This window comes from Pyrus communis, chromosome 13 (genome assembly GCF_963583255.1).
Source record: "Pyrus communis chromosome 13, drPyrComm1.1, whole genome shotgun sequence".
Lineage (NCBI taxonomy): Eukaryota > Viridiplantae > Streptophyta > Magnoliopsida > Rosales > Rosaceae > Pyrus > Pyrus communis.
In genome coordinates this window covers 18965063-19079491 of record NC_084815.1, presented here as the reverse complement: position 1 = coordinate 19079491, position 114429 = coordinate 18965063, and the positions used below count along the sequence as shown (strand labels likewise).

The following is a 114429-nucleotide window of genomic DNA, read 5'->3' as shown; positions in this document are numbered from 1 at the left end:
CTTGACCTAAGTTGTTAATTATTTTGCAGGTGCATTTTTGTCCAAGAAGAAGAAGGCGGAAATTTGCTTCCACAAATTGGTGCTTTTATTGACAGCTTGAGTCACAAGTTCGTAGAAGACTCTCACATTCAAGATTTTTTGTTTTCTTATTCATTTGTAGATTTTTCATACGTTCTTACTCTTGGAATTTTTATTTACAAAAATTCTTAGATAAAACGTAAAAGAGAAGTACAATGACAAGAGATTCAAGAATCTCAACAAAAGGAAATTCCAACGTTCAAGAAATGAGACCACGGCGATCCACGAGACTAAACGCGACAAGTGGAGCGGCACCACCACCATGAGGCCCCACCATGGCAATCACCATAAAAGCAACATCGGTCCAAGCCATGCCATTTAAGCTCACACGGGCCCAAGCCTAAGGCAAGCCGGCCCAAGCAACGCTAGCCAAACCCGTTACCGAGCCGAGCCCTAGCCTCACACCCACGTGCACCGTATGCAATTCAACCCACTCCCGTGGTGTATTAATTTCCCAACTCAAATCTCGCACCCGAAGTTTACCATACTTTCACTACCCAAGGAGACTCATTCTGTCAAAACTCTTCCAACCCAAATGGAGAACAACACTTGTTTCGACAAGTCATAGAGTTAACGAACGCCTTTGCACAACAGGTGACCTTGGTGAATCAGCTCTTGCAGCGCACCGAGATGCAATGTGCCCATACGAGGTGTCCCGAGGTAGGACAAGGGCAGACGAAGAACCTCTCCAGCAACATCCCAGCAAGCAGCCATTCGACCAACCATAAACTAATCGTTCCGGTAGTGTACACTCCGAACTAGGCCCTCGAGATAGTGTATACTCCCGTCTTAGAGCTCGAATGAGCGTGCACTCTCGAATAGGCCCACAGATGAGCATACATTCATGGTTGAGGCCACACTCAAATGAGTGTGCACTCTCGAATAAGCCCACAGACGAGCATACATTCATGGTTGGGGCCACACTTCGATAATCAACATGAGTAGCCTTCCAGACGAAGCGTTTATTCGCGGCTAAGCCCGTAAGGAGCATTATCCACCTCACATTGGAGTAGGCAGCACGACGGATAGAGAGAAACAGTCACTCAATCCAGCTCAAGTTCAACCGTCAATCGTCAACCTACAAGAAATTCGCTCGCTTGCTAGGAACGTACTACATACACCGCAGTCGTGGCATAGACGAGCCGAACACATGGAAGAGTGATGGGAGCATATTTATGCAACTTTGTTAGCTTGTTTCTTTGCATTTACATAGTTAGTTTCTATTTATTATAGTGATTTAAGCTATTTTCGTGTGTTTGTAGGTCCTAATGGCAAAGTTGGCAAAAAAGTGCATTTTGGAGCCATTTGGAGTAGTTTTGGGCATAGAATGGATAGCTTGCATATGGAGCAAGGTGGATGGACGAATTTGAAGTCAAAATAGGCTAGGAAGATGCTACAAATCTGGAGAAACAAGTTCAAGACAAAGAAGATAAGGAAAGAGCAAGAAACCTGGAACATTATCCAAACAACCTAACCTTATTCCTACCTTATCTTATCTTATCTTATCCTAATCTTTTCCTACCTTAATTCCAACCGCAAAGAGGACTCATTTTCACATTAAATCACCTAAATATCAGGTTCTAAAAGCCCTATTTTCGTGCCCTAAGTTTATACCACATGTAACCCTTCTAGAAGTTCTAGAATCTGCCATAAGGACCATTCATTGTCCTCCTTGGAATCTGATTGAAAGTGTCATTGTTCTTTGGTGATTTGGAGTCCTAATTCCTCTCATTTTCAGCCCAATTTCGTGCCTTCCCTTCACCCTATAAATACATGATGCCACAGCACTCATAAACACCATCATCTACCACAATTTCACACCACACTATCCATTACACCTCAAGAGCCTAAATTCACACAAATCCTGTGACATCCCACATCGCCCAGGGGAGTGATCCTTATATGTATATTCTCATCCCTACCTAGCACGAGGCCTTTTGGGAGCTCACTGGCTTCGGGTTTCATGGGAACTCCGAAGTTAAGCGAGTAGTGCGCGAGAGCAATCCCATGATGGGTGACCCACTGGGAAGTTCTTGTGTGAGTTCCCAAAAATAAAACCGTGAGGGCATGGTCGGGGTCCAAAGCGGACAATATCGTGCTACGGTGGTGGAGCGGGCCCGGGAAGTGGTCCGCCCCGGGCCGGGATGTGACAAATCCCCATTATGCGCAGCAAGGAAGGAAGGAGGAGCCACCTGGAGTGTTTCTAGGTGTATTCTATCTTTGTTTTTAATGTTTAAGTTTAATTATCTTTGTTTTACGAACATGAGGAGCTAAATTTGTTTTAGCTAGAGGAGACTTTGAAACCATGATTATATTTGCAATATAAATTGATTACTTTCAGTTGTGATTTCATAAATTGTGAATACAATTTACTTAACTGTTTGATTAAGAACTTATTCTTGTGTGTTGATTAAGAGGGCCCGCTTAGTTTGCATGCATGAATTTGATGCTAGAATATAAGGGAGTTTCACCTAATCGTTATGAACTTATATTAATAAGTAGAGGAGGTTGCTAGTCACAATCGTGTTAAGTAAATTTCTTGTTCATAGTTACGAATGCCTTGTCAATGCTTATGATTTTCACAAAGCGTAATGATCTTTGATTGTATCTCTATTATGTTGTTCATGTAGGGAACTATTGAAGAATAATTTGGTTGCCGATGCGTATTCCATCCAATTCAATGACTTAAGGAAAATTCGAGGGTTAATTAGTGTTATTCACGGTTAATCTGGGGTGTTGAGGTTCATGGTTTATTGGAAAAGCAACTGGAAATCAATTTGTATGCAAGTGTGTCATGTGTGAAGAAAGACCCTCTAACTAGCTTATCACCCATAGTTTTCCCTAATTTCGTCCAAAGTTGTTTAAGTCTTTAAATCTATTTGTTTTTACTTTAATTTCGTCCAAATCAATCTCCCCTTTAATTAAGTGTGTTAGATTAGTTAGAAACGTGTTCAAATCTGTCCAATTTAATGTTTTGAGTCTTAATAGTCTAAAATTCGTCCAAATAACTTCTTAGAGTCTGTTTCGAGTCAATTTAACTTAGTTTGTGTGTTTTGAGTCTTTTTAGTTTGTTTTGAGTCATATAAGTCTAGTTAAGTATTTTTAAGTTTGGTTTTGTGTTTTTAAGTCAGTTTAGAATAGATTAGCATCATTTCTAATCCCTGGCCTAAAACGATCCCTACTTTCATATACTACAATAATAGGGTTTTAATTTGAGTGTTAGAATATTTCACATCAAAGAGCAGCCGAGACTAGTAGGTCACGACCGGGAGCAGCCGAGAGCTTCGTTACCCTAACAAAGGCAAATTCAGGAAGAGGTAGAGAGGCTCTTAAACTAGCGATTGCGCGATTTCTAATGCAACAAGGTCACTGACGAGGCACTACTACGGGACATGACCAACATAAGCAAGTCACCCTTCACGGACGAGATTAAGCAAGCAGAGCCTCCACGCAAGTTCAGCATTCCGCATTTCGCATCTTTCAAAGGGGATGAAGACCTGGAGAAACAGCTAAAGCACTATCGAAATGCAATGATCCTCTATCGGAACAACGCCGCTCTCATGTGCAAGATATTCGCCATCACTCTACAAAGCGAGGCGCAAGATTGATTCCACACCCTGCTGCCACAATCCATCGGAAGTTTCGACGAACTTTTTTTGGTTTTCACCAAAGAATATTCATCATGTCGCTCGATCAAGAAGAAGTTCAACCACTTGTTCAACGTTAAGAAGAACCCAAATGAATCGTTTCACAACTATATGAAGAAGTTCAAAGCAGAGAAGGCAAAGATAATTGGATGCAACGACTTGATAGCTAGTTCAACCTTCCAAAAATGACTCTCAATAGACCACCGGCTGTTCGGAGAATTGATCATGAAAGAAGATCTAACTATGGCAGACTCTTTCACTTTGGTAGAAAAACATGCACTTTGGGACGAGGCTCGCCGATGCACATTCAAGGCAAATCCGAGCGATCTTAAATATAAAGTCCCCCACTAATCTGAAGCATCAATAAGCTCTACCTTCATACGAGAAGAGTTGGGGGCCCAACTACCTGTATTTCACAGTTCAAAAGCTTTCCTCGATGCGGAAACCAGCTACCAAAAATTTAAAAGCTAACTTTGGCTATAATTGTTGCAACCCGGAAGCTCAAGTTGTACATTCAGATGCACACAGTCATCTTCATAATGCATTATTCCGCCCAATCGAGACACAGACAATGGTCATGCAAAGTTTTTGGACAAACGCAACAACTCAGCCCAAAAGGCACACCAATGGCAGACGAACACTAGAAGGACACTAGGAAGCAAGTTTTTTCCTTGTCGTCCCAGAAGATTCTACATAGGAGCAACATGTATTGGTAGTTGAGCACCACCTTCTGCTACACGTCGCACGGCCCCAACTGACCTTTGCTCCATAATTCAACTTTAGAACGACCCGATACCGACAGTTGAGCATCTTCTGCAACGTGTAACATGGCCTCAGCTCCACAGCTCCCTATCGTGCATTCACGCCTAGCTTAGGCGACGCAACAGAGCCACCCAACGACGCTCCGGAGGCAGCCGAGCACACCCTAGCCACACCTGCTTCACCCGATGAAGATTTCTGGCATTTGCACGTTGGCGATGCATCCAACTACAAGGGCTTAGAAGCAAGCGTGGCCCCTTATCACGCCCAAATGGTTCAATGCTTGAGTAGGCAATCACTCTAGGTTTCAAAGCATCCAAAAACAAAGCAGAGTACAAAGCCCTACTAATAGGCCTCCGAATGGCAAAAGACTTGACGGTGAAAAAGCTTGCAATTCATTCCAATTCCCAGCTAATCACCAGCCAGATTATTGGGGAGTACATGGCAACACATTTAAGGATGGCACAATACTTAGAGAAAGTACGCAAGCAACTTGAGGCATTTCAGACTTACACCCTCACTCAAGTTCTACGGGTAGACAACGCCCACGTGGACGCACTAGCCTGTCTAGGCTCCGCCCTTGACCACCAACTCAAACGCTCTATCTCGATGGAGTATCTAGACAAACCAAGCATAGAAGCGAAGTCGGCAGCCGAAGTGTAACTCCAAACTGGCAAAGTTCTATTATAGACTACTTGTCAATGGCACACTCCTCACGGAAATGTTGGAGTCTAAAATAAAGGCAACACGCTACATGTGGAACGGCATTCTTGCCCAAAAATCCCACACTATACCACATCTCCGCTGCCTAGTGCCTCCCCGATGACCTAAAGATTCTAAGCTTAATCCACGAAAGCGTTTTTGGAAATCACTACGGAGGTCGATCCTTAGTGCAGAAGGCTCTTAACGCAGGCTACTACTGGCCTACCATGCATCAAGACGCTAAGGAGTTAGTGTCAAAGTGCGATCGATGCTAACGCTACAAGACAGTACCAGTACTGCCTGCCAGCGAGCTATACCTATAGACGAATCCTTGGCCGCTCATGCAGTAGGCAATCAACTTAGTAAGGCCAATGCCGCCCACTACTGGGGGAAGAGGCATGATGATCGTGGCAACTGATTACTTTACAAAATAGGTAGAAGCAGAGCACATGGCAACCACGACTTATGCTGGCATAGAGCGCTTTATATGAAGGAATAGTATTTGCCGATTTGGCATCCCCAATCCATTGTCATCGACAACAGCTCGTAATTCGTGGGCAAAGATTTGGCGAAGTTCTTCCAAAAGTATGGCATCAAGTAGCACATATCTACGTCGAGATATCCTCAAGGCAATGGATAGGCCGAAACATCCAACAAGACGATTCTCAACTGCCTCAAGAAATCCCTCTTCGATAAGAAGGGAAAGTGGCCAGATGAACTCCCCGAATGTCTATGGACATGTCGCACAATCAAATGACTAGCCACCGGTGAAACTTATTTCTCTTTAGCATTTGGTTCAGAAGTAATCATTTATCCCAAAATGTCATTGTGCCAAATATCAGCACTCTACTACCAAGTATTAAGCAGAATAGTAAGGAGATGGCCATAAGCTTAGATCTGGCAAAAGAGAAGCGCAAACAGACCATCACCCGCATCGCAGCCTACCATCAGCAATTCCTCTCCAACTATAACAAAAGGGCCAAGATCCGGCAGTTCCAACTCGGAGATCTAGTCCTAAGAAAAACCTTTATCACTGCCTCCAAAGAATACTCCAAAAAGATGGATCCCATATGGGAAGGTCCGTACAAGATCAGCAAAGTCGGCGGCAAAGATAGTTACACCCTTGCCACCATGAAAGAAAAAAGAGATTGAAAAGCTAGTGTAACGCTTACTACCTGAGGAAGTACCATGTGTAACCTCCCACCACATCAAAGCCCGAAGACTCAAGCAGCTCGACGTGCACCACCTTGCAAGCTGAGGACTATCCAGTTGTTATGCAGATCCTACCTTACAACAAAGTTCTTGTTTGTTTCATTTGTTTTTCAATGAGGAATTCAGAAGTAATCTACAACTTTGCTCGACTGCATGCTTATAACAACTGATCACTCTTGCACTTTAAAAGAAGACCGCACATTTCTTAAGAACTCATAGCAGATATTGTGCCCTCTGAGGGACCAACCATGCTCTCCAGTGCAAGAAGGTAAACTAATTCCCCGACACCCACATAGGTCTGCTCTCCAAGGCGAGAAGATAAACTCATGATAGCTTGCATCGGGATTCCTAGAAGTAGGCACAATGGTCTTTTTCAAGGCCTAGCTAACTAAAGGATTTTAAGTCTCTTGGCCTAATCCACAAGGAATCGGGCCTCAGAGACGGAAAAGACACATTACGCAATACACCATATAGATGACTGCCTTAAAACCCTAAAGCTGCTACTAAGTGCACTAAGGTAGCCTACGATTTTTGGAAGACTGCCAACGGTTTGCCCTTCGAGCAGTAAAGCCGCACTAGACTTATACAACTGCACATTCTTGTGAAAGTTTAAACAAGCTAGCGTGCATATACGAAGCTTTATCCACTACCGATATGTTACGCAGTCGATAAGCTTCACCTTTACTAAGCGCGGAATAATCAATTAGATGTACACTAATTCCTAAAGTATTGTGATACTTGTTATGCAACCCACGAAATTGGCTATATAAAGAGCAATGAGTTATCTCAAACCTTTACTTACGAAATTGCATACAACCACGACCTTTATTTACGAAAGGTTGGCGAATTTCATGACCCAAAAATCTTTAGTATATTGTGATGCAGGCCACACAGCTTAAAGGATTAAAGAAAGCCAACGTTAACAACCAAGTGGTCATGCGAACTCGTCTGCTTCTGTAAGTAAGGCGTCCGACTGCCGACCCTATGGTTAACAACCTTGCAAAAGTTCTACATTAATACCTACAACTGCATAGGCTACGCGGGCCTGTCTGCTTATAGAAAAGCAGCACGTCTGCAGCTAGTCTAAAAATCAAAGGTTGGGCGTAAACAAAATAAGCGAAAATGAAGAAAAGCGAAAGAAACAAGTTTATTAAATTTTCTAGCAAATTTGATAAACGACTAGCGAAGGTCGAAGGAGTTCAAGCAAAACAAGAGCAACAAGGAAAACAAAGAAAATCCTAAAAGCTATGTAGAATACTACCTTCAGCAGCTTGGACATTCCACGACTACTTGGCCGCCACACCTTCAACAGCAGCAACACTCCCAGTGGAAGGATTATCCGATGTTTCTCCCCTGGCTACTCCAGCTTGGAGATCAACCTTTTCGACTACTTCACCAATGGAGGCCTCAAAAGTAAAGGCAAGCAAGTCTTCCGTAAAAATAGAGAAGGTTTCAAAGTCTCTCCCAACAAACTCGAAGTCAGGCGGCCTACCAAAGAGATGATCTACGTAACCTAGCTTGTAAAAATTAGCCTGACCCTGAATAATCGGAGCCTTGAGCCCAGCCTTCTCACCTTTCAGTTGCCTATTCTCCTCGAGCATACCAACACGGATGCGCTGCAGCTCATCCTCTTTTTTCTTCAAACTTTCATTGATCTTCAGCGTACTTTGGAGTTCCAACACTTGGGGGCATGACAGAACTTCTCAGTAGCAATCAACTTTTGGTTATAAGCAGCAATCAATTCTTCATGCTTTGCATAAGCTTGGGAATGAAGCTCAGAAATAGCACGCTTAAGATCTTGAATCTGTGGTATGTGACATCTAATCTCATTCTTTGCACTTTCACACTTAACTTAGATCATGTCAAGCCTAGTCTTCAAGTTAACAATCTCTTGGCGAGCGGTCTCAAGCTACAGAAAAGTGGGGGCAAATACCCCTTCAAAGCGACGAACTCAGATTCCAACCTCTTGATCTTCTCGGTAGAAGAATAAGCTTCAGCTGCCATAGCCTTTACCACCTCTTTGGCAACCTTGGTATCCTCTTGGTTAAGGGACATAGACTCGGCTGCCAGAATAGCCATCTTCTCCATCATTGCAAGTAGATCAGTCTTCATATACTCAGTCGTATGCTTCACAAATGAACTTGAGCAAACAATTTTTCTAACGTCATCGACAAACTTGGCACAAGCGTTCATGTCTTCAAGCAGATTTGGTTTGAAAAGTGCAAAGATCTCAGTTGCCTCCCTAGAAGCAGGCTTAGTGGATTTCTCATAGGTACCCACGCGAGCAGTCTCAGCAACAAGGGGAGTAGGCCTTGGCGCCACTTTAGTAACAGAGTCCACCTTATCACTCTTCATAGTAGCAAGTCTCTCCAAAAGTGAACCACACTTAGCCCTCGACGGACGTTTTGGCACAAATTTTGGCATTAGGGGCATGACAAAACTTCTACGCTAAGCAATCATGTCAGTAATTGTACTAGCCACCTTTGTCACTGCAAGCGTCACTGGCTCAAATATAACAACCTCATCTTTCTTCCCCTTGGAAGAAGTTAAGTCAATCACAAACTTATCAGCAGCAGTCGGACCCTCACGAGCAACGAAGGAAGTCTTTAATCGTCGATTGTCATTTACGTTTTATTCTTCTTACTGAATTTCATTTTTTTAATTTCCTTTTTTGAAAACATAATCATCTGGCGGATGTAAGAAGATGAATGGTTCAGATTTTTGATATCATGTTTTGATATTCACGATTAACTGAAATATGAGTCGATGTCATATAGTTTGTATAAACTTTATAAACATCAAGCAATATTTTCACTAACTGTAAAACTCTGAATATAATATCAACGATCCAAACCGTTCATGTTTTCAAAAAATAAAATATGAAAAAATAAAAATTTGATGACAATGAAGCGTAAATGTAAACAACAATCAATAGTTAAATTTTGATTTATGATTTATATGATTATAGTGGTGAATTTCGAAGTTAAGCTCTTCGTGAAAGTTGTAAAGCTTGTCATTATGAGCGTTTATATATTTTTTCTATATTTTTTACACTTCTACATTAGTTAAAAACTATTAAAGACTTTACTTAATTAATTAAGCTATTAATTAATTTATACCCATTTTGTTTCAAAAGCAATAGATGCTAGAGATTCAAATTCAATAAACCTTAGTGATGAGGAGTCCATGGAGATTATAATGGGAACAGAACGAGATCTTGAAAACGAAAGTATAGATAATACAAATACGAGTCTTGCAAAGAAAAAGGCTAGAGCAATCAATTTAGGTAAGTGAAAATATACTTAAAAGAAAATTGCGTTTTTATGTTTTAGATGTGACAATATGATATTTATATATTTATTTAGTATTATGTTTTTCATTTGATTATTTATTGGTTTAAAATATATTTTCCTTAACGGGTAACGGGTCGGGTCATATTACCTGTTAATATTACCGGGTCGATTTCGGGTTGGATCATTTTACCCATTTATTTTAATGGGTGTTTCACGACACGACTCGTTAAAATATCGAGTATAACACGAAAACGACATGAACACGGAAAACATGACACAAATGCCAGGTCTATCTCCAATGGAATAGACAAATAAGTAGCCAACCTCGTTTTTATGGTCTGTATAGGCAAAATCAAGCTCCAATTAAGTAGACAAACTTTGACTACCGTCAAAGCAGGCAACATTACCTACAGACTACAATATCATATGTAAGAAAATTGGAACCCACATCCATTTTTATAATAAGGTACTTTTACGTGGAGAACGATAACAAAACTCAAAGATAAAAGTAAAGGAAGATTATTCAAATTAATTTTAATACATGAAGCTTCAACAGGATGGATTACCTAACTCCTAAACCAGTAAAACTTAATCACTAACCATAACACTTGTTGCTAAATATCTTCACAACTAAAAACTGACTAGGTGTCAGTTTAGCGACACTTTTTCTCCCAATATTGAAAGAGATCTCACGTTCAAAACCTCCTCCAAATTGATCAAAGAAGAAACTATCCAATTTCCCACTTGGAAGCAAATTATACTGTTTTTACAAAATCCCACAGCAAAACATTGATGATGCACCAAGAGAAGAGAGGTTACAAAAAAAGTTCAAAAAAAAAGAAGAAGAAAAAAGTAGAATTGCAAGCAAAAGGGAAAGAAGAATACACTACTACATCTCTACTAGCTTTCCTTTTTTTCTTCACCAGTTCAGTAAGTTTTCGTTGCAAGAAGAATTTTCTCTGGGTTAAAAGGCTCTCGTGATCCATAATTTGGCTCTTCCACCTCATTCCGTTGGTAATTGCCTTTATTTTCACTAGGATCTCTACTGTATCCCTAAACACAACTGTTCCTTCCAGCCTCATAATCCTATCCATCTCCAGCAAAATGAGTGTTCTGTCACACCAGCAATGTACAAGCTACATTAGGCCTCAAAGTTGCGAAATTCGAGTACCAAGTGCAAATTATCGCGGAATGAGTTTTTACCTGTCCTGATATATGCTGAAGACTCCACCACCGTGGATGAGATCGTATGTTCTAGGATACGTTGAGAAAGCCTCACACCAGTCCTGGTATGTTCCAATAAAACCACGTTCGTAAATCATACCAAGAGTGTCCTGGTTTAAGTTGGCAAGGTTCATAACCCACACTGGATATTTACTGGATATTTTGACAATGCTGCAGCAAATCCACCGAGGTAAGCATTCATGTCCATCACATTCCGATATCTTCCTTTGGAAATTGGTACGATCCTCTTGTAATGTGTTAACTTTTGGATTCTCATTATCTTTCTCTACAAGGATACAAGGATTTATATACATGACTTCAAGTATCAAGATCAAATCACCCTAAATTAAGGGATACAAGTGTGTAGGTAGGACGGCTTGTACTTTGTAGGTAGGACGGCTTATGACTACTAAGTAGGACGGCTTATAGGACGGCTTATACTTTGTGTGTAGGACGGCTTATAGGACGGCTTATACTTTGTAGGTAGGACGGCTTATAGGACGGCTTGTACTTTGTAGGTAGGACGGCTTATGACTACTAACAACCTTATCAACATCCCCCCGCAAACTTGACTCCGGGGAGGAGACAAAGTTTGAACACAGAGATCGAAAACGCGCCGTAGACAGCCCCTTTGTAAAGACATCTGCAAGCTGCAATGTGGAAGGCAGAAACTGAACTCGATGAGTACCAGAAGCAACTCGTTCACAAACGAAATGATAGTCAAGGGCAATATGCTTAGTGCGAGCATGAAACACGGGGTTAGCAGCCATGTACGTTGCACTTAAGTTGTCACAATGCATCAAAACAGGAAGACGAACAGGCACCCGTAGTTCATGTAGTAAACTGAGGATCCAAATGGTATCGGCACAAGCAAAGGCAAGAGCCCTATACTCCGCTTCAGCACTAGAGCGAGACACTGTCCGTTGCTTCTTGGCACACCAAGAAATTAAATTATTCCCCAAGTAAACACAAAAACCAGTTGTAGAACGGCGGGTGTCTGGACACCCCGCCCAATCCGCATCCGAATAGGCAGCAAGCTGAAATGGTTGAGCAGAGGGTGTGAACGTAATTCCCATGCCCAAAGTCCCTTTAAGATATCGCAAGATACGTTTAACAGCATCCATATGGTCAGTGGTAGGACGTCCCATAAATTGAGCAACAGTTTGCACCGCAAAGGAGATGTCAGGACGCGTTAACGTGAGATACTGAAGTGAGCCCACAATTTGTCTATAAAGGGATGCATCTGGAAGAGGTGAACCTGAGGTAGCAGATAAAGAAGTCTTGGCAGCAACTGGAGTAGGGCATGGTTTACACTCAAGCATATTACTACGTTTCAAAATATCAAGAGTATATTTGTTTTGTGTCAACCGGAGGCCAGAAGATAGATGGGAGACTTCGACACCCAAGAAATAGTGTAAACGCCCAAGGTCTTTAAGTTCAAACTCCTTACCCAAAACTGCAATAAAGGTTTGAAGTAGAGAAGAAGCATTACCCATCAACACTATGTCATCAACATAGAGAAGAAAAATCAAAATTGTAGAACCCTGATGAAAAGTGAACATGGAGCTATCCGCCCTACTTTGAACAAATCCAGAATGGACAAGGAAAGCACTGAGGCGTTGAAACCAAGCACGTGGTGCTTGTTTAAGACCATAGAGTGCCTTGTGCAATTTACACACATAATTAGGGCGAGTGGGATCAACGAAACCTGGCGGCTGCTGCATATAAACCTCCTCCATAAGAGAGCCATGAAGAAAAGCATTCTTCACATCAAGTTGATAAAGAGGCCACCCAAAGTGCACTGCTAAACTCAAAAATGTGCGAATCGTCGTAGGTTTAACCACGGGACTAAAAGTTTCTGAATAATCAACACCGGCTTGTTGGTGAAACCCCTTGGCGACAAGACGCGCCTTATGACGTTCAATCGAGCCATCCGAATTTTGTTTCAACTTAAACACCCATTTACAACCGACGATGTTGGCACGAGGAACCGGAGGAACCAAAGACCACGTACGTTGTTTTAATAAAGCATTGAATTCATCTGACATCGCATGTCTCCATTCAGGGGACCTAGATGCTTGGCTGTAACATGTAGGTTCAGAATCTTCCCCAACCAAAGCAATGAAGGCGTGAGGAATGGGATGGCGCGATGCAAAGTAAGACCGAGCTTTGGGTTTAAAGATACCCGATTTGGAGCGAGTTTGAGGTCCAATATATGGAACTGGGGCAGTAACAATAGCTTGAGATGGCTCGCTAGCTGACAGGAGTAAGCTACCAGATGCAGGTGGAGCTGTGACGCCAGGACCAGAGGGAGGCACAACACCATGTCCAGTACCAGAATCTGAAGCAGCTGCTGCAGAGAGAGGAGCAACAAGTGGTTGCAGAGAACTAGTAGATGGCGGTGTAGGCAGAGTTTGCGTCTTAGAGGGCAGCGAGTAAGGTGCATGAATAATTGGCACAAATGCAAAGTCTGATGGTGGCATCGTGGAAGAAGCAGCAAGAGCACCATAAGGATAGGAGTCCTCATTAAAAATAACATGACGAGAGAGATATACTCGGCCAGTCGGAGGGTGAAGACATCGATAACCCTTGTATTGGTCACTGTAGCCAAGAAAAACACAAGCCAAAGATCTAGGTTGTAGTTTATTAGTCATATAATCACCAAGATACGGAAAGCAAGCACAACCAAAAGTTCGGAAAGCCATATAATCTGGAGACCGTCCAAATAGCATTTGGAATGGAGAGGCCCACTTAAGAACATGAGAGGGTAACCGATTCAAAACATAAACAGCGGTGCAAAGTGCCTCAGCCCAAAATTTAGGAGGAAGATTGGCAGCAAGTAACAATGTGCGTCCCATTTCAGAAATATGACGGTGTTTGCGTTCAGCAAGGCCGTTTTGTTGTGGGGTATGCGGACAAGAAAATCTGTGGTGAATCCCTTTTTGCGCACACAAGGTCCGAAACGATAAATTATCATACTCCTTACCCCCATCACTTTGGAAGATTTTAACCATGGTCGAAAATTGATTATAAATAAGAGTGAGAAAAGTATTAAAGTGAGTAAAAACCTCTGACTTATTACGCATGGGATAAATCCATGTATACCGTGTGTAGTCATCGGTAAACAAGACATAATAACGAAAACCGGAGACTGACAAAATAGGAGACATCCAAACATCAAAATGAATTAATTCAAAAGGAGACTTAGCATAATGTTCAGAAGAATGAAATGACAGACGATGGGATTTAGCCAACGCACAATGATTACAAATTTTTTTATTTGAAATTGAAAAAGACGAGCCTAATACATCACTAGAGGCTAATACACTAAGAACTTGACGAGATGGATGCCCAAGACGACGATGCCAAAGTGATGACGACGCTAAAACGGAAACAAAAGCACGTTTGGGAGCTGACCAATTCCTAGAGGCAAGACCAAGCTTAATGGGATAGAGGCCATCCTCACATGGGCCCTGAAAAAGAACAACACCGGTTTTTAAATCACGGATGACAAAACCCCAAGGAAAGAACGTTAAACTAACAAGATTATCACGTGTAAACTTAGCAACCGACAATAAATTCTTTTTAATTGCTGGAACATGTAAAACTTGGGATAATCGAAAAATAAACGACCCAGACTCAAATGAAATATTACCAGTGTGCGCAATAGGGAGGGCCTCACCACTACCAACAACCACCTTGTCATGAGAACCATACCCAGTAGCCGAAGTCATTGTTCGAGCATCACTCATCATATGATGAGTAGCCCCAGTATCAGGATACCATGTTGGATCAGAGGGAGAAGCAAGATGCATACCAGCAAAGGCACGAGAGATATCATCATTTGAACGAGTAGCTTGAGGACACAATGCAGCAATGTGGCCAAATTGGTTGCAGGCCCAACACTGAGGACCACGATTGACAGGAGCAGGTCCAAGAATACCAAGGCGTTGTTGTACAGCACCACGTTGACCATATCGCCCAACACCTCCATGTTGATTCGATCGGCCACCACTAAGGGTACGGGGAAACCGATTGCCACCAGAAGCACCATTGGGGCGAGAAGAAGAGTGACCACCGCGTCCATTAGATGAACCACCAACCGTATGACGGGCAGAATAGAAAGCAGAATGGGATGATGCAGCAACCTGTTTCATGGCGTGCTTGGACTCAAAGACTAGGAGACGGGTACGCAGATCATTAAAGGATGGCAGAGGTGGAAAATTGGTCAGGGCCAAGACAAGCATTTCATATTCAGGCCCCAAGCCGTTAAGCACATACGTAACCAAATCATCATTCTGAACAGGTTGACCAATGGAGGCCAATTGATCTGCCAAATGCTTGGCCAGACCCAAGTATTCTGCAATTGTTTGGTTCCCTTTCTGAAGAGAAAGCAACTGAAACCGATTATGGGTAGAATTGGCAAGGGATTGTTGAGAAAAATTCTGACGAAGATGCTCCCATATCTCACGAGAAGTGGACAGCCCAACAGTCAAAGAAAGAACGGGCTCAGTAAGCGTAGCACGTAGCAGGCTCACAAGTGTCTGATCAGTTTGGTACCACACAAGGTAATCGGGATTAGGAGTCGTAGTGACCACAGGAGGAACCACCGTAGAAGTAACATCAGAATCAACAGAAGCAATGGGGGAGGCAGCAGGCGCAGGGGTGGTGATAAAGAGAGGAGGACAGGGGTGAGTTCCATCAACAAAACGCCAAAGATTTTGGCCAATCAGAAAAGGCTTAACCTGACTTTCCCAAGGAAGATAGTTGGTTTCAGAAAGCTTAACGGAAACGAGGGTAGAGATATTGGGGATTGAAAATGTGGAAGATGAAGTTGCGGAAGCCATGAAAAAAAAGAGGATCAGAGGCTCAATACCATGTTAACTTTTGGATTCTCATTATCTTTCTCTACAAGGATACAAGGATTTATATACATGACTTCAAGTATCAAGATCAAATCACCCTAAATTAAGGGATACAAGTGTGTAGGTAGGACGGCTTATAGGACGGCTTATAGGACGGCTTGTACTTTGTAGGTAGGACGGCTTATGACTACTAAGTAGGACGGCTTATAGGACGGCTTATACTTTGTGTGTAGGACGGCTTATAGGACGGCTTATACTTTGTAGGTAGGACGGCTTATAGGACGGCTTGTACTTTGTAGGTAGGACGGCTTATGACTACTAACAACCTTATCAACATAATGATACACCCTTTCCTTCCACGGTTGATTATCCTCGCGGAGTTTCTCAACCGTGATTCCTGGTATTGAACCACTGCTGATTCTAGGAGGGACAGCAAATGCACGTTCAGGCCAGTTCTCCAACGCCAGCAACGTCATACGGATCACTTGTCTCCGGTAGAGGAGTAATGCAACTCTCCATGTCTCTTTCCCTTTTAAGCACAAAACATGCCACATTAAGCAGAGTTAAGTACTGAAGAATTCGCATTCTAATAACCACCAGGCCTTAGAACTCTGTCCACTTCAATTAGATACATACCATCTGCAAAAATAGTCCAAAAATAAAATCCACATGCATTCAAAACCACATCATATGAAATTAGTGGTGAATTTTACTTCAACATTTTAAGCCTAAGCGTAGAAGATCCTCGCTAATTAGTATCTAATCCAATATTTAGATGAAGTTGTTAGGTGAAGAAGTTTGGTACATAAATACATACATATATACACACACACATGCCTATTTTGACGTATGCAGCTCCAAAAACTTCAAATCAAGTAATGAGAGATAGTTTAATATGTTGAAGCAAACTAGAAAGAAAGACAGAGACACTTTACCATAGTTCATCCAAGGGATCAAGCAGCGGGAACAGTGAGCTATATCGAAAGCCCTTGCAGGGTAGGGAAGCCTCTTCGAAGCCATAACACCAATCATAGCAGGAACTCCGCGCTCCAATGCAAACTGAACCTGCGCTGCATGCGAATCTCTCGGTGCAAAAGACATTGTCATGATGTCCCTCTTCAACAGGTACGCACCCCAACCGGCTACCTAAATACCGAAACAGGAAAGTGCATCAGAATTTACGAGCAATATAGGAGTGTGAATCAATTATACATATATACACATCTACGCACATATATGTGCTACTTACACCACAGCCGGTATCAATTGTGGTTCTGATGTTGCCCTTAGTGAGAGGAATGAGCGCGTTAATGTCATCTATGTACTCATCAGCTCCTCTCGGAAACATGGTACCTCGATGTGATTTGATCCCTTCAATCGAAACAATCAATCCCCTCCTCCAACTCCCGCGGTCCACCCAAAATGTTTATATAATTTTTACGGAGTTTATTGGTTTTTTGGTTTGGGGAACATGACCCAACTGGGGTGCCATTCCAGTACAATCAGGTCCAGGCTAAGCAAAGCCCTCTCATCATGTGGGCCTCCACCACTATATGTGATTGTTTGGGTCCATCATCTACTAATGAAGCTTGAAGCCTTGAAACAGAATCTTGAATAAATGAATAAATATTACTTCAACCACAAGTCTTGTAAGTTACATATTTAAAGTCTTAATATCTACTTAGGCTAATGGCTCCTAAAGTCAAATCTCGGATATTATAAGTTAACACTATTAACCATTAACCACATGATTCGGACGTGAATTAAGAGTTTGTTGAGAATGAATTTTACATTTATAGGATAATGGACCGTACGTAAACTTATAAAGGGTGTTTGTTTGTCTTCTTTCGGTCATCTCTAACCAAATGAGGGCCAAATGGCTCCTTTTAGCCATGTAGCCTTCGAAGAAATTAATATTTTAATGAACAGTGTCAGACTATATTTCTCACCATCTCCAACCGAGGGGCCAAAATATAGCCCTGTGACAAAAAATCATCTCCAACCGAGGGGGCCAAAGGGTCATAGGCCAAACATAATTTATTATTTAAATTTAAAGAGTACACCAACTAAATTTTGAAAACTATAACTTAAATTTAAAAACTACAACAACTTAAATTTAAAGTCTATAATCATCATCATCATCATCTGTCATTGTAGGATTATAGTCGAATGTAAACAACTCTTTCCGGGCCATAATTTATGTCTTACTCATTGGAGTGTAATCCGAAGTGTTCCTTTGCATGTTCCTATCATCCATCCCATCTTGAATTTGTTTTGCCCGTTACTCGTGCCTACGATTCCTTTCTTCCACAGCAAAGGAATTTTGGTCTATCATTAATTGCAATGAGGACGCCATTTCCTATTGAAAGGCGTAATCATCCTTTGCCTTGCCATTTTCCTTCAATTTTCAGGCCTTGTTTCATCTCATAACCCTAGGTATGGAACCTTCACCCGAAGACGGATTTTATACCCTTGTTTCTTGAATGGTAGGAGATCCATGTTCATCCCCAACTGCATTTGAGGATGCATTTCCGAACATCAGTATAGGACCAACTCTTTCTTTAGGTGGATCTTCAAATAGCATCCATCCTTTACAAATTTCCGAACAATTGTGATGATTAAAGGGTTTCAAGTTGTCCTCCATATACAATTCCTCAGCTTGGCATACCTAGAAAATATAATTACAAAAATTAAATGAAAATAATTTATGAAATTAAATGTAATATAATTAAATATTTAAAATAACTTGTGAAGACACCTACTTCATCGTAATAATTGGATCCACTTTTATGTCTGCTTTCGGCCTTTAACACTGCTTGATGTCATTTATTCAAACTTGGATGAAGATTTTTTTTTCCATCTTGAAGTACAACTCTTGTGGATTCGGGAATTTGGTGGAGTGGTGCCTTCGTAGAACTCATAGTACTTTTTGGACATACGAGTCCAAACACCTTCACTTGTTTGCGAACTCTCCCTCACACTATCTTCTGAGATCCATATATAAGCCCTGCAAAGAGTTTCATCTTCTTTTCGGGTCTAAGCCCTACCTTTCAACGCAGATCTGACCATTTGAAAATTATTGAAAAAACTGCAAGAAAGATTATTGGAAGAGGTAAGAAAATAGAATATGAAGAATTGAAATAAAATGAAGTAAGATAGTATAGAATGATGAAAATTATGTGAGAAATGGTGTAGGAATGGCTTAGATATTTATAGGAAAAAAAATAGGAATTTTTTAATATATATATATTTTTTTTTAATTTTGTCCGAAAAAAAAAAAATTTTCAAATCCAACGATCACCTGGCGTCATGCTGACGCCAGGTAGCCGTTGGATTCAAAAAGTGGGCCGACCCGAGGCAAGCTGGCTACCTCCTTTAGGGCAATCGATGGGCCAGATTTGGTATTTTTGGCCCGGTGGGGTCTACGAGCCCTTTGGATTAACCCTCAGTTGGAGACAATTTTCAGTTCATTTCTGGCTACTTTTGGCCCTATTGCCCTCTATCCGGCTCAGTTGGAGATGGTTGGAGATGGCCTTAGCTCTCACTGAATTGGATTGGATTAAAGATTTAGTGCAATCCATGTTTGTTTGCTTGTGGGACTAACATTTTGTTTTTTTTTTTTTGTTTGTTTGAACAACTGATATTATCTACACGAAGAGCAAGGAAGCGTGCTTAACCTCACAATAGACTATCAATAAAGTACTTTTATTATAATAAAATACTTTTACGTGGAGAAAATTGGATCCCACATCTCTTTTTATAATAAAGTACTTTTACGTGGACAAAGATAATAAAACTAAAAGATAAAAGTAAAGAGGAAGATTATTCAAATTAATTTTAACATTATGAAGCTTCAACAGACGGATTCCCCAACTCCTAAGCCAGTAAGGCTAATTACTAACCATAACACTTGTTGCTAAATATCTTCACAAGTAAAAACTGACTAGCTCTAAATTTAACGATACTTTTCCTCTCAATATTGAAAGAAATCTCAAGTTCAAATCCTCCACCGATTGATCAAAAGAAGAAACTATCCAATTTCCCACTTGGAAGCAGATTATACTGTTTTTACAAAATCCCAGAGCAAAACATTGATCATGCACCAAGAGGAGAGGTTAAGAACAAAAGTTAAAAAAAAATAAAAAGGAAGAAGAAATAGAATTGCAAGCAAAAGGGAAAGAAGAATACACTGCTACATCTCTACTAGCTTTCCTTCTTTTCTTCACCAGTCCAGTAAGTTTTCACTGCAAGAAGAATTTTCTCTGGGTTGAAAGGTCCGCTCTCGTGATCCATAATCTGGCTCTTCCACCTCATTCCGTCTGTAATTGCCTTTATCTTCACCAGGATCTCTACTGTATCCCTAAACACAACTGTTCCTTCCGGCCGCAGAATCCTATCCATCTCCAGCAAAATGAGTGTTATGTCACACCTGCAATGTACAAACCACATTAGGCCTCAAAGTCGCGAAATTCGAACACCAAGTGCAAATTATTGCAGAATGAGTTTTCACCTGTCCTGATATATGCTGAAGATCCCACCAGCATGGATGAGATCGTATGTTCTAGGGTACGTTGAGAAAGCCTCACACCAGTCCTGGTATGTTCCAATAAAACCCCGTTCGTAAATTACACCAAGGGTGTCCTGGTTTGAGTTGGCAGGGACGGTGTTCATAACCCACACTGGATATTTTGACAATGCTGCAGCAAATCCACCGAGGTAAGCATTCATGTCCATCACATTCCGATATCTTCCTTTGGAAATTGGTACAATCCTCTTGTAATGTACCACCCTTTCCTTCCACAGTTGATTATCCTCATGGAGTTTCTCAGCTGTGATTCCTGGTATTGAACCACTGCTGATTCTAGGAGGGACAGCAAATGCACGTTCAGGCCACTTCTCTAACGCCCCACCAGCAACGTCATTAGGATCGCTTGTCTCCGGTAGAGGAGTAATGCAACTCTCCATGTCTCTTTCCCTTTTAAGCACAAAACATGCCACATTAAGCAGAGTTAAGTACAGGAGAATTCGCATTCCAAATCAAATGAACAAAAACACGAATGAAGCACAGGGAGTAGTACCAAGCCATATCTGGATTGTCAGATTTGCATATATGTGGTGTTTTATACACGTTCCTGCTCTTAACGCATTCGACGTGATTGATAGGTTTTTGCCAGATTGCAAGATCATTCTTCTCGATCACCTTCTTCCAGCACAGGCGCTTTGCAACAGACTCAATAGAATCTTGCTCTTGCTTCAAATCCTCTTGAGTTCTCTCCCATCCCCTCCAGTGTTTTTTCCAGTTAATAGGCGGCCCGGAGAGAATCCAATAACCACCAGGCCTTAGAACTCTGTCCACTTCAATGAGATACATACCATCTGCAAAAATAGTCCAAAATAAAATCTACATGCATTCAAAACCACATCATATGAAATTAGCGGTGAATTTTACTTCAACATTTTAAGCCTAAGCGTAGTAGATCCTCACTAATTATTATCTAATCCAATATTTAGATGAAGTTGTTAGGTGAAGAGGTTTGAATAGATACATACATACATATATATACACACATACATGCATATTTTGAAGTATGAAGCTCCAAAAACTTCAACTCAAAGTAATGTGAGATAGTCTAATATGTTGAAGCAAACTAGAAAGAGAGACAGAGACACTTTACCATAGTTCATCCAAGGGATCAAGCAGCGGGAACAGTGAGCCATATCGAAAGCCCTTGCAGGGTAGGGAAGCCTCTTCGAAGCCATGACACCAATCATAGCGGGAACTCCACGCTCCAATGCAAACTGAACCTGCGCTGCATGCGAATCTCTCGGTGCAAAAGACATTGTCACGATGTCCCTCTTCAACAGGTAAGCACCCCAACTGGCTACCTAAATACGCAAAACAAGTGTATCAAAATTTACTAGCAATATAGGAGTGTGAATCAATTATACATATATACACATCTATGCACATATATGTGCTACTTACACCACAGCCGGTATCAATTGCAGTTCTGATGTTGCCCTTAGTTAAAGGAATGAGTGCGTTAATGTCATCTATGTACGCATCAGCGCCCCTCGGAAACATGGTACCTCCCCCGGGGAATCTAAACCTGTCACCCTCGACTTGAATCCAGTTCTGGACAGCTTTCTCAATGCTGAGTTCTCTATGGGGAATGTTGTCATACCAAGCAAAATCACGACTCTGAGGCCACTTGAAAGGAGTCTTATACTTTGGCGGAGCAGGAATAAGGCAAAGAAGTTGTTCTTCTTTGGTAGGGCAGTGCCTCTCTCTGTATTTCAACATTTTCCTGTCAAATTTCCTCCCCCTTCTTGGATCCTGGCATGGAGTGTACTCGCTGTAGGACATGTCACACGGTGAGAACCTTTGAACGGCCTCGGTTTTGTTGACGTCCACTTGATGATGGCTTTCGAAGTCCAAGCGAAGCGGTGATGATGATACGGGTGAGGAGGTTTTGTTCCCGGATTGAGATGACGTTTCATCACAACCAACCCTTTGGTAGAGCTTAGATCGATTGACAGGGGCAGAAGTGGTTTGCCAAGCTCCTAACATGTAACATGCTATGCAGAGCGCAAAAATCCCGAAGATCCAAGGGAGCCTCTTCTTCTTGGATTCTACGTGGTGGTGCTTTGGCGATCCACCACTAAAATCCCTGGCCATTTTATTCTTTCTGCAAAAAATTTCAATTCGAACGAAAACATCAAGAAATCAGAGTCCACCCAATGAAAATCTCAAGAATTTCACGCCTTTTTCACAAATCACAAGTCCCAACTTAATAACCATTTATAACTCATCAAGAGATTCAATCTTTATTCATAAATTATAAACACCACATAAAAAAAATAAAAAAAACATACATAAATCAGAACATTAAGATCACATGCTGTAACTATCAACCAAATAGGTAAGGACTCAATCTTTACTCATAAATCAGAAACCCCACACCGATAAAAACTTATATATCAACTTGGAAACAAAAATTAAGCAAAAATTGAAAATTTTCGCAAAGCAAGAACAAGATCCAATTACTTGGAAGGCTAAGAGATGCCATTAAACAAAACATAAACATAAATATTATGGAAATGGAAGGACAAAGAAAAGAAATGCAATGAGAAACGTACCTATTTCCAGCAACAGAAGTTTGAAGCTACAAATAAAACAAGGTACTCAGTACCCCACAGTTCTCTCAAAATCTTTAAAGAAACTCCACTGAAGTCTGAATCTTTCTTTTTTCCATTTTTTATTTATTCTTTGCTTGTTTCTTTTTCCCAAATTTTGTTATCCAAAAAAACACCACAAGCCCATCAAATCCACGGGAAGCAGCCAAAGGTTTGTACTCAGAAGCAGTATCTGCAAATGGGTAACTTGTACTTCTCCACAGAAAGAAAAAGCTTCTAAAGTAGAAAGTGCTTTTTTTTTACCAGATGTGATAACAATATCAGCCGGCTATCGCTGTGGACCTGTCTGACCTCCCCCAGTACAAATAATACCTCCAAAAGAACTTCACAACAGAAACCAAAAGGGTAATTTCAAGTGGTATTTGTTTAATCAGAAAGATTAAAAATTGGAAAGAGGAGGCAGAAAAGGTTATATAGTAAAGAGTATGAAACATGGAAGGAAAGAGGGCAACTTTAGAAGGGACCCCCACGAATACAGGAAGAGGGTAAGTGATGAATGGGGAGTGCAGGCAATAATCTTTGTTTGTTAATCATGTTTTGTTTATTTTTAATGAAATGGGGAAAGTGAAATAACAAGGAATTGCAGTGAGTGCAGAGAGATTTAGAGAGAGAAAGGGAGGATAGAGAGAGAGAGAGAGAGAGAGAGAGAGAGAGAGAGATGGAGGAGTTGTGATTGGGTGTTTGGTTGTTTGACCTAAAAATAGAGAGGAGTAGAGGAAACTGAGACTAGTGCGGCCTTCTCAGATGAGAGGGAGACTAACCAGCCTCAAATTGCTCCTCACCATCTCACTAAACCTGCATTTTTTTTTCAAATAATTTGTTAAGAAAAACAAAAGTAAAATATTTATATTTTTTTTGCAAGTGGTCATTTACAGGTGAAAAAATGTTAAGCCTTTACATAATAGTGTAAGTCTAAACTGTATCGATACCTAATCTAACATATAATCTAACAAAATTAATAGTTTGACAAAAAAAAAACTTTATATTTTCCATTTTTGTTTAATTTAATTACCAACTTTCTAAGTTACTATTTATAATAATCCAAACAACACTTAAAAACCAGTTTTCCAAAAAAAAACCACCACCTAAAAACCACTGACAGACTGACATAGGTGTTGCTTGTTTAAATTAATTCTGTGGTCCTATGAAAGTGCAAACATTTTTTTATGTTATTTTATGATTTCATTTGGTACATGGTTTATGATTTTTTCACATCCTTCTGTGCAATATGAACACAGTTTAATTTAATCTGGGGTTACATCAAATTTCTAAACACTCCAACCATTTCACATCCCAAATTCCCATTTGCGTCCTGAAAGAGAGATTCATTTGGCATCCCAATATGGTATTATATTTTTCATTTTCTTTGACAAGAAAAAAAATCCAATCTCGAAGCACCTAAACAATTTTTGAATAAGTAAAAACTTATAACCCAAGTGATTAAAAATATATATTTGCATCAGAAGAAGTTTAACTCCCGCATCTCCAATTGTCGTTTAATTCTAGCATCTCCAATTGTCGTTGTAGAGTAGCAGTCACGAGGGTTGCAAGGGTAGATAATGTTAAGAAAACTAAATTTGTAAACAAAAATTTGATAATTAAAGGATATGAAAGTTGATGATTGATTTATTACTTGCGCGTTGATAAACGTCTTTATTTCTATTGGTGATACATCATTTAGTTTGCAAATTTAGTCTCCCTAGCATTACTCTTTCTCAATAATTGGAGATTTGCACTCAAAATCGTCACACAATACAAAAAAACATGGACGTGCAAAAAACATAACACAATAAATAAGTAGGTGCAAATTGCAAAGAAATGATGGATTGATGACGCTAAGAGTATCTCCAAAGAAGATATCAAATATGGTATGTCGAAATTTTATTTGATGGCCAATGTGACAAATTAAATACAAGTGCTAAATTCTCTTCTTTTCCAATAAAGGTGTCAAATATTTATTTTATTATTTTATTGGGCCTAGAGTTACATTAACTATTAAAAAAATAATCAAAATTAGTTTTAGTTTTTATTCTATTGGTTGTAAATGGGACTCATGCATTAAAAATTAAATTTAATATATTTGACTCCTTCTTTGTTTGCTGTCAAAAAAAGCAGTTAGAAAACAAGGGAATTGGATCCTCTCCGAGGCAATGCCTCGGATCCTACTGACCGGACAATATGGGTTGTTGGATTTTGATCCAACGACTACAGTTATTATAACTTTTAGAGGGATCCCTGTTTGTAGCCGTTAGATCAAAATCCAATGGCCCATGTTGCCTAGTCAGTAGGATCCGGAGGCATTGCCTTGAAGATGATCCAATTCTGAAAACAAGGAGTCAAATGACTCGCATGCCACATCATATATGGCATATCCATTGAAGAACACTTAAATATCTTTTAATCATATTTGACATATTTGATATCTCATTTAAAGATGGTCTGAGAGCGACAAACAGTGAGCCAAATTTGCAAAAAGAAATCACGTGACACTAAGGTGGGGCAAGTATTTATGTTTGTGCAGTGACCTCACTAAAAGGAAGCCAAACCGTGACATTATTCGTAAAACGACGTGAAAGAGTTCCGACAACACACACATTTAAATGTATTTATCATTGGACAACCTTTCGACAACATTCATCAAACATTGTGGTACATATTGAGGAAACGTTAGCAAAATACGTTAAAAAAAATGTCATGTACAATATTTACAACGGCTTACGAACGCTGTAGATGTATATTTTTTTAGAAGTTGTTGATTCTAAAAATTACAAAACCTACGTGGCGCGCAGGCCGAGTAACTAATAAGCTAATTACATCCTTCGGTTGAATGCGGGGCGTGCCAACTCGTCGGCCGAGGAGTAAAATTCGTTGATGTAGCGTTGCTGACTTCTTTATCTTGCGACTGCGATCAAGGAAGGAACACCCTCGGTCTTTGGGTTCTAGAGCCTGAAGACAAGGCTGCTGGTTTTGCGAAGTTCACAAATCGTCGGCGGCCGATTCGGTCACCGTGATTATATTCGGAAGAGTATAAACACGTCGAATCGACACCAGACTATATGGACACAAATATTCAAAGGTAATGTATGTCTTGATGGTGAACGTAGTTCGGCCGTCTGAATGCCGAACTCTAAAACTCACTTGTGAATATCCAATCATAAAATCACTCGGCGTTCGGTACGCCAAATGTCGTAACTCGTAACACCTTACTTCGCCGAGGCGGCTGATAAGATGACCCCTGCCAATAAGGATTCGAAAACCCTTCTCGACCGAGACTTGGATAGGTCATCAGTCGGCCTCGACGCAGTGCTGTTTATCCAAACTGAAGGTGCTCCTTGGTCGGCTGATTCTACGGCAACAATATTGTTTATCTAAACTGAAGGTGTTCGCCGGTTGCCTTCACAGTGCTATTTATCCAAACTGAAGGTGTGTCGGCGGAAAAAGAAAAAGAAAAAGAAAAAATCTCAAGGTGTTTGAGAGGTTTTGCGCAGGGCAATTGTATGTTGAATTGAAGGTCCTTAATTGTTGCATGATTTCTTGTATTTATAGCACCAACTCCTTGAGATCTAATTAAACCCCTATCTGGATTGGGAGTCCTTGCCCCGTTCTAGCTTTGCTTCAAACAACCCTACTCCCATTAGGACTTTGAACTCACCCCCCTTCGGGGCTTTATTCATTGCTGGTTGAGAGTCATAGTTGCACCAGGACTTCCTCGACCCTCTTTGTTTATCTGGACTACTCCTTCTTGCGATAGGACTCGATCATCCCTACTAAATGGCCCGGAATTATCAGGCAGCCCATAGTATTTTGACACAGTTTTGGGCTGAGCACAAACCTACACTCGATCCAACAATATTATTTTGGGCCCAAACAGAAGTATATCTGAACATTGTCATTTTGGGTTAAGCTTGTAATATTAATTTGAGAGGTGGAGAGCACTACGTAGTACATAATTACCACATATACTCAATTTGAGGTCCACTTTTTCACTATCCCATGATTTCGATTGCATTAATATTATCGAAAAAGTAGGAATAAAAATATATGCATGCAAGGCGGTGAGCCTACTTACGTATAGGAGAAAAATTAACGTAGGGTAGAAGTTCGTAAGTAAGGATGTTGTGATTTAGGATAACTCTTAAATTATATGAGATCAGTATGAAGTCAAATGAAACTTAAATATAAGGGGTTTTGATGATATTAATTTTTTATCTTTGAAAAAGGGAACAACTTGTGGCGAATTAAGATTATTCATTCTTTTTGGGTCGAATGAGGCTAGTTAGGAGTTTCACTCTACGTGGGACCACAATCAAATAGATTCATAGCTTACAAAGCATCGAACCTAAAACTTCTTACTTTTTTCATTAAACTACTTATTGTGGTTGAGTTGCGATTATATTTGAACATTTAGAGAGAGAAGAGGCATACATTTCATTTGTATGATTATAGAGCTGAGAAGTAGTCAAAGTGGAAAAGTATTCCTATTCTCTCTCTTAAATTTACGTGTGCACGAACCAACGTGTTGGAAACTGGAAATATGTAGAAGATCTTCGCAATCAAGCAAACGAGTGTAATTTGCATGGTTGCATGTCGCACTCGAATGCATGGAACTACAACAAATATTATATTATTATTCCTTGTTAAAATGTTTGGCCACGTACGTCACGTTCCCTCTAATTTCTTCCTTTCTTTGTTTTTTTGGTCAAAAAGCAAATTGATACTTTTGGAGTTTGGTTTACTTTTGCAATCAATAATTTCGGGATAAGGTAGTTATCGTGAAAATCAGCCTCATATTTTATTTCAGTCCTTTTGGATTTACTTATCCTCACAACAACGCCAACTAAATCCTTGATTTCTAAGTGATTTATCCTCACACATAACATCCACACAACTATTTCTCCAAACCAAACAAATTAGGAAAATGCTCTTAAATCACATAACGATAACAAATAGTCTCGTCATGTCAGTATCATCTTTCTGTCATTTTGGTATGTTGTCATATCGTCCTATTACTGATGGAAACGGTTTCTCTCCGATTCCTTCCACCAATTAACTTTAACAGTTAAATTTTAAGAATTCGAATTAATTGATAGAATGGATCTGATGGAAGAGATTCAGAGAAAATCTTTTTCCATTACTGATGGCTGAAAGTCTCGATAGGCTTGACATGATATTAATTAATAGATAGTATATATGGTGAATTGTGTTTTTGTTTTTGTTTTTTTTTTAAAGAGGGATAATTGGTAACAAATCATGATTATCCATCATTTTCAGAGATCAGAAAGACTCAAAGAGGCATTTCAGCCTCCCCTGCCCACAAGTCTGGCTTCCACACCAACAATGGGTTTTAAACCCGAGACCTCCAATTTTTAGTTTTAAGGAAGTATCGTAATCCGTCATTTACCACTGACCTACCATATTGTGGTTATATCGTGAATCTTTAACTTTTGCTACAATAATAGAGAGATTTGAAAAGACGTTGCTATAATAAAGTGGAAAGCATTTTGCTCACTTCTATAAACTATGATGTATGTTCATCCTACAATCATCTGTCACGTGTCATTTTACTTAATTTTAATTTTTTTTAAATTAAAAAATAACATTTAATGTGAAAATTTACTAGAATTAAATAAAAAGATACATGGTAAATAATTAAATGTATGACGAACATACATTATAATTATCGTAGTGAGTAAAAATGGTTAGAGGTTCATAATAAATTATCAACGAAAAGCCCTCAAGATTAGTCCAAATAGCGAAAGGAGGCAAGAAAATGAATTAGAATTCAGATAGGTCAAAAGCTCTATTGCAATGCATCTTCCATACGCAGAAAAGAAAAGGAAAAGGAAAAGCGTAAATTACATTTTACATCGTTGAGTTTAAATGCAATTGTAACCTCTTGCATCTTTAAAATATTTTAATTTTATACATAAATTTATATTTTATTGCAATTTCATACATTCGTTAGTTAAATCTTATACAACATTTTAAAAATATTTTAATCTTATACATAAACTTATATTTTGTTGCAATTTCATACATTCGTTAGTTAAACCGTTAAATAATGACGTGATAAATGTATGACCCACCTATTTGATGACGTGGCATATAAAAATAATTAATTATAAAAACAATTTAATAAAATTTTAAATTAAAACAAAACAAAACAAAAATAGGGCCCACCCCTCTTCTCCCACCCAAGCAAATCCTCCATCTTCGTGAAAGATTTTTTAATGTAATCAGTATACGAAATAATTTATTATGTGTCATTAAACAAATAATAAAATATATATGTTAAAAAATTAATAATTTAAAAAATAAAATTTATCACCGTTATGTTTTGTAACATTCGGATTTCATCGCAACTAAAAGTTTCTCCAGCTTCAACGCAACCAGCCATCCCATTCTTTCTGCATCACCAACCCCCATCCCATACAACCAGCCTTTTTTTTGTCTGCATCACCATCATCAAAGTTGAAATTTACACAACCAATAATTTGAAAACAAATATGATTCCCAAATCTTGGCACACGGCATGGCGTGGATTGACGCCTTCGACACCGGTGGCTGTCCATCCTTGCCACCCAGCCCTGCAGCAACGATTCCAAATCCGAATATCCTTCATTCAACGGCATGCGTTGTCCATCCTTGCCACCCAGCCCTGCAGCAACGATTCCAAATCCGAATATCCTTCATTCAACGGCATGCGTTGTCCATCCTTGCCACCCAGCCCTGCAGCAACGATTCCAAATCCGAATATCCTTCATTCAACGGCATGCGTTAATGAGGACGATTCTTTGCCGCGGGGTTCGGCTTTCCGGGTTTTCTCCATCTGGATCTTCCGGTCGAGTGTCGCAGCGGAGGCGGCTGCACCTAAGATTAAGGGCATGAGCACAGAGAGCTCTCGATCTCGACCCCTTCTCATGAGCCAGTCGAAAAAATGAAGCTATCTCAGACGCAAACCCACCTTCGGGTCCAGGAAATTTTCTGGGTTTTTTTTTTTTCGGATTGACAGCGAAAACTGAGAAAAAAATTTAGGACATCTGGGGAAAACGAAGAATCAGAAGAAATTTAGAATATTTGGGAATGGATTTTAGGGATTGGGAGGGGGAGGATTGACATGGAGGTTGTATGGGATGGGTGGTGGCGGTGGAGAATGAAGGAGATGGAAATGGAGGTCATTTGCTCGGGTGGGAGAAAATGGGTGGACCCATTTTTATTTTCTTTTAATTTAAATATTTGTTTAAATTGTTTTTTATAATCAATTATTTTTATACGCCACGTCATCAAATATGCGGGTCATACATTTGCCACGTCATTATTTAACAACGATCAAATTAACGGTTTAACTAACAGATGTATCAAATTGCAACAAAATATAAAGGTTTAACTAACAGATGTATGAAATTGCTATAAAATATAAATTTGCGTATGAGCTTAAAATATTTTAAAGATATTATATAAAGTTGCAATTGTACCTAAACTCGAGGAGATAAAATATAATTTAACTTGCTTCAATAATGTCAAAGAACACTTGCTCCAATGCAATCACAAATCACCATCCAAAGGTCACCCAATGCCGTAGATTTGTTGACACTAAAAACTTGTTGACACTAAAAACATTAAAACATGGCTTTACTTTGTATGAACTTTCATAATTTAGGGCCGAAAGTAGCTTTCCATACATACGTACGTACATACATACATACATACATATATATATATATATATATATATTTTTTTTTTGGCTTGAGGAGCTTTCTATATTTTAATCCAGATAAACCATATAAATAATGTCGTATAGCAAATTTAGATCGTTGAAATTTGAAGTGTTATGAGTTCTGCAACTAATCTCCATTTAAAAAAAAATAGAGATCCATTCCATTAAAATCCTCGCGTGTGTGTATATATATATGCACAGATACAACAATTCTCACCTATTTAGGAATTAGGTCCTATCTAACCCCTTCCATTCCATGCCAAGAAACAAGCACGACAAAAATCAATCTCATATGATCCTCTTAAGAGTCCTCCGTATGCTGCCAGTGCATCTCCGAGATCCCGTGTCACCGTGAAAATGTTGCCTTCAAATGGCAGCATTTTTCCGGTACATCATGTGGCTGTGCAAGGAACTTGATCACAGGGTTGGTATGTACAGCATGAATATGAAAGTCAACTGAGAACTCACTGGAAGCTATTTGCTAACTTCTCGAATTTCTGCGCAATTGCATGATGCTTCCTGCTATTGTACAATTGGATTAGTGACCCAATTGCGCTGCATATCATCTCTTTCTTCGGATTCCTGATGGATTTATTATCTTCAAGTTCAGCTTGACTACTTGTTGTCTCTCCTAGTGACAAGCAAGGGGCCTTGAACCAGTCTTCAAGGAATGAGGCTTTCTGTATCTGCAGGAAGAAAAATAAGTCCGAGAGCAAAAACACATATTACGCCTTAATGTTTCAAATTATCGATGTTTGCAGTTTGCACAAACACAGACACCAGATAAAAACCCCAATTGGAAGCAGGTAGTCCGCGAATTCTTTTAAAGAGTATGGACATCTATTCAGCAAACATGAACTACGAACACATGACCATTTTCTTTATCTCCAAGGTAAAAATTGTTATTACGGTTCACTTGGTCACTTTGTGAAAATGATCTAAGGTAACAAATATGTATGCCATGATAAAACCCTGGATGACATCTGAGAAGGATTCTCCATAATCTACAGCAAATCAATAGGCTTCTCTTTTAGTTTCCAGATTATTTGAAGGAATGGTTAAAAAAATCTCATACAAAACACAACGAGCAATATATTCTTCATTTGAGAGTACAATCAAAAGATGCAGTCAACCAATTGAACTGCTAATAGTAAAAAATCGAACTTTGGTGAAGACTGATAGCTGATATAGCATTGTGGAGTTACCAAGGCAACCATGACACAGAAAGAGTAAATCCAACTACATACCAAGTATTGATGCTGGCACGGCCAAAGCAGAAGCAGCTTGAATCCTGATCTTAAAGTTGGAAGAATCGCGTAATAGCAGTAGAAGAATACTAAAAACAGATGAAGCCCTGTCGGAAAACAATGCATAGTTAGCTGTTTTTTTTTTTTTTTTTTTTTTTTTTTTTGTAATGATTTATAGAGCTTACTTTCATACTTTAGAACCATGCAGAGAAAAACACTAGTAAGTTATTGAGCGGCATTTCAACCTCATAGATAAATAAATTGATTTCAAACAGGAAAAAGAAACATTGTATCCATGCCAACACAAGATTCAAAACTATACCAATCCATATCTTGCAGTCTTAATGTCTCATTCAGAAATAGGTTGCTCAAAGCATGACAAACATTCCATTGGATCTGTTAGGTGCACAGTAAATTTGGGTCGATAAATATGAGGATACAGTCTCATCCATGCCATTCAAATTAGAAAATAAAATTCCAGCAAGTTAGGACTGTAAGCATGATACCTTAACATTACCAGTCGTAACACAAGAAATCAATGCCTGAACCACTTGCTCAAGCCAACGTGAATCTCCCAAAGAAGCTGGATGGCATGATATTAACACATCTCTTTGACTTCCTTCCCTGTAATTGCTTGATGGTATTTTGTCAGGTTTAGTGCTCTTTATTGTCGATCCATTATTGTCTAGTGTCCTGTCACTACCGCTTCTATATTTGAATATTTGATAGATCTTGAAAGATTCCCCAGAGCCCTTACAGCATTTGATTTAACCTGATAGAAAGAAGAAAATATTCAGAGCTGTAAGATATACATATATTATTGATGACTAGAAATGAGCAGACAGTCAGTGAAATAAAGCAAAAATAGTTTCGCACAAAACTAGAAGAACCATAATCATTTCCTATCTATGAATTCTTTACATCCAACCGATATTGATGACTTGGCTTATTAATATACTATTCAATCAACTTATAGAAAGGAAATGACTTGGTTATTAACATATCTACCTTGTCTCCATCCTTGGTCAGACGCAAAGCACACTCGGTTAATAATATGAATAATTTGGAGATTTCGGGATAGCCTATATAGCAGGTGAATAAAAAAGAACAAAAGAAAGAAGATTAGTAGTTTGAAAAGACAATGATACAGTGGAAATACAATTGATATCGCTCTTCTAAATTGTTTCAAGGAAAAATCATCAATACAATGACGGATAGAATCACAAATGTTCGCCACAGCCCAAGACGAAGTTATTTGCACCTGAAATGAGAACTATATGGACGGTTTTGACTGATTATGAAATAAAATGAAACCAACCTAAAACTAGATAAATAGAAAAATACTGAGACCAGGGGATCGCGTGTGTTAATCTCCACAGCATGAACAAACTCATCAAGTATCTCTGCACTAAATAATTTGAGTTCTTAATGAATTTCTGTCCTCGATTCTTGAACAAAGCATAAAATTTACAGAGGATCAAGTCGATAACAGATAATAAGAACTCTTGAGAAATCATTAAATTCCATTCAAAAACATGTCAGGATCACCTTTAAGAAACTTGAGGAAACATTGATATGACTCCAAGGGCTCGACGAGCAGCTGACCTAACTGAAGGCACATCATTTACGGCAGCACGAACCTAAAAAGATTTTGTAGATATAGCTGATAAGAAAAAAGCTTTCTAAATTCTATTCCATTTACATATACAAAGAGGTTAAGGTATAACACCAGTGATTAGTTACAAGAAAACATACACAAGAAGAAAGAATGAAGTCTTGTTTTTCCTTTGAGAATGAGAAGCATACAGAAGAGGTTATGCCAGCAAAACATGTAACCCATGCTGCTCTCACCTTCAATGAAAAATAAAAGGTTCAGAACAGTACATAAAAAACACAAAAAGATAAATCTCTACATTTGGTATATGTACCCAACTTGGGAAAAGTCAATTGTTTATATCATTATTAACTAACCACTGCAGAAGTATGGTGCAGAATCAGAGGCATATGCTTCTCAATTGCCTCACACCACTGCTCCGTTCCAGATTGACAGAAGTGGGTTCATCTAGTGTATTTTCTGAGTTCTCTGGTTCATACAATGGCACCAATGAAACTTTCTTCATCCTTATGCAGTCCGAAATAAATGGAGCATCAAGTAATTTATCATCTGAAGGGTCTTCAGTTCCTTTAAATCCTGATATTGCACGTAGACATTCGTCCAAAACCTGATAATTGACATCAACGATCATTATAGATATATATATATATATATATATATATATATGTCCGTAAAGGGAAAAAAATCAATTACATGAATATGGCCTAAAAATACTGCTCTGTAAGAAGGTCTCGCTCATTTCTAATGTAAAACAAACTCAAGGAAGAACAAAGTATTTATTTACTATTTTGGAGAGGAAAAATAGCAGATATTAAAGGATACTTTAATAGTAGCTGTAATGACTTTTTCCCCAATAAATCCGACAAAATTTCCAGTATTTCCCTTCCAAGATCCTGTAGGAACTTCATGAATAGCTACCCTCAAAACGCCATAAACAATGATGGAAATTTGTTCCCAACAGGAGAACATTATGCTTGGGTAATTGTGGGACACAGCCCTAAGCGCCTACAAGAAATAATATAAGCCTTAGATATAATTACCACATGCTTTTAAGAAAAGAAAAAAGCGCTAGTAAAACCACAAGCATTTCATAACAGTTGATGGCATGCTACATGCTTGTCCAGAAAAGAATCAGCACTGCTGTAAAACCTGATTATCAGAAATCAATTACCTGAAGAGCCTCAACGCATATCGTTGGGTTGCTAACTTTTTCTGAAAATCGAAATAGCGAGAGAACACCTGACTTCTTTGTAGCCTCAACAAAATCTGGAGAAAGTAACAAAAATAGTACAAGATAAAACAGTGAAGAAAAGCAGGCAATGCAGATATTACTCTTTACCTGCAAATTAAAAGGAGAAAAGGACAACTAACCAGCAGACCAGTGTGATCACCTTTGAATGTAAACCCATTTTTCATCCTTTCTTGTAGAGATGTAAAAACTGTAACAACTCTCCAGGCATTCTTGAATATCTGTAAAATGATCATTGATAGGATCATAGGAAATATAATTATACAAGATTTTCCTCAAAAATGAGCAGGGAGTAACATCATGCATCGTTCTGTTGTGTATACAAAGTGTTAAAAAAAAAAATGCTATTAAAAAAAGCACGCCACTTTTCCTATCCTCATTGCAATAAATAAAAGAATATTCTTTGGAATCAAGGTTTTACGAATCTCCTACACGAAAGTAAGGGAAGTTGGTAAGGGAAAGATTCAAACTCAAAAAGGCCAATAAAGGCAAATTAAAATGCTACTAAAGCTGTGAGCCAAATTGCCCAATTTCAGAATTGAATTATGAAAAGTACACACTGAATAGTTCTAACTTGAGGTTTTGGAATCTGAATACATCTTAAGAGAAACATACAACGAACAAGTGGTTTAAACACTAAATCACATTTAAACGAAACCAAACAAAAGAAGCAAATCATTAACAATTTCAAAAGTTTGGGGGAGAACACATACGGTGTAGATGATATCAAAAGCATGAGAATCTTGAGCAGGGATGCCATCAATCTACTATGAGTTTCATGTTAAATTAAGTATAAAATACCTACACCATATACATAATAAATATTGTAACATCAGGAGAATAAAAGTTACTTGAACATGTAAAAGTAATAAATAATTGCAGCAAAAGTTTGAATTTGTGCAGCGTAGTGGCTTTCACATAGATGGGAGGTGAGATCCTAGGACAGGGCACATCCTATTCTGTAGCCTATTATTGACATTGAGACGAAAAGGAGAGAATACTAAAAGACAACAAACAACAATGGCAGCTACTCCGACTTTAATAACTTTGACATTAGGAAAAGGATACGAACCAAAAAATTGCAAAACTTACCTGTATACAATGGCAGCTACTCGGACTTTTAATTTCTGAATGTTGTCAGTGTCTTTAATTGATCCATCACTGTCACTGTAATCTGAATCTGACAATGCAAACTCATTCGCGGAAGATTCATGATCTGATAAACTTTGAGAACCCCAAGCTTCACTCTGCTTCATATTTGAATTGTCCTTTTGGCGCAGGTGTGGAGGCCTATATGGAGTACTATTGGTCTTTTTAGAATCTTCCAAACCCAGCTTAAGGCTTGCTAAACTAGGTTCCTTTTCTTTTTGACCAATTACTTAACAGGTATGCTGGGGTCTACTATTAATGCCATAGGAAAAGAACATTTGTAGAGCAGCCACAAAACTTGATGCCTGAAAAGGTAATCAAATCCAGAAGGTGTGAAATATGATGGTTGAAGATACAACTCTATAAGAAATTCAGAATCAGACTATCAGTTGATTATTTATAATTGCAATATACAAAAGCATCAACTTACATGGTCAGAAAGGTAACACTTACGATCTGCGAGAGTCAAATGCAGACAATGCAGAAGAGATAAATTAAACCTGCAAAAGCACAAGTCGCGTACCATTGGCAATAATATATAAAGGTGACAAATTCATTTATAATATGCCAAAGCAAGCATAGTAGAGATTGTTGGAATACCTGGACATAAAAGCGTCTTCCATAAGCTGGCTTTTAGCTACCAAGCCACCCATCACCTTCCTAAAAACCTAGTTCATAGCAAAACCTTATCAGCATCACATATATATACACAGAGATAGAGAACTACAAGCTAAAAATAAAGTATCGTGACCTCAATCGTTGATCTCCAGATGTCCAATGGAAAGGATGAGCCAACTCGGGAGATTGCCTCTCCAACCATAGTAAATGCAAGTGTCTGAATTTCCCATAAGCTTCCATATCGAGGCAGTGGCATTCTCTTCCCAACTTCAAGAACCGAGCTTTGGTTGAGAATCAAGTTCGAAAAGCTGCTCAACTCTGCGTGAGAGCTCTCAATGATTCGCAGCAGGAACTTCACCAGCAGAACCTCCTCCGCCATCGAGCATTTCCTCTGATACGTGCTCATAACACGCCTAAAGATAACGAATTTTACAAATTACAATCGAATTCGCAAGCAGAACGCGTTTTCCGAAAATCGAACCGAAAACCAGATGAGCTTGAGCTTACCCTAGAGTCTGTAGAGCTTCCATAACCGGCGTGAACGACGAAGAGCCGATGAAATAGCGCAGCATTTTGTTGAAGAAGTCAATGAGGAGAGTCCACGAAGCTGAATTGATAACGAGAGAAATGCGATGGGAGATGTCAAGGATCTGAATCAAACGACTAAAATTTTCAAAATTTTCAGAGAAAACGAAGAAGCAGAGGAGCAAAGGCAAATTCTCAGTCGTATACATACCAAGTGAGTTATGTGAGAGAAGGTCGGAGTAAGGTCTTCTCCGCCGTGAGGCTTCGCGGTGACGAGCTCCATGACGAAGAGCAAATCGGAGGTGACTTCCTGAGGAGGGAGGTCGGGCGCGGCGGAGAGGAGAGTATGGGAATGGGAGAAGATGGAATGATGGAGGAGTTCGGGGATTGGAGTGCGTAGAGGAGTTGTTAGGGTTTCGTCCCTCACTGTTAGAAACGCCGTCCTCCACCACCTTACAGGCGATGACGACGGTGATGATGCCGCTGCCGCCATTTCGAGGTTGGCTTCTCAGTCCCTCCAATTCCAACCCACTTCAGTTGTTGTATTGGGCATTGTGCAAACTGATTCATTTGAACAAGAGAGACCGGTGCATTGGGCTTAAAAATTGGGTCACAGGCCCATTTGAGATTTTTATGTGTGGGCTTAAAATAGGCCTATTCTCATAAAGAAGGTTAGCAGTTTCCTTTCGTTTCCACTCAAAAAGAGGAGAAATTCTCGAGTTCGGACATTTTGACCATGCCAGTCGTTTGGTACTCTTCACAAAAGCAAGAGGATCTCTTGTATTTGGTCCCGCTGAAACTCATATTTTTCCTCATTACTTTGAGTCTATTGTCATATAACAGCATTGTACACAAGAATTTCTATCCTAAGTTCTTCATTTTTCACCTAAGAGTTCCCTATTTCACAACACGAAAACCATTTTCCTATCCTAATATTATCTTATCGGACTCATTATATATTGTTATGAGAATTATCTCAATTAATGACTTATAATTTCTCGGTCTAACAATATAACATGCTAGAGTATCTAACGATAAACTAATACCCATCGTGATCTTAGGTCATAACCCTCTAACTACCTGGTGGCCACGGCATTGTAACTAAAGATCTATGATTGCATTTGCACGGTTGATGAGTCCCTTTCGTATCAAAATCTGAGCACCGTGTTCATCTTGGTTCAAAAGCCAAATCCCAACACATACATAAATACAGAAAAAGACACAAAAATATATGCAAATGGAAGGCAGCTGAGTCATACTTTGGCCACCCAAATAATTACGAGGAATTCTTGGGTAGCATTTGCCCGCCTCACACTGGTGGGATAATCATCGAAATATGTATATTATAATCAGGGGCAGACCGACTTAGGACCAAGGGGGTTAGCTGAGCCTCTGAACTTTAGTGAATTTTCATGAATGATTTGGGTGCCGCCCTTTGAAGGTTGGAGTTGCCCTTCATATATGCCCCTCCAACTGCTTGATAAAATACGTTAGAGAGATGCTGCTCTTTTACAGCCTAGTCCTAATATTATTTACCTTTGGCTTGTTTGTTGGTTGTGACTACATAATATTTTCATTTTTTGTACACTTTATTTCAAAATGGTACGCATGTTATACACTTGTGTAGATACTTTTCAAGTTTTTGAGGTGACTTGAAAAATATGTACATGAGTGTATAATATGCAATTATCTTCAAGTTGAATGCATGTATTTTCGCATATTGATTAATATTACATATAAAATTCATGTATTATACAAATATTACAGCATGTCTTTTTTTTTTTTTTTTTTGGAACAATATAGCATGTCATTTAAGCACGAAGAAAATAAATTTTTTTTTTGTAAAAAGAACTTTTAACATTTTAAATAATGGGCAAACTCCGTACTTGTTTAAGCAAACTGTATAATAATATAGGAACGTACTTTTACGTGCTATACACGCATCGTCTTGTGCTAACTATGAACCATCATTTTCGCCAATTAGGATAGAGTATTTGGTGCAACTGCCACACTACAGTAATAGACACCGTGTGAAGATCATAGGTCAGTGGGCGGGGTAAACGAACTATATGAAGTGGGTGGTTTTTTAATATGTGCGGCAAACGGATCACGTGACCTGGACACTCGCCAGCCAGATAGGCTGTGTCACACATGAGCACTATCTGCATGTCTATTTCCTGCCATCACATAAAAAAACGAAAAATTGATGCCCTAGCATGTACAGAAATGGGCTAAGCTGAAACTGAAAGCAGCCTCAACCAAACACATTGAATGTTGTCCCAATCTCCTTATTAATTCTGTTCTGAAGTTACCTTCGAAGCAGGCAACCTCGCTAAAATAATTCTCAGTTGGCTTTTTCTTTTGTTTTGTGTGTTTTATTAGTTGGTTTTGCAGGTTGGTGATGAAGAAAGTTCAAAGTGTGTGTGGCCTACTTGGAAAGCTACCCGACTGTGTGGGTCCAAATAAGCCGCCGTCCTTCCAAGCCCATACATAAACTCATTTACTCTTTGTCGCCCTAGTGTACACTTGATTTCGAATTACCTTCCTATAAACTAGAGTAATTCAGATTATCATCTTGACAAAAACCTCCTGCTACAATAAAATAGTTTTTACTCTTTTTGGGTATGTTGGATCTTCGTCGTATGTCTAATGCATCCCAGTGTTGGCTTGCTAACAAATGATGAGGTATGTTACAGTTAGTCGTTTGCGTGCATGTGACTGATTTTAGAGAGTATTAATGACTGATTTTAGAGAGCTAATGCATGAAAACGTTACATTTCTCCTGTACTTAGCAAGGCAACTCCTGTACTTGGCAAGGCAACTCATGCATTACTTGTCCATCATGACTAGAAAAAATGATCATTTATATCAACAGTTAGAAATTATCTATGCACGTAGCAAACGCTAATAAAATTTACGCAGGCTTAGACTGTCGTGACTAGTGTACATCAATGTTTATAAAGCTCTTATTTTGGTGCTACATTGAAGCATTTTATGGATGCAATATAACAAAATAATTCTAGTTAGACCAATTTTTTAGACAATATTTACAAATCATGCGATTTGTCACATCACCAATAAGAAATATGTAAGTCAATCAAAACTTAACTAGTAATTCAATAATTCACAACCACGTCATATGATTTACAAAATATGCTTTAAAAATATAATCTCTCTCCCATTGCCCATTATAAAATAATAGATGTTGCCTTCAGAAATAAAGTGACTCGACATCTAATCTTTTGAATAACAAGCATCCAAGGAATCAAAGATGAGATGGGGTTACAGAAATGTCGACGTCTCTTGAAATTTTATGGAGGCATCTCTCTGTGCCCTAATAGCACCAAAACAAACACTCAGTTGTTTCTGTTTGTTGACAAGCTGAAGCTCCGCCTTTATCAGCTTATCCACTGCTTTTGCTTTTCATTTTTCATAACAAAAAAGCAACATGGGGTCCGGTAGTACTTGACCACTGCACGCAGCTGCAACCGAAAAAGGCTAAAAGCACACAGATTAGTTTACTGAAGCGCAGTAATTTTTAGGCAATGGATATTACTGTGATATGATTGTCTTATGCATAATACACCCACCATGATCTCCACCTTATCATAATCATTACTCTTAGTTATTTTTCTTAATCTCTTGTCGTATGATTTCACGTGATTAATATGATAAGGTTTGCAGACACACGAAGAAATATGTACATGAAGCTCAATGGGAAAATTGCATCATCTTTTTTTTGTCAAACGATACAAATGTTGGATTATGTATTAGATTAGGACGCCAAAGGTGTTTGAACATACGTTGTGGTGTAAGAGCAACATTTTTCTCTACCACTATAGTAGATGGCTAGTTGAAGGAAAATGCATCATCACCATGGTCATATCATCATGTATAGAGCGGGCCCTGAGGGTGTGCAAAATGTACCACCACACAGGACCCCTGATTCGGAAGGGCTTCCAAATTTTCTTTACATGTAAAGATACATATTATATACTTAATTGTGCAAGATAATAATAATTACCATACCAGCGCTAGTGGTATAGGCTTCAATTTTCTTGTACATGGCTTGGGTTTGAGTCCTTGTGAAACTATTTTGCTATTTTTAAGTTTTGCAAATTTATTAACTTAAAAAGTTGATAAGTTTTACACAAAAATCATGCAACATATTTCAAACTGAAGACCTTGTGGAACTATTTTGCTATTTTAAAGTAAATTTATTAACTTAAAAAGTTGATAAGTTTTACACAAAAATCATGCAACATATTTCAAACTGAAGACCTTGTGGAACTATTTTGCTATTTTTAAGTTTTACAAATTTATTAACTTAAAAAGTTGATAAGTTTTACACAAAAATCATGCAACATATTTTGAACTGAAGACCTTTCAAGACAGGAAAGGCTCTTGTCCATTCAAAGTTGTGCTCTAATTTATAGTATTTAAATTTTATAGATACAAATTGAAAAAAAAAAAAAACAAAGAAAATACAATATTAAAAAAAAATAAAAGGCCTCTATCTAAATTTAGCACAGAGCCCCTAAATTCCCAGGGCCACCCCTGATCATATACAAAAGCAAACCCTAAAATTGATGACTTGAGTTAGAAGGATATGGATTTGAGATATACATGAAAGCTCAATGGGGTTAGTTGGGAATTAATTAGTTCAAATATTCATTTGTAGATAACTTCCAAAGGTCCATGTAATTTGAATCATTTGATTTATTTAACTTTTGTTTAGTTTATATAAATAGAAAAAGGTTAGCTTTATTATAATTTAAAAAGTATCCAAATAGGAGAAAGAAGTGGGTGACAAAATTGGATAATTTGCGAGGTCATGAAACTCATTATTTTGTGATGAGAAATCAGATCTTAAATAACACTCACCCTAGCCCTACCCCTCCACTAGCCACTCCAACGCCACTATTCCCCTCAAGTATATCCACTTATCTTAGTGGACAATGTTATATTTTTACGCGCGCATATGTTTTAAGTTCGAAACTCTTCTATTATTTTTTTTTAAAACAATATTATCTACACTAAAGAGAAAACGAATGGGCTAGCAATAATTTGTTTCAAATTCTCTTTTGATGAGAATCGAACTTTAAGACCTCTCATTTACAAGTGAAGAGAAATACGACTAGACCGTAGTATTAAATGACTAAAACTGTGACATCCCGTCCCGGGATTTTTAAAACGCACTTGTGGAAAGACATTTTTACCCCTAGTTCGTTTCTTTGACGTTATTGGTTGTTTTGTGTGTTGTGGCATGTGTTGGGCCACACACACACAGGCACACTCACTGTCTCTCTCTCCCTGCCCTTTCTCTGTCTCTGTCTCTCATCTCCCTCTCCCTCCCCGTTACCTTGTTACGTACGGACAAACCCACAACCACCCTAAACACTAACAGATCGAGGAAACCAAGGGTGCAGTTGTGATCGTGAGGTCGAGGGGAGCACGAATATACCACTTTCAGGTAAGAACTTCGACGTTTTCACGTCGATATCGCGATGTCCGTTTTGAGCACTGTTCATGCAACATTAATTTACTTAGTTTTTGAACATTTGAAGCTTGTAGGTGTGTTGGTGAAGTCCTAAGGAGCGTCGGAGTAGCTCGTTGGACGAATTTGGACGTCGGGAAGGCCTGGTTCGAAGTTGGCCGGTTTTTGAGTTTTGAGACAGGTATGATCGCGTAACTTTTAGCCTTTAAAAGTGGTCCAACGTGATTCTACTAGTTTAGGGCTTTCTTTTGGTCCAAGAATCATAGAAAATGGTTGAGAAACGAAGGAGAATAGTGAGTTTAAACTTTTCCCAGTTTTCCGGCGACCGGAGTACGGCGAGGGTAGACCGGAGAAGAAACCGGAATATTCCGTTAAGTTTAACGGAATATTCCTAACGGCAGTAACGGCATCCGGTTAGATTTAACGGAATATTCCATCAGTTTGACGGAATATTCCTGACGGCGTCTGTTGACACCGTCAGTGTGCAGGGCACGTGGCCGCGCGTGGGGGGCGCGTAGGTCCGTGCCTTGGCCGGCGCGTGGGGGCGCGTGCGGCGGAGGAAAATTATTTTAAAAATATGGTTGTGATCCTGAGGTTGTGTAGAGCACGTTGGTATATTCATTTGTCCATTTTGAGCAATGTATGAGAAGTTATTGCGAGAAGTTAGTTATGTGCTTTAAAGTTAACGTTTTTATAGTTGTTTCGCATTTAGGTGACACGTACCCCGAGGACGAGCGTGCACACGCGAGGCAGGGGGGCTACGACCCTTCTACATACCAGTGAGTGGGCTTTTGTTTTCCGTATATACCTATATACATATTAATTCCCAGAAATTAGTATAAATGCTTCGTTATATGCCATTTCTTTTATATATAATTGGTGGTTATGCATGAGTAGTGGCATATACGTTTAATTATATATTCAATTATGCATATGTCATATATATTTATATGTGGGTGCTGTGGAGGCATAGGTAAGTGCCAGGTAAGCGTTATTTAACGATTGCATTAAATAGTGGTTAGAGATGCTTAGAGAGCTCATAACCTGCACCCCCGGTGTTAGTGCTCCCGCCCAGAGTAGGGCACAGTCCTTCACGTGATGTTCACCTCCCGCACCACACGCTCAGTTTGGATCCAAGTTAGGTGCATAGGCCTGTCGTACAGACCACTTTAGGTGGTTCCGACTCGTAGGTGACCTGCGATTATTCGCCCAGTCTTCACGTGATCGTAGCACTTGTTTACACCCAGGCCTGTCGTACAGACCACTTTAGGTGGTTCCGACTCGTGGGCAGGTTTAGATATTGAGATTGAGATTTGAGCTCTAGATGCAGCCGTACAGGTCACGTTAGGTGACTCCGGCTGCCAGATGTTATGCTGTTGATATGATTTATACCTGGGCACTTACATATCATTATGAGGTTTTGACATGGCATATTCTCGAGCATGATTAGCATACCCTTGAGCATGTTTGGTATATCTATACATACGTTTATATGTTTATTTTCTGGGAAGTATACAGGTTTTACGGCGAGGGGTTAGATTGTATTTTTGCTAAATGGTTTTCAAAGAGCTTTGTTTTTGCCCACTCACGCTTTTGTTTTGCGCCCCTCCAGGTTCTAGTTGCTTAGCCGTTGCGGTGGTCTCCCTTGAGAGTTTTTCGGCGTTCTGACAGACACTCCACATTGTAGGGTCGCCTTCGGGCGTACTACTGTTGTCGTTTTATTTGGACTGCTATAGACCTGCTCTGAATTTGTATCGCACTTACTAGCACTTATATTAGTACCTTGTATGCTAGTTTTGAATCATTTGTACTTTTATATTTCTACTTTACTAGCTTCCGCACGTGCACATGGTTACGTCACCTTTGTGTGACGGCCAGCACGCTCCGATCTCGGTCGGGGTGTGTCAAAAACTCTCCTTACTTTAAATTGTAATAATTTCGAACCCTCTCTTTTCCTCTCCTTAATTAATAATAAACTAATAAAAAAATTCAAAACATTTTAAGAATCAACTATAAACCGATTATTTGCAGTGGTGTTACTAAAACTAATTAAAGTTTAAAATCTATTTCATTTTGGGTGGTGCTATTTACACACTATTTTTATACTTCTCATATTTTCAATTGTTCAATTGAATGAATTGAAATATATCAAAAACAAAAAATTAATAAGAAGTAAAAAAGGTGTGTGAATAGCATCACCCTTTACTTTTTTGGAAATGTTGTCTCTTTGTAAATATAAGGGCATAACCTTTAATTCTCATGCTTTATAATAGGAAACTCTTATTGATGCTTTAAAATTTTAATTGTGCACTCTTTATAAAAATATTTTTATCTATAAATATACAAAGTTTGGAGTGCACAATTCAATTTTTAGAATGTTAGTAACAATTCCTTTATTATAAAGTTAAAACTATGTCTATGTTCACCCAATATAACACAGTAATATGAATAGTTTCCAAAAGTATCACCTCCATTTTATGATATAGCTAAACATTAAAAGGTGGAAGTGATTTTTGTATATCATTTCTCCCTCAACTCCTCTCTTTATTTCTCAATTTTGAATATTCTTTAATTTATTTAATTCAAATGTAAAATATAAAATAAGTGTAGAATTCGACCCCTTTTCTTTACACAAGCGAAATCGTGTTTTCATATAAAATCAAATATTTTATGCAATCAAAAGTCAATTCTCTTCTTCCACAATAATGGGTCGAATTCTAAACATATATGTAAGTGTAGCTACGTTGGTTAAAATAGTGTTCTTCCTCTCGGCATTCAAGTGATAATTCTCCTTTCAATAGTTTAAATTAGATTAAAAATTTAGAATACCACTTGAATCAATAATAGAAGTCTAATTCCAAAACCCTTTCCTTCTTTCATTCAAGAATATATTTCATTCCTTTCAACCATCAACTATTATTCATCAAGACTTCAACCACATTTACTAGCTACAAGTGGCCCTCTACCACAATGGTAGAGAGAAGTGTTGCACTTGTATCATAGCATGAGTTCGAATCCCACTAGCGCTCTAATCTAACAAATCTATCGTTTGGCAAAAAAAAAAAAGAAAAAAAAAAAAAAAAAAAAAACATATTTACCAGCTAAATAATAAATTCTCCTTCCACGAGTTTATCATTTTTCTTAATTTTCTGTTGGTTTTATAGTGGAATATATATATCATTCAACTTCAACCATCTGCAACTCGTAAACCAAATGCGTGCAGGAACTAAGGAACCAAAGAGTTGACCAATATCATGTACTTGGAACAAGAATCATTCCTTTCCTTCTAACGTACTCGCAATTTGTAATTAAATCAAAGAATTATGCAACACCAAGCATATTGGTAGCTTAATTTGTGTAATATTCTCACAAGTAAAATGTCAACAACCAAGTAAAGATAAACACAAGTATATCCGATAATCCAAAGATACTAACAACTGTCTCAGTTGAGAAATGGTAATTTAGAAATTACCAAAAAATTAAAAAAAAAAAAAAGTTTAGACTTTTGTTCTTCATTGGATATAAGAAGGCTTAAAAAATAAATTTTGAATACGCATAATCACTTAAACCTCTTAAATAATGACCTAGTTTTGTGCATGTGAAAAAGCTCAGAACTAAAACATAAGAATTTACAACTTTGGAATGAAGCTTGATGGACAAATTAGTGAGACCGCCTCCTTACATCTGTTACAGCCTATTTCAATTTGTGTAGGTTAATAGTGTGTGGAGTCTCTGAAGCTCCGAGAAGAAGGTAGTGAGAATCGTATGCCCCACACATGTGAGGTTTTCTAAATAATGACAAATATTTATCTCACAAAATTCCACCCATACCATTATTGTAAAAACCCACACTACACGTATGCATTTCCTGATTCCCTTCCCTGCCTTAACACTCTTTAGAACCTATAAATCTTCCTAATCCCCACCCTCACGCAATCCCTCTCTCTCTCTCTCTCTCTCTCCGCTGAGAGACCATCAGCAGCAGCGGAGGAATTACTAATTAAAAGGGCATATATAAATGAGACCACCGCCAACAGTGAGGCTGTCGGCGGGGGAGGTAGTCGAGTTTGGCCTTATCCACTTCTCTCCACCGCTGCCTTCCCCTCCAACAGGGCCAACGACATGCGTTTCCCACACCTGCCGCTGGTGGCCTTACTCAGGCTCAAAAGAATTCGAGGCCAACGCCGCCATGATCATCATCGTCCTCCTCTCTGCTCTCATTTCCGCGTTGGGTCTCAACGCCGCCATCCGCTGCTTCCTCCGCGGCGGTAGAGGTAACCCTTCTGATCGTGAGAACAACAGTGTTCCTCAGAGTCGGCAGGAGTTGGTTGATGTTCAGCAGAAGAGCAATGTGGCAACGGCTTCGTGCTTAGAGGCGGCACCTACGGTGATTTACACGGCGGAGATGAAAGCGAAGTTGGCAGGGGTGGAGGCGGAGTGCGCCATTTGCTTGTCGGAGTTCGTGGAGGGGGAAAGGATTAGAGTTTTGCGGAGGTGTAAACATGGGTTTCATGCTCAGTGTATTCAAAAATGGTTGTCTTCTCACTCCTCTTGTCCCACATGCCGCCGCACGTGCCTTCCTCAGTCTCCATCCCAGTCCCCAGCACCACCACAACCCTCGGCGGACCATAATCCCGTGACGGAGAGCAGTCCGTAGCGGCCCTGCTGTTACCGAGTTCGCCGTTGTACACATGTATGTAAAATGCAACTAGTTTGAAGTTTTTTCCGGTTCTTTAAATGGTGCCATAAACTTAATTAGTTAATTTAATGTGGTGTTGGGCAAAAGTTACCAATCGTGATCCCATAACTACCATCTTAAACGCGTACAAATGACACCAAATAAGTTTTGGTCCTTTGAATATTACTTTTTAAAGGTCTGTAGCGTATCGGATGTGTTCATTTGCCAAATGGGAAAATTTCAGGTTACGAACTTTAGCTTGATCGAAAATTGCTCCCGTTTTCAACACATACGCTCCTCCCATTCTTTCTTGTCTGTTTATTTTCGTTTAATTTATTTAATCAATGCGAGTAAAAAGAAATGAAAATGCGAAAGTTACTTTTGACAAATCAATTCAAAATTTTAAACCAGCATATATGGAAACCCATGCGTTTTTTTCTACCTTTTGGTCTGCAGCTGTAAAAATAACCGTCCAAATTCGTACGACTTCACCGAAAATGCATCTGGCTTTTCGTATACTAGCCGACTACTTAATGCCAATGCAAAATATGACAACAGATGGAAAGTCCAGAGTATGTGACTCTATAGCTTATCTGATCGATTGATAACGTTTCTCCTACCAGCTGTTTCGAACCGGAAAGCGGAAAGTCACTTTCCCCCTCCTCCGTCGAGAAAATCATGTTCCCCCTCCTCCGTCGACAGAATCGGAAAGTGAACAGAGACTTGCAACGTATGTGGGGGTGGTTTTGGTATGGTTACCGTACCAAAACCCCTCGTACCAAATACTATAACAAACTTTTAGTATGACAAAATCTATTACCATTATCATACCAAATTTTCGGTATTCTAAATTTTGACATACCAAATAATTAGTTGGCTTGGTATGATAATGGGCCAAAATTAAATTTTTTTTTTTTCAACCGAAGTCAAGGCCTAAACGTCTATTTTTTCTATTTTTATGACTTTTATCTCTCATATTGTGACCTAAATTAGACAACCCAAATAGAATTCCTGCAATAAGAAACCCCATGCAGCAAGCGCAGGCAAGCACACCAACACCAACACCAATCCTTGTAGAGAATGTGAGAAAGTGTCGAAGAGAAACCAAGAAAGTGTCGGAAGAATGAGAGGCAATGACGAGGCTTTTCCTAAATATTATTAAAATATTATATAGTTATATATATATATATATGTATATATATATATATATTATATAATATGTAATTTATATTTTTTGGTACGGTACGGTAATATCATTGGTAATGGTAGCGAAAACTAATACTGTACAAAAAAATCTTGATTTTATACAATACTATATCATTACCAATTGGTACAGAATTGGTATATTACAATTGACAATTCAGTTGACATGGTAATTTGAAAATAATTTCCCCCCCCCCCCCCCAACGTATGTTTGCTAAATCCGAACTTTTGGACCGCCTTATGGTGCACAATACAAGTGCTAGGGGAGGCAAGCCACGGCGGTTATGCCGCAACCATGCAGGTGTTAAGGGAGAACAAAACGGAATTTACGCAGTTTTTTGTTGCCCTTCCCGGCAAACAAGAGGAAGATAGTATTGTAAATTAACAAGCCAAAAACAACGTCATTAACAATTTAATTAATATGTAATATTCTATTTCAACAAGCTCAGAAAGCCACACAAACAATGTGCACAAAAACAGCACAACAGCATATACTGATCCGATTTAAGAACTATTGCTTTTGCTATATCATAGGTAACGCAAACTAAGAGCGGTGACAAAAGAGATGACAAACTGACCAAGCTCACACCATTAACACTATCTGACAATCCGAAAACACACAATTCCACGGGGGAAGAAGACGACGATATTATCACATGATTCACATGTCTAGAAGCACTTCCTGTGGACGATGGAGGGACCTGATTCGTCGTACTCCGACTTAGAAATCCACATCTGCATTTAAGAAAAACGAGACCCCGAGATTACAATCACAGAACCATACTTCCTAAACAAATAAGTTATACGAAAAGAAATTGTGGGAAATGTCGAGTCAGTCATATGATTCCAAGTTCCAAAGCATAGTAAACAAACGACGACAGTAAACCTATGTTATACATCTACAATCAGAAGGTACTAAACTTTTGTGTTGGTTTTAAAAGGGTGCAACTCATATGTTGATATCGTACTTGATAAAATCACAGCCAATTTTTAATTCCTTCACTTAAAAATTCGTTCCTCAAGAATATCACAAGGGATTTTGCATGTTTTTAGTTTTTTTTAGTTAAACTCCTTAAAATTTTAATGGTAAATATGAATTCAATATGCATATCTCTTCTATGATCAGTAAATACGAAGTGAAATCAAATACAAGCTACCACCGTAGGACAAGCAGTATAAACCGTACCTGCTGGAAGGTGCTCAGTGAAGCTAATATGGATCCTCCAATCCAAACACTATACTTTCTCTCTGGAGGTGCAACCACCTTAATTTTCATGCTACTTGGTGCGAGGGCTGTGATCTCCTTGCTCATTCGATCAGCAATTCCTGGGAACATAGTGGACCCTCCACTGAGGACGATGTTGCCATACAAGTCCTTTCTGATGTCAACATCACACTTCATAATAGAGTTATAGGTGGTCTCGTGAATCCCAGGCGATTCCATTCCAATGAATGATGGTTGAAATAGGACCTCAGGGCAGCGGAAACGCTCTGCCCCAATGGTAATTACTTGGCCATCAGGTAGCTCATAACTCTTCTCAATTGATGAGCTACTTTTAGCAGTTTCAAGTTCCTGTTCATAATCAAGTGCCACATAGGCAAGCTTCTCCTTAATGTCACGCACAATTTCCCGTTCAGCAGTTGTAGTAAAAGTATACCCTCTCTCAGTCAGGATCTTCATTAAGGAATCTGTTAAGTCTCGTCCAGCAAGGTCAAGCCGGAGGATGGCATGTGGAAGTGCATAGCCCTCGTAGATGGGAACAGTGTGACTGACTCCATCACCAGAGTCCAGCACAATACCTGTAAAACATTTGTTGTTAAAGAGGTAACGAACTTTCAAGATTTTGAAACTTAATTCCAACTTTCTTTGTTTGTTTGCACATGGTAAAGAAATATAACAAACTAAATAGATAGATCACCCTCAATTTTTCGTATTGGTACAAACCTGTAGTACGCCCACTAGCATAGAGTGAGAGAACTGCTTGAATGGCAACATACATAGCAGGGACATTGAAGGTCTCAAACATGATCTGAGTCATCTTTTCCCTGTTGGCCTTAGGATTCAGAGGCGCTTCAGTAAGAAGCACAGGGTGTTCTTCAGGAGCGACACGAAGCTCATTGTAGAAAGTATGATGCCAGATCTTTTCCATGTCATCCCAATTGCTAACAATCCCATGTTCAATGGGGTATTTTAATGTGAGGATACCTCTTTTCGACTGGGCCTCATCCCCAACATAGGCATCCTTCTGTCCCATCCCCACCATAACACCTGTGTGTCTAGGACGACCAACAATACTGGGGAAAACAGCCCTCGGAGCATCATCTCCAGCAAATCCAGCCTGTTGAATGAAGTCATGACGATAGTTATATACCAAGGGAATACGTGTACATCAAGACAGCTCCTCATACACTACCAGGCAAAATGAAACAAATCCCTTACCTTAACCATTCCAGTACCATTGTCACAGACAAGAGGTTGAATGTCTTCTGTATCCGCCATTCTTTATGGTGATGCTGCAAAGAAATCACGGCAATCCATTAGTAACCTAGAATCATAACAGAACTCAATAGTCACAAATGAATGTCTATAGCTAAGGTAACCACATTGGCTTCCTGATGACAGAAACAGATAGATCGTTAGATAGTTAGTAGTATTGAAAGCGGTTGTAACTCGTATTCACATTCAGTTTAGGATTAAGTAATTGAGGGAGTAACTATGATGGGAGAGTTCATCTATATAATACGCGTAACATATTCATTGAATGAACGAAATAATCAGTTCTTGGTTTTTACATCAGAACACTCTGTTTTGGTCTTGTAAGTTGGATTGTGTACCTTATGACATAATTAACAAGCTTGGATTAACGGGGATAGCGATATTCCACAAACTTGAACAAAATAAAGGTCATATCAGCGACCCATTACAATCCTGGATTAAGTACTAAGCATTGGACAACCGATGATTGAAAACACACGAGAAAAGTGAAAACCCACCGCTTATAAAACGTAATCCTCTATTTCACATTCAGATCAACAAAACAGGAAAAAACCAATTAAGCATAATCTCTAGTTCTTTGTAGGAATTACATCCAAAACCGAAGGCAACCTAAGTACTTTGTACCCAAATATGATATTTGTCATGCTTGACGCTAGTGATAGGTTGATCCCATCAAAATTCAGATGCAAATCAGATTAAATCACTAATAAATACATATCAAAATTTAGTCATACTCTCAACCAGTGACTCACTAATCAACACTATCAGCAACCATAACAACAAGTCAAATAAACTAAATTCACAACAGCAAATCGAAAGCAGGGAACGAAGAAGAAATCACTTCCAACTTACAAAAACTTAGCAATCAATTCACAGAGGAAAAAATAGCAGATAAATTCAAGAGAAATGAAAAGAAAAAAAAAGAGAAGGTTTCTTGGTAGGTGGTAGCAGCAGAGAGGCAAAGAGCTTAAGAAGCACGCATACCTCTGTGGAAATGAAGGAAGGTCGGTTGATTCTGCTTAAAGATCGGACAATTAAAAGCTTGTAATAATAATAAAAGGGAGGAATATTTCTGCCAACCTCTGTGGAAAGTGCGGACTGTGGAACTTTCCAGAATGTATTTCTAAATAAATTTTGAGATAAAATTGAAAAATAAATATTTAAAAAGGAAAAAGGAAAGAAAAGAAAAGGAAACAGCTGGAATTTTGATTAATGTCTCTCTTTGTGATAAAGGGCGGGGTGACACCAATGCAAAAGGTAACACTATTATTGGCACCGAAATTCAGAAAATACGAAGGAAAAAAGCAAGGGATTAATTGAAAGTACTTTTATAATGTTTGAAAGTATTTTTAGGGAAAATGTTTTGAATCTAAAAGCATTTGGAGTTCTTCTTGTTTTATTTACGAAAAATTGCCAATCTATCCTTTAATCTATATCACATGCAAGTAAAGTAACTTAAATTGACGGAAAATTGAATATAGTAGCTTCAAATCTAGTATTAGGGATGAAATTGGTATATTTTTATAATTCAAAGACTGATTTTTCAGAAAAAAATAATTTAGAGACCTAATTTTCACTCAGCTGATAATTCAAAGACTAAATTAGCAATTCATCTTTTTTTCAATGCAAAAATAGTCTTTTCTTGTGACTTAATTAATAAAAACAATAAATGATTGATCGGTCCTTCTACTAGTCCACCAAATTTTGAAATAAAACATGTGCAACTCACATTTCTATAAAAGAAAATCAATTATCACCTGTAGTGATGTTTAGTTGTGAAAAATAAGAACTGGTTTTTAATAGCGCCTGTAATAACGCTTTCTAACAACTAAAAACGTTTTTTTACTTGTGTTTAATAAAACAAGTATTTAAAAAAAATTGGCTCACAGAAGCACATTATGAAGAATCACATCTCAAATGCTTCTTAAAAAAGAAATTGGATGTTTAATATATAGAAGTTTCAACATGTTCATATTAAAAATGGATGGAGAACTAATAAAAAGTTTCTCGCAAAACATTTTATTATTGATAAACACTTAGACAACTTTACTTATTATTAAGAACATTTTTTAGATCACAAGGACGGAAAACTAAAAGAGAGTCACATTGCATGAGGTTTTGAATTAAAAGAAATGTATTCTTAATATTAAGGAAATTATCCCTAATAATAAAAAATGTGCCCTTAATAATAAGGGTATTTGAATAAAAAGATAGTTTTACGAAGGGTTTTATTAATTTTTTATGTTAAAAACACTTTCGTTAAAAACGCTTATGAACATAAATTTTTTCTAAATATTAAGAAAATTATCTCTAATAATAAAAAATGTGCCCTTAATAATAAGGGTATTTGAATAAAAGATAGTTTTACGAAGGGTTTTATTAATTTTTTATGTTGAAAACACTTTTATTAAAAACGCTTATGAACATAAATTTTTTCTAAATATACAATCTCAAACATGCTCTAAAGCTCATTCCATTCTTGCAAGTCACTAGAGCTTTAGACTTTGAACCCTATTCCAAGCATCAAAAGTTAATAAATTGAAGAAAACTTTTGTTTATTGCATGTCGAAGAAATTACATTGAAGAAAATGTTGGAATGGTACAAACGTTTTAAGAAAATGAAATTGAATTACATCAGTTGGTAACAAAAGAAAAATGAATGGACGGTTCATATTGAATATGCCACTTGGTAATCATACCGTTGATTCATTTCATACATTTGAATGACTAAACGATCTTCATCGAATGATTTTTTGTAGGAATGTGCATATTCCCTCATGGGAGGACGCAAGAGTTGGAAACTTATGGTTTATCGTGTGCCAAAGAAATTACATTGAAGAAAATGCTGGAATGGTACAAATGTTGTAAGAAAATTAAATCTCATTACCTTTACTTTCTTTTTGAACAAACGATATCATTTATGCTAAAGGGAGGGGTAGGCTTGGCCTCACGATGTATTAACAATAATGTGGTTCAAACTTGTCTTTGATGAGAATTGAACATAAGACCTCTCACTTATAAGTGAAGAGAAATACAACTACATTGTACTACTAAGTGGCCTAATTAACTTTTGATTAAAACAACCCTCAAAATACAAATAGCACATGACACTGACTCCATGCAAATTACTTACAAGTTTTGTAGTCGACAATAATAATAATAATAAGGGGGAACTAATAAAAAAGTCTCTCACAATTTTTTTTTCTCGAAAAATACTTAGATAACTTTACTTATTATTAAACCAAAGTAAGTGATATAATGGTAAGGACGCAGATTGTGACTCCCCAATAAACAAAAAAATGTGGGATGTCTCGGGTTTGATGTTCCGAGCTAGTGAGTATGCTTTGTGGCCATGGGTAGGGTGAAATTCCTCATAGCCTCTCCGGGCCCGAAATGGATAGGTAATGGTAACTTGCCACCATTTGTCCTCGTTTTAAAAAAAAGAAGAAAAAAACTTTACTTATTATTAAATTTTCTTTTTATATTACAAGGACAAAAAAATAAAAAGGGAGTCACACTTTCATGAGGGTTTTGAATTAAATGAAAATGTCTTTAATAATAAAAAATTTGTCCTTCATGAGGGTTTTGAATTGAAAGAAAATGCCCTTAAAAAAGAAAGTTGTTTAAGAGTTTTTGAATGAAAGAATTATGTGAGGCATTTTAATTACTTAAAGGGATTTTATCACAAATGGTCATTAAAATTGATCTACCACATCAAGATAGTCCTTGAAATTGAAAATCAATCATTGTAGTCTCTGAAAATTGGCATTGCAAATCAATGTGATCATTCCGTCACAATTCTGTTACAAATTCTATTATGTGCTAATGTGACACATAACTAGGTCCCACAAGTTTAATTAAATATTATTATATGATTTAAAATATTTAAATAATAAAAAATAATTTTGTATTAACTGCTGATATACCCCCTGAACTATCACCTAACTTTTGATTTCCCTTCTGAATTTTTTAATTGGAAAATTAAGAACTTCAACTAATTTTTTTGGCCAATTTACCCCGGCTGTTAATTTTTCATTCATTCTATCCAAATTTCTGTTAAATAGAAGCATGTGCATAACAAATGTGGGTAGTTCGGTTACTTCATTCTTTAAAATAATTGAAAACTTTAGATTTCTAAAATATAAACCTATGCAAATATGTGTGATTCTATAGTTTTTGTGTCTAAAGGTCTAGTGAAGTGACGTTTTTGTCCATAAAAGAGAGTTACGTAGTGTGCACTTGATAAAAGTTAACGTTAATTTGGATGAAATCTATAAAAAACTAACGGGGGAGAGGGGAAATCGGCCGAAAAAATTAGTTTAAGTCCTTAATTTTCTGATGAAAAAGTTGAAGGGAAAAATCGAATGTTGAGTGGGGAGCAAATTAGCAGTTTAGCCTATTAAATATCAATGTTCTTCTTCTTCCCCTCGCCTTCAATTACACTGACGCCGACGACCCGGACAGAGGAAGCTGAAGACAACGAGTCAAACGACAGCAAACCACGGCAATTGGAACTGCGTGGCGGTGAATCGGCGTCGGATTCACTTGCAGTTTTCGATTTGTCGTTCAAGACCTCGCTCAAATCGAGAAGAGAGAGAAGAAAAATGAGAGATGGGGAAAATCAGAGAAGTGGAAAGGAGGACTGGGTGGTGGGCGATGTCGCCGCCGACATAGGAGAAAGGGGAAGAGATCAGAAATATTTTGGTATAAAACTAAATCTCCCAGTTTAGTTTCTAGCTGCGGATGTGGCACGACATCGTCGTTGGTTTCTTACCTCAATCTCCCAGTTTTGTTTGGTGAATTTGGGAGATAAGAGAGTTGGGTCGGGAATGGGTTGTACTGGCGTCGAGGAGAGAGGGCAGGAGAGCAGTGAGAGATTTTTTTTTTCTCAAATTTTAATTATTAAAAAATTATTTAATTAACATTAATATTTATTTAATTAGTTATTCCACGTTACAATATTTAATTAGATTTGTAAGACCCATTTATACGCCGAATCAGCACATAACAAAATTTTTAACGAAATTTTAACTAAATGACCACATTAATTTGCGATACCAATTTTCAGATCGATTTTCAATTTCAAAACTATCTTGATGTGGTGGGTCAATTTCAAAGACCATTTATGACAAAAATTCTTAAACAACAATCGATGAAAACGACGCAACAACAGAAATCGGCACAGCGGACACGACGAGTCATGCTAGTCTACTGCCAGCCACTTATCAATGCACTTGACATGAAAAAGATGCGTGCATGGCAAGTGAACAATCTGACCTTCCCGACCGTCAATCCCGCCACTCTCAAATTCCTCCCTACAAATCGTGCATGACGTTGTGAGCTGCCTTGCCATTGCAAGTTCCAATTTATACAGCAGTTCCACCCCTAACACAAATGCGCCAACATCCAGTTCAGTTATTCACTCAGTGAACAGGGATAGACCCCAAACAAATAGTAATAGGTCAAATGCATCTCCATCCCTAAAACTAATTAGCTTAGTCAATTTTATTAAAATATTATTAATTTTTATTATAAAATAATAATTTGACTTTTATTTTTTGACTTTTTAATAAAATAAAATATTATTATTATTATTATTAAAATACACACGACGAGCGAACCAATTTGTTATCCTCATCATCCTCATCCAATAAAACTAGAAGAGATAGAGAGAGAGAATAGAGAGAGAGAGAGAGAGAGAGAGAGAGAGAGAGAGAGAGAGAGAGAAAGAGAGAGAGAGAGTAAGAGTGAACTGAGAGTTTGTGCTGCAGGCTGAGTAGCTGAGCTTTGGGATTTAATTTTTGCATCTCCACCCCTGCACTTCCCTTCCATTCCCACCACCGCCTCCAAACCTCCACACTTCCTGTCCTTCAAATATTTTTAATTTCTGCATCTCCACACCTCTTCATCGTCTGCTTCGTCCTTCTGTCCTTCTTCCTCCGTGGCTCATTCCCTCTTGACACCCTCTCCTGCCTCGACCAACTCCGCTCCTCAGCCTCCACAACAACTCCCTCTTTGGTGCAAAAAAAAAAAAAAAAAAGGTGGTCGACGTCATGTTGGCGTCAGCGTGGCGTCAGATAGGTCGGTCCCAAGGTCTGTTAATTTTGGGTTGGCCTTGAAATCAGCTTGGGTTGGGTGCCAGGCAATCTGCTAAGTTGGAGAGAGTTCCCTAGCTGCTGGACCTTTTTTTTGGCTGTGTGCCGGCCTATCCCACCACCAGTGGAAGTGCTTTAACGCTTTAGTCGTAATGCACACATAAAGTGGCCCTTTCGTCTCGGCACAGCGTTGTTTCCTTGTCTTGTTCATCGCCAGGTCCTCCGTACCACCCGACGGCCCGCCATCGGTAATTGAGTCTCCTTAAAATTCATCAAAATCGATCTGATGATTACCGAGTATCTTTTCGTGGAGATGTCCCTGGTACAAAAAGCTCCAGTGATCAAGCGCCTTGAATTTTAACTTTCTTTGGCCAAGAGGTCAGCGCGTGAGAGTGTGATGTCGAGCTCTGATGTGAGGTGTGGTGGCTTGCGAGTTACTTCGGCTGGAGCATCGGGATCTTTGTCTAGCCAAACGATGACAGTTTCAATGAAGAGCCTCAGTTTCAGTCTTTCAGATGGTATTGATGTGATTAAAATTGTAGAAATTGAGAAAATCGAAGAAATTGAGAAGCTTGGAGAATGCGGGGAGGATGCTAAATTTGTGAATACTGAGCTAGTGGAGAGGCTGTTATATTATATAGATCACTTCTAATTGATTTGGGGAAAAGCTATCTTAATTTTTTTTCTTTTTTATGTCAAACGATATATTTTGTTAGATTGGATGTTAATTTAAGATACATATTTTTTTTTTGAACAAACGAGATTATCTACGTTAAAGGGTTGGAAGAGTGGGCTAAAACTCACAATAGCTAGCAATAATGTGGTTCAAATTCGCTTTTTATAAGAATCGAATCTAAGACATCTCACTTATAAGTGAAGATACAAACATTAGTTATCTTTAAAAAAAAATCTACAAAAGATACAAGTACTTTAGTAAGATATAATTTGACAGATGAGTACTTTAATCAGGGCCGGCCCAGGCCCAGTGCAGGCAGGGCGACCTTCCGGGGCCCAAAATAATTGGGGGCACCAAAATTATTACGGTGGTATATTTGTATATGTTTTCATAAGAGTATAAATTTATAAAATTTGGTTCAATGACAAAGAAGTTTAACTAGAAATAATGGTTTTGTTGTTTGAAATTAATGAGGAGGTCTTGGGTTCAAAATAACATGTGTGCTTATTTACTTTTTAATTTTTACAAATTTCTTTTCATAAGGGTATAAATATATAAAATTTGGCTAAATGATCAAGAAGTTTAATTAGAATCAATTGTTTTTGTTGTTTAAAATTAATGAGATGTCCTAAGTTCGAAATGCTAAGTGCATGTTTATTCTTTTCAATTTTTACGAATTTTTGTTTGGTTGTTAATTTATTTTTAATTAATAGCTAGTAGCTATGTGAGTTGTTATTTTTAAACATTTGCTCCAATTCAAGTCTAATCTTCCACAAAGAGTAATGCGTTGACCAAAATTTTAGACCAAATTTGCAAATCATATAATGTGTCACCAAAAAGTTTAATTGTGACATCCCACATCACCCAGGGGAGTGATCCTTATATGCATATTCCCATCCCTACCTAGCATGAGGCATTTTGGGAGCTCACTGGCTTCGGGTTCCGTAGGAACTCCGAAGTTAAGCGAGAAGGGGGCTAGAGCAACTTCCCAGTGGATTGCTCTAGCTCCCTTCTCGCTTAACTTCGGAGTTCCTAATAAACTCGAAGCCAGTGAGCTCCCAAAATGCCTCGTGCTAGGTAGGGATGAGAATATACATATAAGGATCATTCCCCTGGGCGATGTGGGATGTCACAATAAATTTGTCACATCTCGGCTCAGGGCAGATCACTTCAAGGGCCTGCTTCACCACCGTATCACGATATTGTCCGCTTTGGTCTTACCATTCCCTCACGGTTTTGTTTTTAGGAACTCACGAGCAACTTCCTAGTGGGTCACCCATTATGGGATTGCTCTAGCCCCCTTATCGCTTAACTTCGGAGTTCATACGGAACTCGAAGCCAGTGAGCTCCCAAAAGGCCTCGTGCTAGGTAGAGATGAGAATATACATATAAGGATCAATCCTCTGGGCGATGTGGGATGTCACAATAAATTTGTCACATCCCGGCCCAGAACGGATCACTTCCTGGGCTCGCTCCACCACCGTAGCACGATATTGTCCGCTTTGGGCTTACCATTCCCTCAAGGTTTTGTTTTTGGGAACTCACGAGCAACTTCCCAGTGGGTCACCCATCATGGGATTGCTTTAGCCCCATTCTCGCTTAACTTTGAAGTTCCTACGGAACCCAAAGCCAATGAGCTCCCAAAAGGCCTCGTGCTAGGTAGGGATGAGAATATACATATAAGGATCACTCCCCTGGGCGATGTGGGATGTCACAATCCACCCCCCTTAGGGGCCCGAAGTCCTCGTCGGCACACCACGGCCAGGGTTATGCTCTGATACCAATTTGTCATATCCCGGCCCGGGGTGGATCACTTCTCGGGCCCGCTTGTCATATCTCGCCCTGGGGCGGATCACTTCCCGGGCCCGTTTTACCACCGTAGCACGATATTGTCCGCTTTGGGCTTACCATTCCCTCACAGTTTTGTTTTTGGGAACTCACGAGCAACTTCCCAGTGGGTCACCTATCATGGGATTGCTCTAACCCCCTTTTCGCTTAACTTTGAAGTTCCTACGGAACCCGAATCGAGTGAGCTTCCAAAAGGCCTCGTGGGTCCGTAGGGATGAGAATATACATATAAGTGTCATTCCCCTGGGCGATGTGGGATGTCACAATTGTCACATCCTGGCCCGGGACGGATCACTTCCTGGGCCCGCTCTACCACCGTAGCACGATATTGTCTGCTTTGGGCTTACCATTCCCTCACGGTTTTGTTTTTGGGATCTCACGAGCAACTTCCCAGTGGGTCACCCATCATGGGATTGCTCTAGCCCTCTTCTCGCTTAACTTCGGAGTTCCTACGGAACCCGAAGCCAGTGAGCTTCCAAAAAGTCTCGTGCTAGGTAGGGATGGGAATATACATATAAGGATCACTCCCCTGGGCGATGTGTGATGTCACATTAATTTAGTACCAATTTATTACTTATACATATCAATTTAAGACTAAAAATATATCATTATTTTTTTAGTTCCATATTGACAAGGTTAGTAAATAAAAAAAAACACCTCATGATTTATACAAAAACACTTTAAAAGTTCAAATAGAAAACAAAACTCATATCTATCTACTTGTAAACCCAGAGTTTTTTTGTTTCCTTCTCACGATACAAAATAAATTAGTTTTTCCTTGTTTCTAAATTATTAAGTTTGAAGTGTTTTTCTAAGAATAATTTTATCAATGTCTTACAAAACAAATAATTTTCTTATATAAAGTAAGGGCACATTTTTTGGCGTTGCCCCCGGGCTTCAAAAATCTCTAGACCGGCCCTGATTTTAATTTATAAGGAAGATACATACATTAGTTATCTTAAAAAAAAAAAAAAAACTACAAAAAATACAAGTACTTTAATTTAGGGAACTGTTATTAGCACTCCAAAAATCTCATTTTACACTTCTCACAAGTGTATTTTTCTTTCTAATTATAGAAAGTTTGGAGTGCAAAATGAGATTTGTGGAGTGCCAATAACAATTCCCTTTATTTAAGGGAAAACTAATGAAAATGACTTCAAGTCTTTACATTTTAATAAAAAATCATCCACCAACTTTATTTAATGATAAGGACAAAAGAATTAAAAAAAAAAAAAACATAAAGAACCCAACTTACGCTGGGCGCGTCCCCTATATAAACTGATACAACAAATCCTTCATGTTTTGCTTGGTGCACGCATTGTGAAAACTCAGTTACTTTGGAGTTGGTCAAAGCCCATGCCTACATAAACACCACCCCCACCCACCCACCCCCCTTTCCATACTTCACTTTTTTCTCTCATTGTCAACTACATTAATAGATTTTTTTTTTGTTGCTTAGAATAAAAAAAAGACTTCAAATTGAATTACATTTTTCAGTTTTATTTTTGTGGTGTTGTTTTTCAATAGTAGTCAACATGATGAGAGATTTTTCAATGTGCCTGTAACACAGGGTGGCATACCACGTGTCTCTATACAAGTAGTGAGATTCTTGTGTTAAAAAATTAATAATGTTGATGCACAAAATCAGCGAGACTTTGGAACAACGTAAAATGTCAAGTTTATGACCTTCACCTGGTTGATCTGGTCACTTAGTGAGGATAATATGTAAAAGGAGAGAGATAGGGAAGCAAACACAAGATGTACGTGGTTCACCCTAAGTTTGGCTATGTCCACGGAGTAGAAGAGTTCTCATTAATAGTGAAGGGTTACACAAATACATAAGTTAAAGCATAATCATCATTAGTGGGTTCTAATGACTAGTTTAAATACAATAATGACATTAGAGATTAATTGTAGGAGAATGGTCTTCTTTTATAATTGAGGAGAGTCTCCAACTTTTGTCCGCTGTCGATGTGGGACGTTATGAGCTTTATTCTGACGGTGACATGTGTCGTTTTGTGATTGGAGGGAAACTCTTGTGCTTCGGCTTGGATGCCTCAACATGAACCCCTCAGTGAGTCCTTGAAGGTATGACATTGACCGGTGTTTGATAGTTTTAGGATTTGTCAAGGATGGTACAAACAAATAACATAAAAAATAAAATTTTTCACCACTAAAATAATGATTCGTGGTGTATCGTTTGTGTTACAGGTATAAGGAAAAATTTCCCACCACTTAAATAGTATTTAGTATTTTAATTTGGTAATTGAAAATAGCTTTTTAGATATAATTATTGAGAACATCTTCTCAAGGTTTTGATTTAAAGGATCACTATTGGATTCATCATTTTCGGTGTAATGGGTGCTTTTACAAGACCAAATAGGGTCTAAGTTTGAAACTGAACTAAGAATTAGACACTATTTATAAAACTTGACCAATAAGTAGACACTATTTTTGAAACTTGGGCAATAAATAGACACTATTTATGAAACTGGACCAATATGTAGACACTATTTATGAACCGAAACCAAGAATTAGCCATTATTTCTAAAACTAAACTAATAGGTGAAAACTATTTATGAAACCGGATTATACAATATTTATGAAATTAGACCAAGAACTAGACATTATTTATAAAACATGACCAAGAACTAGGCACTATTTATGAAAGTGGACCAATAACTAGGCACTATTTATGAAAGTGAACCAAGAACTAGGAACTATTTGTGAAAGTAGACAAAAAACTAGACACTATTTATGAAACTTGACCAATAAATAGTGTAGTACCGTTTTCATAAATAGTGTCTAGTTTCATAAACAATGTCTGTGATGGACGTGCGAAACCCCGTGCGTCAGGTCTTTTTTTTTATTTTTTTTAAATTAAAATTGTGTCATTTTCATTAAAATTTATGTTTTTTTGTCATTTTTATTAAAATTTAAGGGTTTTTAATTAATATTTAATTTTTTTTCATTAAATAAAGTTATAACATGGTTTTGGTTACAATAAACTTAGCCCAAGCCTTTTTCATGAAAGTTCCCTTAATTTAAAGATACAATTTGACAGATGAGTAATGTCATTATAACGCACAAAATTGAAAGACACCATTCAATGCAGATAGACTTACATATAACTGTAGGGTCTAACTCAACTATGGTCATATAAACATTTTTTTTTTTTTTGACGAATGATAAGATTATTTATAAGGAAAACTAACAAAAATGACTTCAAATCTTTGCATTTTAATTAAAAATCATCTAATAATTTTATCTAATGATAAAGACAAAAGAATAAAAAAAAAAAAATATAAAAGAACATAAAAAACACAAACCTACGCTGGGCTCGCATACACTCACCCTCCCACACTCCTCTTTTTTTCTCTCGTTGTCAGCTATCGTTAAGAGATTTTTATTTTTTTGCTTAGAATAAGAAAAAGACTTTAAATCGAATTACATACCCTAGTTTTATTTTTGTGGTGTTGTTTCCCAATAGTAGTCAAGATGACACCCAAGCTCAAGAAAATTGGACGAAGAGCTACATTTAATTATTGTAGGTATTTAAAATATGTGAGGGAATTTTAATTTGGTAATTGAAAAAATCTTTTTAGATATAATTATTGAGAACATAATCTTCTCAAGGTTTTGATTTAAAGGATCACTTCTGGATTCATCAATTTCGGCGTAACGGGTGCTTTTACAGGACCAAACAGGGTCTAAGTTTCAAACCTTATGAAACTGAACCAAGAATTAGACAGTATTTATAAAACTTGACCAATAAGTAGACACTATTTATGAAACTGGACCAATAAGTAAACACTATTTATGAAATTAGACCAATAAGGAGACACTATTTATTAAACGAAACCAAGAATTAGGCACTATTTCTAAAACTAAACAAATAGGGAAACTATTTATGAAACTGGATTATATAGTATTTATGAAACTGTACAAAAAACTAGACACTATTTATGAAACATGACCTAGAATTAGGCACTATTTATGAAAGTAGACCAATAACTAGGTACTATTTATGAAACTGGAACAAGAAAAGACACTATTTATGAAACTGGACCCAATAACTAAGCACTATTTATGAAACATGACCAAGAACTATACACTACTTATGAAAGTGAACCAAGGATTAGGCACTATTTATGAAACTTGACCAATAAATAGTGTAGTACCGTTTGGTTTCATAAATAGTGTTCAATTTCATAAATAGTATAACACCGTTTAGTTTCATAAATAGTGTAGTACCGTTAAGTTTCATAAATAGTGTAGTACTGTTCAGTTTCAAAAACAGCATTTGTGATGGATGCAAGGGTCCCGCGCATCAGGTTTTTTTATTTTTTTATATTAAAATTGTGTCATTTTCGTTAAAATTTAAGTTCTTTTGTCATTTTTATTAAAATTTAAGGGTTTTTCATAAAATAAAGTTATAACATGTTTTTTTGTTAAAATAAATTTAGTCTAAGCTCTTCTCGTAAAAGCTCCCTTATTTATACTAACCATGTGTTTTTTTTTTTTTTTTTTTGTCAATTTTTATTAGATTAGGTACTGATGGGGTTCAAACTTACACCATCATGCAAAGTCTCAACTCATTTTCACCAATAAGAGGCTACTTATACTAACCATGTGTTTGGATGAGAAAGGAAAAGTCGGGAAACGAAGCGTGGAAAAGTCGAAGTCCATCTTTTGGCAAAGTGAGTGAAGAAATTGGGATTTTACATGCGGGAAATATTGCAGGATTTATAGATTGAAATTTTCGAGTTCAGCTTTGGATGAAAATGTTAATTCATGCTGCCCTTCCCCTTCGTTTTCTTTCTCTCGTCGCCCATTCCCCTTTGTTTTCTTTTTTCATCTGTTTTTAATCATTTCCTACACCTCTTTCCCTCGTCATGCCATCCCCCCTATATTATGGATCACTCTATAAAGATCGTATATGCAAAAAATGAATTAAAACTAAGGTTGTTTAGTCATCTAACTTTACACATTTGATGAACAAATTGGTAAAACTAAGGTTCGTAATGCTTTACCGATATGTTCATCAGGTGTTGTACAGTGAGATGACCAACGACCTTAGTTATAATTGGTTATATATACAGGCGATCTTTATAAAGTGATTTATAATATGAACGGTTTTGATCATAAACACAAAGTTCTATAAATTGGCACGAACAATTCTGAGTAGGACCTCCTCTGTTAGACAAGTAGAAACTTAGTTGAAGTCTACATATGTTTGTAATCCTAGTTGTAGTTTTATTCCTAACTTGTAGGGATAATATCCTTGTTGACCAAGTTATGTAATTGTATATATTCATGTTTCACATATTAATGAAATATACTTCAAGCCAATATATTTTTTCTACATGGTATACAGAGCAGGTTTCAAAACCTTAGCTTTTTTTTAATTTTTTTTCTCGACAGCCTTTTTTTGCTGTTCTTGTTCTTCCATCATGGGAGACAATGATAATAGCACCCTTTTTTCCTTCATCATTATGATCATCCTAATCTTGTTCTTGTCTCCAAAAAATTGAATGGAGATAATTATACCACCTGGGCACGTGGAATGCAGATTTCTTTAAGTGCCAAGAACAAACTTGGCTTTATTAATGGCGACGTTGAGGAGCCATCTGCCTCCGAGGATCTTAATACACACGCGGCTTGGCACCACTGCAACGATATGATTCTTTCTTGGCTTCTTCTTTGGAGCCTGAGCTTGCCGAGCCCATTCTCTTCTCCACCACTGCCAAAGTCGTTTGGGACAACCTTTACGAACAGTTCTCTCAAAGCAATGCCCCTCGCATATTCCAACTTAACCGTGAACTCGACACCATCTCCCAAGGTACTTCCTCAGTCTCTGCCTATTTCACTTGTCTCAAAGGTCTTTGGGACGAACTCGCCTCATACAGCGAACTTTGCACCTATTCTTGTGGCACTAAGAATGACCGACAGCAGCTTATGCAATTTCTCATGGGGCTCAATGAGTCATTCTTCGCTGTTCGAGATCAAATCCTTTTGATAACCTTCTGCCCACTGTCCGCCAGGCTTGTTCCTCAGTTTCTCAGGCAGAAAAACAACATTCATTGGTTCGTGGTTCTTCTTTCCGTGCATCATTTGACCGTCTTCCTCTCCACTGCACCTACTGCAACTATGATTTTCACACCTGGGATAATTGTCACAAACTTCATGGTTATCCTGTTGGTCATCCCCTCTATGGGCAACCGTGGAGACCACCTCGTCGCTCTTCCACATCTACTGCTACAACCGGATCCTTACACAACCATGTTGCTGTCTCTCATGCGTGCAGTAGCCCTACTAATCACAGCACTCGGCCTGTAAATAGTTTCCAGGCCCACAATGTAACCAAACCTCCCTTAGCCCATTAAGTGCAGCCCCTTCTTCGTCTCTTCAGGCCCATGCCATTTTTAATAATGACTTTGCCAAAGGTTTGTTACCTGTAGCCTCTTCTTGTGGTCAATGGATCCTTGACAGTGGCACTACCGACCATATTACTTCTTCTGCTTCATGTTTGGTTAATACTTCCGCTTCGCATTTGTCACCTGTTTCTTTGCCTAATGGTGCTACCGCTCCAATTACTTTAACTGGCACTCTGTGTTTAAATTCCTCCGTTAATTTGAAAGATGTTTTATGTGTCCCTAATTTTAAAGTGGAGCTTTTATCGGTTGGTAAACTTACAGATGGATTATCGTGTTCTGTAACCTTTTTTCCTTCTTGGTGTGTTTTGCAGGACTTGGTTTTGAAGGCGGTGATTGGTATGGGTAAGCGACGTGGCGACCTATATTACCTTGTGGCCTTTGCCTCCTCTATCCCCACCCGTCACCCTCTCTGCAACGCCATCAATATCCCGTCCTCCCTTTGGCATAGGCGCCTTGGTCACCCTTCATCTACTCGTTTGCAAGTTTTAGCTTCTAGTTTTGTTAATTGTTCTTTTGATTCTAGTCATGTTTGTGATGTTTGCCTTTTGGCGAAGCAAACTCGTCAACCCTTTGGATTAAGCTCAATTTCAACAACTTTTCCTTTTGCTTTAATTCATTGTGATATTTGGGGCCCGAATCATCAATCTTCCTTTTTTGGAGCTCATTATTTTTTAACCATTGTGGATGATTTTTCTCGCTTTACGTGGGTCTTTCTTATGAAACATAAATCTGATACTCAACAACACATTAAGGATTTTTTTGCTTATGTCAATACTCAATTCCATACTAAAATCCAATGCGTTTGTACTGATAATGGCGGTGAATTTTTTTATCTACGCACTTTTTTCTCTGCTAATGGGGTCCTCTTTCAAACTCCTTGTGTTTTTACCCTTCAACAAAATGGCGTTGTTGAACATAAACATCATCACCTTTTAGAAACCGCTTGCGCCCTTCGTTTCCAATCACATATTCCTCTCAAATTTTGGGGTGAATGTGTTCTTACTGCTGCTTATCTAATCAATCGTCTTCCCACCCGTCTTCTCCATAATAAATCTCCCTTTAAGATTCTTCACAACAAACCCCCCACCTATAACTACTTCTGCATCTTTGGTTGTCTAGCCTATGTTACCTCTATCCTTACCCCCACTAAATTTTCCCCTCGGGCCCATCGTTGCATTTTCCTTGGATACCCTCATGGACAGAAAGCCTATAAACTATATGACCTTGAAACCCATCGCACTTTGACCAGTAGGGATGTCATCTTTATGAAGATTCCTTCCCGTATGCCGTTCCTCACACCCATTCCCCATCCTCTACGCCTACACTGCCCCTCCCTGTTCCTCTGGACCTTTCCTACCTACCCCTTCCTGACACCATCTCATCTTCCCCAATTGCCACCTTATATACTCACCATCCCTCCCCTACCATGTCGGCCCCATATGCTCCCTTCTTCACCTCCATTTCCTCGCCCCCTTCCCGTGCTGTTACCTCCCATATCAACCCTCCACCTACTTCCCACTAGGCCCCACCTGTTTCCTTTACTGACATCACCCCAGATTCTTTTCCCCTATTCACGGACCCCCCAATCTCCCAGCCCACGTAACCCCCTGATGCTCCCCAACCTCAACGCACTTCTTCCCGTACCCATAAACCCCCATCTTATTTAAAAGACTATGTTTGCTTGCAGGTGATTCTGCCACCACACTAATCCTCAACTTCGCAGCCTGGTTCTATCAACGGTATACGATATCCACTTTGTAATTTTCTTTCCTACCATGGTTACTCTTTAAAACATCTTTCATTTATTAACTCCGTTAGTCAGAGTGTGGAGCCCTCATCCTATGCCGAGGCTGCTAGGGACCTTAATTGGCGTCATGCCATGACTGAGAAACTTCAAGCTATACATGACAATGGTACTTGGACTTTGACTACCTTGCCCCCTGACAAAATTCCCATTGATTGTAAATGGGTGTACAAGCTGAAGTATAATTCTGATGGTTGCATTGAGCGTTATAAAGATCGCTTGGTTGCTAAAGGCTACACACAGGCTGAAGGTATTGATTATCATGACACTTTTTCTCTTACTGCTAAGATGATATGGTACGTTGTCTTCTCGCTCTTGCAGCTAGTCAGTCTTGGTCTCTTCACCAGCTCGATGTTAATAATGCTTTTTTGCATGGTGACTTGCATGAGGAAATTTATATGTCTGTCCCTCCTGGTTTTCGACGACAGGGAGAGAATCTTGTGTGTCTCATTCACAAGTCCTTTTATGGTCTCAAGCAGGCTTCTCGCTAATGGTTTGCCAAATTCACTACTGCCATTCTTTCCACTGGCTTTCAACAATCTAAAGCTGAGTATTCACTGTTCACCAGAAAGTCTGGTACCTCTTTCACAACCTTGCTCATTTATGTGGATGATATTGTGATTACCGGCAACGACGTCAGTGTCATTGATTATCTGAAGTCTTTTCTCCATGACCATTTTTGGATAAAAGACCTTGGTGATTTAAAATATTTTTTGGGTATTGAGGTTTCTCGATCTCAACGTGGGATTTATATTTCACAACGTAAGTATGCATTACAGATTCTCAAAGATTATGGGTTTCAGGGAGCATGGCCTGTTGCTTTCCCAATGGATGATACAAAATTATCTGATAAAGGAGAACTCCTCAAGGATCCTAAAAAGCATTGACGCTTAATAGGACTATTGATTTACCTCACCATAACTCGGCCGGATATCACCTATTCTGTGCATGTCTTGAGCCAGTTTATGCAAGAGTCACGTGTACCTCATATGGATGTTGCGCTTCGTGTTGTTCGTTATTTGAAGTCTACTCCAACTCAAGGCTTATTATTCTGTTCTAACAATCAGACTAAGTTAGTTGCATTTTGTGATTCTGATTGGGCAGGTTGTCCTATCACTCGCCGTTCGACTACTAGGTATTGTGTATTCTTGGGAAATTCTTTTATTTCATGGCGGACGAAGCGACAGAAAACTGTTTCACTCTCTTCAGCTGAGGCTGAATATAGGGCTATGGCAGGTGCTTGTTGTGAGTTGATTTGGCTTCGGTTTCTGTTGAAAGATTTGAACATTTCTTTCGATGGTCCTTCCGTTTTATTTTGTGATAATCAAGCAGCGTTACATATACCCGCCAATCCTGTTTTTCATGAGCAAACTCGTCACATTGAGATGCATTGCCACTTTATACGAGATAAGATTGTAGATGGCACTATAGAAACCAAGTATGTTGGTACGGCACACCAGTTGGCGGATTTGTTTACCAAGCCTCTCGGGAAAGACAAGTTTTCAACTATGTTACACAAGTTGGGAGTTCTTGACATCCACTCTCCAACTTGAGGGGGAGTGTTAGACAAGTAGAAACTTAGTTGAAGTCTACATATGTTTGTAATCCTAGTTGTACTTTTATTCCTAACTTGTAGGGATAATATCCTTGCTGACAATATATTAATGAAATATTAATGAAATATACTTCAAGCCAATATATTTTTTCTACATCCTCCTCATTTCTTTGAGCAGCCAAATATTATTCTACTCGGAATTATTAAAGTCATGAATGGCGAAGTTAAGAATAGGGCAAAATGGAATCGGAAGGGGATGAACTGCTCCCATAACCAATCGAATTCTTTTTTTTTTTTTAGTTAGTGCATCAAGAATTGCAGTATGGGAGGTCCATGTTTTTCTATTCCGTATAAGTTGTAACAGTCTCATAAAAAGAATATTTCCACCATCGAAAAATGCCCTTTTTTTAGGTTGCACCATAAAAGTAAGGTTTGATTATTGGCATATTGGGAAACTGATTATGTTTTCCACTAGCTGAATATTCGATGAAGTATTAGATGGGCTTGTCATTTGTCAAGCATGAACCTATAAAAATCCTTCACAAATTATAAAAGAAAATCCACTAAAACTTGAAGCAAGTGAAAATTTAGCACAAGAAGGTTTGATATCCATGGAAGGAAGCACTAATTGTTACTTGGCAATGATACTGGTTCAGCTGATATACGGCGGATCAAACGTCCTCATGAAACTATCCCTTCAGGAAGGACTCAATCAGATTGTCTTCGTGGTTTACAGGCATGTTCTTGCCATGGTTTTGGTAGGACCATTTGCTTATATGCTTGAAAGGTAGGGATTCTTGCCTCTTTTCAGACTTTCTTCTTGTACAAGAAACAGCAAAAACTAATTCGGTGATGGATGTGGCTGAACAGGAAGCAGAGGCCTTCGCTCTCATTTTCGATAGCTGCAAAGATTTTTGCTCTTGCATCACTCGGGACTACCATCCATCTTAATATGTTCTATGCTGGTTTAGCATACACTTCTGCAACAGTTGGATGTGCCTTGAGTAATGTTATCCCTGCTTTCACGTTTCTAGTGGCAGTTCTTCTCAGGTATGTTGTCTTCTCACATCCACTGTAGTTGTTGAGTAATGTTATTTTTTCTGTTCTGCAATTTGCTTAGTTTTATTCAGGATGGAGAAATTGAACATTAGAAGCACTCGAGGTCAAGCTAAGGTGGTCGGAACCCTTCTTTGCCTTGGCGGTTCTCTTATTTTCACCTTCTGGAAAGGAGGATACCTATATAAAGGTTTTCTTGAGAAACCACTGATAGATGGTTTCAACGCTGAATCTGTTGGCAAGATTCAGCATGTCAAAGAAAACTGGATCAAGGGTTCTGTGCTGATTCTGACGAGTTACACTGCATGGAGTGCATGGCTAATCCTCCAGGTGATTGTATACTCCATTCAAGATGGTGCTCTCCAAACAAATATAATGTAAAAATTAAGTTTTATCTGCCCAACCCTGGTTTTCTGGCTACACAGGCTGTGATCTCCAAAGTCTACCCTGCTCCATTGTCACTAACCACCATGGTATGCTTTTCTGCATCGCTGCAATCTTCTTTCCTTGCCCTGTTTTTTGCTAGGAATCCAAGCTCATGGAAACTGGAGTGGAACCTTGAGCTGTTAACCATCGTCTACTTTGTGAGCGTTTTCTTCCATATATCTTACTTATAAGATCTGTTCAATTACAGAAATTGTGAATAGGACATGACGATGTATTTGCTGTTGTGAGACATATTTTTCTATAATCTTTACCAACGTATCTGTTTTATGCATATTTTTAAAACATAATTCCGTAATTTACTTTTTTCCTTCTTGTTGGGAAATGAAATGCTTGAATCTGTAAAAACTTCGAGTCTTCATCCGATCATTTTGCAATAGGGAGTTCTGACCACAGCATTAGTGTATTGCCTGCAAACATGGTGCATCAGTCACAGGGGACCAGTTTTTTCAGCAATGTTTAGTCCACTTCAAGCCGTTACAGTGGCAGTGTTTTCGGCAATTGCTTTCGCGGAGCGACTTCACTTTGGCAGGTAAACCGAAGCACACAAACACTTTCATCCCTTTTCCATCTAACTAATTTCACATAGGACTATTTCCTTCGTCAGTGTCCTCAAAAATTAGAAGTAGGTTTTGTGTGCAGCTTGATTGGAGCACTTCTCATTATTGCTGGCCTTTACTGCGTTCTGTGGGGAAAGAGGAAAGACAGTCTGGTTGCTGAACACGCAGAGATTGGAAAAATGACCATCGACAATAACAAAGTTGTAGAGAGTTCCATGAATGAAATTTCAGTAACCAATCCGGTCAGTGAAGAAAAGACGAGATCATGAAGACACATTTCTTTTTTTTTCGCCGTTGGATCATAAAAAAACGGTTGATGTAAGAAAAGTTGAGTTTTATCATGATCCAGAAAATCAATCACAGAAATTTCTTTCTTATTCATAATAATCACTAGTTCCATCTTATCAACAAGAGAATCCTTCTTCGCTTTCATGCTTTCATATGAATTATTTTGATCGTCTGGTCGATTCCATGAGCATATGTTTTGCAATAAACCTGTATTTTTGAATTGGTGATCTATACCAGCAATATTTTACTTTAAACTGGTCCTGATTGCGAGGACTTAGAATAATCAAAGTAGCGTGTCCACTTGGATTCTCAGTGGAGCACGCTATTCTCACTTAACAAAGGGATACGATATTATATTTCTTAATTGTAGCTTACCACTTTCTCCATTATGAAAAGGAAATTTAACTACGTTAGGATATGTTCCTTTCAAAACACAAATTTTTTGTTTCAATACTTTGTTTAAAGTGAGAATTGTGAATTTAATTGGCACAATATTGAACTGTTGTGTAATGAGAGAGATTAAGATATATATCCTATTTGTGGTTGTATCGCCTGGTTACATGATATCTCCAATTCGGGGGTATATGACATGTTAGTGTCTCCCCAAAATTTGGAGAAAACCAGTTCACTAAAAGTAATTTCCACTAATTAATTAAAATAAGGTGTGTCATGGTTCTTTTAGCATATTGTAAAGTGATGGGGTTGATCCTTCACAATTAAAAGGGTTTTTGTCATGATTCCACTAGCTAAAACTATTAGAAGGGTTTTTGTCATGTATTAACTCAGAAGAAGTGGATGGGGTTGATCCTTCACAATTATATAAACCCCATTATAACTTTAAGCACAAGAAAGTTTGACATCGATGGAAGGATGTACTCATTACTTGGCAATGGAACTGGTTTAGCTGGTATATGGCGGATCAAACGTCCACATAAAACTTTCCCTTCAGGAAGGACTTATTAGAAAAGTATTTCATTTCCTTGAATAATTAGAGTACATTTGGTATTTATACAGAGAGCTATAGTTTGACAGCTCATCAAAATCTAACCCATAACTGTCCAATAACAAACTAACTGTCCAATGACTAATTACAACAGAAAATCAAGATAAACTATCCTTAATATACCCCCTCAAGCTGAACGTAGGCAACCAAAGTGATAGTTTGTCTCTGAGGAACAGAAAACAAGACTTGGACAGAGATTTAGTGCAAATATCGGCAATTTGATCCTGTGAACACACAAACTGAACAGTTACACCTATAGAGAGGACTTTTTCCCTGATAAAATGATAGTCAATCTCCACATGTTTAGTCCTTGCATGAAATAAAGGATTTTTGGCTAAGGAAATTGCAGAAATGTTATCACACCACAATTTTGGAGGATAAGGTAGAGACACACCAACATCAACAAGCAATTTACAAAGCCAAGAAATCTCAACAGTAGTGTTAGCAAGAGAGCAATACTCTGCTTCGGTGGATGAGCGAGCCACTGTTGGTTGCTTTTTAGCACTTCAACTAATAAGAGAGTTCCCCAGAAAAATACAAAACCTTCAAGTTGATCTTCTGTCCAAAGCACACCCTGCCCGTTCATCATCTGAAAAGGCATTAACAGTGAGAGAACTTGAAGTTTTTGGAAACCAAAGACCTAAATCAAGAGTGCCTTTCAAATATCTCAATATTCTTTTGACTACTTGCAAGTGAGACTACCGAGGTTGATGCATAAACTGACATACCAAGTTGACAATAAAGGAGAGATCTGGTCTAGACCAAGTAAGGTATTGTAACCCCTTACAATTGATCTGTACTCCTCGGGATTAGAGAGCAACGGAGAAGAGTGATCCAGTTTTGATGTACTTAGAGGTGTAGCACAGGGTTTTGCACCAGCCATGTTGGTCTTGGTAAGTAAATCAAGGATATATTTGGTTTGTGAAATGAAAATACCAGATGATGACCTTTTTACCTCAATCCCAAGGAAAAAATGAAGAGGACCCAAATCCTTGATTGGAAAGAGAGAACTCAGTTGAGTTATTGTGTCCTTGCAAGCTTGTGAAGATGGACCCATGACCAAGATGTCATCAACATAGACTAGGATAAACACCAGAGAAGGATCCTTCTTGACAAAGAGAGAGTGATCATTCTGTGATCCATGAAAGCCCATTGATTTAAGTGCACCATGAAGCTTCTCATACCAGGCTTGAGGAGTTTGCTTTAGTCCATAAAGGCTTTTGTCTAGCTTGCAAACATAGTGTGGCTTTGTAGGGTCTTGAAAACCAGATGGTTGTTGCCTAAACACATTTTCAAATAGATTACCATGTAAAAAGGCATTACTAACATCTAGCTGGTTTAGAAACCAATCATACTGTGATGCAAGTGTGAGAAGAAGCCTGATGGTAACTGGTTTGGCCACATGACTGAAAGTTTCTGTATAATCTAAACCTTCATGTTGATGAAAACCCTTGGCTACTAAACGAGCCTTGTATCTGTTAATAGTACCATCATCTTTCATTTTGATTCGGAACACCCATTTACAGCCAACAGGATTCTGAGAAGGATGTGGGGGAATAAGAGACCAAGTTCCTATGTTAATCAGTGCATTAAATTCCTCTTGCATAGCCTATCTCCAGTGAGGGTGTTTGGAAGCTTGGAGATAAGTAGCAGGAAGATAATATGCAGAAATGTGTGAATGAAGATGGTGTTTGGTAGCTGAATAGGCTTTAGGTTTAAAAATGTCGGATTTGGATCTTGTTTGCATAGGATGAGTGTTTAGAGGAGGGGTTGGTGAAATGTGTGGGGAATGAGGAGAGATAGGGTAGAGGGAGGTAGTAATGTGAGGTGAAGAGGTTGAGTTAGGAAATGATGCAGGTTGGTTGAGAGTTGGAGAATGATAAGATGCTGCAGGGAGCTTGGTGAAGGTAAGAGTGGAAGGTATGTGAGAAGAAAGGGTAGAAGCTGAGGATGAAGATGATGAAACTGGGGAAACTTGATGAAATGGGAAAGTCAGTTAATCAAAGATGACATGCCTTGAAATATAAACCTTTTTGGAGTGAATATCAAGACATCTATAGCCCTTGTGATTGAGACTATAGCCAAGAAAGGCACATGGCTTACTTTTGGGTTCAAGTTTAGAACCTACATAGGGTTTTAGCCAAGGAAAACACCTGCACCCAAACACTTTAAGTGTTGTATAATCTGGAGACTTGCTAAAAAGTTGTTCCCAAGGACAGGATCTAGACATAGTAGGCAATCTGTTTATGAGATAAACTGTTGTGGAGAATGCTTCAACCCAGTAAACATAAGGAACATGAGAAGCAGCTAAAAGTGTGCGAGCAACTTCTACTAAATGTCTATGCTTGCGCTCCACACAACCATTTTGTTTTGGTGTGTAAGGGCATGAGAGTTGATGATGAATACGATTGTCTTTAAGATATTGAGTAAACACTGAACTAAGGAATTCACCTCCAGAATCAAATCGTAAAATGACAACTTTATTATTTAACAAAGATTCAACAAGAACTTTGAATTCAAGAAAGGTTTTGAACACCTCAGATTTACATTTGATCAGAAAAAACCAGTTATATCGAGTGAAATCATCCACTATAAGAAGATAAAATCGATAACCATATATAGAGAGAAGTAGAGCTGGACCCCAAACAACTGCTTGTAAAAGTTCTAAATGTCTAGTAGTAACACTAGAAGCTGACACAAATGGCAGTTTTGAACTTTTAGCCAATACACAATCTGAACAGAAGGTTTTATTTATATTAGTAGTGAGAGGAATACTAGACTTAGAAACAAGTTTATGTAAAACTTTGAAAGAGGGATGACTTAATCTTTGATGCCAAATCTCTGGAGAAGCTTTAACAGTGGCTGCAAAAAGCTTATGCGATCCATCATTGACAGATGTAGTGAATGGATAAAACCCATTTTGTACAGGCCCTTTAAAAAACGTCATCTTTGAAGTAAGATCCTTCACAGTGAAGTGAAAAGGATATAGATGAATTGAACACCAATTATCAAGTGTAAATTTATTTGCAAAGAGTAAATCTTGCTTTAAAGCAGGCACATGTAACACATCATGCAAAACAAAGCAATGATGAGGAGTAGATATAGAGGAAGAACCAGAATTAGATATAGGCAAACCTTTGCCATCATCAATGTAGACTTATTCAGGGCCGGTGTATGGTTTTGGATGTTAAAGATTTGCCAGAGAACTTGTCATATGTGAACTAGCTCCGGAATCAAGAAGCCAAGAAGGAGAAGCAGTCTGTGAAGGATTAGCACACATAGCCATCTGAGAATATCGATTGCCAAACTGAGGATTCATGCGGTGAGGGCAATCAGATGCTTCATGATCATACTGATGACAGATTTGACAAGTGGTTTTTTCTTTTTCCATTGAAATTAGAACCTGAACGACCTCCACGATTTTTCCTTTAAGTATATCGATTGTAATTCTGACGTTGATTGTTATCACGATAGCCGGAGAAATTGCCTTTATTTTGAAAATGCCTAGGGTTTGACTGATTGCGATCTTGAGAACGGCCTTGATACTGGTTAAATTGAGATGAATTCTGAGCAAGAAAGGTGGGAGAGCCAGAATTGGAAGTCGGTGTAGGTAGAATGCCAGACGATGATGCAAGATTCGAATTGAAGGCCTGAAAAACACCAGAGGATGTAGTAGCTTTCTTGCGTAAGCTGAATTTCTTTACTCATAAGTAATCCATGTAGCTCATCAAATGTTGTAGAACTGAGACGAAATTGGATCACATCAACAAAGGAATCATACTCCGGCGGCATGCCAAGAAGTGTTACAGAAATTAGATCAGAGTTTTCAATCGGAGCTCCGGACTTGGCAAAAACATCAGCAATCTCTTCAATTTGTTGAAGATAAACAACAACAGTGGAATCGCCTTTTGAAATGCTGTGAAGACGAGATCGGAATTCATGAATGTAAGACTGAGAGGCCGCTGCAAGGCTGGATTTAAGCTTAGACTATAGTTCTCGAGAGGAATTGACACCAACGGTATAGGGAATTAGGGATTCAGAAAGTGTGAAGTTGATCCAGATGAGAATATTTTGATCATTCTCATACCAAGAAACATAGGCAGGGTTCAAAGTACGATTGCCGGAAGAATCAAGGAGAAATTGAGGCGGCGCCGCCATAGATCCATCAATGAGATGTATGATTATAGTGATGAAAGATTGGTGCAAAGAGAGCAATCCAGGTCAAGTAAGTTGTAGTGGTGAGCTTGATTGGCACCATAGATCTAATGTTTTGGATCATGATGGAGGTAGAACTGGAAGAATTAGGGTTTGAAAAAGGAGTCAAAAGGGGATGAACTGGAGAAGCCGATTCCGACGAAGGAGATGTCATAGCTGAATTGATGAGAGAAGCTCAAAGAGATCAAACATGATCGAGAAATCGATCAAAAAATCAGAGAAGAGAAAGATTGCAGTGGGAAGTGAGAAGGATTGGATCGAAGAGAGAGAAGTCGATAGACAAAGGCGGGTAATACCATATTAGAAAAGTATTTCATTTCCTTGAATAATTAGAGTACATTTGGTATTTATACAGAGAGCTATAGTTTGACAGCTCATCAAAATCTAACCTATAACTGTCCAATGACTAATTACAATAGAAAATCAAGATAAACTATCCTTAATAGGATTCCATCCAATTGTCTCCTGGTTTACATACATGTTCTACCCGTGGTTTTGGTAAGACCATTTGTTTATGTACTTGAAAGGTAATCATTCTTGCCTGTTTTTGGACTTTCTTCTTGTACAAGAAACAGCAAAAGCTAATCTGGTAATGGATGTGCTGAGTAAGAAGCATAGACATTCACTCTCATTTTCGACAGCTACAAAGATTTTCATGCTTGCATCACTTGGAACTACCATCCATCTGAATGTGTACTATGCTGGTTTAGCATACACTTCTCCAACTGTTGCATGTGCCTTGAGTAATGTTATCCCTGGTTTGACGTTTCTAATGGCAGTTCTTCTCGGGCATATTCCTCCTCTATCACTGCTTAATCATAGAGGGGAAAATAAAAGTTCTTTTTCCTATTCTGTAATTTTCGTACTCTGTTTTAGGATGGAGAAATTGAAGATTAGAAGTGCTCGAGGTCAAGTTAAGATGGCCGATACGCTTTTTTGCATCGGTGGTTCTCTTGTTTTCACGTTTTGGGAAGGATAGCTATTTAAAGGTTTCATTGAGAAGCCACTGATAAATGTTTTGAACACTGAGGGGACTGCCAGTGAGATGAGGCATGTTAAGGAAAATTACATGAAGGTTCTGCCCTTATTCTAACGAGTCACATTGCGTGGAGTGCATGGCTAATTCTCCAGGTGATTATTTACGTGATTCAAAATGACTGTTATACAAATATAATGTAAATTATTTGTCCGACTTTGGTTTTCTTACTTCACAGGCTTTGTCTCCAACGTCTACCCTGCTCCAATGTCATTAACCACCATGATAACGAAACACCGAATAACGTTCATGCTTCATCTATTCTAAGATTAAGCTATCCTCAAGTTCGATAGTTTCGAACTTCAATTCACCACGCAAGAATAACCACAAACATAGCCATATCATCAAAGATAATACCAATTCCATGACACAATTATTAACATCCACAGGTAAAGGTACTTAGACCTAATACCTAAGCTCTGATACCACTAAAAGTTGTCACGCCCTGATCCCGACGTTCGTCTAGGATTAACACGTGATGTCACCAATTACCCGTATCTCTAACTTACCTTGCCTCCGGGATATGGCAAAACACAACTCGAGAATTGAATCGTATGGTAATTTTTCATATACTTTATGGCTACATCTAACCTCTTCGTTAGACTGCTTACGTACCCTAAACAAGGATCAAGCCATTCGTAGTTCGTCTTTCACTACACTCGAACAATCATCACATAAATCACTATGCACAACAGGCATACAACATCACGAGGAACATTCGACGAAGCACAACATAAATCTCTAGCCATATTGGTCAACAAGTCTAATGATAATGACAACAATCACATCAATCAATAACACATATCATACACCGAAATGCAGGACTAGAGCGACGTAGTTCGGCCGAAGCCCATATCTCTGAAGCTTTCTCAAATAAGTCAAATCTAAGGAACCAATGAGTCAAATGATGCGATTTTGAACCACTAAACGAAATCCAACAACATTGGGTTCCGGAAGAGGATTCCGGACCACTCAACCGAATCCAAAACCAAGATACGATTCCAGACCACTCAACAGAACCAAGACACCAAAGGGAATTTCAGACCACTCAACCGAATCCAAAACCAGGATACGATTTCGAACCACTTAACAGAATCGCCGAGTAGAAGGGATTCTAGACCTTTCAACGAATCCGAGTGGATACGATTTTGGACCACTCAACGGAATCGTGGAGTACAATGCGTATCGAACCACTCAATGAAATCCAAGCTGGATACGATTCTGGACCACTCAACGAAAACCCGAATCACGAGGGATTCCGGACCACTCAATGAAATCCAGATGAAGCAGGGAACCAAACCACTTAACGGAACCCTAGCGGAAACCCAGTTTCGGATCACTCAACGGAATCGAGCGGAAGTCCAAGGAATATAGCAACGGCTCGAAGAAACAATACCAAAACCAAGTACTCAATTTAGAAGGCTGAACGAAATGAAACAAAACGCAAGTACTAAGTTTAGAACAGGTTAATGAAGCAAGATATGAAATGATATTGAAGCAACAAATCCCCATAACAGTGGGTTAATGGTCCACTACTAGCCCTCACATTTCATCACATCATACCAATCATACAAATCAAACTACATTCCATAAACATTTTCAATGCACAAATCAAAACATACTTGATAAACAAGTATAATATAATACGATGCCACTAGTACGCAAATTGAGTCACAAATCAATTGAGGAGACACTTCATCACGATGAGCCAATCAAGCTCATGAAATCTCAACCACACTCTAAGATAACCAACACGCTAGAAGAACTCGGGCTAGTTGACTAGAAAGCCAACTGTCGATCAAGGTCGAGAGTAGGGTCCACAACCCTAGAAATCTAAACCAGAAGATCCGCGTATCATATTTCTAATTCGTAACTTCCCAATAGTCTCATTAATATTATAGATCAATATCCTAAAATTTTGGAACAATCTAACGGTCGGATATATGCCAATTGCAAGTTCAAATGATGGTCAACGTTTGATTTTACAACTTAGAAATCTAATTCGGGAAGATTCGTACGTCGGACTCCCGATCCATCAATTCCTAATTCATCCAATATTACATACTATTATGTATTAAAGTTTGGTGTCGATCCAACGGTCGGATCGTCAATTCATATAATAAACAAGTGACGACCAAATAAGCGATCAACTACAAAACTATACTAAAACATCAGGCTTTCACTAAATGGATGTCAAATACGGAATCGAGGCATTAAAATTTAGCCTAGAAAGGTCAGGTGAGGTTTCGGCCCACGCGTCGCCGCCCTCACTCGCCGACAAATTCAACTATTTCAAAAAATTACCAAAATTTACAAATTTGTAGATGTCAATGAGGGGAGCAATTTTCATACTTGGGTAGAAGTCCAACTCAGCCGAGAAAAGCCTGAAATCAGCCTTGGACTGCCGAAAACCCTAGAAAAAGGTATGCTTTGATTCGGCTTCCATATGAGCTCCGACGCCTCCACCATTGCTTGAGCTTTATTCCTAGGGTTGAGGGGAGTCTATTGGTGGTGGCAATCGACTGTAATCGTTGTCGAAGTCATCGGAAAAATGAGAAAACCATTGGAAAACCGTGGACTTTGTGGCTTCGGTTTGTAAAATTGGGTTAGAAGATATAATACCACAAAGATGTTGGGCTCACTGAGAGCTTTTCATAGACACCAAAATCACCTCAATCGGACATCGGATGGAAGAGATACAACTGGGTCAAGAAATCGGGTTGGAGTTTGAAATTGGGTCAAGGAGATAAAGTCTTGGTTGGGTGTTTCCTCACCTCTCTCCTTTCCCTCCCTCTTCTCTTTTTTGATTGGTTCCTTCTTTTCTCTCCCCCCTTTCTCATTGGCCAACCTCCCTCCCCTTTTATTTCTCCTTTACTTTCCATCCCAGCCGTCCATTTCTCTCATTTTTCTTCTTTCCTTTCCATCCCAACCACACACGTGGTACAATCTCAGTGCTCTAAAAAATCTGGAGCCTTCTAGAGAAGGTTAAAATTACAAAAATGTCCCTAACTTTAAATGTTAATAAGTCATTCGTTATAACGCTGTTTCACGAACGGTTTGCGTCTACATGTTCGTGAGATTGAGCTCTATTCAAAAATATAAATTGTGACCTCGAAAGGCCTACATATTTTAAATAACTAATTTCTAAACTTCAAACTTCGTAACTAGTTTAATTAAAATCTAAATTCAAATAAATTAATATAAATTCCTGAAAAATAATATAAAATCTCAATAATACAAATATGTAGATTATAATAGTGAAATCCAGGAACAGGATTTCACAATTTATTTTGTTCCTTTCCAGAAATAGTGTGGGTTATTTTAGCTCAGTTTCAGAAATAGTGTGGATTATTTTGGTTCAGTTTCAGAAATAGTGTGAGTTATTTTGCTGTAGTTCCAGAAATAGTATGGGTTATTTTGGTTTAGTTTTATAAATAGTGTGAGTTATTTTGCTGTAGTTCCATAAATAGTATGGGTTATTTTGGTTCATTTCCAAAAATCATGTGAGTTATTTAGTTGTAGTTTTAGAAATAATATAAATGTGGGTCAATAAAAACCAAACTAGCTAACTTACACTAGGTAAGTATATAAGTACGAGTGAAGATGTTTAAAGCACATATACACATCATCAGAGCATAGATAACTTAAGTGCAGGCCATCAGGGTAAATGTTAATTATACAGGACATGAAAGAAACCCTACACTGTTTGGAGTTTGTCAGAACCACCGTAGAGTCCTCGTAAGCCACCAACACGAATGTCTAACTAGAACCTGGAGGGGCGCAAAACAGAAAACGTGAGTGGGCAAGAAACAAAGCTTTTAAAACCATTTCACTTTTCAAGAGTAATAACCCCTCACCGTAAAACCCATATAATTTCCCAGAAAATATTAATACATACGTATATAGAAATCATGCCAAGAATAGCGAAAACCAACTATATGCCATGTCAAATATCTCAACAATGAAATAGGTAAGCCAGGTACAATAAATCAAAGTAAAATGATGTGCCAGCCGGAGTCACCTAACGTGACCTGTACAGCTGAACCTATAGCTCATCCACCAAATCCTGCACACGAGTCGGAACCATCTAATATGGTCTGTACGACAGACTGGGTGTAAATAGGTACGCTCAAGTGCTACGATCACGTGAAGGCTGTGCGAAGTATTGCAAGTCACCTACGAGTCGAAACCACCTAATGTGGTCTGTACGACAGGCTGGCACCTGCCTTGGATCCAAGGTGAGCGTGTGGTGCGGGAGGTGAACTATCACGTGAAGGCTGGCCCTGGCCTCGGGTGAAGCATTAACACCGGGGTGCAGGATAATAAGCACTAAATGTATCTCAACATAACCAAACATACTACAATCATTATCATCAAAATGCACTCACCTGAAGCTTACCTGGGTGTTCGCAGCGTCATGCAATAATATGCATATCTATACTAATGAATATACTAAAATGTAATGAAATTGACATGGCATTTAAAAACGTAAATCCATTTAAAACCATTTTTGGGAAAATGGAAAACATATATAAGTACATATAGAAAACCAAAAGCCCACTCACTGGTATGTAGCAGGGTCGTAACCCCCAAGTCTCACCTGGCTGCCCTCGTCTTCCGGAAACATCTCACCTATACGCGAAACAACTAATCCAACGTTAATTTTAAGCACATAACCAAAACCGTGTAATAACTTCTCATACGTTGCTCAATTGGGGTATTTGAATATACCATCGTGGCCTACTCAACACCATGAGCATCCCCATATTTTTAGAATAATTTTCCGATGTCCCATGCGCCTTCATGCGTCGGCTAAGGCACGTGCCTAACACACTGATGGAATCCCTAACGGCGTTAGGGAATATTTTGTTAAATAACAACATATTCCGTCTAAAAACTAATGGTGATACCTGACGCCGTTACTATATTCCTTGTCTTCTCTATTGGTCTTCGCTAGAGCTGCCACCGACCGCTGTCTGTTACGCCGGAAACTGGAAAAACTTCAAACTTCAATAACTTCTTCAAAATTCAACCAAATTCCATGAATTTTATATGGATTTAAAGCTCTTGAAGATTAGAATGCAACCATACCTATTTGGGGTCCTAAAACCGATGAGAAATTGTCGGAAAATTCCTCGAAATTTTGGCTAAACCTGTAAACCCACGGTCGAGCAGTCGAGCTTATTCCAATGTCCAAAATACTCCAAAATTGTTCCAAAGTGCTAGGGAAGCTAGAAATGTAACTTCTTAAGTCTCAAAACTATGTAAATCCTTCGCGTTCACGTCAGAGAAAATTAAACCCTTCGCCGGAGCTTAGGTATCTCGAGTTCTACACGCCTTCCTCTCAAACAAATGGTACGACTAGACTCATGAAGTCAAAGGGAGTATGATGGTGTCGTCCTTAAGCTCGATCTGTGTGTGTGTGTGTGTAATAGTGTTTAATGGTTAGGGGGTTTGATCGTACGGACGAGAGGGAGAGTTCGAGAAAGAGGGAGGTTGGCACGTGTGTGTGTGTGTGTGTCCGGATTGGGCAATTTTAAATTGGCTCAAGCCCTAATTGGGCTGCATGTTTAGGGCTAACAATTGACACCAAAACAAACCTAAAATTCTAATTGGACCCAAGAAAGTAAGAGGTGTGGTGATTGGTCCGTTTCCTTAGCCCAATTACACATTCAGTTATTCGTAATATTTTCATTATGAACCCAACTCGGCTCTAACTCATGTCAACGTTCTCGTGATGTCGAGTACAATTTAATCACACTAGCAGGAAAAATAATTTAAAACTATATACATACATCCATGTCACTAAGCCTCGAGGGCATAATCATCATCTTCACTCATTCGAGGATAAAATGTATATTAATTCGGGACGGGTCATCACATGGGCTTTAAACTAACCATTAAATAAAATTATTACATGGCTTTTGATTAAAACTCAAAGTTTCCAAGCCATATTCATTAGTTTCCTTTCTTCTTCTTTTTTTTATTTATTTTTTTATTTTTTAAGAATTATTGGGATTTTTTTTTAACAAACTATATTATCTACACTAAGGGGAAGGGTTGGGCTTATCCTCACAATGGGCTATTAATAATGTGATTCAAATTCGCCTTTGATGAGAATCGAACCTAAGACCTACACGAATGGCAACGGTTTGGTTTGGGGACGGAAATGCTATATCCGTCCCCATAACCATGAAAATTAACCATATCCATAACCACCAATTAACCATCGGGTATTATCCAGAACCATACCCACAGGTAACGGATTCCCCATCGATTAACGGTTATACCCATCTTCGTCAATACAAAAAATATGTTCGTTCAATTGACGCATAATAATTTAGTAATATTAAATTCGTCATTAAATATTTGATGTATAAAATGATTTAATGAATGGATCTTGTGAAGTCTAAAAATTAAAGTTAAACATTGATAATGCTGGGTGATCTTTGATATCTCCCATAAGTACTATTGATCTGGATTCTCATAGATTTTGATTCATATAAAAAAAAATTTGATTTTCCCACAAAATGCAACTCACATTGTGCAACTTTTGTATTCTCAAGGTAATGGATTCAGTGAATAATAAACATATATATATATATATATATATAAGGAGAAATTAGGTTCCCATCATTTTTTCAACTCCATTGATTGAAACCTTATTCCTTTTCAAATTTTACTCAAGGCCCCTTGGTTTTAATAAACATCATTAATTATTTCAATAATAAAATATTTTACATATCAAGATAATTAAATTTTATTTTTAAATTATTCATTTAGTGTTAGAAACGTTACATTTGCTATATTTATATTTATGGCTAAATTTTGTATCATATATTTTTATTTTTAGTTTGTACCCATTTTAATTTGCAACCTTTTTTTTTAAATTGTGCCAATTTTCTATTTAGTTTTAGTTTGTACCCATATATTAAATTCTTTTTGTGTTCATATTTTTCAAACTTTTATTTGTATTCATATTTTTTTTTGACCTTTTATTTGTACCCATAATTTATTAATAATGTACCCATTTGTCTTTAAAAAGGTACCACCTTGTTATATGTAAAATGTACCCATTTTTTTTTTTTTTTTGTAAGTACCATCTCTTTTGTGTAAAATGTACCCATTGTTTTCTTTTTATATGAAATGTACCCATTATATAAAACATATCACCTTTTTTGTATAAAATGTACCAACTTTTTGTATGTAAAATGCATCGTATAAAAATTACCAATTTTTTGTATGTAAAATGTCATTAATATAAGTAATGACAAATCATGAGTTTTATTTAAGTATAATTTCTTTTAATATTTTCAACAAATTATGGATTTTATTTATAATCTCATTAATATAAATAACTACAAATATCAAATTTTAATTTAAAAATTATAATAACCTACGTAGAAATGCATTATTGCATTAATTTCAGGGACTTCAAAAAAAAAAAAATCGAAAACCAACATGGTTTCAATCAAAGAACGTTGATAAATAGGGATCGCATCCAAAGTTTGTCACATCCCGGCCCGGGGCGGATCACTTCCCGGGCTCGCTTCACCACCGTAGCACAATATTGTTCGTTTTGGGCTTACCATTCCCTCACGGTTTTGTTTTTGGGAACTCACGAGCAACATCCCAGTGGGTCACCCATCATGGGATTGCTCTAGCCCCCCCTTCTCGCTTAACTTCGGAGTTCCTACGGAACCCGAAGCCAGTGAGCTCCCAAAAGGCCTCGTGCTAGGTAGGGATGAGAATATACATATAAGGATCACTCCCTAGGCGATGTGGGATGTCACAATCCACCCCCTTTAGGGGCCCGACGTCCTCGTCGGCACACATGCGACCAGGGTTAGATTCTGATATCAAATTGTCACATCTTGGCTCGGGGCGGATCATTTCCCGGGCCCGCTCCACCACTGTAGCACAATATTGTCCGCTTTGGGCTTACCATTCTCTCACGGTTTTGTTTTTGAGAACTCACGAGCAACATCCCAGTGGGTCACCCATCATGGGATTGCTCTAGCCCCCTTCTCGCTTAACTTCGGAGTTCCTACGGAACCCGAAGCCAATGAGCTCCCAAAAGGCCTCGTGCTAGGTAGGGATGAGAATATACATATAAGGATCACTCCCTGGGCGATGTGGGATGTCACAAAGTTGCCCTATATATATAAAATACAATTATATCATATATAATTATATATAAATATTATTATATTATATATAATTTGGTTCGAATTTAGGGATGGATATAAAGTGGGGATCCCTATAACCATATTTAAAAGCATAACCGAATATTATTCATAGTTTTTCCCCATATCCAAAATATACCCAAATTTTCATACCCAAATCCAATCTATTCGGGCAGTTATCCACGCTTATCGGTTTCAATGTTAGAGTTGACATCCCTAAAGACCTAATTATCGGGATTAACTTATTATCAAACTCATTGCCTTTATTTTAGGAAATATCAAAACAAACTTTACAGTTTTTATCTCTGTATGTTTGGCTTTTAATGTGGTTCTTGATTTCAAAATGTGATTTATTTATGTTCACACAATAGTTTTTGTGCAGTGCGTGGGTATGTGGATCGGATGAGTCGGATACAAATTGGCAATGAAATCAAATGGGATGCTGAAGCTATAACCATGCATCGACCATTTTGGAATATACGAAAACCATTCCGGCAGTGCAACAAGCTGAGTGAAGGATGGGCAAAGTAGTGGTAGATTTCTGTGCTGCTCATGGAATCCACCCGATGATCAAAATAATTCCAGTTCAGTATGAAGCCTGAATAAGTTCATATTGTAGTATGTGGGTCTATTGATAAATTTGATTTTTATTATTAATTTCATTTTGTACTTAATAGTAATTATGGAATATGATGAAATAGACAATTAACATTTAAAATTTAAGTTGGGTGTAGAAAGAGGTTAGATAGGTTTAAATAAAATTTCCCTGGTTTTTAAATAAACAACAATCTCAATCCACTTCAGCATTGCTGTCATGGAAAGCCACTGTTGTGAGTAAATTTATTTAGGGGTCTTTTGATATGGGTCAAAAGTAACTAAAAATTGGACCTATTTCAAAAGATGATCTATAAAATTGGACCTATTTCAAATTTTCCCATTTATTAAATAGAGAAAAAAATGCAAACAAGGAGCAAGAGGGCAAGAACTTTACACCTCATAAAAAAATAGAGTTGATTGAGCCAGTACCATCAAAGAGACCATAACAAACCTCATAAGCAAATAGAGCTGATTGAGCCAGTACTATCTAAGAGACCACAACAATAAAAATACATGCAGAGGAAATTTGACGGGACATTTTGAAAAATAACCAATTTTAGAGGTATGAATTGAATTTTAACTGCACTTACTAACTTCTTATAATTTTAACCAAAAACTCAAGTAACAGGTCTTAATTACCCGTAATAATAAAAATTCCCCAACTTTAGAGAAAACCCTGTTCTATTACTTCATATTACAGAACCCAACATAAAACCCATAAAAGGAAACCTTGTATTCAAACAACAAGTCACCCAACACAAAACCCAGAAAAGGAAAAACTTGTATCCAAACAATAAGTCACAGAAACACACACAAAGTCCAATTTTAAACGAAGCACTCTTCCTGGTCACTTCACAATGCAGAACCCATCACAAAACCCAAAAAAAGAAAACCCTGAATCCAAACTGCAAGTAACACACTCACATATATACAGACATGATCATATAGAATTCCAAATAAAGGAGGTTTATGAAATCTCCTTCAAAATTTCTTAATTTTCTTGCAAACCAAACATGAAAGGTTGTGCTGGGTATCATTCATTCATGTTCTTTCTATTCAATGCATACATGTGCCTGCTTAGTTAAGTAGCCTCCAATTATCAACTTAGAAGATGATAAAGTCCTAAGAGGCCAAAGTCGGAGCCAAGACTGTTTTCCGGGTGGCCTATACAGAAATCAGGTTAAGTAATACTGTCGCCTACACCTCCAAACGGAAAGGATATGGATTGCTAAGGTTAATTAAGACTTTTTATCGGGGTTTTTGGTTAGAATCATAAGAAGTTAGAAACTTTGGCTAAAATTCAATTCATGCCTCTAAAATTGGCTACTTTTCAAAATTTCCCAAATCAGACAATACAAGTTAAAATCATTTTAAAGAGGAGAAAAAGGAAAATCAAACCTCTTTTGCTCTACACAAAGAAAACCAAACTAGCAAAACCTAAAATTAGACGTGAAGAAAGGTTATGAATGTAAGCAGAAGTCGCACAAGAAGGACACAAATTCCAATATAAACTCCTAGAATGGTCCACACGAAATTAGCCAAACAACCATAAACTGCATTATTCTCTTGGATGAATAAACATATTACAAAACTAGAAATATTATTGAAAACAAATTAGTATTACAAATTTGCCGAGACAGCTACATAACCCAAAGAGACTACATTGTGATTGACTTGTTATTATGTACAGTTACAAAATATATGAATGTATATATATAGATAGATAAAACTAACCTATGCTAATAGGTAAGAAATGAAATTCTAGTACTAACGGGTTAGGCCCAAAAAACTAAACATTAAAATAAACCTAATTTTCCAGCACAATTTTTCTTACGTCAACTGTTCTTTCTGATCCGACCGGAAGAAAAAAATTGTTCCCCAAGATCATGTCCTTTCTCTAGCGACAGGATTGACTACTGAAATTTCATTCATGTAAATCTCCACCACTTTATTATCGTCAAGCGTCACTTTATCCATCTCTGCGTGTTCAGCAACAAGACCGTCTTTCCTATTTCCGCACAGCACACAGTAAAGTCCCACAACAATGAGAAGTGCTCCTATCAAGCTGCACACAAAACCTACTTTAGATTTTTGAGGATGAACTACTCTGGTAGCACAGACGAAGGAAAATGTGAAAACAGTAGGATGGAAAGGGAAAAGGGTGTTTGTGTTCTTCAGTTTACCTGCCTAAGTGAAGTCGCTCTGCAAAAGCAATTGCCGAAAACATTCCCACCGTGATGACTTGAAGTGGACTGAACATAGCTGCAGAAACTTGTCCCTTGTGACTGATGCACCATGCTTGCAGGTAGTAGGCTAATACCGAGGTCACAACACCCTATTGCACAAGGATCGGATGAGGACCCGAATTTGTTACAAATTCACATATTTCTTATACCACCAACAAGGGAAGGGGAAAAAAAATTAATAAAAAGGACTTCAAAATTTTACATTTTAACTAAAAATCACCTAATAATTTTATTTAATGATAAGGATTGGAGAATAAAATAATAATAATAATAATAATAATAATAATAAAAAGACATTGGCCCAGCGCCTCCCACCATGCCACGCCACCACTCTCCCCCCCCCCCCAAAACAAAAAAAACCCCACCTTTCTTCCTCGACATTGCGGCGATAGTTTCTCAATTCTTTGATAAAAATCAAAGATGAATAGTAAAGATGATAATCCTGGCCACAAATGATGGTCCAATATCTTCATCAATCTCTAGGAAATTGGTTTGCCTCAGATTTTACAGGATACAACATTCCTCAGTAGACAACTTTTTGTTCTAACATTACGCATGCTTGACCATCCAATATTCTTCAAAAATACTTGGAATTAACTTTAATCTTGCATTGCAAAACATATCACTTCCATTCACAAACTTAGCAAACAAAGAATTTGGATTTGGAGGTCTGTCAGCGGCATAGTAAAGTACCAAACTATAATTTGGTTTATATGGAACCTGGAGATTGAAGACTAGTACAGCGTACAAATGGAAGCTTCTTTCCAGCTTCGACTGGAGAAGGCACTTGGGATGCAGTGCGAACCTATTTATGATTTTATCAACTTTGAACCAATCTATAGCTATGAGCTTGAGAAGGGGATCTCTTCCCATTACCTTAGACTTGTGAATGTCTTTGATGAAAAGGAAAATTGATGAAATAATATACGTAGATTTCACTCGTACCTACTTAAGGTAAAATAAATAATATACACATATAAAGAGTGTAGTACCGTTAAGTTTCATAAATAGTGTAGTAAGTTTCATAAATAGTGTAGTACTGTTAAGCTTCATAAACAGTGTAATAACGTTAAGTTTCATAAACAGTGTAGTACCGTTAAGTTTCATAAATAGTGTAGTAAGTTTCATAAACAATGTAGTACGTTAAGTTTCATAAACAATATAGTACTGTTAAGTTTCATAAACAGTGTAATACTATTAAGTTTCATAAATAATGTAGTTACGTTAAGTTTCATAAACAGCGTAATAAGTTTCATAAAAGTTTACACAATCACATTCCTAATCTAATAGGATTGCAACAATATTTAAATTGTTGATTGTTGTTTACGGTTACACTTCATTCTTCTCACTAAATTTCCTTTTTTTTGGATTTTCTTTTTTAAAAATATGATCTTTTAGTGGATGCAGAAAGATAACTATTTGGATTATTAATATCACGTTCAGATTTTTACGGTTAGTGAAAATATTGCTCGGAGTTTATAAAGTCTCTAGAAACTACAACTCATATTTTAGTTAACCGTAAACATCATAACATAATATCAATGATTTGAACTACTCATTTTTCTGAATCAGCTAAAAGATTATGTTTTCAAAAACGAAAATATGAAAAACGAAATCCGGTAGAAAGAATAGAGCGCAAACGACAATTGACAGTTAAATATAAATCTAGGGTTTATGAATTATGGTGTCAAATTTTGGAGTTGACCTCTTTAAGAAAGTTGTAAAGCTTGTGATTATGAGTGTTTGTATATTTTTCACACTTCTACATTCATTGTTATGATTTTTTATTAATTTTGCACTCAATCAATAAATACTATTCATGCTGGTTTGGAGGGTTTTAAAAACTTAAATGATGATGTAATCATTGTTTGAGTGTAGATAATGCAATCACGAGCATGTGTATATTCTTTCTACATTTTTCACTTACATTAATTATTACGAATATTTATTTATTTTGAACACCCCTAAAAACAAGGTTCATGAGACTTATAGGGTTTTAGAAGTACACGCTTGTAAATTAATTATTATGAATTTTTAATGTGCTTTGGTATTTTAATGTACTTTGGAATTTTATAATCTCACTTATATGGGATTAAATACTATGGCTAGCTATTGTAGTAAGGTTTTTTTAGTAGTTTAAAATTATCAAACTAACTTTTTTCTTGTAGGGTTTACACGTGTTACCTGTGAATAAACCTGTTAAGAACCTAAACCTTAAACCTTGACCCAATAACGACCCAAGTAGTTAACGTGTTGACCCAAAACTCTTTATTTTCGTATTGTTTCGGATCAGGGTAACTGGTCATGTAAAAAATCGTTAGGTCACATTTGCCTTCTCTGCACATTTTTACTGAATAATTCCTTTTTGTTTTTCCTTTGTTGGTGATATAAGAAATATTTGAATCTGTAACAAAGTCGGGTCTTCATCCGATCCTTTTGCAATAGGGTGTTGTGATCTCGGTATTAGCCTGCTACCTGCAAGCATGGTGCATCAGTCACAAGGGACCAGTTTTTGCGGCTATGTTCGACCGGTTCAAGTCATCACTGTGGGAATGCTTTCGCCAGTTGCTTTTGCAGAGCGACTTTTCTTAGGCAGGTAAACTGAAGAACACAAACACCCCTTTCCCTTTCCATCTTACTGTTTTTACATTTTCCTTCGTTGGTGCTGTCAGAGTAGTTCATCCTCAAAAAACTAAAGTAGGTTTTGTGTGCAGCTTGATTGGAGCACTTCTCATTATTGTGGGACTTTACTGTGTGCTGTGGTGAAAGAGGAAAGACGGTCTTGTTGCTGAACACGAAGAGATTGAAAAAGTGACGCTCGACGATAATAACGTGGTGGAGATTTACATGAATGATATTTCAGTAGTCAACCCTGTCACTAGAGAAAGGACATGATCTTGGAGAACAATTTTTCGTCTTCCGGGCGGATCAGAAAGAACAGTTGACGTAAGAAAAATTGTGTTGGAAAATTTAGGTTTATTTTAATGTTATAGTTTTTTGGGTCTAACGTCTTAGTATTAGGGTTTTGTTTTGTTGCCTATTAGGGTTAGATTAGTTTTCTGTATACATAATGCTTTGTAACTGAATAAGAAGTTAGTCACAATGTAATTCTTTGGATTATGTGAATTTGTAATTTTGTAGTACTACTTTGTTTTCAATAATTCCTAGTTTTGTAATATATTTATTCTTCCGTTCGTTACGTGTGCTCGAATTTTCAATTAATTGTGTTTCATCATGATACAGAACATCAATCACAGATAAATTGCATTTAAGATAATCAAATCCCAGATAAAAGTTTACAGGAGTAATCGCTCACCGCCTAACTATTAAACGATTTCCATTGATGGTTTGAGTTCCAACAATCCATATGAACTTATTCAGGCTTCAGTTGTATAATGAACTGGAATTATTTTGATCTTCGGGTGGATTCCATGAGCAGCACAGAATTACTACTGAAAAATATGTAAAAGATCGTTTGGCCATGCGAACTATACGTAATAATTATGACCCATTCCTTTAGCCATTTTAGCTAACACAGGATCGTTCAAGTTAGGTTTTTCTGTTATTAGGATAGGTGAATTATTCTAGATCCATCCCCCTAAAGAACCAGACATGATAATTTTTCACCATCCAGCTCAAGCACGAATCAAATGGATCCATATAAAGAAATTGATATGTTATATATCCATATCCACACATATATGAATGATTCAATGTGTTCAAAACTTCCCCCATTGCTAAATTATTGTAATAGTTTCAAACGCTCATACTCTCCTTAATAATAATAAATTAAAAAGAAAAGATATGAATTGATAGCATTTTGAGTTTAAATATCTAAAAATGACATGTAGATAGCTTAAATTCAATTATGCTGATGTGGCCTCAAATTAAAGCACCTTAATTAAAAGTTCAAAAACTTTAATCAAAAGTTAGAATACCCTAGATGTATAGCAAAAGATTGTTAAGGGGGAGTGATGGATACTAATTTCTCCTATTTCGTAATTGTAGATAACCAATTTGTCAATTATAAAAAGAATCTTAAAAATTCGTTTGTTTTTTGTTTCAATCCTGTATTTAAGGTGAAGTTGTGCTAACAATATTGAACTATTCATTAAATTGACACAATGTGAAAGTTTCTTCTCACGACTCACATATCACTGTGTCACTTAACTAGAGATGCTAACTAGGATATATCTCTGATTTGTAGGTACATATCTCTTGATTACATGTTTGAATATCATCAAATCTGAATTAGGACACCACTCCACCAAAAGTAACTTCCACTAATAAATTTCAAATACCTTCAAAGTTGAGATCTATATTCCGCCATTCAAGGAAGATGTCAGGTTCTTTGGTAAACTGATTGTGGATTCCACTAGCTAATGCATGAACTCAAAAGAAGCGGCTGAGGTTGATCCTTCACAGTTATAAAAGCCCCATTTAAACTTGAAGCATATTATGCACATTTCAATTTAGCACAAGAAGATTTTCATATCCATGGAAGGATGCACTCATTACTTGGCAATGGTACTGGTTCAGCTGATACACGGCGGATCAAACGTCCTTATAAAATTGTCCCTTCAGGACGGACTCAATCAGATTGTCTTCGTGGTTTACAGGCATGTTCTTGCGATGGTTTTGATCGGACCATTTGCCTTTGTGCTTGAAAGGTAAGCATTCTTGCCGTTTTTCAGACTTTCTTATTGTACAAGATACAGCTGAAACTAATTCGGTAGTGGATGTGCTGAGCAGGACGCAGAGGCCTTCTCTCTCGTTTTCAGTAGCTGCAAATATTTTCCTGCTTGCGTTGTTAGGGCCTACCATCTATCTGAATGTATACTTCGCTGGTTTAGCATACACTTCTGCAACAGTTGCAAGTGCCTTGAGCAATGTTATCCCCGCTTTGACGTTTCTGATGGCAGTACTTCTTGGGTATATACTATGGCTTTACTTTGATTTCTTCTACGGTTTCCTGCTCTGTAATTTTCTTACTGCTATTCAGGATGGAGAAATTGAAGATTAGAAGCACTCGAGGCCAAGCGAAGGTGGCTGGTACAGTCTTCTGCATTGGCGGTTCTCTTATTTTCACATTCTGGAAAGGAGGATACCTGTTTAAAGGTGTGGAAAAGCCACTGATAAGTGTTTACAACGCAAAGTGGTCTGTTGGCCAGATCAAGCATGTTCAGGAAAACTGGATCAAGGGTTCTGCTCTTATTCTGATTAGCCACATTGCATGTAGTGCGTGGCTAATCCTCCAGGTGATTACAAACTCAATTTAAGATGGCACCGTTTATACAAATATAATGTCAAAACTTAGTTATATGTTCAACTTTGGCCTTTTTTGCTCCACAGGCTGTGGTGTCCAAAGTCTACCCAGCTCCATTGTCACTAACCACCATCATGTGCTTTTTTGCATCACTGCAATCTTCTTTCCTTGCCTTGTTTTTCGCAAGAAATCCAAGTTTCATGGAGACTGGAGTGGAACCTGCAGCTGTTTACCATCGTCTACTTCGTGAGCGTTTTCTTCTTCATATCTTAATTATTTTATAAGATACGTTCAATAACATAAAATGCAAAAAATAACATGATGCTACATTGCTGTTGCAAGAACAATTTCTATAATCTTTACAGTCATATTTGTTTTCTGCATATCTTAAAACATAATCCATTAATTTAATTTTGTTCTTCCATGTTATTGGGATAAGATATATTTGAATCTGTAAAACGTTCGAGTCTTCATCCGGTCCTTTTGCAATAGGGAGTTCTGACCACAGCATTAGTCTATTACCTGCAAACATGGAGCATCAGTCACAAGGGACCAGTTTTTGCAGCCATGTTTAGTCCACTTCAAGTCATTATAGTGGCAGCGTTTTCGGCAATTGCTTTCGCTGAGCGACTTCATTATGGCAGGTAACTGAAGAACACAAACACTTTCTTCCCTTTCCATCTTACTGCTTTCACATATGGCAATTAATTCCTTCGTCGGTGCTACCAGAGTAGTTCTTCCTCAGAAATCTAAACTTTTTTTTTGTGTACAGCTTGATTGGAGCACTTCTCATTATTGTGGGACTTTACTGTGTGCTGTGGGGAAAGAGGAAAGACGATCTTGTTGCTGAACACGTAGAGATGGAAAATGTGACGCTGGACGAGAATAAAATGGTGGAGATTTCCATGAATGATATTTCAGTAGTCAATCCTGCCACACCAGAGAAGTAACATGATCATGGGGACAAGTTTTTTTTTTTTTTTTTGGGGTCAGATCTTAAAGAACTGTTGATGTAAGAAAAGTTGTGTTTTATCATTATGCAGAAAGTCGGAGAAAATCTTTCTTATTCATATAATCTCTAGTTCCAACAATCCATATGAACTTAATGGTACACATCAACAAGAGAAATCCTTTGCTTTCTGGCATAGTTTTTCAGTAGCCTCTCAACAGCTTCATTTGCAACTGAGTTTGAATTATTTCGATCACCGGATGGTTTCCATGAGCAGCACAGAAATCTATCAATTCCTTTGTGTTTCCTTTGTTCTGCTTACTGCACTGCCGGAAATGGTTTTCAGACCTACCAAAAAGGTCGAAGCACGGTGTTCACTACCCAAGAATTTGGCCTTCATGTTTCCCCTAACATGGTTACTGTATACCCCATTATAATCCAAGCAGTCGGTTAGCTAATGTAGCTACGTTCACTTAACAAGTGAAATATCTAACTAATTACCTCGGTCCCTTTGTTTAAAGTGAGAATTGTCATGACAATTATTCATTTCATTGGCACAATATAAAAGTTTTTTCACTGTGCCACTTAATGAGAAAGATAGTAAGAACGCTATATATCTTTAATCTGTATGTGTATCTCTTGATTACGTGTTGGAATCTTCTCAGTCTAGATATAACCACTGAAATTATTTACCACTAATAAATTTAAATGCCCCAAATAGGAAGATGTCGTGGTTCTTTTGTGTATTGGTAAACTGATGGTGAATTCCACTAGCTAAACTATAAGATGTGTTGTCATGCATGAACTCATAAGAATTGGCTGGCAGCCTGGCATTGATCCTTTACAGTTACAAAACCCCCATTAAAGACGTCTAATTTAAACTACATTCCAAAACTATTTCACTGACTGAGTGTGATTTGTGGAGGGGCTGTCGCAGGTGAGACTGGATGATAAGACCGGCAGGTGGGGGTGGAGGAGAGAGAGATGGAGATGGAGGATGAGAATCTGTAAGATATGGAGTTAGGAGAAATGATTTTAATTATTGTAAAAAGAATAAAAACTAAAATAAATATGTTGATTTATTAAATTATGCGACATGAACATGTCATATGTCACATCAGATGATTTAGGAAATACAACATAAAACATCTCTAAAGGAATACTCTAAAGAAATAACATCTCAAAGTCATAACGTAAGATAGGATCAAAAAAAAATTAAAACTTATTGAGACCAATTATGTATAGGAAAGAACTCCACATTGTAATAAGTTATAATTTTTCTTGGTCTCATCTTACTCCTCCACATACTAATAATTATCAATCAGTACAAAAATATGCAATAGCTTTTTTTGATCAAGCCTTGTCACAAGGGAAATTTTTATTGATAACGAAAAAATGAACTTACATCTAGTCAGGAGACATAAATTTTACCTTTTAAAAAACAGGATGGGGATTATCTCCCCTCCCCTCCTTTCACATTTTTTTTCCTTCTTATTTCTCTCTCTACAAAGATTAAATCTTGAACATTCAAAGAGGGGAGGAACAGAAGGGAAAAATAGAGGAGAGAGAATCCTTGTTCCATAAAACAAGAAGAAAAGGCGAAAAAGTAAATGAAAAAAGAAAATGGGACATCAACATTATCCATCTAGGAACGAAAACAAAGAAAATAAGGAAAAAAGGGGTTGACATGAAAAGCAAAATCACACATAAAAGTTTATGATAAACTAAAATATTTCTCAAAAGTTGTTTTTATAACAAACAATATTATTTACACTAACAGAGTGGGAGAGTGGGTTAAGCTTTCATAATAAGCCAGTAATAATATAGTTCAAACTCATTTTTGACAAGAATCGAACCTAAAACATCTCGCTTACAAGTTGATACCACATCTTTGACCTTGCGTGTATTTATGTGCAAAAAATAATATTCATTAAGGATAAATAAGTCAATAAATAATTATTTTTAACTACACCTCTATTAAGTAATGGAAAGGGATCCTCTCTAGATCCCTTCCTCTTAATCTACCAAATTAGGGAATTTGTACTTTGAAAATTGATCTAACAGCTGAAGTTATTATAACTTTTAAAGTGGGTCCCTGTTTGTAGCCGTTGAATCAAATTTCAATGGCACAGATTCCTTGATTTGGTGAATTATGATGAATGGATCTGGAGAGGATCCCTTTCCTTAAATAATAACCTCCCTAAAGCTATAAAATTGATTTATTCCCAATGTTATAAAATTGGTTTGGTCCAAACTTTATAACCTTCTAGAGGTTTTACTATATTTAATTGTCAAAAAAAAAATAAAAAAGTTAGCACGTTCACTCGTGGAAATATTTAATATTCTTATCAAGTTCTTAAATGAATCTGACTAGCGTACTGCAGTAATTTCAATAATTGATAAGGTATAGTTTGTGTATATACTTTATCAATCCTCGAACACAAATTTTTGGTAAGAAAGGTAAAATTTGCAAACTAAATAATATGTCATCAATACGAATGAGCATGTTTATCTACACTTAAGTAACAAACCAATCATCAACTTTTATGTTATTTAATTTTTAAAATTTTGTCTATAAGCATTACCTAAAACAATCCATTTTAATAACCAAAAGCATTTATGAATGTAAGTAGAAAAAATTAAATGAATGACATATTAGTGTTTATAAGCACTCCCACATCTTCAATATCTTAGTATTCGTTTGAAAGTGCTTTGAAATAACTAAAAGTATTTTTAGTGAAAATGCTCTTAAAAGTAATCATTAGTAAAAATCTAAGCAGATCTTAAAAAAGCATTTTAAATGCTTCCTACAAAAAACAAATATATGATGTTTCTTTCAAACGCACTTAAAATGTTTTTGAAACCCAAATTAATCTAACAAAAAAAATGTTTTCAATCATTTTAAAAATAGTTTCCAGACGAGTGCAAAGTGAAAAAGGACGTGGTCATAACAAGAAGTTCATTGGTCCAATCGCAACACGGGGGTTATCTTGGCAAGACTCGGTGAGTGGGGTTCGAAATGCAAAAGGGTTAGCCTGGGGTGAACTTTTTTGCATGGGTCGTGGGGATGAGTTAGTCCGCCGGGCGGGGACTCTAGAATATCTCCACAACAGCAGTTCATGTGAAAAAAGAATACAGTTTATAATGATGCAGGGTTGGGGAAGAGGAGAGAGGGAGAGAACGCGAGCAGAGAGGAGAGTAGAGAACGGGAGCAGAGAGTGATCAAAGGGACTAGCTAGTTTTACGGTTTGCGACGTCTCTCGTTAAGACCGTCTAGCACGGTCCTTAGTCAAGGCAAGTCTAGCTTACTCCCACTAAAATTAGTTCCGTGAAGTAACAAATATGGACCTGGATTAACTATTAGTCTAGTCCAGTCTAATGAGGGCTAGTGAAAGGAAACAAACACACCCTATCATTCCTCCGAGACAAATTTCTGGTAAGGGAGACTCAATTTGAAAATAAAATTTATAAACTAAATAATATGTCACCAATATAAATGAACATGTTTATCAACGTTTAAGTAATAAATCAATCAACTTCCATATTCTTTAGTTTCCAAAATTTTGTCTACAAATTTAGTCTCCTAGCATTAAAAAAAATAAATAACCATTTTGATAGCCAAAAGCATTTATGACAACGTTAGCAGAAAAAGTTAAATGAATGCATATTAGTGTTTATAAGCACTCCCATATCTTCAATATCTTAGTACTCTTTTGGGAAGTACCTTGAAATAACTAAAAGTGTTTTTAGTGAAAATGCACTTAAAAGCAATCTTTAGTAAAAAGCCAAGTGGATGCACATATATGATGTTTCTTCCATAAAGCATGTCAAGTGCTTTTGGAATCCAAAATAATCTAACAAAAAACATTTTCAATCATTTTAAGAGTACTTTCCAAACGAGTTCTTAAAGTGAAAATGGACATGGTCATAACACTCGATAGGTGGGGTTGGAAATGCAAAAGGGCAAGCCTATGGTGAATTTTTGTGCATGGGTCGTGGGGATGAGTTAGTCCGCCGGGAGGGGAGTCTAGAATTTCTCCACAACAGCAGTTCATGGGAAAAAAAGGAAAATACAGTTTATAATGATGCAGAGAATAAATGCTAGATAAAATACATCTTTATTCATGTAATTCTAGTTGCTTCACACATTATCCAGCTGAAAATCCATGATGCAATTCAACAGAGGTAAATGCACACCACTTTATGGAATTGCCTAGGCGCTAGGCTAGGCGGGAACCTTTAGAACACTACTAGATATGCATGCCATTGCCAGGGTAATGTTATTTACCATGTATCAAGAAGGGTAATTCTTTTCTCTTATGGCCTTCATTTCAGGGAGCTTTCAATATCGATCACAAACCGGTACTTCACATCTTTCTTCACTAGCCTCTCGAGCGCTTCAGTTGCATATTGAATCGGAATTATTTCAATCATTGGGTGAATTCCCTGAGCCGCACAGAAATCAATCATTTCTTGCGTGTCCTTTGTTCCGCCTGTTACACTGCCAGAAATGGCTTTCCTCCCTGCCGAAATATTAATGCATGGAGTTGATTATACTTGTAAGTTTTACCACTACTAAGAGAGCTGGATACATGAAATGAAACCATAATTTCAATCATTGGAGAAATGCTCAAGTACCCAGATTAAGGCTTGCAGGACTGAATTTGACTTCACTGGGGAATCCCACCAAGGCCAGAGTTCCGCCTGTCTTCAACAGTGCCATATATGGATCAAATGGGTGATCACCAGATGCTGTATCAATTAGGAAGTCAAAAGACTTCACCAGTGACTGCAGAGCAAACAATAACCGGTAAACATACTGTTCATGCGATTAGCTAAGAAAAGAAGTATGCTTTATAAGAAAATCTTTGTATTTTTACCGCCATCTGCTCTTGGTCGGATGAAACCACAAATTTATCAGCACCAAGTTGGCTTAGAGCTTCCTCTTTCTTGGATATGCTTGTGCTAAAAACTGTTACATTTAAACCAAATGCCTTGCCAAACTTCACTGCTATGTGACCAAGACCGCCAAGACCAATCACTCCTAGAGATTTACCAGGTTGGTTCATCTTATGGCGCTTCATAGGAGCATAAACAGTAATTCCGGCACAAAGCAAAGGTGCTGCTGAAGCCAAGGGATAGTTGTCAGGTATCTTGAAGCAGTATCTGTAAAGATGAATTGGCAGAGAAATGTTATGAAATTGTTGCAAAGAAAAGTTCCGACTTCTCTAGTCATGAATTATATTACTACAAGAATTAATTGATGCAAAAGCGTTAAAATCATACGATTCATACCTTTCATGGACAACTATGTGACTGGAGTATCCTCCTTTTGTAATTGTACCATCCGCATCAACAGCATTGAAAGTGTAAACCGAACCCTTTACGCAGTCGACTTCAAGTCCCTCATTACAATATTCACAATCTCGGCATGAGTTGACATAAGTTCCCACTCCAATATGGTCGCCAACTTTGAAGCGATGACAATTTGAACCTACCTCTTTTACAACACCTGCGATCTCATGTCTGGTTGCAAATAATCACAAACAGAACAGACAGATTTAGAAGAAGAACACGACGGTTACATTATTCATCATCATACTGTCAGAACACATACCCAGGCACCAAAGGATACTTCGAATCTCCATGTTTATTTCTTGACCAAATCACATCAGCATAACAAACTCCGCAGTGAGTAATTCTTATGGAAACATCGTCAGCCCCAAGAGCCCTGAAGAAAGCATCCCACCCAAATAATAAGTAGAATGACTAGAATACAATGTCAAGGAACTTAAAGCTTAAAACGCCATGGAAATTACAACAGTTAATGATTGCAATTTTGCAACTAACAGTCTAAAAGTCTTCATCAATAAATCATGCTCAACCGCATTATTTTCACTCAGTAAGAGAACTTGGAACTTAACGAGCGATGCAACACGAAAAAGCCGTCATCTTCCAATTATATTTCATTGAGAAACTAATCAATGCAATATTGAGACAGTAAGGACGATTGAAAACATACCTGCGGTTGAATTTGTAATGGGATAGAACTCCAGATGGATCCCTTGCAGCATATCCAACGCAGTTCTCATTTGCGCCGTCGGAGCTCATGGTTCAACTATCAATCCACCATAAGCATATAGCAATCAAACACATATTTTTTGTCATCATAAGATGATCTAGAAATTCGGAAAAGAGTCGAAAGCACATGCAAGAAGAGAAATGGTTTTCACCCTCGCTGTTTATCCGCTTGCACTACCCCCTCTTGTTTCTAGCCACATGAACGAATAAATAAACAGCGAGTCCAGTGACAGAAACAAGCAGGGGAAGTGTAGCAGGGCAAAAATGGAGTGTGAAAATCATTTCCCCAACCGAGCAGAGCTCATTCACATTCAAAGGAAACACCTGTAAACAATAAAACATACTACTCCAATCCCCGATCTTCGATCACCAAACTAACAAAACTCAAATTTATAGATAACAAATGAGATGGGGTTTGATTTGGGGTCTAGAATTTCGAAAACCCATTAGATTTCAGATTCAAATACTGCCCTTGTTTCAGAACTCAGATTCAAAAATGATTGAGAATCCAACCCACTTAATAATCTTTGTTTTTGTTCTCAGTCATGTAGAATTATAAATCAGTTCTGTTCTTGCAAACATGAATAAACATATGAATTGCAGATGAAAGAAATCATAAAATTCTCAAAGCAAGCGAAAATGGAGAAAAGTGAAGGGAAAGGTGCGTTTACCAGAAAAAGATACGAGCAAACAAGTGACAGATCACTTTTGTTTTTGCTCTCCAGAGAGTTCCTTGTCTTGTATTTATAGTGAAAAATCAACCACCTCGAATGAGGATCCTCCTTATGAGAATCTCAAAATTTTTCTTAATTATATTCGTTCATCCTATATCAGTTTTATTAAGTACTGTTTATATTTAATTTTAAATAAAAATTTTATAATAATTTATAACAGTATAATATACCACCTCGAATGAGGATCCTCACCGTATCCTCTGTGAGGATCTCGAAATCTTTTCAATTATATCCGTTCATCGTATAACATACGATCAGTTTTATCAAGTACTAATTATATTTAATTTTAAATAAAATAATTTAAAATAATTTCTGATCGCACGATATATAATGAACGAATGTGATTAAAAAATGTCCGAGATTTTCACAAAAAGAATCCAAAAAAGATCATTTTCATCCACCTCGGCCGCTAAGCGGTTCTTGTCAGCTCTAATCTTTATCCATACAAATTCCCTTTTATTAATACCCAAATTATTCTTTTTTTATTAGAAGTTTAATATAAATTAAAAATTAAATATCACGGATGACGTTGATTTTTTATGTTTTTTTCGTAAGCGTGATATTCAAGTGATTCAAATAGACTCGATAGCGAGTTTAATTGTTACCGGGTCACCCATTAAGAACTTTGTTTACGAGTCGGGATGTTATTAGGTTATCCTTGAAGAACTCGTTAAAATAACAGATATGACACGAACACGATCGGTTTGTCAAGCCTAAACATTATACATGATAATTTCTTGCATAACCCATTAACTTCCCATGAGATAACACGACTCATTAACGAATCAAGTTGTTATCCGGTCACCTGCCAAGAACTCGTTAGAATAACGAGTTTGACATAACACAATCAGTTAAAATAAAGTACATGACACAAAAACAACACAAACACAAAAAATATGATCCGCTCGTCAAGTCCAGATTCAAATTCAGTACCTCACGTGATACTAGTCCCCTACATGATGGCGCATATACTATTATTTCAAGTTTCAACGATCCAAATTGTCAACCTAATCACCACCAGACCTTAACTCAACGAAAAATATAACGAAACTGATCAAGATCTTTTCAAAACGACCATAAATTAATGAAACAGCTATTGATAGCAACACCAATGGGAAAAGGAAAAGTTGACTCATACAGCCGACGGGAGCATTGAAATTGCAATGGAACACACTAAGCAAGGGTTCCAAGCCGAACGTGATGGCTTAGACACAGAATCACAGACCTATTTCTTTTGCTTCTTCCGTTTAATGGAAGGCTTCCTATGTTGCAACCTTACTGCTGACGATTCTCTAAATTGAGTAACTTCAGCGTCTTCAGGCAGTGTGCATAACAAGAATTTTTTGGTCGAACCAACTTGGTTGGGGAACAGCTTCAGCATCTTCCTTCCCCTCATCCATTTGAGCATTATCTTCATGTGTGTTTTGCTCGTCAATCCACTGACACCAGACTCCTGAATTTTGCAAATAAAGCCCTTTTTCAGAAACATGAACTGATGAAAATTCAGATGATTAACTTTATATTCATATTCCACATTTATTCTGTTATCTTGAATCAGGAAAGAAATATATGTCCTCTTTTCGCTGGAGGGCTGATAACAAGCAAAGCCACTGAAAACTACCCATTTCCCATTGAATAATAATGAATACATGAAACATTTTGCCCGGGATGTACAGGTGCTAATACGTAAGTCTATACTGGAACTTGTCGATACAGACGTGGTAAGGACTCTATACTAGGTATCAGTAGACCAGGTACCTCTTACATTATAATACACTGCCTTTGCTTTTGTAAGGAACGCTTATCAGCAAACAAATTCTAGATATGGTTGCTTTGTATCCCCGGAACAGTAGTATCCAAAAAATCTTCAATGATTTATACAGATAAAAACATCAACAAAATGTGAGAGGTAAACCAGAAAAGTTTTGCAAACTAGTACAAGAAAATGTATGCATAAGATGGAATTAAAAATCACTGCACTATAATACTTTCATTGCTGTATACTACAATACTTTCATTGCTGTATCACAAATACAAAAAAGTTTAGCATCAAATCAAGAAGCATGATAAATCTGAACAGAGGTTTTAGCATTTCTATTTTATAAGCCTTCATTGAGGGGATAAAAACACAGATGTCGGTGCTTTATTTTCTGAAACTTGCAACCCTTGTGGTTTTCTCAGTTATACTCATAATCTCAAGTGTTAGTATGAACATAAACCATTCGAGTTACTTCTAAGACAGCATCATCACCTTACAAGTTGAAATTTTTTATCCAGCTTTATTAGAAACTGTTAAAATCAAAAGGGAAGAAAAAGGCCCTCAATCTCCTGTCCCCCTTAAAACTTGTTAAATCGAAATTTAAAAGTTTGTATCATGATGAACAGATCATCCTCCTATTGCAATTCGAGCTATCCTACATTAGTCACACCAGCTAGAAAGTATAGCCAGCCAACGATACAATTAAGTAACGCAAAGCTGATTATCCTACACTAATCAGTGGCAAGTTAGACTAATCCTCGCTGCATTAATATGGCTATATGAAGCATTTGAGGCCAGACTACATGACCCCAAACACCAAATACACTAACTGAAATCCCGTTTTTCATCATACCCAATTGATAAAATATCATCCACAACTAGGCAGTGATTAGAAATGAAAATTCCCAAATGGGAAGAGTAAATTTTCCAGCTTTATCAGATTCATATATATGAAAAAAAAAAATGAAAGAAATAAAAAGTACTTCACAGAAAGGGTGATAAACCTTAGCCTGAACCCAAGTATTGGGGATGGTCAGAGGGCCATGCTGCTTGACGACGTCGTATAGATCACGAGCGATGGAATTAGCTTCCGGAAAGCTCACTTTTGGGTTGATTTTCCTCAGATTCTCCGCGCGGCTACGGGAGAAATGCCTGACAAACGCGGTGGCGCTTGAAATCAAACCACTTCCGGTTGAACTAGAAGGTCTAAACGCGCCGCCTCCAAACCACATCTTCCGATTCGACGAATTCACGACTCAATCGCTCCTTTTTCTTCAGTTCGTCTTCTCCGATGGGAAAATGGAATTAGATCAGGGGTTTAGCGGAACCAAAAAACCCTCTTTCATCAGGAACAGAGCACGTGTTTCTCACGTGGATTTTTTATTGGTATATTTCGGCGTGAATAGTGAATTGAGTTTTCTGAGTTTTTAACTTTTATTTGTGGCTTGAGATGTATTTTTGAAAAAAGAATGACGGGAGAATCAAATTAGTTTATATGGATTTCAAGTATTTAGGTTGTTTAGTGGGCAAAACCAATCTTGCTTGCACGATAAAAGAGCCACCGTTTTATCTTTCTGTAGAATTAAATTGGCTACAGGTGTGCGTTCATGAATCCATACTAAAATTTTAATTAGTTCTTGTCAATATCTATGCCATAAAATTAATAACATAAATCTGGTAGCCCAAACAAGATGTACAAATAAGAACACGAGTACTTTTGTACTTCATGTTTCATTTTTTTTTTTTCTTGTTAAGAGTTTCATGAAACAATTAGTTGTATTTCAGACTTTCATTAATAAAATGCTCTTTATTATCAATAAAACGAAACAAACGAAATTTATGTTTGTAGTTTGAGACCGTTCATGATTTCCTAACCTATAACTTTCAACATGCCAGGATCAAACCGAGACAAACAAAATTTATGTTTGTAGTTTGAGGTGTTCTAGACTCTAGAATGCCTAGAATCATCAAATACGCAAAAGCATTGAGATTGAGCTTGTTCATATCAAGCTCCAACATGTCCTTTCTTTTCCAACACTCTCTCAACGCCTTGATACATACGGTAGGAAGCACTTTGTGAACAAGACAGCCTTCCACAAGCCACCTTGCTATTTCCACTCCATGCTCAAACAGACCAATCAAAGCGGCAATCTCTCCGTTGCGGCCGAAAATCTCACACCCTGTGTTGTTAAAAAACGCCTCTAATTTCACCGGGTCCAGGAGGCAGGAGACGGCGCTTGATCTGGGTGAGCATTAGCCCCTTGTTTATCCGAAAATTTGAGCAAAACCCGCCCTCCTGAATCCCGGTCTTGATAATGTCGTAGTACGCATCGTACCTCAGTACTTTGATTGCTTCGGGCGTGAAAAACCCGACCGGTAGAAGCTCAAGAACGCCATTAGCCCTAGCGAATATTTTCAGGTCCTTGCAGTTGTCAAGACATTCATGCAACTCTTGATCAGACTGAAAGTGCATATAATTTCGTACAATTTGACCATCGGCCAAGCCATGTGCAAACGTTTTACTAGGGTTTTCGAGAAGGGCATGGAGAAAGAGTGTTAAAACCCAAACCTGCAATGGTCTCAACCTACCAGTGTAGCAATGGCGATGGAAGCAATGGAGAAGATGAGTTGAGAGAAAGAGAATATTCCATTAGTTTTTCAAAGCATACCATTACAAACATTTCGAAATAACAAATATACCTAGCACCAACATTCCCCCCTCCCAAATGTGTGAATGCCAACTGGACACTTAACCAACTAATTAAATTGACTACCCAAAAGACTTAAGCTATTACACTCAAACCCCAATTCCACAAACTCTTACAATTTAGTCCAATACTACTAATACTAATTTATCCTTGTGATTGAAATAATTATCAAACCTAGTTCATAACAATACTCCCTTCTTCGAACAACCTTGTCCTCAAGGTTCTAAAGTGGAAAATTTGGGAACTTATCCTTAAGCTCTTCGAAATCCTCCCAGGTTGCATCAGTTTCCTCTTAGTCCTTCTATTGCACCAGCACTTGTACACTAGCAACACTACCCTTTTTGTACATTCTTTTAGCAAGAATTGCTTGAGGAATGTTATGAGAGAACCCATCTTCTATGATTTGAGGAAACACAGATTGTGGAGTGATTACAGAACCTAGTTGTCTCTTGAGGCAACTCACATGAAAGATAGGATGAATCTTAGTTTCTGCAGGGAGTTTTTACCTTGTAAGCCACCATTCCAACCTTCTCCTCGATTTCATAAGGGCCATAGTACCTTGGTTGTAGCTTGTGGTAGCTATGTGGAGCTAGAGCATGTAACTAATAGGGTACCAACTTTAAATAGACAACTCTTCAACTTCAAAATGCCTTTCAGTTTTCTTTTTGTCACTATATTGCTTCATTCGATTCTACGCCACTTCCACGTTTTTCTTCAACACTGCTAACACTTTATCTCTGTCCAATAAACCTTGTTCCACAGCTTCTACCTTTGTAGTGCCTAACTCATAAGGGATTACTTAGGGTGGAGGGTATCCATATACTAACTCAAAATGAGTATGTTTTGAGGAAGTGTGAAAGGAAGTATTAACGCACCACTCAGCCCATGGTAACCATTAAACCCATTTCCTAGGCTGCCCTCCCACAAAGCATTTTAGGTAGGTTTCCAAAAACATGTTCATTACCTCAGATTGCCCATCACTTTGGGGGTGGTACCCTAAGTTCATGCATAGCTTAAAGTTCTATAGCTTAAAAAGTTCTTTCCAGAAAGCATTTATGAAGACTGGATCTCTGTCACTCACAATAGAGCTATGAAGTTTGAAAATGTATTCTACAAAGAGTTGTGCTACTGAAGAGGCAGTGTAGGGGTGTGACATTGGCACAAAGTGAGCATACCTTGAAAGCCTGTCCACCACCACCCATATCACAGATTTCCCATTGCAATTGGGTAGACCTACTAAGAAATCCATATTGATATCACTCCATACTCTTTATGGGATTGGGAGTGGTTGCAACGACCTAAGAGGTGAGATATTTCGATTTTGTTTTGCTGAAAATTGGAACACTTAGATATGAATTTCTGAATATCATGTTTAATACCCTTTTAGTAAAAACTCCTCTTGATCCTCTAATAAGTCTTGAGCACACCTTGATGACCTGAAGATGAAGTTAAGTGATGTTTTTCAATAATTTTTGCTCTCCATTCAGAAGTAGACCCCAACATAATTATCTTCTTGTAACAAAGAAGACCATTATCAATATAATACCTTCCCAGCTCTGAACTACTAGAACCATCTTGTAGGGCCTGAGCAACATCCTTCTTATTCTCTATAATCCACTCATCATGTTCATTGCTTCTCCTTAAGTCATCTATCCACCCTGCATAAGGGTAAGATATAGCAACACATTCAACATTTTCAGAGACATTAGTGACAGGTTCTTGCAATAGATGAGCATCTTGCAATCTTGACAGTGCATCAGCAACCGTGTTTTGAGCCCTTTGCTTACATTGAATCTCATAATCATCTCCTATGAGTTTTGAGACCCACTTTTGTTGGAATGGAGAACTTGCTCTTTGGCTTAAAAAGTACTTAAGACTATTGTGATCTGTCTTGATAATAAAATGTCTTCCTTGCAAGTAATTCTGCCATTTTTTTACTACATACACTATAACAACTAGTTCTCTCTTATAAGTGGAAAGTGCTTGATTTATAGGACCAAGAGCTTAGCTAGTGAATGTTATAGGTCTTCCCGCTTGTTGAAGAACAACTCTAATTCTACATCTTGATGCATCACACTCCAATTCAAAGGGCTTGGAGAAGTCTGGAAAGGCCAAGACCTATGGTGATACCATACTGGACTAGAGGTTTTCAAAAGCCTGTGCAGCTTCAACTCCCTAATTGAAACAAACCTTTCCAGTTAACTAAGGGTTAACATATTCTCCCATACCCTAGAACAAATTTCCTGTAATACCCAGATAAGCCTAGAAATCCTCTCAACTCTTTGGCAGATTTTAGAGTAGGCCATTCTTGTATAGCTGAAATTTTAGAAGGATTAGCTACCACACCCTTATGAGAAACAATATGGCCTAGATATTCTACACTTGATTGTCCAAAGGAACATTTGGATTTCTTGAGATACAACTGATTTGCCATTATGACCCCCAATACTACCTTCAAGTGTTGTAAGTGTTCCTTCCAATCCTTGCTATATATTAGAATGTCATCAAAGAATACTAGCATAAACTATATGACATAAGGCTTGAATATATCATTCATCAAACTTTGATAAGTGGTTGGAGCATTGGTAAGCCCAAAAGGCATCACCAAGAACTCATAGTGACCCTCATGAACTATAAATGCTGTTTTTTTTTTTCTTCACATCACTAGCTTTCATTAGGATCTAGTGGTATCCAAACCTCAAATCAAGCTTGGTAAAATACCAAGAACTATTCATCCAACATATCATATATGAGAGGTATGGGATATGTATCCTTAATGGTTAAGGCATTTAGCTCCTTATAGTCTATACACATCCTCCAGCTACCTTTTTTCTTCTTAACTAGGAGCACAGGGAAAGAGAAATGACTATGACTTTATCTAATGAACCCTGCAACTAATAGCCTTTGCACTTCTTTTTCAATTTCATTTTTCTGCAATGAACCATAGTGATATGGTCGAATGTTTGGGGGTTTAGCTCCTTGAACTAGAGGAATGTGATGATCATACTCTCTGTGAGGAGGCAATGTAGTAGGCGCCTGAAAAAATATCCCCAAAATTGCTCCATTACACCCTGAGTTCATGTAATTGCTCCACAGTTATGTCACAAGATTCCATTTTCCTTCCCTTCATAGAGTAGATGAATAGTCCTAAATTAGAACTACCAAGCTCTCTATCAATGTGCCGCAAAGAAGTTTCTTGAATCAATTGTGAAAGGGTCACGGTGTGGGAAAGTTTGTATTTTTGTTGATCTTTAAGAAACTCCATTGTAAGCAACTGGAAGTCCTATAACACAAGGCTTACAATTGATAACCATTGCACCCTTAAGACATCACCACACCCCCCCAAGGGCAATGCAAAAAGATCAATAATGCAGTTACCCCACCCCTTACCCTTTACCCCTCACCCCTCCACAGATAGTGGAGTAGCTTTACAGTAGCCAAAACTTTTAACATCCCCCCATCTGCTGTCATTATCTCAAGTTTTTGGTAGGAGAAATTAGGTGCCCCTAATGCTTCAAAAGTTTTAAGTTCACAAAATTATGAGTGCTACTTGAATCTTACATGATCTTAACACTATGCCCATTAATTTGCCCTTTAACCTTCGTAGTTTAAGCTGTTTACCCACACATAGTGCCATAAATTGCACAAGAACTGAGTTCCATTTATTGACACTCAGTGTGGTCCTCAAAGGGATTCAATTCTACATCACCAGAATCTAGCACATCCAGCATCAAAAGCTATTTTAATCCACCCACTTATCACTACAAAACCAGCACTCTCCTCGCTCTCTTTTCTTTTGGATCTCATATGGAGACAATTTCTTAATAGGGAAGTTACCCGAATGAAAGATAGTGTGAGGAATAATAGTGGTGGTAGTGGATTAAGGTTTTGCTGTAGTGGTATATTTTTTAGTATGAGGTTTAAGCCTAGTGAGTTTTGCATCTAATTGCATAGCAATGGAAATTGCATCAGGTTTCAATAGCTTCACATCAGACTTCAATTTTTTCTTCAACTTTCCTATGAAACAACTTTTAAGCATAATCGGACCAACCTCTGGTAATCTAGTAGCCAAACGCCTAAATTCAGAGATGTAGTCACGAAGGCTACATGTATGTCGTAATTTGAAGAGTGCTTCAGCACTATCTTTAAACTCAGAAAGTCTAAACTCCATACATAGGGCCTTAGTGAACTCCGGCCAAGTTGGGGTAGTATTCAGGCAATCCAACCAACGAAACTAGTGAAGGACCTCACCTTCCAAATGAAAGGAAGCATCGAGCACTCGTTGAGCCTTAGGGATGTTATAGAAGGAAAAGAATTGCTCCACCTTGTAGATCTAAGCAAGTGGGTCATCGCTCTCAAAGAATCTTAGAAAATCGACGTGCTGAGGCCACAATGGTCGTGGAAGAGGTCCTCCCACCGCCCCCCCCCCCCCCCCCCCCCACCCAAATTAAGGCTCCGAGGATGAGGAAGTTGGTCCAGTTCATAGTTTGGTCGTGGAAGAGGTCCTCCCACCCCCACCCACCCAAATTAAGGCTCCGAGGATGAGGAAGTTGGTCCAGTTCATAGTTCATAGGGAGGTGGACGATTGGTGATTGGTGGAGCAAATAAACCTTCACCCGACTTCTGGCAAATCAGCTCACGACGAAACTATTCAAAGTATAGAGGTAAACGAGCTTCGATGTGAGAATTAAGTTTGTTGTAAAAAACAGTGTCAATGGCGAAGGCAATGATTGTTATTGTTTATTACCTTTTGGATATCATCGTTCGATTTGTGTCGTGTTTTCTTCGAAAACCGGTGTGAAACCCTAGCCCTTCGCCCAGCCATTAGAGAATGATGATCAGATACAGAATAATGGAAAAGCAGGACTATTAACAAAAAAGAGTTTTTCATTTTTTATCGATTGCAAATCACAGTTTAACTCATAGAAAATAAAATAAAAACACAAAGGAAAAAAGAAAAGACCAGTAGATCATAGTCAGAGCGCCAGGAAGGCTTCAACAGCTATTATGCCACGTCCCCTAAATTCTATACAATTCCAAAATTAATCCGCATCCATGACAAACATTTCCCCCGATCACATATTTAACACATCGGATCGAACTCCATAACCCGTCAGCAGTCTTCAGCAGCAGCATCGGTATCCCAGTCGTCTTCCTCTCGCAACTCGTACTTACTGAAGTGCTTTACCCTGAACTTCCACTCACCTCTCAAGGCGTCATAGGAAACAAACTCGGCTCCTTGATCCTCTGCCTTCTTCTTCAGCATCTGCTTGTATCTCTCAGTCTTTGGGCCTTCTGTGAACTGACGTCCTGTTTTCTTGTCAGTGCATGTAATGTTGAGTAGTGTAACCTCAGCAGGTTTGTTGAGGCCTTGCCCGACGGGAGGTTTCTTATTGTCATCCATGTACACTATCACCTCCCGATTGTTGAACTGCACCAGAGCCTCGAGATCAAGGCATCGCACATCTGTCTCCCCAAAGAACTTGATGCTACCATACCCAACTCGTCCAACCACAAAGTCCTTGACACGACAGCAGAACCCCGGTTCCGCCCTTTCCTTAGCTGCCAATTCTTGGATTCGAGGCTCTGTATAATAGTCTGTACGCCGGAGCTTTGGCATTAGGGCCTCAATGTCAGCGCCATGCTCATATGCAATAGCAGCTTCACCGGCCCTATGCCCACTTAGTGTCATATATGAGTCCCCTTCCTGAACAGAATGATCATCATGAACTCCATTAGGTTTCTGGTTGACTTTGACATGATTCGCCCGCTCTTTCACAATTCCATTTTCTTTTGGCGTTTCTGAAACAACGTTAAGCAAGTCTGTCAACACCACAGATACTATCGACCAAATACATTCTCGCTCAATATCTTTGTTACTTTTTAACAGCTCCGGACTTTAAAATACAACCACAAAAATACAGTAACAAGAAACCACAAGCTAAGTGAAAACAAAAATCATAAAAGCATATACTCACTATCTTTATCCTCAGAACCTGCTTCTCCTGGAATTTTTCCTGAAACAATATTTTGTTCAGAAGAGTAAGCAATGTGCAGCAAGCCAAAATATGCTGAGTCACAAAAATAAATTTGAAAATTAACTCAAAACTCTCAGCATTAGTGCATAATAATCTAGTGTGCGGGGCATCAATACCCATGAACAATAAAAAAATTCTCAATTAGGCCAGAAGGTCCAGAACCCGTCAACAAAAATACACTAATGGATGTGAAAAAACCAAAAATTCCCTTACAAATGGCTAGTAAAAGCATTTGCATACGCATTACACATGCCCATTCCAAAGGTGAACTATTTCTCAAGAAAAACATGAAGAGGCTGTACAAGTGAAAGGGCAAGGAAAGCAAATGATACTGGCACAACAGAGCTTACCATTCTCATGCACTGGAGTCGAAGTATCCTTTAATGGGGATGCTTTCTCACCACCAACCCTTTGAGGCCACTGTTCTTTTGGACGAATGACGAGTGCTCTTGGGTTTTCTCTGGGAAGGAAAAGAGCATCCGCCTTGGGTGTGTTATCTGTTTCTTCATCATCAACAAAGAATGGGAACTGCAAAACAATAAAGGCAAATAGGTGTAAGCACAAAATTCAAATGTAGCCTGAACAGAAAAGCTAATACGGATTAACCGTTTACATGAAGCATCACCCTCACCCTTGGATCATCATTCTTAGGATTATATTTTCTCGCAGGTAACCTGACCCGCCTTTGCGACAGGTGTCGAGAGGTCAACAAATATGATACCTTAACAGGCGCAGGTTTGTCTACGACCTGGCGAAGAAAAAAAGTCAATGTCACCATCCTAAATCCTCCACACGAGGATTAAAGAAGAAAGTTATCAACTTAAAATCGCAACCAGATAGAAGTGATTCTCAACAGAAATTAACACCTTAAAGTCAAATTCAATTTCAAATTAAACAAAAACAAAACCACATAAGAAATTCATATTACAGGCATGCTCGAAATTCCATATTGAATTGACGGTGCAGTTCCACCACGACCAATTGACATCTGTGGCATTGCAGGGAGCGTTCCAAATGGATTTGTAGCAGGTAATGGTTGTACAGCTGCAGAGCTTTGAGTGACAGGTCTATGAAAGACAGTATAGGTCAATATTTTCCAGTTCAATTCTTAATTGTAAAATTCAAAATGATAAACAAAAAAAAAAAAAAAAAAAATCTAAATGTTGTAATCTATGGACATAGAGAACGAAATGAAAACCTCCAAGTAGCTAATAAAACCCTACATTGTAAGCCCAAAGAGCAGGTACATATTGGGAGAAGAACATTGTCTTAGAAAAAAGTTATATTTGGAACATGTATCAACCTAATTAATACTCTAAAGTAAAATTTTCTTATTATTAAATGAGCAATAAAATCAACAAAAAGAACCTCTTCCACTACCAAACAAGTAAAATAGGAGCCCCCTTTTAGATTTGTTTCAAATGAGATATCCAAATCCAACGATTCTAAAAATGTAAGAGAAACCAGAGGGGTATACAATATCAGTAAATACACCATGTACACATGCACACGGATAGAAGAGATTTGAGTCATATGACATACAACTGTCCAAAGTTATTCTGACCAAGAATTCCTGTTGAACTTCCCAAACCACCTGTGTAGCCTACAAAAGCAAACACCAATTGATGAAATCAGAACCATCAACTGACAAATAAAACCTCAATGGCTATAGAAAACATAAAGATGCTCAGAACATATGTTACCTGATTGAGTTTGATTAAAACTGTTGAAGTTAAAACCACTATTCTGAGTTGGCTGAGATGAGAAGGGCACAGAAAAAGTCGGCTGCACGGGAAAGAAAATAGGGAAAAAAGTTGACCAATAACCAATTAAAATCTTTTACAATTAAAATTAAAAACAACCAATAAGAACTTAC

At 38.0% G+C, this 114429-nt stretch overlaps 8 protein-coding genes and 4 pseudogenes across 13 annotated transcripts in view; 5 read left to right on the top strand and 7 right to left on the bottom strand.

Annotated features, from left to right (window-relative positions):
* Nucleotides 1-10591: 10591 nt before the first annotated feature.
* On the bottom strand, nucleotides 10592-17272 carry LOC137713257 (probable methyltransferase PMT18; annotated as a pseudogene).
* A 2318-nt stretch (nucleotides 17273-19590) lies between these two features.
* Nucleotides 19591-23658, bottom strand: LOC137712532 (probable methyltransferase PMT18). Of its 4 annotated transcripts, none has more exons than XM_068451611.1 (7): nucleotides 22921-23658; nucleotides 21767-22469; nucleotides 21456-21666; nucleotides 20859-21156; nucleotides 20291-20755; nucleotides 19969-20209; nucleotides 19591-19842 (listed from the first exon to the last, which is right to left on the bottom strand). In XM_068451611.1, the coding sequence occupies exons 2-6, from the start codon at nucleotides 22457-22459 to the stop codon at nucleotides 19984-19986; spliced, it is 1893 nt and encodes a 630-aa protein (XP_068307712.1). In that variant the 5' UTR covers nucleotides 22460-22469; nucleotides 22921-23658; the 3' UTR covers nucleotides 19591-19842; nucleotides 19969-19983. The 4 variants fall into 4 exon arrangements, with proteins under 4 accessions (XP_068307712.1, XP_068307711.1, XP_068307709.1 ...); XM_068451610.1 differs by having other exon boundaries at nucleotides 19591-20209; nucleotides 22921-23149; nucleotides 23221-23655; XM_068451608.1 differs by having other exon boundaries at nucleotides 19591-20209; nucleotides 22921-23655.
* A 7152-nt stretch (nucleotides 23659-30810) lies between these two features.
* On the bottom strand, nucleotides 30811-37628 carry LOC137712861 (uncharacterized). The gene is made up of 16 exons (XM_068452038.1): nucleotides 37309-37628; nucleotides 37080-37179; nucleotides 36706-36985; nucleotides 36555-36622; nucleotides 36385-36454; nucleotides 35519-36259; nucleotides 34928-35026; nucleotides 34728-34822; nucleotides 34379-34561; nucleotides 33913-34163; nucleotides 33697-33792; nucleotides 33490-33581; nucleotides 32448-32713; nucleotides 32264-32337; nucleotides 31942-32048; nucleotides 30811-31380 (listed from the first exon to the last, which is right to left on the bottom strand). The coding sequence occupies exons 2-6, from the start codon at nucleotides 37142-37144 to the stop codon at nucleotides 36185-36187; spliced, it is 558 nt and encodes a 185-aa protein (XP_068308139.1). The 5' UTR covers nucleotides 37145-37179; nucleotides 37309-37628; the 3' UTR covers nucleotides 30811-31380; nucleotides 31942-32048; nucleotides 32264-32337; nucleotides 32448-32713; nucleotides 33490-33581; nucleotides 33697-33792; nucleotides 33913-34163; nucleotides 34379-34561; nucleotides 34728-34822; nucleotides 34928-35026; nucleotides 35519-36184.
* Nucleotides 37629-46524: 8896 nt separating this feature from the next.
* Nucleotides 46525-47383, top strand: LOC137713185 (RING-H2 finger protein ATL79-like). Its single transcript, XM_068452452.1, has one exon. It carries the CDS (start codon nucleotides 46613-46615, stop codon nucleotides 47249-47251), a length of 639 nt encoding a protein of 212 aa, XP_068308553.1. The 5' UTR covers nucleotides 46525-46612; the 3' UTR covers nucleotides 47252-47383.
* Nucleotides 47384-48871: 1488 nt separating this feature from the next.
* LOC137712778 (actin-7-like) lies at nucleotides 48872-52068 on the bottom strand. 2 transcript variants are annotated; one of them, XM_068451939.1, is made up of 5 exons: nucleotides 51957-52068; nucleotides 50916-50989; nucleotides 50421-50814; nucleotides 49662-50275; nucleotides 48872-49210 (listed from the first exon to the last, which is right to left on the bottom strand). In XM_068451939.1, exons 2-5 carry the CDS (start codon nucleotides 50973-50975, stop codon nucleotides 49145-49147), a joined length of 1134 nt encoding a protein of 377 aa, XP_068308040.1. In that variant the 5' UTR covers nucleotides 50976-50989; nucleotides 51957-52068; the 3' UTR covers nucleotides 48872-49144. The 2 variants fall into 2 exon arrangements, with proteins under 2 accessions (XP_068308040.1, XP_068308041.1); XM_068451940.1 differs by lacking the exon at nucleotides 51957-52068 and adding an exon at nucleotides 51825-51953.
* Nucleotides 52069-55381: 3313 nt separating this feature from the next.
* Nucleotides 55382-69385, top strand: LOC137712306 (uncharacterized; annotated as a pseudogene).
* Nucleotides 69386-69998: 613 nt separating this feature from the next.
* LOC137712475 (WAT1-related protein At1g43650-like) lies at nucleotides 69999-71716 on the top strand. Its single transcript, XM_068451546.1, has 6 exons — nucleotides 69999-70174; nucleotides 70258-70437; nucleotides 70518-70773; nucleotides 70869-71027; nucleotides 71268-71419; nucleotides 71530-71716. The coding sequence occupies exons 1-6, from the start codon at nucleotides 69999-70001 to the stop codon at nucleotides 71714-71716; spliced, it is 1110 nt and encodes a 369-aa protein (XP_068307647.1).
* An 881-nt stretch (nucleotides 71717-72597) lies between these two features.
* LOC137712476 (WAT1-related protein At5g07050-like) lies at nucleotides 72598-91913 on the top strand (annotated as a pseudogene).
* Nucleotides 91914-93515: 1602 nt separating this feature from the next.
* Nucleotides 93516-95234, top strand: LOC137713364 (WAT1-related protein At5g64700-like; annotated as a pseudogene).
* Nucleotides 95235-96029: 795 nt separating this feature from the next.
* On the bottom strand, nucleotides 96030-102043 carry LOC137713363 (probable cinnamyl alcohol dehydrogenase 1). Of its 2 annotated transcripts, XM_068452654.1 has the most exons (8): nucleotides 101986-102043; nucleotides 101256-101351; nucleotides 100851-100964; nucleotides 100529-100759; nucleotides 100114-100399; nucleotides 99872-100022; nucleotides 99522-99756; nucleotides 96030-96238 (listed from the first exon to the last, which is right to left on the bottom strand). In XM_068452654.1, the coding sequence occupies exons 2-7, from the start codon at nucleotides 101342-101344 to the stop codon at nucleotides 99560-99562; spliced, it is 1068 nt and encodes a 355-aa protein (XP_068308755.1). In that variant the 5' UTR covers nucleotides 101345-101351; nucleotides 101986-102043; the 3' UTR covers nucleotides 96030-96238; nucleotides 99522-99559. The 2 variants fall into 2 exon arrangements, with proteins under 2 accessions (XP_068308755.1, XP_068308754.1); XM_068452653.1 differs by lacking the exon at nucleotides 96030-96238 and having other exon boundaries at nucleotides 99329-99756.
* An 895-nt stretch (nucleotides 102044-102938) lies between these two features.
* LOC137713863 (uncharacterized) lies at nucleotides 102939-105139 on the bottom strand. The gene is made up of 2 exons (XM_068453215.1): nucleotides 104812-105139; nucleotides 102939-103501 (listed from the first exon to the last, which is right to left on the bottom strand). The coding sequence occupies exons 1-2, from the start codon at nucleotides 105037-105039 to the stop codon at nucleotides 103274-103276; spliced, it is 456 nt and encodes a 151-aa protein (XP_068309316.1). The 5' UTR covers nucleotides 105040-105139; the 3' UTR covers nucleotides 102939-103273.
* A 6245-nt stretch (nucleotides 105140-111384) lies between these two features.
* The window catches only part of LOC137713014 (nuclear pore complex protein NUP98A-like), a 6449-nt gene continuing 3404 nt past the window's right edge, over nucleotides 111385-114429 (bottom strand). The window contains exons 7-13 of the mRNA XM_068452242.1: nucleotides 114257-114338; nucleotides 114096-114156; nucleotides 113482-113620; nucleotides 113185-113301; nucleotides 112904-113081; nucleotides 112494-112532; nucleotides 111385-112317 (exon numbers count right to left, since the gene is read on the bottom strand). Coding sequence (XP_068308343.1) covers nucleotides 111629-112317; nucleotides 112494-112532; nucleotides 112904-113081; nucleotides 113185-113301; nucleotides 113482-113620; nucleotides 114096-114156; nucleotides 114257-114338 — 1305 coding nt within the window. The 3' untranslated portion in view covers nucleotides 111385-111628. The remainder of the gene's footprint in view (nucleotides 112318-112493; nucleotides 112533-112903; nucleotides 113082-113184; nucleotides 113302-113481; nucleotides 113621-114095; nucleotides 114157-114256; nucleotides 114339-114429) is intronic.

What these genes read in the sequence shown, in the direction of transcription:
- LOC137712532 (XM_068451611.1), bottom strand. Translation starts at nt 22,459, where the DNA reads ATGGCCAGGGATTTTAGTGGTGGATCGCCAAAGCACCACCACGTAGAA. An exon ending in GACAATCCAGATATGGCTTG is followed by an intron (nt 20,756 to 20,858) that starts GTACTACTCCCT and finishes TGTGCTTAAAAG; the next exon opens with GGAAAGAGACATGGAGAGTT. An exon ending in TTCAGCATATATCAGGACAG is followed by an intron (nt 20,210 to 20,290) that starts GTGAAAACTCAT and finishes TGTACATTGCAG; the next exon opens with GTGTGACATAACACTCATTT.
- LOC137712861 (XM_068452038.1), bottom strand. Translation starts at nt 37,144, where the DNA reads ATGCTGCGCTATTTCATCGGCTCTTCGTCGTTCACGCCGGTTATGGAA. An exon ending in GAAGCTCTACAGACTCTAGG is followed by an intron (nt 36,986 to 37,079) that starts GTAAGCTCAAGC and finishes CGTTATCTTTAG; the next exon opens with GCGTGTTATGAGCACGTATC. An exon ending in AGTGTTACCTTTCTGACCAT is followed by an intron (nt 36,260 to 36,384) that starts GTAAGTTGATGC and finishes TTACCTTTTCAG; the next exon opens with GCATCAAGTTTTGTGGCTGC.
- LOC137713185 (XM_068452452.1), top strand. Translation starts at nt 46,613, where the DNA reads ATGAGACCACCGCCAACAGTGAGGCTGTCGGCGGGGGAGGTAGTCGAG.
- LOC137712778 (XM_068451939.1), bottom strand. Translation starts at nt 50,975, where the DNA reads ATGGCGGATACAGAAGACATTCAACCTCTTGTCTGTGACAATGGTACT. An exon ending in ATGGTACTGGAATGGTTAAG is followed by an intron (nt 50,815 to 50,915) that starts GTAAGGGATTTG and finishes TTCATTCAACAG; the next exon opens with GCTGGATTTGCTGGAGATGA. An exon ending in CACTGAGCACCTTCCAGCAG is followed by an intron (nt 49,211 to 49,661) that starts GTACGGTTTATA and finishes TCTTAAATGCAG; the next exon opens with ATGTGGATTTCTAAGTCGGA.
- LOC137712475 (XM_068451546.1), top strand. Translation starts at nt 69,999, where the DNA reads ATGGAAGGAAGCACTAATTGTTACTTGGCAATGATACTGGTTCAGCTG. An exon ending in GTGCATGGCTAATCCTCCAG is followed by an intron (nt 70,774 to 70,868) that starts GTGATTGTATAC and finishes CTGGCTACACAG; the next exon opens with GCTGTGATCTCCAAAGTCTA. An exon ending in TGTTAACCATCGTCTACTTT is followed by an intron (nt 71,028 to 71,267) that starts GTGAGCGTTTTC and finishes ATTTTGCAATAG; the next exon opens with GGAGTTCTGACCACAGCATT.
- LOC137713363 (XM_068452654.1), bottom strand. Translation starts at nt 101,344, where the DNA reads ATGAGCTCCGACGGCGCAAATGAGAACTGCGTTGGATATGCTGCAAGG. An exon ending in CCGACCAAGAGCAGATGGCG is followed by an intron (nt 100,023 to 100,113) that starts GTAAAAATACAA and finishes TTTGCTCTGCAG; the next exon opens with TCACTGGTGAAGTCTTTTGA. An exon ending in TCCTGCAAGCCTTAATCTGG is followed by an intron (nt 99,757 to 99,871) that starts GTACTTGAGCAT and finishes ATATTTCGGCAG; the next exon opens with GGAGGAAAGCCATTTCTGGC.
- LOC137713863 (XM_068453215.1), bottom strand. Translation starts at nt 105,039, where the DNA reads ATGTGGTTTGGAGGCGGCGCGTTTAGACCTTCTAGTTCAACCGGAAGT. An exon ending in ATACTTGGGTTCAGGCTAAG is followed by an intron (nt 103,502 to 104,811) that starts GTTTATCACCCT and finishes TGCAAAATTCAG; the next exon opens with GAGTCTGGTGTCAGTGGATT.